Source organism: Gobius niger (genome assembly GCF_951799975.1).
Source record: "Gobius niger genome assembly, chromosome: 2".
Lineage (NCBI taxonomy): Eukaryota > Metazoa > Chordata > Actinopteri > Gobiiformes > Gobiidae > Gobius > Gobius niger.
The window spans coordinates 19,060,344-19,204,522 of record NC_136853.1 but is presented as its reverse complement, the minus strand read 5'-3'; the positions used below and the strand labels follow the sequence as shown (position 1 = coordinate 19,204,522).

General features: G+C 41.0%; 5 protein-coding genes across 7 annotated transcripts; 3 read left to right on the top strand and 2 right to left on the bottom strand.

Annotated features, from left to right (window-relative positions):
* Positions 1–7,894: 7,894 nt before the first annotated feature.
* LOC306959392 (ADP-ribosylation factor-like protein 3) lies at positions 7,895–13,300 on the bottom strand. The gene is given in 7 exon segments (XM_079551492.1): positions 7,895–7,950; positions 8,116–8,301; positions 8,562–8,612; positions 8,719–8,753; positions 8,756–8,834; positions 8,926–9,069; positions 13,294–13,300. Coding segments are annotated over 7 exon segments (546 nt in total). The 5' UTR covers positions 13,297–13,300; the 3' UTR covers positions 7,895–7,902.
* Positions 13,301–13,756: 456 nt separating this feature from the next.
* On the top strand, positions 13,757–16,601 carry wbp1 (WW domain binding protein 1). Its single transcript, XM_079551746.1, has 4 exons — positions 13,757–13,966; positions 14,416–14,518; positions 14,650–14,817; positions 15,021–16,601. Exons 1-4 carry the CDS (start codon positions 13,904–13,906, stop codon positions 15,524–15,526), a joined length of 840 nt encoding a protein of 279 aa, XP_079407872.1. The 5' UTR covers positions 13,757–13,903; the 3' UTR covers positions 15,527–16,601.
* A 6,246-nt stretch (positions 16,602–22,847) lies between these two features.
* Positions 22,848–26,423, bottom strand: lman2la (lectin, mannose-binding 2-like a). 2 transcript variants are annotated; one of them, XM_079581202.1, is made up of 9 exons: positions 26,223–26,423; positions 25,852–25,970; positions 24,119–24,236; positions 23,952–24,040; positions 23,849–23,875; positions 23,605–23,766; positions 23,434–23,548; positions 23,251–23,367; positions 22,848–23,178 (listed from the first exon to the last, which is right to left on the bottom strand). In XM_079581202.1, exons 1-9 carry the CDS (start codon positions 26,377–26,379, stop codon positions 23,036–23,038), a joined length of 1,047 nt encoding a protein of 348 aa, XP_079437328.1. In that variant the 5' UTR covers positions 26,380–26,423; the 3' UTR covers positions 22,848–23,035. The 2 variants fall into 2 exon arrangements, with proteins under 2 accessions (XP_079437328.1, XP_079437327.1); XM_079581201.1 differs by lacking the exon at positions 23,849–23,875 and having other exon boundaries at positions 23,605–23,795; positions 23,954–24,040.
* Positions 26,424–26,814: 391 nt separating this feature from the next.
* Positions 26,815–29,169, top strand: mtfp1 (mitochondrial fission process 1). The gene is made up of 4 exons (XM_079551973.1): positions 26,815–26,967; positions 27,814–27,941; positions 28,020–28,252; positions 28,333–29,169. Exons 1-4 carry the CDS (start codon positions 26,898–26,900, stop codon positions 28,397–28,399), a joined length of 498 nt encoding a protein of 165 aa, XP_079408099.1. The 5' UTR covers positions 26,815–26,897; the 3' UTR covers positions 28,400–29,169.
* A 15,100-nt stretch (positions 29,170–44,269) lies between these two features.
* LOC306981268 (mediator of RNA polymerase II transcription subunit 13-like) lies at positions 44,270–127,508 on the top strand. Of its 2 annotated transcripts, none has more exons than XM_079580829.1 (30): positions 44,270–45,462; positions 60,665–60,902; positions 98,194–98,278; positions 100,338–100,421; positions 109,948–110,093; positions 110,759–110,944; positions 112,730–112,894; positions 112,965–113,115; positions 113,216–113,320; positions 114,420–115,058; positions 115,801–116,014; positions 116,113–116,188; positions 116,281–116,402; positions 116,518–116,614; positions 117,334–117,548; positions 118,526–118,704; positions 118,777–119,699; positions 119,781–119,960; positions 120,436–120,665; positions 120,871–121,066; positions 121,843–122,113; positions 122,485–122,926; positions 123,003–123,226; positions 123,302–123,444; positions 123,527–123,685; positions 123,759–123,923; positions 124,421–124,584; positions 124,881–125,045; positions 127,062–127,171; positions 127,253–127,508. In XM_079580829.1, the coding sequence occupies exons 1-30, from the start codon at positions 45,391–45,393 to the stop codon at positions 127,383–127,385; spliced, it is 6,279 nt and encodes a 2,092-aa protein (XP_079436955.1). In that variant the 5' UTR covers positions 44,270–45,390; the 3' UTR covers positions 127,386–127,508. The 2 variants fall into 2 exon arrangements, with proteins under 2 accessions (XP_079436955.1, XP_079436954.1); XM_079580828.1 differs by having other exon boundaries at positions 117,331–117,548.
* Positions 127,509–144,179: the final 16,671 nt, after the last annotated feature.

Here is a 144,179-nt window from a genome sequence, read left to right as displayed (position 1 = left end):
AAGGAACACATTTGATATTTGACATTTAAAGGCATGAATTACATTACGCAAAAATGTAAGTGACAAAAGCTTAATGTTGACACGAGAAAATGTCAACAGTGGACTTGGACTAATCGATTTAAACTTCCAAATGGACAATGCAATAATATGTATTTGTAGTTTGCAGGTACATAATGTAATAAGACATAACTCTAACCCTAACCTTAAGCCCTAACCCTAAGGATCTTATGTCCTATTGCATTATGTACCTACAAAGTACTAACACACATTATTCCATTGTGTATCTAACCCATAGGTACAAGTTATTACACATTGTTACAAAGCCCATTACATTGTACTCAATTTAGTGAGGTACAATGTATCAAGGTAGTGTAAACAAAGGGCAACATACTATTTTACAGTACCCTTGATACATTGTACCTGCAAAATTTGGTACAGTGTAATGGGCTTTGTAACAATGTGTAGTCACGTGTGTATTAGTACTTTGCAGGAAAAAAGGTGGAAAAGGGAGAAGAAGGAAAAGGAAGGGAAGAAGGGAAAGAAGGAAAAAGGGAAAGAAAAAAAGAGAAAAAGAGAAAAAGAGAAAAGAAAAAAGAAAACATTCACCGTTTCAATGCGCTATTCACAGCCAATCGATTAGTTGTATAAATAGCCGATGGATTGATTGACTATCAAAATGATCGTTAGTTGCAGCCCTAATGTTCAGTGTATATGTGTTGTGTTTCGTCGTGTGTGTGTGTGTGTGTGTGTGTGTGGGTTTGTGTGTTTTGTGTGCACTTCTGTATTTGTCTTCATTGTTGCACAGCCTTGATGTTAATATGTGTTTAAAATTGTTAAGACCCCAGGAAGAATAGCTGCTTAATTTAGTAGCTAATGGGGATCTAAATAAATAAACAATAAACACTGACTCTAACCCTAAAGGTCATAGTCTTGTTATATTATGTACTTGCACAGTACTAATACACATTATTCCATTGTGTTTGTACAACATGGATAAAGTTCTTATACATTATTACAAAGCAGATTATATTGTACTAAATTTTGTTATATACAATGTATCAAGGTAGTGTAAAATAAAGAGTTACCATAATGGAGTTGGTATGGTATTGGTAGATATGTATTATTATAAAAATGTAGTTTTATAGAAGATGAAGTACACAGCTATATACGCTTGAAAAATGTGAATATCGGCACTGAACCCTGTTTTTAGGATGTGTTTTGGGGCATTTTCCACGTGGTGCTCTTAATTCACGAAACCTAAATGTTATTTTTCAGCCCTGCAAGCCGTTGCCAACTCTTATCTCTGAAAGCACTGATCAGAATGTGCACAGCTCTAACGCGAAGAAGAATTTAAGATCAGTCATGAAAAAACTTGCTGTCCTCACCTGCTGCTGGATTCTCCTCCATCACCAGCCTCAGTCCAACGAGCTCCGGCTCACACTGACTGTCCACACTTTAGATCAGGATTTAGTTTTATTTGACTGTGCAGATGAATTGTATTGGCACTTTCAGACATTTACAAAGTGGAATTAAAAGATGATTATTGAGTAAACATTTTTGGATACTCACCTCTGCAAAATGGTCTGTATACGTATGCTCTGTAGCTTTACATAAAGAAATACTATTATCTTTTATTTGTTTATTTTGTGTTTTATGTGCAAACTTCTACAACTTTCTATTGCTTCCAGTTCATTGTTATGTTATTTACAGCAGAGCTAACGCTAAGCTGACACGCAAATTCCTGCTCAAAAGCTACCAGTATTTCAGTAACATAAATTATCCAGCTAGTCAAATGAATAATTATGTTTTTATTGCACAGATTATAACCTTTCCCCCTAAAGTGGCTTGCCTCTGAAGCCTGGGAAATCTATTAAGACCAGGCAATAGATCATTCCATCCACTGTGGCGTGTATATAGATTGGTCGGCTCATTTGAGGAATATTGAATCAGTTACAGTAAAGTAAGCCCCTGGATTGAGTCAAATGTAAAAATCCATGCATGTGTGAGGAGCTGTCAGCGTGCGCCTGTAATGACGGATGGCTCACACTGCCTCTTGCAGCGAGTGGTGATAAAAAGTCAAATTATGAGCAGTGGGGAGCGACGAGGGAGAGGGGACAAGACAAAAAGAAGTGGACCAGATCCGTCAAACGATAAGTGTAATCAGTCAGTGTGCGGGAGAGAGCCGCAGACGTCCAAAAGCGTTTCCTCGCCAGGGCGGTTTGGGAGTGCGAGGTCAGGGATGGGTCAAGAGCGGGACCTCTGACCTCCTGCTAGTGGAGACTGACACCCCGACACTCACCATGTATTGATTCACAGCTGCGTTCGTGGTTTACTGATGTTATTATCAATTGGACATGATTGCTTTTCAATTGCACTGATTTGCTCTGACAGCGGCTTCAGTGAAGTGACTGGGACTAAGTGCTGTAGACACTGAAGGAGAAAGAAACAAAAGGTTTTATATTTCGAATTTCACATTTTCACTGATCAGACTGTTAAAACACCAACATTATATATAACCTATAAACTATAACCATTTCTGCATCCTTAACCCTTTATAGGGCACACATTGAAATACTTTGAAATAAATAGTTTCAATTTCAGAGTGTTGGTGGACATAACACAAGTCTATTTCTGTTGTAACATTTTTCAAAATGTTTCATTATTATGCAGAGAATCAATGTGAGCAAAGTTACCATATTTAGTTCATTGCCCTTTAAGGAAAAAAAATACAAAGGTTTATATATAAAATATACAGAAAATACTTTCAGATCTCGGGGGTGCTGGTATTCAGGAGACGTTTGTGATATTGATGTTTGAATGATCACACCTGTCATAGGCAAGAACTTTTGTAATGTGATTGTGCTTTACGTGCAGTGGGAGGGGTCAGTCGCCTCCAACATTGTTTGCCAAAAAATTTTGCTAAAAATAACCTTTGGCAACATACAAACATAGTCCTAGGGTTTATTGGTTCTTTTGTCAATAAAATATTGTAAGTATGAATAATAGGTGGAACGGGTGTGTCCAAATATGGACAAAACTTTAGGTTTAAGTGAACAGGGCAGGGCGTATGATCGAAAAAGGTGTCTGCCTTTTTCATGCTGTAATTTCACTTATTTCACGACGTCCTTCAAAATCAATACATATATCATCACTTAGCACAATTATTCACCAATAAAATGTGAGTTTCATCAACTTAGCTCCCCCACAACAAACATTTAAAGTGCTGTATTAATTATATGCAGCTTAAAGTTTTTCCATAAAATCACCTTAGTTCATTTGTGCAGTCAAGATATTGATCTTTGTGCTAGTTTTTCTTTCAAGTGGACAGACCTGGTGATTACAGAGATATTAACCGTAAACCTGGTCAAAACATCTGCACTTTGGCAGCTAAAGGCAAGTGTTTGATCAAATATTTGTTTAAAGATTACAACGTTATACTGAAGCAAATGGTACAGCTGAGGAATTAAAGACAGAAAACCTCTGCGACCAGCATGTTCTGTCACTAATCCCTTTGTACAGTCACCTCTATTGAAGAGTGTACATTAGATCCACATTTCCAACATGTTTCCCTCTGGATGTTACAGGAAGGCAGACTGACCCCTTGTGACCCCTCTCCTCCACACTCCGTGCCTGACCTGCTGCGAGGTGTGAATTGCTGTCCCCCGCTGACAGAGCCTCCCGATCATCTTTATGCTGCCTGTCCCACACTGTTTATGACTCGGCAGTTTAATTAGAGCAGAGGAGGAGAGCCGAGAGCCCTACGGAAGATCACATCAAAGAGGCTCTGAGAGGAACGCCGTCATTTGGTGTTGGTTTTATCATCAGGCTTCCACGTTTATCTAACTAATCATATAGCAATGACCTGGAGATGACAGGGAAGTCGCTTTCTGACAGGAAAACAGTGACTTCTATCATGTGACTTTAGTAGATGACCTAAAACTACTTTGATATTAGAAGTTATTTTAGTTTGGGTCATGGATCAGTGACAGGTTTATGGTGGATCCTGAATCTAGCACTGGTGTGTGAGTTTCCTTTCGTAGAGATAAATGCATTGACGATTATTTGTGTTTAGTGTTTTTAAAAGTGGCATTACATTTGAACGACATCTCAAATTCTTAATATTCCTTGCATCAAAGCAGGAAAACAAATTATTTAGATTTTTAATTGGTCATTCCTCAATTATTTGGCCAATCTTTGATTTGACCATCCATCCATCCATTTTCTTCCGCTTTATCCGGGGCCGGGTCGCGGGGGCAGCAGTCTCAGCAGAGATGCCCAAACTTCCCGATCCACACACACCTCCTCCAGCTGTTCTGGGGGGACCCCGAGGCGACACCAGGCCAGCTCGGAGACATAGTCCCACCACCGTGTCCTGGGCCTTCCACGAGGCCTTGTCCCACTAGGACATGCCTGGAACACCTCCCGCGGGAGGTGGCCAGGAGGCATCCGGAACAGATGCCCGAGCCACCTCAGCTGCTCCTTTCGACGTGAAGGAGCAGCGATTCTACTCCGAGCTCCTCCTGGGTAACTGAGCTCCTCACCCGATCTCGGAGGGTGCGCCCAGCCACCCTGCGGAGGAATTTCGGGCGCTTGTATTTGCGATCTTGTCCTTTCGGTCATTACCCAAATCTCATGACCATAGGTGAGAGTGGGAACATAGATCGATCGGTAAATCGAGAGCTTCGCCCCCCGACTCAGCTCCCTCTCTTTGAATTGACATGTAACAATAATACAGTAAAACAGTTGGATAATATAACCCAACTTACTCAAGAAAGTGGGAGTCCTCGCCTTTAGTAAATATTGAGTGGTAAGTAAGTAAGTAAAGTTTCTTTCTAAAGTGCTTTTCACAGATAAAACAGAGATAGAGTGCACAAATCCTTTATTGAAAAAGTACAGGAGACAAACTACACATTCACAAACAGTTAAACATATAAGTATTTCACAGAAATGTTGACTAACTATAAAAGTTCAATGCAAATAATCATAATGGAGTACCGTGCCTGTGTTATCAAACCAGGTCAAACAGAATTAGAGACTTTATTATTAAACTTTACAACTTCATTATTTGACTGATTTAAGTCTACATCTGTATCAATACAGTCAATCAATACAATCAAATCTCACTCAACACTTCAAAAATGTGGAGTATGAAGAAAATAGCTGCAGTAAAATGTATATGAAGAAAAAGCTAAAGTATCCCTTGTCAAATGCATCATAATTTGTGAAGAAGTGGGGCTATAGTTTCTTATAAACTGTTGCTACTAGTGCAGCAGATGAGAAGAAAAATACTTCAGATTGTGAAACTTGGTAAAACAAAAAAAATTCACAAAATCTGGGTGTCCACAAAATAGTCTGATGTGCACATTGATGTATGGGATACAACTAGGTTTGGTGATCCTCCACCTCGCCCGATCATTCATCCAGTGTCATTTATGTCCCGTGTGATGTGTGCACCATCCGGGTCAGTACATGAGCGAGTCATGTAGAGCCCCTTACCCTTGGCTCGGCTTTCCTGTGCTGACACACCTGGTCATCTCAGGCGTCTAACTAGAACTACTTTCTACCAACTAATTGATATGGGGCAATTAGACAGCATTTGGGACACTAAACTAAACCAAACTGGTACTATTCTACAGAAACGAAATCTCGGTCCAGCATTAGTAAAGCAAGATCAGCTGACACTGAACCCCATGCTGAGTTACACTGCAGGGATGGTATTCACTCTTACAGTACATGTACATATATACATTATACATGTAATAAACCACCACATGAGACATGTGTAGCCTGATAGTTTCAGACAGTCATTCCAAGAAAAAACTATTACATTCAATAAACATTCATTTATTTTGTCTGTGCCTAATGAATCCTGAAACACATCTTTAAGGTTTTGTGGCGGCCATATTGGGCTCCATCTTTGTTTATAGTCTGCTCTATGAAATATTAAACACAAATCCTTTCACAAATGTTTTGACTCTACTTTAAGTCTGTAAAACCAAAGCAAATGCATACACACATTTGAGTGGAAAGATTTGAGTGGACACCCAGTCATTTTCAAAGATTGGCTTATGTGAAATTAGTAGTAGTAGTATTCTTGTAGTGGGGCAAATGTATTTATCTGCTGCACTTTACATGGGGTATAATGCTTTAGTTGTGCACTTGTTTATTCACACTCGATTTATAGGAAGCATTAAAATGAATCACATATTAGTGCAAATTTTTCAACAAATCTTAAATGCATGAATGGGAAACTTTTGGAGGTCACACCCCATTTCTTTTGTAGCAGGAAAATAAGGCACTGTCCCCTGCCCCGTCACAACTGTTCAGGCAAAGAACTGGACTAAAGCTACGATGTTTGTGTTTGTGCAAAGAGTCTAATAGAGTCACATGATGCCTTTCCCTCTCTGACAGTGTAATGAGTGACCGTCTGTGCCCTTCGTGTGGCCTGTGTGGGAGGCCACTGTGCCGTTTGGCCTCAATCATTGAGAAAGTCTCATGATTTACGAGCCCAAATCTTTCCTACAGGTAATTCTTGGCTCCATATACTCTTCCAATCAACTCTGGTCACGTGCAATCATTTAATAAAAAATAATTCCCAGTGTAAATAGCGGCTGTAAGATATTTGTACAAGTGGGATTTGTCTTGTAACAGGCCCGGCGATTACTCCATGAATTAGACGTTAATGATTAAGCCGCGCAAAGTGAAGGAATAGGGGGTATTTTATTGTCTGTCTCGCTTGGTAAGTTTTCATTTCCTTCTTCATTAGTTTGCTCTTTTGATGTACGCTCCATAGACCCTCGTAAAAGTGTGGAGTATCTGGACACAATGGGAGCATTTCTAAGTGACGCTTGTTTCGCTCAGTGTATATTCAAAGATCTGCTGCGGATAAACCTCGTGACTTTCCGTCCTTAGGTCAACATGGACAGAAATGCTACATCAACAATATGCAAAAACCATTGAAGACCATTATTTAAAAAAAAGTCAATTTTGGGGTTCTTTGCACTTGTTTCTTGCATGCATCGTGAAGTCAAGCAGCTCTGACATATTAAAATCAGCCAACCTTACATCGCCCGCGAAACAGCAGAAGTATCAGCATGCCGTAACTCAAGGCCAAAAGAGGTAGTTTATTTTTATCACGGGCAAAGGCGCCAAATCATGTTGGTATGAAGTGGGCTATATAAATGCAAATTGTATTGGAGAGCTATTAGGCCTGGAAAAGGTTTGTATGTAAATGCCCCAAAGGATCACAGTGAAGCAGTTGGCCAGTTAAGATTAGTGCACTTTGTACCAAAGAAGATAAACCGGGAAAAAAAAAAGAGAGAAATGCAATTGCTTTGAGAAAAATTTGGTGTACAAGGTGAGAGGTTGATTTGCTGTAGCAACTATATGGAGATGTTTGAAAGAAGAAGAATAGAATTTCAGCTAATTCTTTTCTCACAGGAGGATTTCACTGAGCCTTTGGTGAACATTTGGCTTGTGCAACAACTTTTCACCATCCCACAATGTTCCTACTGTATCAGACAAGAGTTGCTGGACATTCCCAAAGTTAACCAAAAGGAATAGTAATACACTTAATTACTTTAAAAGGTGCAGTGCCAGATTAGCATGTAATTCAACAATAAAACAAATAATCAAACCTGTCAGTATAATCTGCTAAAGTGCTGCAAAGAGGCTTTTGGAGAAGGTAGTGACTCAAGGGAGACCTCTAGCTGTGACTAGGTGGAACTTTTATGTGAGAAATTGCACGTTAGGGTCATATCATTTAATCTATAAATGTGCGTAAAAGCAAATTCTTCACAGTATGCACCAAATACATGCACAATAGGTAAACCCTCCAGCCAGATGACTCGGACCATCAGTACATTGCTACCTGGTGTTTGTTTGCGGATTTTCGGTTTCTGCTTATTTCTTATGTGTCGTAATGTTCTTACAGACCCAGGTCATACCATCCTGAAAAGTGCAAGAACAAAAAAAAAAATCAAACAAACTAAAGCAACCGCAGGGCTTGTTCGCCCAATCATTAACAAAAAAAGGTTTAGTGTATTGTTATCTTTATTGAACTCATATTTAAGATAATAAGGTTTCCCTGTACATGTATGATTACATAGGTCTTACCTGCAGTCCCTCAGCTGTTAATGCTGAGCAGGCCTGGACCTGCCACATGCGATCACGGATCGTGTGCAGACGCAGACACTCCGCCAGATCTGACGCTGAGAAGGCTGTCATCAAGTCCTGTTTGTTGGCGAAGATCAGCAGTGGCACTGCAGCGAGCATGTCCTCATCCAGTAACTCAAACAGTTGCTGGGAAAACAGTCCAACAGGTTCAATGCTGTTCATTTCATAGCGAAGCCAAAACTTTTTATTAATTGTAATCTCTTTCAGTCTGTATCTAGGCTCCCGTAGATACACACTGTTATTGTGTCCTTGGGCAAGACACTTCACCCACCTTGCCTCTTGTGTTTGTATGTACTGGTGCATGACTGAGAGTGTGAATGGGTTAGTGGTTCGGTGTAAAAACACTGCTAATAGGGAGATGGATTGAGCATTGAGACCATTCTCACCAAACTGGTTTCCTCAAGACGTTTCTTGTCAGAGCTGTCGATGACGTATATCTGCGGATATATAACGGAAACAAATACATCAACACATTTCTTAGGACTAACTTCCTACTAACTCAGCAATGAAAAAAAGTAATGTATGCACACAAACAGGTTGTACCAGCACGTCTGTGTTCTCAAAATAATTCCTCCAATGGGGCGAATTTTGCGTTGACCTCCAATGTCCCAAACATTCAGCTTAAATCCTGATGACTGGACAGATTGTAGATTGAAACCCTGATGAATAAAACACACATTTTGTTTCCAGTAATGATGAGATTATATTACATCTATCTACACACTTACATTATGATAATGATAATCTTACTTGTGTGGGCGTGATGTGACTGATATCTTCAGCTGCCATTTGTTTGAGCAAAGTTGTCTTTCCAGCATTATCCAATCCCAGCAACAGCAAGCGCACTTCCTGTTCTGGAGCCTGCTTCAGTCTACGAAGAATGGATAGTAAGCCCTATGGGTGTAAGATTTCAAGTCAGATTAAACTCCCACAAAAAACTCATAATAAAAAAATATGCAATGCATGGCATTGATTTGTTCCACATTTTGTTTGTCCTCTCTGAGAAGTGCCTTTTGGTATCCTGGCGATATATGAGAAAATTGGCTAATAACTCAAATTCTCATCTTTTTGGATAATAGTCTGATGCAAGTGGTGAATAAATATCTAGCTCCTGTTATTGCCACACCACTATTGTTTATTTTAATCTATCAAAACTGACTCTGACCTGAACAATTAGATACATCTTTGTATTACCTTGTGCATTCAATAATTATTTACATTATTTACATTTTGCCACGCTATAGATCACAAACATAAATATATTTAATTTAAAATTTTACGTGACATGATTGTGAAGTGATAGGAAATGTATACTTTTTTATAAATAGATTTTTTTTTTTATAAATGAAAAACTGGTGGTATGTGCATAAGTACCTGCCCCCATTTCCTTTTAGTGCAACCATTTGCCTTCAGAAGTTGAATGATGATTTCTGAATGATCACATATTGACCCAATGACTAAATAGAGTCTACCTTAGTTCAATCTAATGTCGTTTCAAATACAGCTGCTCTGTGATGGTCTCAGAGGTCTGTTAAGAGACTATTGTGGAGCAGAAGCATCATGAAGTCCAAGAACACACCAGACAGGTCCGGGTCGGGATCAAGTTAGTGAGAAGTATAAAGCTGCCTATGATGACCCTGGATGAACTGCAGAGAGCAACAGCTCAGGTGGGGGAAACTGTCCACAGAATAACTATTAGTCGTACACTGCACAAATCTGGCCTTTATGGCAGAGTGGCTAAAAAAAGCCAATTTGAAAGAAAACCATACGAAGTCCTGTTTGCTGTTTGCAACTTCTGAAGGCAATTGTTTGCACTAAAAGGAAAGGGGGCGGTACTTATGCAAATCCCACTTTTCAGTTTTTTATTTATAAAACATTTGAAGATCATGTATAAAATTCATTTCACTTCACGATTGTGTGTCACTTAGTGTGTGTCTTTCACATAAAATTTAAATTAAATATATTTATGTTTATGGTCCATAGTTTGGCAAAATGTCGAAAAGTTGGGTTGCATAAGATACTTATGCAACCCAATGTGTCAATAAACACACATCGGTACACACATCAGTAACACGTTCCAATGGAGCAGCATGCAGATGAAACCTACAAAAAAGCCAATAAAGGACTGTTTTTCTTGCGACAGCTCAAAAATGTCAGTCAGACACAACATCCTCCTTCAGTTTTACACATCCATAATTGAGAGTATCCTCACATCCTCAATAATAGCCTGGTATGGAAACTTGGACAGTCATTCACCCATAAAACTCCAAAGTATAATCAACAAATCATCTAAAATCACTGGCCACACACTCACATTCCTAGAGACTTTGTATCAAAGACGCGTCACACACACACCCAGCTCACCACCGGTTCACACTCATGCCCTCTGGAAGGCGCTACAGGCCTTTGAAATCCAACTCAGATAGATTTAACAACAGTTTTTTTCCCAAGTGCCATAGGACACTAAACAAATGCATAGTAACTGTATCTAAATCTGTTGTCTGCAATGTTGCATCTGTATGTGACTGACACAGGACATGTGAGCATGATGTGCTGTACTGAAAACAAATTCTGCAAACTCGGTCGTGTGGCCGTTAATAAATGATTCTGATTGTGATAAACAACTGTTACCTCGAGGACCACACACTGACTTAAGCACAGTCTGGTTTTTGTTCAGGTCATGGCTGTGTCCCAGCTGTTTTGAAAGTCCTCCAGCTCTAGACTCTAAGCAACATTGTGCAGCTATTTTTATTGATACCTGAGATTCCTCAGGGGTCCATCCTAGGTCCAACTGTATTCATAAATGATATATCCCAACCTGCTAGCTAAGGAATTGTACACCTGTATGCAGATTACACCATTTTGTATTGCAATGGAACAGCTCTAATTTGGTCCTCTCTCTCAATGTGAAGATTACTTGGTTAAATCTTAATAGATCTGCTAACTCTCCCAAACTCAATGTTGCCACTTCAGATGGATCCATAGAGCAAGTTACTTATGGATTTTGGCTAGATAGCTCTTTATTGTTCCAACATCAAATCACCAAGTTACAAGCAAAAATTAAAGCTAAACTGGGCTTTTTGTACTGAAACTGTTCCCCCTTCACATCCTTAAGCATGTCATTGTGGAAATGTCCGTCCTTCCTCTGTTCAACTATAGAGAAATAATTTCCCGGCATGCTTGTAAACTCACCTTCAAAAACTCTCAGGTGATTTGGCAATCACTGAGGTCCCGTCGCAACATCCACTCTGGGTCCTGTTCATCTTTTAAACTATGTAGGGACTCACTATCTCACTATTTGTACCAGCTACAGTTACAGTCGCCTCCAGGTATTAGCACTATCGTCACAGCTCATAAAGCTACGAGTTCCCGAAACCAAGTCCTCCTTACGCCTCATGCCCTTTCACTCCGCTGCTGCTGCTAAAGAATAAGATTCCGCCCAAAACAAACTAAAGTTAGAATCACTGATGTCACTCTCTCAGACAAACACAGACTGAAGAACATTTTAACACCTCATGTTATACTAGAAATAAATCATTTTAATCCCCTGTATATAACCATCGACTGCATTTGTTTATTCTTGTATCCCATTCCCTGTTCCTTTAAGTGCACCTAAAGCACTTTCAGGCCAACATTGTAAATAAGAATGTGTTTGTAATGTTTTCCCCTGATGAAATAAAGGAAATTAAAAAGTAAGGTGTGTGGGGGCGGCTGTTAGCTACAGGTGTCGCCAGTATTAATACAATGACTTACAACATGCAGTGACTCCCAAAGCTCCTGCCATGATTACATGAAGTGCTCAAGCCAATTGCTAAGAAAAGCCATGGACTTATTTTAACACTCAGGATGTCTAATATAATCTATGGAGGTTGTGTTGAAGATACCACAGGATTGCAACAGTATGGCATCTGAAGCAAAATGAGTGTCCATTCTGCTTTGTTATGTGTTTTGGCACTCAGTCTAGAATACTAAGGATTCTGTTTGAAAATAATGTGGCTCAGAGAAGAGCATTCGTCTTACTCCAACCACGGCATACTGTGTTGTGTTCCTGGGCATGACCCATCCTTGTTGCTACCTATGTGGATGTAACGAGAAGTATGAATGAGAGTGTGTTGGCTACAGGCTGTGTATGTTTGTGCAGCATGTTCAACAAATACCCAATAATTTGACACACAGATGAGCCAGAAAGTCATGTAAGGAGAAGTTCAAATAGAGGAACATATGCAACTGCATGTCTAGTGAGGGAACTTACAGAAAACTATGTAGGCAACATATAGGGGTGGGGTGGGGGCCAAAACCTGAAGCAAATGTTTCAGATTTGGGGTCAGTTTGCTCTTACTATCTTTGTAAGGATCAAATTCACACACTTGTTGTAAGAATTATAATTTTGTTCAATTTTCAGATTTCCAATTAACAACAAAACACTAAACACTGATTACTCTCGAAAGTTCTGTTTTACAATGTGAAGATGATGTCATAATGGTGGGCAGTTTTTTACAAATGTTGTACCCCATCAGTATTTGGTAGTGATTGCATTCACAAACTTTTATGTTTATGGCAGAAAGGCCTTTCCAATATCACCACAAGTAATTTTCATGCCTTTGCTACTAAAACATAATGTTGACCGTAATGCCTTAATGCCTGATTTTAATATGTAAACATTTGTTAATTATGTCCATTTTATTTTGAACACATAAAAAAGGGCAAAAACATTAAATCTTTTTGCATCGTGTGAAAAGAATGAAATATTTATTTTTTATTATTATTATTAGAACTTTTCAATCAGTTGGTGGCTTAATAACTGGGGGGAAATGCAACAATTTAACATAGTATAATTTAACGTTTACACGGTAAGCTTTGATGGATTTACAATTGAAACCTGTAACGTCAAAGTTGTTTCTCCCCCCGCACAGCCCTTGTCCACTTTAATCAACTAAGATAATACAAAAAGGTAGGCTACCTATACAAAATCCCCTCTCAACAAAGTCAAGATGAGGCTCAGTTCCTGTCGATTTTGTCCAAAATACAATTCTGGCATTTCAATGCTAAAATGTACTATTTCTGTGCGATAATGTGAAATAATAGAATACTTGCAATGCATTTCAAGAGGAAACTCACCATACCGTTGTGGCGGCGGAGCGTGCCTCACTGGATTACAGCATTTACTGTAGGCTACTTTAGGAACTGCTGCAAGTTCTGTTCCCATGGAGATAATGACGTCATAGTAAATTACATGAACATAGGCGACGTAGGCCTACACCAATTATCTCTTTTTGGGCCATGTTTTTTTTCTTTTCGTTTTTTTCCCCCACATCCGTTTGCATCAAACTTCAGTGTTTGCAGTCAGTTCATAAACTGCTGAAGATTAACTCAAACTACTTCAACTACATGTAGGTACAGAAAGTAGTGCCATTTCCCACTTAGGCTTACTTAACACTATATTTACTTACAATAGGCTATTACTCCAATATTAACAGAATAGTTGCAGTCGCACCTGCTTGAGATAGATCAACACAATGATCCAGAAGCTGGACAATACCTGGTAAACAGCGCCCCCTTCAGTTTAAACCCGTTATGACTTTCCCAACCGCCCCTTCACCGCCGTCTCTCTATGAACAAAACAAGCTGAAAAAGACTCGGATTTCTGCTGGTACCTCAACAAGTCTTTTATTTAACCGAGCACTAGCTATATGTTTTCCGTCGTGGTCGAGGCTGTAAACCCAGAGAGATGCCACAGAAAACACTGGGATCCTTTGTAGGTCTGCTTTGTGCTGGGACCTGTCTGGTGCAGGTAAGCCGCGTTTGATGCTCTTCGGGTCGGCGTTATCTGCAGGCAAAGCCGCGGACTGTGGGCTGGGCGAAGGCCGGGTTTTGTCTCCTCCACAAAGGACACGGAACCGCTTGCTACGAACACTCAGACTGACATCACTCTATTAGGCTTATTGTTTAACTATTAACCCTAAAGGGAAAAATAAAACAAAGTAGACACGGAGTGAACCGGCTAACCTAGTTTTAAATCACACACAACTGTTAGCTTTTGCTAATAGACACCCGGCATATGTTCATTTATGGTTTAAAGCTAGCTTGTACAATAGCTTGGTTGACTGTATTTTGCCCGGACTTTTAAGAACAAACACCTTAAACGTAGCGGGGATGTGCTTAAATAATATTCTAAACTTTGTAAGAGTTTCACTTGATTATCTAAATTGATATTCCAATACTCGTATGTTTTTCTTGTAGGCAAAGGAGTTCTGTTTTGGGGTAAATAATGAGCAGTATCGATGTGAGATGGGTTACTGCTGCGGAGAAACAGAATGCTGCACGTACTACTACGAGCTTTGGTGTGAGTATGAGTATTGTCCCATAAAGTCAATGTAGCAAACATCTCCATCTCTCACATAGTGCAGAGGTGGAGATGTTCTGAAATTCTATAAAAGGGTGCTTAAGTGTGAAGCATGTCTCCTCATCCTCCAGGGTTCTGGCTTGTTTGGACCCTGATTATCATGCTCAGCTGCTGCTGTGCCTATCGTCACAGAAGAGTCAAGATGCGTCTCCAGCAAGAGCAACGTCAGCGTGAGATCAGCCTAATGGCCTACCAGGGGGCGTCCAGCTCCTTTATTTCTCCTCCACCACTTAATCTGAGTAAGTGTCTGTGCTTTTAAGACTTTTTTTTTTTACTTTTTAAATTTGCTAGTTTCCTGAAGTGTTTGCAACTGACCACATTAAGATCAGCACGATTCAGCACGTTTTTATTTTTATATTTACTTGATAAGGTTGCACACTGAATTAAACACCGTTCATGCTTTATAAAAATGCACTATACATGTATGTTTACACTTTTGTAGGGTTTTGGAATGACTGCAAACTTCCTGACTATGAAGAAGTGGTGGGCCATCCCCCAACACCACCACCTCCTTATTCAGAAAACCCTCCAGATGCTGCTCAGGTAAATTCCCCACCAGTAAACCAGCCGCAGGCCGCCTCTGAAGCCGAGGCCACGGTTGGCGCTGACGCTTCAGCCAGCACATCACAACAGGGAGCCTTACCCATGCCGGTCCAGGCACAGTGTCTCTCTGCGGACTGTGGAGACGGGGGGGAAGATGAGGAGCTCAGCACTCGTCGCCGTCATGTCACAGGCGATTCGGGGATCGAGGTGTGCGTGTGCCAAGTGGACATGGATGAGAGCTCTGGGATTGAGGAGGACAGTGATGAAGAGCACCGCATGTGTAAGGCCACAGGTGGGGGCTACTGCTCAGCCCGACAGCAGCAGCAGCCTTTCATACCTAAAGAGCATACTGCCGAGTTGCCTGGCCAGAGTGCAAACACCAGCTCAGACGATCACATGGTGTGAACCGAGGTTATACCAACTAACCATAGGACAATAAAAGCTGCAGCCATTATTATTACCACTGGGAATGTCGGCTGTCTTTTAACACACGGACAAGAGGGTGTTGATGATGAAAATTGAGCTTTATAGAAGACAAAACGGGGAATTTAAATATATCCAAGTCGTATTTTCTTTTCTTTCTTTTTTTTTTAATGAGAAATATTGTTACTAATTTCTTGGTTTGATCCCAATTTTAAGAACCAGAGACAAAAGGGAACTATTGTCACTTGCAGGAGCTGACCCTTCTGAATCCCCACCTTTAATAGGATTGCCATGTTATATTTGTTGTCAGGCCTCTCCTGGTCTAAACATTTCATTTTTATTGCCACTAGTTTCCTTCATATAGCATGCTAAATTGGTTGGCAGCATTTCCCTCTCTTTTACAACATGGCAAAGGGTAAAGGCTTTTGAAGACACTGGATAAATATACAACAGGACGCTTGTTGTTGTGTGGTGTGTACATGAGAGGTTATGCGTGGCCTGTGAAATGTGGGACACAGCTGCAGTGATCTCACTCTGAGGTCATGGTAACCAGCATCTGGTGTGAAGCCCACTGGGACATCTAGAGTAGGGCAAACGAGTAAAGTAACCCCATAGTACAGGAACATGATAGTTACAGTTTTTTTTAATATATATATATATATAATTATCTTTAACTTTGCGGTTTTTATATCAGACTTTGATACAATGGCTTGTGATCAGAAAGGAGCTTGGGTGTTGGAGTAGTTTGCTTACACAAGTATGGACTGAATGCATGGGATTTCCCACAGTGCATCTGTGTGTCATAAAAATAGTAACAACTGAGAGGGTGTGGCCTGCCACCAAAATGTAATCAATAAAAAAGCCTTGTGGTGGCTTCAAGCTATGTAGATAGTTCTGTTGAGTTGTGCCCTCTGTGCAGCAACTGCTCGAATGTTTATGAAAAACATGTTTTTATACATAACCAACTGTGCTTTAGTAAATGTCCAGGCGTCACTCACCCTTTCATTAGTGTTTCTCCTGAGTTTCTGGTGTACATTTTTTTTTAAATTGTCTTTTCATATTATATCATATTGGGCAGGACAGTGACGTAAAGTATAGAGGTTGTGTGTGATGTCATAACATAGCAACAGCATGGCCGTTAGCATTCCATCTCTGCAACAGCAGCACATCAGGTGGAAAGCATTTTTCATTGACTTTACACTCGATTTGCGATGTTGAAGGTTCTCTTTCTGTTCAGATTTAAAGACCTTCTGTAGTTTAAATATTTGAGAATGGTTCCACTAAAAGCACTGCTTTTGGCATTAGTTTTTTGCTTTTTAAACATTTCATTTTGTTCAAAAGCAGATAGTGGTGAAACCAGCTTGATATATGAACAAATGTACTGGTACTATTAGTGGAGTGCGTTCTTAGGTCTCTTCTTTTGGTTGTGTCTGGAACATACAGGTATGTTCAGCTTTGGTCCAGTTAAAGAATGTATTTTTAATGCACGCTTGCTGTTAACTAGTTTATTGTTGCTGACCTCTGTATTCACATATAAAAACACAGATTGAATGTTAGTTCCTATAGGATACAAATGTCACTGTGTAGTGCGTCTAAGGGCACCTGAAACCCCATAGAAGCATTTCTTTGCATTCAAGAGTGGTATACAACATAAATCGTCCTGTTTATGTCAGTGACAAATTAGGCATTTTAAGCAATAGAAACTAGGGAGCCTTTTCCCTCTTCGCTCAATTCTCTGAGGTTGTTAACCTATTTAGTTTTTGATATTATTGACAAGAATCAAGACAAGACTTTGACTCAAACATGCCCCGGTCACTAATCTTTGCTTTCTATTTTGGTGTTGCCATGAGGCAGGAGTCCCCAACTCACCTGGGTCCAGATCTGCATCACCAGAGCATTTTCATCTTTAAAATGTTGAATATCTGATTTAACAATTAAATAAACAATATAAGCCAAACTCAAAGCTAATGTTTATTCATTGATCAGCTGAGCTTTTTGAATAATCAGGCTGTTTAATGTTTTCACATTTAGACCAAGATCAATCCCTGCATATGTCCGGCTTCAGATCGAGAAGACTCTAAAGTTTCTGGACCTAGAGCAGATTTAGTTGGGGACCCCTCCTGCCCCAAGTCAGTTTCCTTGTATATTACACATTTAAGGAAAGACGATGCAGGAAAATGAGGAACCAGCATTAAATACTGTGTATTGAAAGTTTTATATCATTTATTGTTTTTTGTTTGCAGGCTACATAATGTAGGGTTAGAAAAAGTGTGTACATTTTTTGATTACATACAAGATTGAAAGTCTTTTACAGTAAGACTTGAGGAGTTTTTGTGTCAATTTTTTGTTCAAATTAATTTACTGAAAACGTTATGGAATAAGATGCCTTTTGAAATTATATACAACTGTAACTTGATATCTTTTGACATGGTGTGAAATTAACTTTTCGAAATTCCAATCTTTGATATTAGTAATTAAAGAATACAAGTTAAGCAAGCCAGTTGATGTTAGACATTAGTCAAGTTTTACCTTTGTATATTTGCAGAACTGAGCAGTAAAAGATGGACACAAAGGAAATTTGCATCACACAACTGCCACATACAATAATTAATGATTAGATGGAAAGTGCACATTGCATAGTTCTCATCTTTTGAAGTAGATTTCCACCCCCGTTAGTAATCAGTAATTGTTCTGATCTGTTTTGTGCTTTTGATTTCACTTAAAATCTTTGCTGTGAGGAAAAGGATGTGGCTTTTAACATTTTCTCACCACATGATTTCCAGGCGACAGTTGTTTTTCACTTTGCTCGTCATCGCGTTCATTCTTGGTCAGAGTTGAGTGAGGCTCTTGCGTTTGCTTTGGTTTAAAGTTTTATAGACATTTGCTTGTGACATTTTCTAACATCAGCACTGTAAAATGTGGAAAAAGACTCTCTTGCATTTGTTGATTTATCTTTCCCCTCCCTCCCCAAAAGGTTTTTGGGTGTGATCTTGACGTGTGTGCTTGGCGTACACAGATTTGTTATTTCCCAAAGTGCATTGTTTCCAGATATGTACATGTTTACCCACAAAAAAGGGCTATAACTGTTAATGTGACATCCATTTGTTCCCCTGTCCAGCCCCCTCAGATTTCAGAGTCTAAGCAGGGTAGGGCCTTGTTAGTACCTGGCTCGGAGAGCACCAGGGATCACCAGGTCAGGAGTGTGTTGGTGCAGATGAGTCTACCCCAGGGGAAACTGTGGAAAATCCCCCGTCCTCTTGTGTGAAGCGCTTCGGGTGACTCGTCTTCTGAAAAGCGCTATATACAAATAAGATTGTTTCTACTCAACGGGCACAACGAATTGAATTTTTACCGGCAGCCAGAAGTCTCAGCACCGTGTGTCCTTTTCATATTTATGTATTGTTTTCCCATGCTCAGGGTACCTTAATGAAAAATGTGGCACAGCTGAACCACACATCACACATCTCGATAAGCCAAAGGAAATCTGTTAGTTTGAATCTTCTTAATGCTTCTTTCATATTAGTTGGTTACTCTTGGCTATGCAAAAACTTGACAAGACTGTTGAATGCTGCTCCCCTTCTCCCCCCCCTTTTGTGAGTACTAGTATGAGCAATATAGATGTTCACTTTCTAACTTGTGGCTCTACGCTGAAGTGTAATAATCCTGGATTTGTGTGTAAACAAAAAAAAAAGTAGTGTGTATTATATCCGACGTGGCAGTGGTTTCAGTATTTCTACTGTGAGAAATTCTGTTATTCCCCAATTATTCTACTCCTGACTTGTGTTGATATTTGCTTTAGATGTTACTGGGTGAGGATTGTAAGAGTGTGTTGACTTACATGGTGTCCCGTGTGCAGACATGTGTTGCACTCATTCATTTTGAGTGTTTTTTTCTTTCTGTTCTGTCCATTATTTTCAGATTAAATGTCTAACATTGCCTTTTAATCCAGTTATTCAATCGCTATTACTTTTCTAAATGTGTACTCATGAACGACCTCAACCTGGAACACAGTCAGCAATTCGTAATCCTGACCTCAAAAGATCCCCCAAAAGTTGGTTGCACATTTTCACATGATACATGGAGGTGCCATGGTTTATATTTTGTTTTGTTTGTTTTTTTGCCAAAATGAAATGCCCTGGTTAGTAGTGGGTGAACCCAATTGTTCAAGTTGTGTAAATCTAATAATGAATGCACTGAAGACGAGCTTTGTTTTAGTTAAAAAAAAAAGTCTACTGTGTACTCTTTAGGTCATCATTTGTATTTTATTTTTATAATAAAAACATTGACTCTCTATTGACTGTATCAGTACTGCTTTGTTGTTGTCAGATCAATGAATTTCGGATCAATGAAGATCTTTTTATTGCTTTGATTGAATTTGATCAATGTAACACTTTTTTTTTTAAAGAATCCAAGCAGTGAATGTCAAAAAGTTTGGAGAAGATTTGTAAAACATTAAAATTATACATGAAGTTTATAAAAAAATCTCACAATAGAAAAAGAGAAACTGTATGTATATGGTAACTTATTGCAGACATATAAAAAAATATTGGATGACAACAAATAAAGTAATAGAAAAAAAAGGATTTCTCCCATAAGAATTAAAAATGTAATTTTAGTGTTGGTCCTAAATTAGCTAACCAGTTACCCAATGTTGAAAATATTAAGTTTCCTTCTTCTAATATCAACACAATTTCTAAATGGACTATCTCAAGGTGATGTTTTAGAAATAGTTCTAGTAAAAAAAAAAAGTTTGACATGTGGCTCATTAAGGAAGTCATCCATTGTGGCTTGTTCCCGATCAAAGGAAAATAGCCAAAGTGATTACAATTGTCAAAAGTGTTAATAAACAACTTTTATCGACAAATTTCACTGCGCCACGATTTAAAAAAATATTAGAGAAACTGTTTGCAGTTAGACTTTCTTTTATCAACAAATGATTTATTGAACCGTTATGGGCAAACCTTTGTGATGCAAAGGCCACATTAGGTTTTCAAACTCCCCAAGCATTTCAAGCAAGTACAATTCTGAATTTCTGACAAATCGCCCCAAACACTTTATACAAAAGTGCAACAAAAACAGTTCAAGTCAGTCAAAGTATATTGTTCTCAGGTTTGGCCAATTTGAAGGAAGGGCCCGGCTAGGTGAGCTGCATTTGGCCCCCAGGCTTTAGTTTGTCCACCTCTGCTTTAGAAGCAGTCGTTTAACATCCTTGGCAGTGATGGAAATTGAAACATGTTGCGACAGCTTTGTAGAGTGTGTTTGTTGATTGGTGAGAAATTAGAAAATAAATGTTAAAGTATGGGATAATAATAAAAAAGATTAAGCAGATGGATGAGTGATTACCTCAAGCATGTATGAAATAAAAGATATTTTGTCTGTAAGGCACCAAATAAATGTTTTTACTGGATGACGTACATTAGTCATGTGGTAAGGTTATTCAGCATCAGTCACTCTATGGTTTAGGCATAAATAGCCTATTCCTTTTTTGGTTGAAATATTTTTTGTTACTTGAAAATTGCATTGGTTAAATCAAAATGCACCAATCAACCAAAAATAAACCATTCATTCAAATACATTCTGATAAGTTGCATATAAATCTGTAGTAAATCGCATTTGGTGTAATGACAGAAAATTATTTGAGTACATGATATTCTTGTAGCCTACAACCTTAAAATAAAATAGATGTATGGCATATATTGACTGTTCTGTTTAATTTTACATATATTTATTTATTATTAAATTTTGAGGTACAACCAGCAAACACTACTATAAAAAAAGAAAGTGATTTGCATAATAAATATTCACAACACGGTCTATATAATGTGGAGGAAAGCGGCCCACCTATAAAAAACAAGTGAGGCATGCAGGAGTGCAAAGCAGGGGTCACTCCTGACACCTATTGAAATAAAACCAAACTCAATAGCTTATTGTGGCTTCAAGACAGAACGCTGCAGAGTTGTAAAATAAATAAATAAATATACTATATACACAAGTGCATGCAAATACTAGCATTTCAGCATTACTTTTATATATTGTGTGTGGTTCCTGGAGGAATCTGTTCGATTTGTCTGCATAAGCTCTCAGTCTTAAGAAACAGCTCTGGCTCACCTGTACACACAGGAGGAAGTTATCTAATGGGGTCACATGACCTGACAGCGTTGAAAACTTTTAAGAATTCAAGCAATAGCAGTAAAGCAATTATCAATAGACATTTTACATTGCAAATCAAAACACTTTACACAAAACATACACCCCTTTTATCATTCTTGGACTGGGAGATCCTATCCTTTAAAAGGACATCTCAAAAATAGACTTTCTGAACATCGATCTAACATAAGTGACCAAGATCCTAAAAGCCCAGTAGCAGCTTCTCATTATCCCTTCATAATGAGAGCACATTAACTCAGTGACTGCCAATGACGATTACTAAAGAATGGAAAGATGTACAAACAAACTTTTATTTTAGATGAAAGAAGAGTCTAATGTTTCTTTTGATGGGTTTTGTGTTGACATAGACCTAAATTTTCTGTGGGTCTTGAAAAACAGTCAAAATCCTGAAAAACCTCTGGCAGTGGAGAGCGCTCTGATTTGAAAATGGCTGTCAATAAGTTTAGGGAATCCCACAAAAAAAAACTCTCAAATAGAGGCGAGGACATAGATTTCTCACTATTGAAAAGAGAAGCCTTCTGGATATATACTCTTGATATACAGAGCCCTAAAGGTCAACAATGAGCAGTTCATCCTAGCACCTTTTAACTTTATAACTTGTACTGCTATGCTCACACCCATACTCCAGTGTTTGTTTATTGTTTAATTATACTTTCACTGCAATAGTGCTGTCAATATTTGTAAATGTTCTATCCTGGGGCATCTTACCTCTGTAAATATTAGTACCTCCATGTAAATATTAGGAAATGTTGGTATTATCCAGTATTTTCTTTGACTATGTTGTGGTAGCTGTGGTCCACTGCTTTCAGATGTGCCAGTTCACACCTCAAGTCTATATTCCTTTCCTGTTATTGTCTTTAAACTTTGTAACGCTGTCAGATCGTGTGCCAGAGCTGTTTCTCAAGTCTGGTGAAAGGATGACACCCGAAACGAGAGCAATGAAAAGTTTGGTGGAGCATTACAGTTGTCTAGTCTAGATCTAGTCCTTTGTTTTTTCACTTCACCGTTTTTCGATCCAGCCGAAACCTGTGGACGTGTGTGTCTTTTTCCTAAAACAGCTCTCAGTCGTCCATCCGCTGACAGTGTTGCTTTGGATGAGAGACGAAACATCCTGCATTTTAGAAATCTTCACTCTTCAGCAGCAGCAGGTTGTAAACGGTAAGGCTGAGCTGGCGTGCTCAGGTAGAAGTCGCCAGTCACACTTTCTGTAGATTATTAGCACACCTGGAGAATGGCTTTTGGTCGCGCCGTGTCTAGTCATCTCCAGAGCCAACATTATTCTCACGGGGAGTTCTAGTAGAGCGCAGATGTGTGTCTGTGGGGTCAATAGAAGCGCTTGCGTCTCGTCTCGCTCCAGTGGCTATAAAACACTACTCCAATAACGATTAGAAAAATAGAACCCAGCATAGAAAAAAGCACGGTGAAAAAAATGGCTACGCTGCTCATCCCCTCTTCATAATCAGTCACTGTAACACAGACATTTTATGAACAAACCATTCACACACAGCGACTCGAATGAAGACTGAAACACTGCTTACATCGTAGTAGTTCTAGATTATCAACACTTGGTATTTTCACTTCCTCTTCATCATCCACATATGTTTTACTTAGCACTGTGATTTGATACAGCTTCATGGAAATGATGTCATGATGATCTACAAAGTAAAAAGTTCATTATGGGTCGTCATTGGTTTGGTATTTGTTTGTGGTTCTGTGTTAACCTGAAAGGTCTCCCGTCAATGCTGAAGCTCCAAAGTAGTAACCATGAGGCAGGCGCACCCCTGGTATGTCCAAGCAGTCCCTCCACTCATGCTGTCCGTCTATGTCTATCATTACCTAATAGGATTAAATCATGTTTAGACGTTTTTAACACAACTGTGTGTGTTTCTTACCGTTAGCCTGCGGCTGACGTATCGAATGAAAAGAAAAGTATCGTGTTTGAGGTTGCGGACCATGGCGTTGCAGCCCCCCAGCTCACTGGGCCGACCGTCTCTTTCATGGTCGTAGCTGACGGTGCCATTACCAACCATGGCCAAAACAAATGGAAAAATCCTCTTGATGCCGCAACAAAACATTACATCGTCTTTTTATTATTCAGTGAATTTGTAAAATAAAAGATATTTACGTAATAATCACCTCGGTGCGAGGAGTATATCTTTTCTTCTGAGCCTGTTAACAATAATAAGCAATTTGTCAATGTTTTAATGTAATCCTAGCATTTTTTATTATCATTATTCACACATGCCTCCAGTTGTTTTTCCTCATTTGGATATGTATCAACAAACACACCAAGACCAGTGAAGTTGTCCTTGTTTCCAAATACAGGACCTGCCAACCACAAAATAAAGACATTTAAGAGCACAGTACAGACACTGAATATCCTGCGAGTTACCATAGTGATCAGACCTTTCTGCATTCTTTCTTTGGTGTACCAAATTGCCAGACCGTCACCATTCAGGTTCTTCTTTCCCTGACCATGAATTTTAAAGTGCACCTGCATCTCCCAGTCTTTAAGATGACAAGGCTAGAAACATAAGTCAGACATTATACGCAAATCTATTACAAAAGAAGATGTTAGTGAGCCAGGCTAAAACAAGTATAAACTATTTTCACTATTTCTAACATTGGCAAAATCAGGGCTACTCTAGAACGGCCAGGTGCTTCAGCGGGGATTGGACGCTCAAGTATATAGCCCTTATTCGCATGTGTGCGCCTTCACATAGAATACACAGACACTTTTGATCTGACTGTAGCTTTATACCTGTGATCAGCCCATATCTGTTTATTGTTGTTTTAAAGAGTAACTAAACACCAAATCCACTTTTTTTTGCTGATAAACGGTCTAAATGGTTGTTGAATAGAGTTAGCTACATGTCCCAGTCAATATGTTGACATTTGGGGCAAACTTGTTCAAAATCTCACTTTTGTGTCTAAAACCGCAGGGTTAGCGCCTCTACTGGTTTCACGCAGCAACTACATTTGATATTTTGCGGTTGGAGGAGAGTGTGTCCACGGCGTCCACAAAACGTCATCAGTTCTGCCTCTGTGCCTCTGTGGCCCCGCCCACACACGCCTCCGCCTCCGTCACGTAGCAACCAGGACACGCGTCGCGCACACACCGCCTGAGCTCATGAGTCAAACCAGTAGATGGCGCCCCTGCGATGCTCACACTTCGGCTGAGGTGGTGTAGAGGAATAAATCCCTTAGAAAAGCTACTGTGCGATGCTCTCTCTCTGTTCGCAGTCACTGACAGCGAGCGAGTCGTCTACCAGAGGCCATCTTTTTTTTTTTTTTCGTAGGATAGTTGCTACTAGTGATGCGCGGGTTGCGGGTTCCACCGTCGTCTTTACAGCAGGTTTTTGGCGTAAATATACGTCGGATTTTCATAAAACAAGCAGCGTTTTGCAGCTTGTGATCCAGAGAACGCTTTTGTGGAGCTTATGTCTCCTGTTTTCCACCGTATGTGCGGCTGTGTGTGACTTCGCGTTAGGCTGACCTCGGCTCTCTCCCTCTTGCCCAGCGCTCTTCGGAGGGAGAGAGAGCGCGCGCGATGACACGCCGGTGCTGTTCATACGGATCATATTTGTAACGCGTAATATTTAATGGTTGCGGGTGCGGGGCGGGGCGGGTTGTAAAAATAGAACAACGTTGCGGGGCGGGCTGGGTCGGGTTAGAACCTGCTCCAAATGCGGACCCGCGGGTTGAAAAAAACCCTGACCCGCATCACTAGTTGCTACATCAAGCAATCACAAGTCATGAGAGTGCACCAACTCTCCTACGAAAAAATAAACCTTGCGCACAGTCGTGACAGCGGTAACAGCAGTCTGTCAGTCCTGTCAGATCTAGGGGCTTGGTCTGAGACTGTCAACAGAGCAGACCCCGCCTACACACTCACCCACCTCGTCTCCCCCAAAGCCTCCGAGACCACCCCTTTCTCAGCACTTTTTGACTTTAGTTTGTGGGTGGGGAAAGGCTCTGCCACGCCCGTTGAGTTGCACTTTAAGTAAATTGACAACTCATTTTTCCTATACATACATAATACATGTTATCTACACACATTCAGACACATATAGATATACTTTGTAAACGTACCGAAATCAGGTAAAACTTTACAGAGAAGAACTAAATGAGCCACTCACCATGCGGCTCCACACCGCCCCCTGCCTACTTTGCATGTCAGGTGTGAGCCGCACCTGCTCAGTGGTTACCATGGCGTCCCCCATCAGCTCCCAGTGGGAGGAGCCAAAGGATCCCACAGCTGTAACAAGACCCACCATCATTATCATCACCACTGACCACACACGCATGAAAGCGATCTAATGCAGCCAACAAACAAGAATACAGGACTTGTAACATTAAACTTTTAACCAACTACACAACAGGGGTTCCATTTGTCCCTTTACACAAACAGACAAAGGCAAACTGACAACAAAACAAGAAAGTCCACTTTTACGCACCACAGTCACATATCTATACATTTCTGAATAGCTTACAGAGGCGGACAGGCTACCTTGGTAAGGCTTGGAGAGAGAGAACTCTCGCTTTAAGAATTCCTCCATCTCGTGGTCATCGTCAGAGAAACTGCAACCGATGTGTAAAAACGCAAAAGTTACAGTGCAGTACAATATAAAATACATTCTGGCGCATCTAAATAAGCTGCTAAACATTTTGGAAACGCTCAGATGCTCGTTCGTGCCACTGTCAGCAGCCATTGCGGTCAAAACACATGCTTCTCATGCGGTGCTCCTATTGGTTCATCGTATTGCATGGCCGATTCCCATTGGTATATTTTGGACGGTCGGTCCAACCCTAGCCTAGTACTTTCTCCGAGTAATATTGTGTTAAATCTATGGTTGCAGTTTAGTAAAAAGCCAAGTGGTCACATGTCTCTGTTGATTGTTGGCTGGTCTCTGATCTTAAACGTTAGAGTCTGTTTTCCACAGCACAGATCGATGCACATGTCACACAACTGTTTTTTATTACATTTTAGGCAGGCAAGAATGAGATTCATATTTTCCTCTTGCAATAATCCAAATCTGCCACTGGAGTGCGCCACTGGGGCACGTCTGAAACCAGGAAGGGATCCAGCGGACGCCCCCTTCACGGTCACCTCTTACTGTAGACTTTTTCAGCACTACATACACGTAATGTAAAAATAGCATCGGGGGATGGAGTAAAGAAAGACATGGATTCCACTGAAGAAAACCCCGCTAAACAGGTCGATATCTACCGTGACACTTGGGTTCGCTTTCTTGGTAAGTGCATATCTTAATGATATTTTATATCGTACAAATAGGCAAGCGTGCTATTTTAGGGGGTCCTTTTACCCTTCGCCCATGAACAGTCCTGACCTCGCAGCTCAGCTGTGCTAGCTAAGCTAGGACAACATAACTTTCTTTTCTTTCATTGCAATGAAAACATGGATGAAAACATGGATGGGATTGACTATTTCGCGTAACCAGAAAGAATTCAATGACAGATTCACGACGCTAAAACCTTTATTTGCGCAAATGTACATTATTCTCCTTTGAATGTCAGAGTGTCAGAGCTTTGCCAATAGTGAGGAAGATACAGTTTATGAACAAGTTGAGGCAGTGTTCCCAATCCTAACACAATGCACATTACGCGCGTGAACCAACATTTCCAATAATAATAATAATAATAATAATAATAATAATAATAATAATAATAATAATAATAATAATAATAATAATAATATTTTTTATTATTATTATTATTATTATTATTATTATTATTATTATTATTATTATTATGTTTGTTGTTGTTAACATTGAAGCAGTGATAAATTAACAGTAAGTAATTAATTAATTAATAAACAAACAAACAGGAGAGCTCTTTCTTTTGGGGTTGATGGGGCTGATAAAGACTTCTTTATGAATATTTCCAAACACAAAATCCAGGGCACTCTGGTTTATAGAAAAAAGTCAAAGCCTTTTTGTCTCTCAGACATTTATGCACCAACACCTTTAGGCCCAGCATGGCCTTCCATAGAGTGCAAAACATTACGTGAATTACAATAATGTTACTTACTGTTACATGTAAAGTATATGTTTATGTAACGCTTGCACGTTTTTTTATAGGCTATGCCAATGAGGTTGGGGAGGCATTTCGTGCCCTGGTCCCTGTGAGCTTCGTATGGGGCAGTTACGTTGTTGCCACTACTTATGTCACTGCTGATGCTGTGGACAAAGGGAAGAAAGCAGCCAAGGCAAGATATTTTTGAATGCAAAAGATACATCAAAAGAAATTCTTAATCAGCAACGACTGTTTTTTGTGTCCTTTCCAGAGTCACGGGGATAAACCAGGGAAGGCCACCCGTGTTGCAGTTGCTGTGGTTGACACATTTGTGTGGCAGGCTTTGGCATCTGTCATTATTCCTGGTTTTACCATAAATCGTGTATGTGCAGCGTCGTTGCATTTACTTGGTAAGACCACCAGATGGCCCCTGTCAGTCCGCAAATGGACCACTACAGCTATTGGGCTGTCCACCATCCCCTTCATTATTACCCCTATAGACAGGTGAGTAGTCTTTCACCAACAGTTGAATTCAGCAGTGTTTTAACAGCATCTTAACACCTGTAACATGCCATTGCCTTCAGATCAGTGGATTACCTGCTGGATTCAAGCCTAAGAAAAGTCTACGGTGAAGGAGAAAAGCATGAGTGAGATTAATGGCCCACTGTGCAAAATGTTTCAGCTCTCAGGGTTTTTGGGGTTGTCCTTGCAATTGCACAAGTTGGTGAACAAGAATGTCACCGATTGCAAATGTAGGAGTAATATTGTCTTTTTAGGTTTGTTTTTCTTTGACAAAGAAGATATGCATTTAACTTTCAGAATAGTGTAGTTTTTGTTTATGCTTATCTTATTTGGTGTTACTTGGAAAAGCTTCAAGCTTCTCCTTCAAAGGGAAATTGCTGTCACTTGGTTCTGCAAATGCACAATTTACAGACTGAACCGCCTCTTGAGTTTACACTGTAAAGACCCTTTATTCTCTCCGTAGTTTAGCCGTCAGCCTTCAGATATGACAACACTTACCTCTTTTTGTCCATTTTGTCTATTTTCTTCTGTTACAGTTTCTTTATAAAGCGGCCTTTACTTTTTCTACGTGTGTTGGGTTTAGTTAGATGAATGGATGCTTAATCTTTTTGGGAATCATGCAAAATAGTTTATTGTGAAAAATAAGTAACGTCTGCAAAGAATGGCACTGTGAAATGAATGGGAAGAATTTGTGTCACTGTCTGCCAGCATAGACTATTTGTGTCAGATCAGGATGTCAGTTAAACAAATGTAAGACATCTTTGGAATTATACTGTACAATTAAAAGGGCACTGTATCTATTTAACAGTTTTTTCTTTTGGCATTCACAATATGATCAGTTTTGGAAAGTGTATCTCCCTCTCTCCCTCCCCCTCTCTTTCACTCTCTCTCTTGCTCTCTCTCTCTCTCTGTGTCTGTTAATCTACCATTGATTACCATTGACAGATGTTTTTAAGTGAAATGAAACCTTATGCATGTTAAACTTACAACTGTGACAGTTGTCATTGTTTTTATTACAAAGAGCCAACAATTTTTCAAAGTCGTTGAAAATCTTGTGAAAATAGAGACGACTCGGAGCCATAACAAACGTTTTGGTGAACTACATTTGTATTACGTTTGTGCTGCATATAAATAAGGGTTACTTTCTGGGAAAATAGTGAAATTCAGCCTTTGTAGCAGTTAGGTCATATTGAAAACATAGTTTATTTCCAAATAAATATTTTGAAAGAATATTGGCTGCTGAGTTTTGCTTTTACTAATAAACCGACAGTTCAGTAATCTCTGACTTGGGCGTCTGCCTTACGGTCCATCTCCGCTCATCTCTCACCACATTTCCTCAGACTTGGCTTGTGAAAGACTCTGAAGCTGATGGTTTGTCTTGTTTGAGAGAAGGGGGCACAGCTGATGCCAGTTCGCTAATGAAGAGGCTTCATAAAGCTCAGAGAGCAGACATGGACAAGTGCGACCATGTTCACCACAGGGCTTGTGTTGTTGGCTCTTCTGGCCTCATCATGTGGTGAATCAGGTAAGGGACCAAATAGGATTATCTCACATTTTACCCAAGAAAAATATAATAGTTTTAGTAAATGGTGTTAATCCAGACTTGGCTACTGGAATTAAATGTAACGGCAAAGTATTACATTTGCAAACCAATTCTTGTTTTTTTCCCTGTGAGAATGTGTTGTGTTGGTCTAGTCTGCAAATTGATAGAGAAAACTTGATCTCTATTTTCAAAAGTAACTTGAGTAAACTTTCAGCAAACTCTTTGCTTTAGGCAAGTCTGTCAATGATCTCGACCAGCTAATTGATGAGTCATTAAATAAAATGAAAAAGCTGGCTGCAGAGGAAGCTCCTTCATGGCCGGAAACCTATGAAGAAATGTTTGGGCTCCCTGATGAAACCACTTCCCCTGAGCCACAGATTACAAAAGAACAAGGTTTGATTGTGGAAAATGTTGTGTCATATTTTACTTTCTCCTGACTTGTTTCTTGTTTTCAGCAGGCAACTCTGCTGTGTGGAAGGTGCTGCTTTTTGTCGCCGTCTTGCTGCTTGCGCTGGTGGGAGTTTTGAGCACGGTCTACTACCTGTGTGTTTGGAGAGGAGGCAGGATGCACTACGAGCCTCAGAAGGACATCTCCACTTGAACTATGTGTTTGGTCTGAGTAATGCAGTTCACGTTGCTATGCCTACCTATGAAGTGTATTAAAGTTTGGAGAATTGAATCTTATCATTTCCTACATTATTGGTTCTGAAGCTTTTCACACCTAAGTTGGCCAAAGAACACTGTTTGCCCCAGATCTAGACCTGGTCTAAAACCGGACTGTACCAGGTCAAAACGTGCAGCCTTGGGCAGGGGTTCTTAAACGACAAGACCAACAGATTTGGGGGTCTTTACCACCAGGGTTAATTTTGACAACTTTTTTTAGTTTCAGTCTTTTGACTTAAATGGAATATAATGTTTGAGATTTAGTCTCTCCAATTTTTTGTATTTAGTTTTAGTCGAAATTTAAGCCCAATTCAACTTCACATACTTCTGTTCTCTTAACTCCTGGTCCTTCTCTTTGGCGATTCTCCCCACGTGAACAAAGCTCAGCTGTTCCTTTGGCAGTGAATTGAAATGAGGCTTTAGTCCTTTTTTTTTTTTTTTTTGGTCTTGTTTTAATCTCTTGATGTTTTAGTCTCAAACGTTTCATTTAGTTTTAGTCCAATTTTGGTCGACAAAGATCTTTCACTAAAATGATCACTGTGGCAGACTGAGGTGAATTAGTCATCTGCCCCACAATTTAAAATATATTTGGTAATTTTAGCAAGTTAAACTGCCACTTATTAATGCTGTAGTTAACGAAATAATAAAATTAAGTGCATGTAATTGTAAACAAAAAAGATCAAATGCTAGTTGGTTTAATTGCAACAAAACGGTGTAGACTGACACCAGGTAATCACAAGAGATTAATTTACAGAAGGCGTTTACAGAGGCTGACTGTGTTTCACATGTCTCACCTGTGCAGAGGAGAGGGAGGAGCACCCATGAGGGCAGACTAACCCCACCCCAAACCCCAAGGCCAAAATATGACCTATGGTTGCAACAATCAACTGATGAAGACGCCACGAACTTCTGTCTCGTCTGTTCGATGCATTTCATCTGGTCACTTATTATAAATAATAGGCTGTATTATTAGGTGTGCTGCACACTGACACATATAACATAATTTGGGCTTCGCACAAGGCTCTCACTGGTCATGTTAGAACGTAAAACAAGCAGAGGTGGGTAGAGTAGCCAAAATAATGACTCAAGAGTAAGATTACTTTGAAATCATTTTACTCAAGTAAAAACTAAGTTAACTGAGTACTGTGAGTATTGAGTAACTGTTTTCGTGTAAAAGTCTGATTTTGTTTTCAGTTGTGACATAAATTTTGAGAAAACTTGAAATATGTGAAAATATCCTAATATTTCCAAAGGAAATGCCATAAAACAGAGTAAGTAAGTAAAGACACTTTGTTACAATATTACTTAAGTAGAAGTAAAAAGTACTGCTTAAAATAACTACTCTAATAAATACAGTTTCTTCAAAAAGTTGCTCAAATACTCTGATAACAAGTATTAATCTACATTATTGTGCCTCTGCCCAGACCAGCTACAGACTTTACTTGCAGTACAAATGACAGCCTTCACTATTTTTTAGCGAAGGCTATGATTTATGTCAGATTGTCGTTCACAAATACTTTTTACTCAATCCACCACTCTGTCCAAAGAACTTGGAAAATGCAGTTGCAGTTGTGCTTAACCTCTGAGCCTTGGACCATGTTTAAGCTCCCTCTGGCTTGTGGGTTATAGCTGAAGTACATGTATGACTTGATTTCATACATTTTCAATTGCTGCTCCTTTCACTTATATACGACGGGCTTTATGTTCTGGTTCCCGGCCTTCGGCAATCACAATTCCTCCCATAAAGCTTCATCTTGACCAGAATTATGGCAGAACTGGCAGAGAAGCAGTCCACGGCGAGAGTAATGTTTTAATTCAATGTCAAGCAAGCGAGCTCAGATCAAATCCACAAACATTTATAAGTCCCCCTTGAGCAATATGAGGTGGCATTAGGGGGCCCAAGGAGACAAAAAGCTGATGAATTGAATTAATCTCTTCGTCCATGATGGATGGAGCTGTTCGCAGGGGGTTGGAAAATAGGAGCATTGTTCATCTGTCACTGCGATTGCCATGTCCCTCTATGATTTGTGCCTGGACTGTGAAGGCCACAAGTGGCTAAGAGAGACTCCCCCCCCCTTCCTCCTCGCACTCGCCTGTTTTCCCAGCGTGCACTCACCTCCACCCCCACAACATTCATATTCATACTTTGAAAAGATTTGGGCCATCGTTGGGTATTACAATCAAACATTCAGAGGAATTTAAAGTGCATGTTTCAGATTATTTATTTATTTTTAAATTTGTATTCAATCTGTTTTCTTGGTAGCAAAGTTAGGATTTGTAGACACTATTGGACACTCATTTGTACAGTTTATCATAAAAAAAGCAACATCTAAATATATATACACAATGGGTGTGGTGGGGATGGGGCAAAGGTCAGTGTTTCTTCAAAACCCGCACTTACCTCTCCGAGCTCCTGCACTACCACACACCCATCTGTGCTCTATAATCAGCCCATGCATTAGGACCTGCTCTGTTACTCTGGAACTCCCTCCTTGCCCAAAATCAGAGACTCATCCTCACGCACTTCCTTCAAAACATCCCTCAAAGCACCACCTCTTCAAAAAAGGATTTAAGTAACTGCTTTCTGATTGCAAACTTTTACGTGGGAAAAAAAAGTTAACATTTGTGTGTATCTGACCTTGCAGTGACCCAGTGGTCAACATGGTGCCTTTACTTTTGATCACGGTGACAGGGGCGGATCTACAGGGGTGGCACGATGTGGCAGCTGTCACCCCTAGAAAAAGTCTTGCCAGGTTTGGTCCTTTTCTGGAACTGCCTAAATTTTAGTAAAGTCATCAACCTGGCTCTGTATAAATGCATTGTTTCAAGAACTAGTTGCAATCCAGATCTTCAGAGCCTGATTCATTTTGGCAAATAGTTTTGTTGGTCTGTATAACCAATGTGATGCTCTCGAAGCTACTTTGTGCTCACAGAGGCTCTCTCTCCGTTAGTACTTTGACGGGACAAAGAATTATAACAACTTTAGAGCTAAATAAGGAGCCAGGTGCCAACCCCGTGGCTCTCAAGAAGATGATTTATTTTTTAATTTGAGCTGTGGTCAAAACCCCCTACTTACATTATAGACATTGCTACTATTTCTGTACAGTTTTGGGAGGCTCAGCTGCATCTAAACGGACAAAATGCCCTGCAAATGCCACCACAGAAATGATCCCTGACCCTGCTTTCCGCCCGGTGATTTTTTTTCTAGATCAGCCCCTGCACGGTGGTCTCCAAAAAGCTCCAGGATCAATTGATTTGTGAGTTTTCTGGTGAGAGGGTCCGTCAGCAGTGAAAATCTGCCAACCAGGATCCTGGACCCAAGCTGACCATACAGCCACTCTACAAGTTCAAATACACGCAAATATAAACTTTTTCCACACATAAAAAGTTGTATAATGCACCTTTAAGTGTCTTTGGGTATCTTGAAAAGCTTTATACAAACACTCTATTTTATTGTGTACAGGCTTCTTTGGTTTCAATACTTTTCACTGCATGTGGGCGGTTCTCATCTTCTGGACCTCTTTGGCATTGTCACTAACGATAATGATATTGATGGTGATGATACTGATATTGAAGTGTTACCATATCTTTCATATTAACTTAACAAGTTAACAAAAGAGACAAAAATCAAACATACTACTGTCATAAGCTAATGCGCCATAATAATATAGGTGGAAGAAAAGGGAGGGAGCCTGGTGGTTAAGTTATCCTCCTTTAGCTGGATCCTGCTTGGGCACTCGGCAGCACAAGTGAAGAGACTGTGTGATGGTACATGGTATGATCGATGATGCTGAGGGCAGACAAAAGCCTGTTTGAGGGGACTAACTAAAATGTTTAAGCTCAGTGGTCGATCTATTGACATCAGCACAAGGCTACAAATTGCAAAAGAGGATAGAACAAAGTTTGGATTGATTTTTATGAATGATTTTATGCTTTGAACACAAGAGAAACAAAAGACGACCACGGAACATCAATTTTGCACAGAAAGGACACAGGAAATAGCAACGTGAAAACGAAGGGAGGAGGGCAAGGTTGTGAATGAATGAAAATCAATACCTGCTCCGGAAATGTGAAGACAGAGTTATTACTGTCATTATGTTGATATGAATGTGATTGCTGTTAATAAACGCTATATTGTTTTACTTTTTAGTTATTAGATTACAATTTCCCCATTCCTCTCTGCAGATCCTCTCAATCTCTGGGGAGCATCGCGGCACATCTATTTTCAGGCCAAATAGTTCTGGGCTCTGTCTGGCACTCAAGGACATTCACCGACTTGCCCTGAAGCCCCTCCTTCATTATCTTGTGCTTTGGAAGGTGAACCGTCGCCCAGGTTTTCATCAAGGATGTGTCTGTACATTGCATTTATCTTTCCTTCTATCCTGACTAGTCTCCCAGTTCCTGCCACTGAAACAGCCCCACAGCATCGTGCTGCCACCCTCATGCTTCACTGTAGGCGGTGCCTGGTTTCCTCCAGATGTGACACTTGCCATTCAGGCCAAATAGTTATTTCCTGGTTTCATCAGACCAAAGACTCTTGTTCCTCATGGCCTAAGAATTGTTTTGGTGCCTTCTGGCAAACTTAATCGGGCTGTCATGGGCCTTTTACTGAGGAGAGGCTTCCGTCTGGCCATACCATAAAGGCCTGATTGGTGGTGCTGCAGAGATGGTTTTCCTTCTGGAAGGTTCTCCCATTTCCTCAGAGTATTGCTGGAGCTCTGTCAGAGTGACCAGTGGGTTGGACAGGTGGCCAGCGAAGGAAGAGTCCTGGTGGTTTTGAACTTCTACCATTTACAAATGATGGAGGCCACTGTGCTCTACACGTTTTCCTTCCCCAGACCTGTGCCTCGATGCATATGAACAAGTCCTTTGACAATTCTTTATATAAAGGTTTGTGCCTTTCCAAATCAAGTCAAATCAATTTGATTTCATTTAATGTAGCACAGGTAAACTCCAGTCAAGTTGTAGAAACATTTAAACCATGATCGGGGGGAAAAGGATGCATCTGAGCATCATACACTGCAAAGAGTAGATTAGTTTAAATGTCTCAATTTGAGCTTAATAATCAAATTTCAGTGTCATTGAATAGTTAAAATGTAATTGGACTTTTGACCTAGATTATTTCACTGAGATGTTTCTGACTCGTTTCAATACATTATTCAAGTGACAATACTTTATTTCAAGTGATTTTCTTATCTAAATTGGTCTCATCCCATTGGCAGTTTTTCTTTCTTATTTCAAGCGAGACATATCTCAGAACCAGTCTGAAATGTCATCAAATAACCAAAATAAACTTGGACCGATCTGGAAAAAAGTCTAAATGAGTGAAAACCGCTCAAAACAAGACACATTTCCTCAATTCAATTCAAGTCATTTCTCTTTTATTTTTTAATCCATATTGTAATAAGGCTGATAACAAAATGAGAAAAAGGGGGGTGGAATAATTTCCGGATGCGCTATATATGGAGGAAGGTTTATTCAATAACGTTTTAAAAATATAGGTGTTTATAGAACAATCTGGCCCAACCCCTGAAAATTATAAAATGAGTTTTGCTTGCAGTGTCTCTCCATGGCTCTTAATGATTGGCACATGTCAATATTTGCTGTTAAAATAGCGAGAAATGACCCTTGCTGGCCGTCCGTGTCCGGTCTGAGCATGTTTTGGGAGAAGCTGTGATTCCTGATGTGACTGTGTGAATGTGCTCCATATACTTCTTGCTCTCTGTCCCTCTTTGTGAAATGAATTAGGAGAACATGAAAACTGAGCACACCTTCACCAATACATTATTTATGAGGCTCCCAGTGAATTCTGTGCAGGTGGCATCAGGGAGTGCAGCCAAGTGGAACAGCAGCCCGGTCACTTAAAGCACACTATCTGTAGTAATCTTTCTACATGAGAGCACTGCGCACGCTCTCGCTAAATTCGAATATTTACAGGGTGAAATATGAAATTCAGTTTGACAAGGGAAGGGGGGATTAAATCGCCTTCCTCAGGGTGTTTACATCCCCGCGAGTACATGCAATGTAAAACAAATCTATATCTTCTTCATTGGCGGCTGGTGATCTTTCAAACATGGGAAGCTCATCATATTTTCTATTAATTATCATGATTCTGCAGATTCCTGTACAAATACTGCTCCCTGCAGTTTACACACAGCTTTTTGTGCAAACATCATTTCCGCATATATTCAATTGAATTAGGAAAATTTAGTATTGCTAGCCCAACAACTAGTAATTCATGTCAAAACAGTAGCTGAACTGGAACAATACAAAACTTGGACTAAACCAGAGCGAATCCAGGTCCAAACTAGGACTAATCTTAGAAACCAGGTCCACATTTGGGTTAACTCTGAGCTGTTGTGCTTATGCCATGATGAGCTGTATGTTGCAAATAACAGCACAAAAGAGGGACAGAACGGCTCAACAGCTTCAGTTTTCCTCTTGAAGCTTCACAGCGACAGCAGCTAATACAGATACACAGAGCAGGACGGAGCAGTCAGGAGGAGGAGCAGGAAGAGCTGTCAGTCAAAGCTATTTTTCCCCAAATCACCATCACCATCCACATTTTCTTCATCATGGGTTTCATCAACTTTTTCATATCATCAAAATTGACAAGTGAAAGGAAAGTAATGGTGGCGAGAGGATCTTTCTACAATGTCCTTCATATCAGGTAGCCCCAGTGCTCTATTGGAGAAACAGTGGTGAACAAAGCAGTAAGAGTATAATTAAAGCCTATCTGTCTACTTTAAAGTACAAGTACACGTATGTAAAATAGCTTGAGCCCTGCCTTAATTTGGTCAGAAAGGATGATTAACATGCTCAGTTACATGCTCAGCGACGCAAATGATAAACTATAGTATAGGCCAATTTATTATATTAATCAAAATTAAGCTTCATTTAAGTTTCAATTTCATTTAAGAAAACTGCTGGCCCCTGAAATGTTTGGCCCCCAGGCGGGTAACTGTGAAGAGCAAGGATCTCCAACCAGTAGCTCGGGAGCTACCAGTAGTTTGCAAGCCGTAGATGGCCAAGCACTTTCTACATCTCGACATATACTGATGATGACTCATATTTTAAATGCATTTTCTGTTTGTTCTGAACATGCTGAACACAATCTGAACAGTTGGCTCAATATTGTAACGTGTAAGGACCACATTCATAGATTCTCTTTGAAATACCATCTCCCCCTGGGTGAACTCCACCTACTGTAAGTCACATTTTACACAAGTGTCTTTGAAGCATAAGTAGCTCTGTGATGTTCTTGTTGTGTAAAAGTAGCTTGCCGGGTAAAAGAAGGTTGGAGACCGCTGGTTTGGAGTCTGTTCAGTTCAATTGGGGAAGAGGTTGATTTCTCTCATTGAAAGTATGGTAATACAAAGAAGTTTGCATATGGGGTTCAATATTGGTCTAATGATTATAAAACACACTGACCTCAAGTCAACTGTGCTCAGCCTTAGGCCCATATGATTGCATGTTATGCCACCATGAAGACAACAAGACATGACCAGTAATAATAGGCAGTGAGTGACAGCGGCTCACATGACAGAGTGGGTCCTTATTGTATCAAATGGTCATGTTAATTATGACCAAATGCTGCCACATTTACAAGATTTTTACTGGGTCTGATGCCAGGATTGGCTCCGTGAGTCTGACAGCTCGGTTTCCTTTCAGGATCAGATAAAGCACTGTATGATTTTCCATCTTCTGTTGTTATGAGATAACAGCTAATTTCCTCATCTCTTGAGTCCTCTTATAAAGACATCGGCTGCTCATCGTGAAATCAATACAGCGCGGAAACACTATTAAAACAGTCTTCACAGCTCAGCTTCTCGAGGCACAACACGCACTCACACAAAGAGAGAACATGCTTTACTTAACTTTAATCTTGATATGAGGGCCGATGCACAGAGAGATATACTGATAAACCAGAGGGCTGTATGTAGTTGAACAGCATTTCTGGCACACTGCAAAAATGTGCTGATGGCAAATAAAATGCTTTTTGTGCTAAATCACTGTTATTGACAATGTTAGAATGTTATTCCCTTATCACAAATATGTGATGCATGTGTATATGTATTAATATATCTTGTTTCTTTTATAATGTAGCGATCAGCACTTGTTTCCTCTGGGTGTTCCGGTTTCCCCTACCACTAAAAATGTGTACAACTGGATCTCCTCTGGGAAAAGGACTTCCTGAAAACTGCTTTTGCACCTATACATTAAGCACTGAACGGTCTTTTAATCTCAGTGGGACTTTTCTGGTGAAATTAAAGTCAAATGGTTGGGTTCTCTTTGAAAACCATGCTCTTTTCCTTGCGCCCTCTGCTGACACAAAACATTTTCTGTGAATATGTGGGTCCATTCCCATTCCATGAATATGGAAGATAAGACTCAGAACAACCCAATGTCTGCAGAGCCATATGAAATATCTTTAGTGAGTTACAGTGAGCACACAGTATGACTTTGTCCAGTCAGAGTACTGTATTCTAAATACTTAATTCAGCCTATTATGAACTCAACTACCAGACAAAAACACAGGTGATTAAAGTCCTCCTTTACCCCTTCCTTCCTTCCTTCCTTCCTTCCTTCCTTCCTTCCTTCCTTCCTTCCTTCCTTCCTTCCTTCCTTCCTTCCTTCCTTCCTTCCTTCCTTCCTTCCTTCCTTCCTTCCTTCTTTCCTTCCTTCCTTCCTTCCTTCCTTCCTTCCTTCCTTCCTTCCTTCCTTCTTTCCTTCCTTCCTTCCTTCCTTCCTTCCTTCCTTCTTTCCTTCCTTCCTTCCTTCCTTCCTTCCTTCCTTCATTCCTTCCTTCTTTCCTTCCTTCCTTCCTTCCTTCCTTCCTTCTTTCCTTCCTTCCTTCCTTCCTTCCTTCTTTCCTTCCTTCCTTCCTTCCTTCCTTCCTTCCTTCCTTCCTTCCTTCCTTCCTTCTTTCCTTCCTTCCTTCCTTCCTTCCTTCCTTCCTGCCTTCTTTCCTTCTTTCTTTCTTTCTTTCTTTCTTTCTTTCTTTCTTTCTTTCTTTCTTTCTTTCTTTCTTTCTTTCTTTCTTTCTTTCTTTCTTTCTTTCTTTCTCTCTCTCTCTCTCTCTCTCTCTCTCTCACGCACGCACACACACACTTTCTTTTCCTCTATACCTCTCTTTCTGGAGCTGCTATAATTTTCCTGGTGGAATGATGGATGATGTAGTGTCAGCCCATGTTCATTATAATGCACACCATCTTTTCTTCTCAGACTCTGTGCGCTCCAGGAAATACCATGCAGCCATTGGAGCTACGGAAGAGAGCAACTCTCCCCTGATTTTTATACGAGGGCTTTTGCTGGTGTGCATTAGGTTAGCACCAGGTGATCCATCAATCACTAATGAAGACACTACTGTTATTTTGTGTCTCTTTTTAAGCAGTGTTTCGCCCACACTAAATGATATACGCTATGCATTTGCTGCAGAAGGTAAATGTACTGAATAAAATCACTTTAATCATATTTATCTTAAGCTGAAATAACTGGGCTTGATGTTCCTTTGAGATACCATGATCTCCCTGTTCCGCGCACATGCCTGATGTGTGTAAAAGTAATGTCGCTTCACTGATCTGGTAAGAACATTAGATTCTGTGATTCCCTTGCTAATTTCTGGGAATTGAACTCGAGACCATCTTGGTGTGAGACGAGAGTTATAATCATAGTGAGTGCTGGCAAATCATAATATTAGTAATATGAATAATGATGCATGAGTTTTAAACAGTGCTTTTTGAGGACATTCACACATTGCATTATTCATTCACTCCACACTCCTGGTGTTGGAGAGATAATGTCTGACTCATGGAAGAGCAGTTAGTGCTCGTGCCTCACAGCAAGAAGGTCCTGAGTTCAATCCCCCGGGCCGGGTGGGTTTGCAGGATACCCTCATGGGGCCGGGAGAGAGTCCTAATCTCAGTGGGACTTTCCTGATTAAATGAAGTATAGAACATAAAAATAATAATATGTTTGACTATGAAGAACACCAATTTACTCACTTGTTGGTAGTTTAGTTTTTCACGTCTGTGTTGGATCTCTGAAGTAACTCCCTTTTTAAACTCTTTCAATTGTAGCTCAATGCTTACATTTTCAATCATATATACATTTTCCTTATATTTCTTTGAGCCAAAATTGTTTTAGTAAAAAAAAAACCTTCTTAAAGCTGCAAATGCATGCCCACTTATTCCATAGTCCTGTCACATTGACAGAAGAAGTTCATGGTTCACGGTATTGAACGCTTTCTTTCTTAAGAAAAATGCTCGCCATGAAATGCTTGTTGTAAATAGCAGCAAACATTTTGTCAGTAAAATGAATAAGGGCAGCAGGAGTGGATCTGTTGGATCTGTAAACCTATAGTGGTGATAAACTAAAACATTGTGTGTGTTTCCCCCCCCCCCCGATAATAATGTCATTTATGTGTGAACCATTTCAATCATTCACATAGGCATGGTGCCTTGCCCAAGGACACAATGACAATCTGCAACTGCAGGAGCCGGGATTCAAGCTACCGACCTTACGATTAAAAGACATCCCGCTCTATCATCATCCTTGTGAAATTGCTTAAGATAATGTACTTTATCCCTTTTTTTCCAAATGTCTTTTTTATTTTGTGACTTAATGTTATTTTTTAAATGTTCCAACTGTACATTTATTGCACACAATCAACTAAGTCCATGTCCGTTAGAAGTAAAGCCTTTTCAGAGCTCAGTGGCACATTGACGTATATCCTCTCCCTCTAAAGCAAGTCTGCTCACATCGTATAGACAAACACATTATCTCTAATCAGTGAAGTAATGCATCTTTTCTCCACACGTACTTCGCACATGGATCAAGTCAGTGGGGGCTTGATGAAGGGAAATGCGTGGCATACTGAAACAGATATATTCCAGCAGACAGTATCTCGTTCCTCCGTTCTCGATCCAACTGTGCCAAACTGCAATGTGCGAGTCTTTTGAAAGCCTTTAAAGGATGTATCGAACAAAAAGTCTCCAAATGAGTAGAGAATCCTTCCAAGAGCGGGGGGATCAAGAGGCAGCAGGCTAAGCCCCAGCACGACCGTCTGATTCATATATCTCCCAGCCCTCTCTGCTAGTTACACTCAAAGTATTGACAATCATTGGACTAAAGGCTGGCTCTCTGTGGCAATAGGCCTATGTAACCACACCGACTGCTGTGAAATCTCCATGTGATTGATAGAAAAACTGTTGGGCAGCCCATGTCAGAGTGGATTGTATGTGTCAGTGTATGCTTGTATTTTCCAGGGATTTATGTTGGTAGAAAAACAAACAACAACTGTATAATTGACAATGGAAAGTCTGGATTATTTGCTAAGAAGCTCCACAAGAGTTTACATAAGTCTTTACATGTTAGAGAAATGACAAGCTTCTTTCAATTAAGCATTCAAAGCATTAAACCTCCAGATCCAGACATGCACATACAGTCGATCTTTATATTGTGTCATCAGGACATTTCTGGGACGCATTCGCATAATAAACTAATGAAATTCTGTGCACTATCATTTGTTTGTGCCGCTTGACTCTACATCGTGCTCAAGAAACTGTTGCCCTTGTGTGTGGGAGAATAATTTCACGTAGAAACTAATAAACGTAGAAACTTTAAAGAGAAATGTAAGTGTTCTATTGCCGTCTATTTGTCTTGTGTATGCATGAGTCGTTTTATGTTCAAGCCCAGCTCGAAGGGGTTCCAAAAAGTATTCAGCAAAGGCACTGTGTTGAGTTCAGAATTATGTAGATGTAATAAAATCTCAAATTGTATTTTCATTCATGTCTGTTCTGATACAGTTGTTCTTTCACTTCAGACTTTGTTTATAACTGGGTATATTTGGGTCCTAAATTGTTTTTAATGTATATCAATGATGTTTGTGAAGCTTTGGAAAACGTAAAATGTGTATTATATACGGATGATACCAGCCTGTACTGCTCTGGAAAGGACCTGAAACAGCTCCTTTCTACAGTAGAAGACGAGCTCACAGTCCTAAAACAATGGTTTGATCTAAACAAACTCTCAATGAATCTAAGTAAAACAAAATATATTATCTTTGGAAGTAGAAAAATTAGTGATCATACAACTCTAAAAATAAATGATACAGAAATTGAACGAGTTCATGCAAATACATTTTTAGGAGTGACCATTGATGGTAAACTTGAATGGAAATCGCATATAAGTATATTAAAAACAAAATTAGCAAAAACCATTGCTAAATTGGCAAATTGAAAACTGTACTCGATAAAAAATCTCCTCCATTACTGTATAACTCCCTCATACTTCCTTACCTAAATTATGGCCTGGAAATATGGGGAAACAATTATCAATCCAATACTCATCCTATTTTCCTACTCCAAAAAAAGGCAATAACAATTATCACTAAAGCAGATTGCACCAATATGCACCGACAAACCCTATCTTTGTAGAGCTGAGCCTAAAATCCATGATCTTGTTGATCTAAACACATTAGTAATAGTGTACAAAGCATATCATAATCTTCTCCCTCCTCCCATCCAGGAGCTTTTTGAACACAGGAAAAGTCAGTATAACCTCCGAGGAACTGCTATTTTCAAAAAAGCAAAAGCTAAAAAGAATAAAAAGAGTCGATGTATTTCTGTAAGAGGTGTTAATCTGTGGAACGACCTGGAAGATCAGTTGAAACAGTCCCAAACAGTCAAAGCTTTCAAAAAGTTGTTTAAAGCTTCTAAAATTCAAGAATATATAAGCTTAGGAGGAATAAAGTAAGAAAAATAAATAAAAAATAATAATGATGACATGATTTAGTTTCAACTAAATTAACTTAAAACAAATGTATGTAACATATTTGTTGGAATATTGAAATTTATGTTACTAACTTCAGATACATGCTTTTTTCTCTTCTGTTTAACACTTGATATTGTTCATTATTAATGTCTGTGTTTTGTTTTTGTTTTCTCTCGTGGAAGTCTGTAAACTGGGTTAGGCGTTATAAGTTTTCACTTCAGCCTAAACCCTTTCGGTCGTGTTGTCCACAAAGAATTGGAAATGTATTTACGTTTAAAGGAATGAACAGACCGAATAAACTACTACTACTACTACTACTACTAACTACAATAGCTGCAGCTGCCCTGGGGCAAACTCATGGAAGCAATCTGCGCCATCGGCCCCTACCACCGACATCTAACACTCACTCAGTGTCTTGCTCAAGGACACAATGCCAGTCTGCACTTGCGGCTACAATTTGAGTCACTGTCGTCCACACCTCATCCACAAAGCTACTTGCAAAAACAAAAAAAATGCTAAATCAATAAATAGGCCTTAATTAAAGAGATTAAAGCATTAGACAGAAAAACAATAATGATCAGTAATAAAAAAAAAAGGTAATCAACAATCAACAAATCAGTTAATCTCAACTAGTGTTTGTCTTACGAAACAGTCATTTGGAGCTCTGCCACATCCTCTCTGAGTGGAACGGTAGCCTACATTATGCAACCGCGCATAACAGTGTGACACGGGCCCGCTTTCACAGACGTTATCAATTTCACTTTCATCTTTGCGCAATTACGCATGGCTAGATGGATCCGTGTGTTAATAGCTCCCTAAATGCTGCGCGCGTAAAGAAGGAGAGGCGTCGCATCATGGCTGTTATCAAAACCACTAAAACAGTAATGCCACACACTTTGATCACGTGAACTCAAACTTGGTCAAATGGGAAGACGAGTCTCAACGATACGCTTCCGACCGCCATTACATTAACAATGCGCGGTGGGTTGGACGAGCGTGTGTGCGCGGAGGAGGAGGAGGGAAGAGGAGGAGGAGGAGGAGGAGAGAAACCTACAGACACAAGAGGGTGAATATGCCACACTCAGCCTCTCTGCCCATTTACTGACAATATAACAGCGACTGACGACAACAATAAGGAACAAGTCATGCTGGAAGAATGTCAATGCGCTTCCGAGACACTTTATGAAGGCATTGACTGCGCTTTAACCAACAGCGTGTTCTTTATGTCAGTGATCACGCGCCGGGAGAGGACTGTCACTTTGGATTTTTGAAGCAAACACGTCTGATGGTTTTTGGTGGACGCACCGCGGCAAGAAGACGTTTCGTGATGATTTAAAACTGAACGGAAACATTTTTTTTCTATCCTCCGTGTCACAGAACAAGCTGCTGCCTCGTTTTCCTGCAGCTGCTGAACGAGTCAGAAGAGTTTTGTCTTGTGTGGCTTGACTCGTGAGTCCTGGCCACCAGTCTATCGGACTAATACGGGACGAGAGTCTCGTCCAGTACTTCACTGAAGGAGCCCCCTTCTGCGTCTCTTTTTGGCTCTGCGGTCCGTTTAATTCAAGAGCAACAGAGGGATTATACATTCCTCGTTGCTCACACAGCGCCTGTTTTCAGCCAGACATTGTCATACAGAGCAGGAGGCTGTGGTAAGAAAGAAAAGCTATAAATAGCTCGTGCACATCTCGAAAACTATCACAAGTGGTGCATCAGCTCGTGGCGCGGAGGGATTGTGATGCATAACGTGGACGCGTTGTATTTAAGGCTAAAGTTAAAGGCTTCGTTAGACATGTTATAGGAGTCGCTTTCCTTATGGATTATTACATGATGAAACTATCACCGGAGGGACGCGTGCTGGGCTGGTTTGCTCCCGTGTGCATGGACTGAAATGGATACACCTTACTTTTCCCGTTTGACAGTGCTCACATTTGGAATCGCCTGACCTGGATTCGTTTATGAAAAATATCTTCTCTATTGGATGATTGATTACTTATTGAATACGCCCATTCCTGTGTATTATCGCGCAGCTCCAGCGTGAGGTGCCTTCCGAGTGGGACCTATTTGTCAACCCGGGTCTCTGGTCAACACCGATGTAGGATCTCGACATGCCCAGCGCCGACGACACCAACGTTGGGGCATTATGACTATGACGGCGAACTGGGTGGCGAACGGGGCAAGCCTTGAGGACTGCCACTCCAACATCTTCTCTCTGGTATGTTACTACACACTTGCGCACATCACTAGTGACGCTGTGCGATCGACCGAGTCAAGACACTACATGTGTCCACTGTACAAAGGTGAACCAATCGGCGATTGTTATTTGGCAATCATTAACACGGTTTAGTGGTCTTGGGGAAAGCTGTGCACCACAGCACACAGGCTTTAAAACTTAGAAAGCTGCTATAACATATCCAAATTAGGACATTAATATGTTTCTCTCGCCCTATTTTCCCCTTATTATCTCATGACCCTAAACCACTTCCTCTTTATAAAACCATTTCTTTGGAACTCTAGCCGGACTTTGTTGCACTTACTACTGACTTGGAAAGAAGAAGTTGCTTCTCAGAAATAAATACAGTATTCCCACACAAAGGATTTCTTGATCTTAGGGCTTTAGTGCTTTGCTGCATCATAAGTGGCACACTTAGTCAGAGTGGCACAGTTCTCACGGCTCACATGAAAACTGATGAAATTATAATGTTTCCCTGAGAAAAGAAGCCTCATGCATTTTTGATGTATGTGTAGTAGGTGCACACAGTGGGCAGCACTTTTCCCTGTAACTACTTTCAGTTGTTTGTTGTTTGATTTAATAGCAGGGCTGCGTCTGCGATTTATGTTATGATCTGTAGCGGAGGGTGTGTGTTCACAGTTTCCATGCTGCAATCATAGTTTACTGACCCTCTATTGAGTGGGCATCCATGTGGAAAGGCATGCTGCATCTAGGGCATAAGCCGAGAAGGGCATGAATGTTTGGGGGCTTCTGGGGGCTTTTCAGGTGAGCCTGCAGGTTGTTGACCCTTCGGCAGCTGTGGCACTACATGTCACACTGTAGCTAAATAAAACATTGTCAAAAGCGTAAAGGGAGTCGGAAAAGCGAGAGAAATGTGCCTCTTGATTTCAAACACCTTTCACAACTGTCTAGAAAACGCTTGTGTGCACAGGGAGTAAATAAACGGGGGCGCTCCACTGTTGACGCCTTAAATTATCTCAGCCTGACACATTACATCTGAAAACAGTGATTATGCTGTTGTCAGTTTTCAGTTTGGGGGCATTCCCTGGTGGAGGAGCTTATTTCATTCAGTCACTTGGCAGTATTGGCCGATGTGTGTGTGTGCGTGTGTGTGTGTGTGTGTGTGTGTGTGTGTGTGTGTGTGCTGCTGGCCCCGTGAACATCCCTTTCAAAGCCAGGCAGAACAAGACCATCCATCAGCCGGCTTGTTGAGAATATTTATGACTGCCGAGTAGTGCCACAGAGGTTAGTCACTGGCGGGGCTCCTGGCTAACCCCAAGAGCTGTAAGCAGTGATGTTTCTTGGAGTGGCTTGTTACAAGATAAAGAAAAGAGGAGAGACAGTTTCGCATTTACATCACTGTTAGATTATTCAGAATTATAAGAGCTGTAGGGTACTGCTAATAATAAGCATTTGCGTCAACGCTTGTGAAAATGTAAAGTGTGAATAAACTTCTGAAAAAACACGTATCATTACACTTAGAGCTGTGTAGTGAAGGAAATATAGACAAAAATAGCGTAACCATGTAGTTTAATGGTTACCATTTGACTTTCAGCAGTAGCAAAGCTTTAACCAGAGGTTCATCTGTAGTAGGTTTCAGTTTCTTGTGACCAGCAGGCAGGTACTATGGCCTGTTAAACAGCATATCGGCTTTCACTAACCCCTTTCCCCTTGCTTTGATTTACTAGCTGTTATAGCAATCTGCATCAATAAAATGGGCCTTAAAAAGCCTAAGTGCCCATACTGTGGGACTTAATGGGGGCGTGGATTACTGCTGTGCGAAGCCCATGTCAGATACTTGAGATCGCTGCAATCGACACAACCCACAAAACAACTGTCTCGCGTGCCGCCACGCTTCCGTCGGTGGCAGCGAGCGAACGAGACCCGTGTTAGTGTAGAGAAAAAGATCCGTGCTGCGTGGTGTGCCGAGGCTGGAGTGGTGAGTGCAGGAGAAGGGGGTGGAGTGAAGGGCGGAGGACGTGAGGAGGAACACAGGAATGTTTTGAGAAGAAGTGTGTGTGAGAGAGAGAGAGGGAGAGAGAGTCTGTGTGTGCAGCTGAAGGTCTGCAGCAGAATCTGTTTTCATTTTAGGAAAGTATTATGACTGATGTGCATTTCCTGACTGCTGCCCTCAGCCCATTCGAGAAACTGACAGTGAGAGCGAGCCAAGATGAAAAACTTTTAAGACCAGGCCTGTATCCTACAAGTGAAAGAAGAAAATACAGATATCTGCCACGGAACAAATGCACCAAACCTCTCATAGAAGTGATTGGTTTTCCCTATCTTGTAAACAACATACGTTAGATCTTGGCTAGGGAAATAAGAGCTAAATATCTCAATGGCACCATCTATCTTATTCATAAGAACCTTGACATAGAGTGTGGGTTGTGCAATATTTTCGCCAGATTGATTATTATTGTAAGAAGTCACAAATAGCATAAAAGCACTGAGGTCTTCCACCTGACTGAGATTTGCACTGTTTTTTGAAAGCACAGTCAAAAACAACAACAACAACAACAACAACAAAAGCACATTGTAAAATGTCCCAAAGTTCAGTTTTAGGCATTATTTTCTAATTTTAATGTTTTTTTTAAGTCTTGTTTTGACCAAATGCTTCCAATTTTTGCTAGAATCTAATTTAACATACTGTATTTACCCTCTTCACCCACACCTGAACCTTGCACATTTTCTCCAGTTTGGCTTTACCCAAATCTTTAAGCTTCCTGAAAAAAGCGTCAAAATAGCACTGAAATCGAGGATGAAAAAAAAGTCACAAAAGAGCGACAAAAAAGTGACCAAAAAACTACAAAACACAACAAAAAAGTTACCATCGGTTTTCTTTCAAATGACGCATTACACTGTTGCTCTCTCCAGTCAAGAAGCTTTTAGATTTGGGTGAAGCCGAAATGGGGACAATGCGCTTGGTTAAGGCGAACTGGCTTTGTAAAACATCACTTTTATATTTTCATGCGACCAAGTAAACAATTAAAATCAAACCAAATAATTTTTATTTCTCATATCGTGCAACACTAGTAACATGCCTTTTTTTTTTTTTATCTAGTTAAAAAAAATGCAGTTGTTGCCCCTAAAACATATGCTTAAACAAGAATGTAAAACTTTTAAATGATGACAGGATCCGGATTTGTGTTTATAATATTATCATTAACATCTCACAATAATTATGGCACTGACAAAAGACACCCCTGCCACATTTAACCTTTGAGAGCACTGTACAATCAATCATTTTACGTGGCCACTTTAACCTCACTGTTGTATCAAACAATCTTCATTCTATTTCAATAACATCTCTATGTATATGTGCACAATTAGACAAGTGCAGACACAGGGAGATAAATAGACACCCACATCCCAATGCAAACATAAGCCTCAGTCACAAATAAATACATGTGCCGCCCTCACAAACTCATATCTCATATTTTATGGCGTGCGCCCTGCCCTGTGCGCCTCTCCTGCTCTCACCGTGCCAAGGACGTCTCTATGCACATTGCACACACATAGGATGGCAGGACTTGGCTGTGTCCCCTTGACAGAAGCACATGGAGTGTATCACTGGTAATTAAGTGTCCTCAAGTGCAGGTCTAATGTGATCAGCTAAGAGGTGCTCATTAGGCCCATCTCTATTCCAACGGAGATCTTTGGGGTTATTATAGCGGCGTCCGTGTCTGGTGGAGAAATAAAGAGCCACAGGACGAGGCAGTGGGGAGAGGAGAGGGCCGGATTTATGGTAGATGAGCACGGGCTTTTTGGTATAGACATTATTTGCATTTTGCTGTGTTATCTTGCTGGATACGGCACGGCGGGCTGAGACATTAAGGTCTGGATGCAAACAGTGACATGGTCTGGTGAGAGTGAGACACACTAACAGTTGTGGATACTGTACTTAAAGGGGCATTTCAGGTTTTTTGTCATAGGGCCTCATTTCCTAGTTATCCAGAGTGTTGTTGATTTCTGGAGATATATGTATTTTTTTTAAAATTAATGCAGTCCTTGTATTCGAAGAGTTTAGTGATGCTAGGCTAGTGCCAGGCTAGCGCACATCTATGGTAACTAGTAGCCTGCATTAACTGACCTGAGCACAGTGCACCTGAGGCAAATCACTTATAACACCAGACTACCCATATAAATGTCTGTGTTGACTGATTTTTTTTTTAATATAACATGCATTTAAAAGAACTTATATTCATCAGCTTCCTGGTTGTAAGCTACGCAGTGGCGGAGTGATCTGCTCGTTTACCGGATCTACAGTAGTTTGTTTAACTGCGGCCGAATTACTACACGTGGAATTCACAAAAGAGCTTTCTACAAATCAGATATGGGGGATATATGAGGACTACCCCATGATTTTGAAGAGGTTTTTAATGCAGGCTGCTAGTTACCATAGATATGCGCTAGCCTAGCACTAGCCTAGCACCACTAAACCTTCAAATATAAGGACTGCATGAATAAAAAAATAAATACATCTCCAGAAATCAACAACACTCTGGATAATGAGGAAATGAGGCCATATGTCAAAAATCCTGAAATATCCCTTTAACTAAAAAGCAAAAAACAAAGAAACAAATACATATATGTTTAAGTGATCTAAGGCACTAGATCTGTGCAATTTATCATAATCGAACTGCATCTTTTAGGTACCAACATATATGAAGACAAAGTAAGCACAAACACTAATTCAAAAGGGTTTACTCAGTCAGACGATGTGTCCAGATTTCCAGTGTGCCCTTTGTCCTGTGTGGTGTGCCCTATGGAGGTCTTCCATCTGCCGACTTCCCACTTCCGACCGCCTCTTGTGCCCAAACCAGTGCTTTTGGCAACAGCTCGTGTGCCGGTTTTGACAGCTCGCACTGCCTTCACCTTGAGAGCGTGAACAGCCCCTTAGCTCTGTAATCTACCCCTGCCTCTGTGGGGGAATCCCTTGTCGTCACATCATCACCTGGTTCAGCTCAGTGTAGACACAGGGAACAGGCTGTGGTTTCTCACTAACAAATGAACCCTTTTGCGGTTTAGTAATATCTAAACCTAACTTTGGTACATTGCATAATCTTGAACATTGCTACTACTGTCTCATTACTACTGTACTAACATGCGCTTTATGTCATGTTGAACAAGTTGTAGAGTAATATTTGTAGTCGCCAAAAACACAATTTAACTGAAATAGTTCCGTTCTAAAATATATAAATAATTTAATACACTGTTGCCCAAAAGTGTCAACTCTTCTCTCATTAAATGGGCCAAAGTACATAAAGAGAACGAAGGGTCTCTCTGGGCGGCCTCTGCTTTTACTACCACACACCTCTGTGGAGCCGCAGATGTGTGCGGGACAGTTGTCCTGTGCGTCTGTGCCACTAAGGTGAAGAACGGTTGAAAGGCGAGGACAGAAGGGATTGTCCCGGGGCTTGGAGTTGGTTGGGATGGCCCGGTGCAGTATTTGGGAGCACGGTGGCTTGACTGTGAAATATGTAAGCTCCACAGTACCAGCTGTGTGCTATTCTTAGACTTACAGGCTGCTACTCTACATAGATGTGTACTACATCGGGCTAAGAGGGGAAAAAGACTGGCACCAAGTGTTTCTGGATGGAAAATCAGTGAGTGAACTGGAATAACTGAGAATGAGGTATTATTTTCAGCCTCTAATGAAATTAGTCATCTTTGTTTGGCAGCATCTTGAGATATTACTTTCTGTTAGGCAATCTGTTTGGATTAGTTTTAACACCACAAACCTCAGAAACACAGGATTGTGCACAAATGGGCTCAATTCTGTTGTATTAAGATTTCAATAAAACAATTTAACTGATCGTGGATTTCTATTTACAATTATTGGAAGTATTGCTAAATTCATGACATAAACATTTAGCAATTACTTTAGTGCAGTTATACATATTTGAGCAAATCTTTATGAAGCAAATGCTGTGTTTCTTTGTGCTTTTATTGTCCACTTCACACCACTTCACACAGCAAACCGCTCAATGTATTTGTTTATATTAATCAGATGGATACCTGCCCAGTACCTGTGTGCACTTTCAAATTCAAACTTTTGACTGAAAAAAATGACAATTGGCAGTTTTGCAGATTGTTGATATAATCAGTGTGGTCTGATGTTTCAGTGATTTGTTTGTCGATCCACATTATGTTTCCCTTCCTGAGTTCTTTGTAAATTCCTCGGGCAGGTTAAACTGTAACGCTGCAGGTATCAGTGATGTCCCGGGGGAGCGCTGGGCTTTGTCTCTGCAAGATCTGCTCACTGTCTTTTCACCCGAATGCCGACACCTCCACAAAGAGAATTTTTTAGGGCACATATCTGCTGCTTATAACAGTAAATATCTTCTGTAGGCCAGACTGCTGCCAATATCACGCTTGTATGGGATTCAATTGCTCAGGTTAAGGCACACTCAGGTTAAAAGGGTGTTTTTTCAGAGCGCGGGAGAGTGGATGCATTATCGTTGTCTGCTGCGATACGCTAGTGTCTAATCTTGTTCCACTGAGATCATCTCCAGTTGATACTTGATGAGAGCAAACAGAGAAAGTGTGGATTGTTGAGTTACCAGCGGTTGTGATGCACTGATTCTCCCTGTGCTGCCAAATCCTACACTCTTTCATCTGGAATTAAGAGATGCTTGTGATTTTTCAGATGCTAATGAACATTTGTACAGCTCAATTTCAAGCCGGGTTTGCCGTCATTGAGCAAAATGGACTCAGTGCTGGAACACTGAGACACAAAAGACAACAAGTGACAATAGGTTGCAACCAGCAGAGATATGAGGCATGGTGCTGTGTGAAGACTGTGTGTCTCCAGGCTTGTAACTTTGGCTGCCACTCCCTTCAGTAAGCATGAAGCAGACAGTGTCAGGTGAGCATCAGGTCCAGGCCTGTTACTGTCTCACATGTGCACCATACAAACACTTTTACAGTCCACTGTGTGTCCTCCCTGTGCACTCAGTGCAATAAGATTAGAAACTACACATGCAGTAGCCTACTATAGGCCTGCACTAAAAAATTCCACGACTGTGAAAGGTGAGATAAGATAAGCCTTTATTGATCTCACAATGGAGAAATTTACTTGTTACATTCATCAACAATTAAATAGTAAATAGTGGTATCTTATATATAGTGACAATCAAGGACTATGTGGGGACAAAATAATAAAGTAAAGAGCCCAGCCCCCTCTCAAGAATCCCAACCCCCCTCTCATAATATAGTTCCCACGCCCCTGCCCCCTGGTGGCCAGGGGCATCTCGAAAAGACACTTGGTAAACAGTGTTCTAATGTTTATTTATTGGTTTATTTGCATGTTAATGAACATACATGGGTCTCATACATGTAAACACGCCACACCGGGTTGTAGCCTTGGGCTAATTTCCATCCATCGTCCCATTTGCGCAAAACACTCTCATTCATCCTGGCCTATTGGACATGTTTTTAGTGGCAGCGGAAACCAGAGTACCCGAAACCTACGCAGACACGGGGAGAACATGCAAACTCCACACAGGCAAGGCAACTTTATTTACACCCCGCATTTCGTACACAAGATCCCGTCCAGGTGGGAATCCAACTCGGGACCTTCTAGCTATGAAGCATGAGCGCTAGTGATGCGCTGTTCGACCCGAAACCCGCGGTCATCTTGACAGCAAACTTTGGGTGCGGGTGGGTCGGGTTACCAAGCGCACATTCATTTTTTTTTTCTTACACTGTTGGCTTGCAACATGCAGTGCATTCTTATCCATAAATGCCACACAAAGTTGGCGGTTTTTTCAGTTGACTGTTTAGTTTTATTGGGTAAACGTCATTAGCAGGTTTTGTTTAGATGTCACCTGGCCTATTGCTTCTGTATGACTGTGATCGCCGCTACAAATGCGACACGTGCCTGAGCACATATGCGACACGCACGCATGATGAAAATAATGCATCAGCATGAAGCAATGTCCGTAGCCGGTCCCTCCACCTTGCGAGGGCGAGGCTTCCCGCCTTTTTGCCCTTTTAAGGGACAGGCTTCGTAGGAGGAGATTAAGCAGCCATGTTAATTTCACAGACCATTCGGGATCATTACTACTGTATGAATGGGCCTGAATGGGACCCGTCGATCTCTATTATTTAGATCAATGATTTGATCATATTGGACCAACATTTGTGTCCATTGTTTCCAGATGTGGGATATTACTGATTTTAAAGCTGTGGACAATAAAACCCCTATATCTGATGTTGCCCTGCCCGCTTCCTCACCTCCTCACCCACACCTGCTCCAGAGACCACATCACCCCCGTCCTCCAACAGCTTCACTGGCTCCCCGCACAACAGTGCATCCAATACAAAGTTCTGCAAAGCCCTCAACAACCTGGCCCCTCCATACCTCACAGACCTCCTAGAGCGCCACCGCCCCTCCCGTCGCCTCCGCTCTGCCGACTTAAACCTTCTCAAACCCATCACCAAATCAAGGCACCAAACCTTGGGGGACCGAGCCTTCTCCATCACTGCCCCCACCCTCAGGAGCTTACTCCCCATCCACATTAGAAACTCGGACTCACTGACCACCTACAAAAAACTGCTCGAAACTCACTTGTTTCAGCTCGCCTACAACCTACAATAGCACTCTCATCTTTGTTTGTTTGTCTCATTTGTAAAGCATCTTTGGGTCCCTTAAAAAGCGCTATATAAGACGTATTATTATTAACTTACGACTTCCTGCTCAAGTTCCACAGTTCACACAGTTATATGTTGCATAGCAACTGTTTCGACCTCCTCATCCTCTGATACTGTCTTTATGATTGTCACTTTATCTTTCAGTTTTTACGATCTATCATGCTCATTTCTCCTGCCCCATGATGTCACGGTTAATCAACACAAGAGACACTACTAAAGCAGTGTATGGTTTATTTATTTGCGTGTTAATAATTCAAGGTGCGCAAAGGCCCACCTTTGGCATGTGCATTTACACCATAAAGTTCACATTAAGGTTGCAGCTTCATGTTGTGTTATAATACTGAGTGACTTGGGATCTGTTAAATGCTCGTGTGCCTTTGTAAACAGTGTGTACCTTTCCTTAGTGCTGTGCATGTCTGTGTCTTGATGGAGGCGCTGTGTCATGTGATTGGCAGGTCTATCTGTCACTCAGCCCAAGGGATGCACAATGCTTTAATTAGATCGCATGGCTTGCTCACTTCGCAGGGCTCATGCTTTAGCACAACACGGATCAGATGATGTCCCTTGTTTTATGTCCCTGTAAAGGTGACACCACATGGTAGACTAACACATCTGCTCAAAGACTGCAGCCTTAGTTTTGTCCTTACTCCCAAATCTGCAACAACAAGCATCGCTCTTGTTTTGCAGTGTGAAATATGAGAGGAGAGTGTGACTCCTTAAGGGATAGTTTGATTTCAGTGGGTTAATTGATGTATGGGAGTAGCCCTGGGGTCCCAGATTGGCTTGGGTTTGGTGACTCTTCGCGTGAGCTAACCAGATCTAACCTCCACAGTGAATATGAAATCTAGAATTTTTCATAATGAGAATGAATTTGAATATTAACTTGCACTAATTTTTCTTTTGATTGTGTGTAATAAAGTCAGTTTTTGCAGGTGTCATATCGGCAACACTCCCCATATATTGGCGATGTGTCAAGTGTCTTAAGAGATTTGACGTTGATGAGAAAGCTCTATCTCTCTGACAGTGTTTCACTTGTGCCAAAGAAGGTAAATCTGCTGATACAAGCTGTCTCTCAATTGCCTAAAGTGGTTCCTTTGTCAACTCTCAGGCTTCTACGCTGTTCAGAGACTCACAAAGTAGCATCTCATTTACACAGTATTCCCATATGCTCACTGGCAGCTCCGAACCCCTCGCAGCTTATTCTCAGCTTTTCACCCGCTCATCCGGTCACGAATATAACCTAATACTGGACACAACTGTAATAGACCTCCCAGATATTTGCCCAATTAATACAAAAGACATGGATCTGTCATTCTCTGTCCCAGTATTTCACTGTCATGCAGTACTAAGAATTATGAATTATGTTTTGTATTGTAATGTTTATAGCTTATGACATATAATGCGTTACTGTCTTGCTCAATACCTTCTAAAGAGATGCATGCCTGTTACATGGGGACTGAATCTGGCTATGCACAGAAGAGCACATTTGTACTGACAGAGAAATGACGGTCCTCAGCACTAGAGCATGCTCCGTTGTTTATTATGGCTGACCTTCATAGTCCCACCTGAGTTTACTCCGAGTGCATCCTCAACAGAGCAAGCTATGCATTGCTCCACAGGAGACCTCGAGAGTGGAAATAAGCAATAAGAGGCCAGTTTTTGTTTGTGTGCAGCTCAATTCAACCTGCGCTTTCTGCTTTAGGCTGCACTGTACGGCACAGACTAAAGTCCTCCCTGCATATACATGTCTGCGAACACCTGCTGACCTCCTCTTTGAGCACTAATCACTTCCTCTCATGGCTTTGACTCGCCTCTTAGTTAGGAAATCATCTGAAACATGCGGTCTAAAAGTTTCCTATTTAAAAAAAAAAAAGAAAAAAGAAAAAAGACATTGGGAAGTGCATGTTACTTTGATAAGGAGTGTGTGAATACGAAACTCTGCCGCCCTCTTTCCTTGTGCGCTCACAAACACGTAAAGTGGAACCAAAATGCAGGCGCGAATGTGACGCAGGCTGTATTCATTGAGGAAGCACCGAGAGATGAGAGGAGCACGCTGATGGTGGAGATAATAGAGGTGACGATCAGGTCAGAGCTCTGGTCCGACTCGGCTGTGGGAAGGGATAGCTATTGTTTTGCTCAGCACTCGATCTGAAATTGAACCAGTCAAAGACCAAGGGGCTTTATTGACATTGTGAGAAAACATGTTGCTTTGTGTTTTTTTTAGGCCTTGTTTAGGAATAGCTTGTCACAATTCCATGCCATTTATGCTTTTCTGTTGCAAATATGACATAGGCTCAACAATACAGTAATGTTGACATATATTGAAGAATTTGTTTGCTTGATCTTATTAGGACATTGAGCCTCTCTGCTTTGTCGTACTGTAGTAGCTGCAGTCATAATAGCTCTGCGTGTACTTCTGTTGATAACACAGTTGTTGTCTCAGTTGATTTCACACACTATTAAACGTTGCAAGTGCTAATGGATTCATACAAAATATAACAATTACCACTTGGTGCATGCTTCCTGTGAGTGTTTAAGTGTGTAGAAAAGTGAAACCATCTGGCACTGTGCGTTCTGTAGGATTTGACCTGCATAGCTGTCAGATGTGGATACATATGCAGCGTGAAACATGAAACACCCTCAAAAGCAGACATGACGGGCAGATCTTTGCTGTCATCACTGAAATAATAACTGGACACCAGCCAGAAGATCTGTCTCCCTCTGTGTGTTTGTCAGAGCACTGGAGCTCTGTCGTCTGCACTCTGTCAGCGGCTGCAGTGAACATGTGCGGGTGGAGAGGGAGTGAGTGTGAGGATCTGGCTGCATTGTGCCATGAAAATGTGAGGTTTGAAAGACATACTTCACATTTGGGCATATCAGGATGAAGCAAATTACGCAATCAATATTTCAACAGATTTCCCCAGAATGTTGTAAAAGACAACACAGGTGGATAAGGGAAACTATCTCTTGGATTATACTTGCGTTAACAAAGGCTGGTGCAGCTAAGAGAACATGCCTGTGATTGTTTTTATTTATTTATTTTTAAATCATCTGGGTTACAAAGTAAGAAATAATACAATACAAACCAGATAAAGAGGCCTGTTGATCCAGTTGTAGTCGTCTGAGCGAGCCATTTGCATATTGAGATATTTTTGAATCAAACCGCAGATCCTGAGAGAGTCGTTACTGCAAATACAAACAATAGGTGTTTAACGATACATCAGTAGTTCATAGGCATCGAAATATTGATCACATCTGTGTCATACTTTTTTACTTTTACATTATATATGGCGACGTGTGTCAGTGATATAGATCTTTTTAGTGTTTTCTTGTAGTGCATGAGGAAGTGGTGTATAGTTTATAAGACTAAATACATATATTAGGACATGACAAGTTAACTTAAAGCAGTACTAAGTAGCTTGTTTACCTTAATAAATACTTTCCGTAGTCCCTCTGGTGGTAATACAAGTGTTAATGGGATGATTGGGGGGTCTTTCATCTCCCCCTGGTGTCTTTGGTCAGAAAACCACCCTTACAACTTCCCCTGCACCGGGTCGGAGGTGCAATATACACCAATGGAAGCACGAAGAAGAAGCTATCAGGGGCCAAGTTAACTGCGGGCTAGCACCACTTAGCATTTACAGACAAGTTTGAGTGAAAAAAATGATCTCCATTGTGTAATTGGATGTACAATATCCCTCTCTCACTCTGTCTTTTTTGTCAGTGTAGTATTTACTCTCACGGACAATTAATGAGTAAAAAACTGTAACATGCTATGACACCTGCAGTGGCGCTTATGGCCTCTAGGGGCATGAATTACTTAGTACTGCTTTAAGATCTAACTAAGCAGTATCTTAGGTTTTTAGATAGTTAAATCAGAATATTGTTTAGTGTGAATCATGCCGCTCTGTTTCGTTCAGTAGTGATCATTTCAGAGCATAATTTTGTCCAACATGGAATCATGACAAAGATCCTACAAAGATAGCTTATAAAGCACTGTGTAAATGGATGTAGACTCAAAAGTGAGGAAGTGCTGAAGTTGAAGCTAAGCCTGATCACTGTGCAAACATTTATCATTTAACATGTTCAAGCATTACCAGCATTCCATGATATTTCAGATTAAAGTGTCGACTCTTTCATTCAAATCAATAAATTGTCATGTTTTATTTATTCCTTTGCCCTCTGCCTGCATTCACTTTTTGCAAAGGAGAGACGATAAAGAGTAAGCTACAGAAGCTTATCTGCCCTGTCTGCGGTGCCCTCACTGTGGATTTGTTTCCCCTCACGTCATTTCAATTCAGTAGTCGTCGACAGCTGTGTCAAAAAGCAGAACAACTTTTGACACTGACTGGGAGTGACGAGGCTGTGCAAGCAGATGTCTTCCTCTTTGCTTTGGGAAAAATAGCATTCTTGACCTTGTCGTGGCTAATTTTAGGGTTGGGTTTATCACATTGCCAACGTTTATATCTCCCATTACACACACTGTCATTACAGGAGGGACATGCTTGTAATTATGAGAACATTGTACTTTCTAGAAGTTCCTGGGTCGTGCCTTTTTTTTATTTTTTATACAGTTATTCAACATTTCTGAACAACTGTAAACATCTGTACAAGCAGAATGCAATGTATTATCAACCTTTAAATAATGTCATATTACAGCAGTTATGGCCTGTTTTAGTTGGGTTGGATGTCTGGATGCTACTAGTTAATCATTTTCAACATTTCAGTATGATGACTGTCAATGTCAAAGTCAATGTCCCTTTTTATTTATAGAGCACAAATTAAACAACTATAGCTGACCAACAAACAGGTTAATATATAAAGATCAAACAGGTCAAATAGAAACTCAAAAAGCAACTTGGTCAGGAAATCAATACCAGCTCAGTTTGTATTTAAAGCCGGTGCAGACAAATGGGCTTTTAATAATAATAATATAATCTGTATGATTTTTCTTTTGTGAATGTAATGATTTTCATGACCTTTAGACTTTCAAGTGACACTAAATGAAAAAAGTTATAATCGCTGCATGTATCAGGGACTGTCTGGACTGTAGTTTGGACTTAATTTTACCTGTGTTGTAAGTCAGCCATTCCCAAAGTCCGGAGCATCGTGGTATCACTTCGAACATACAGGTGCAGCCCCATCTTTTTCCTTGTGTGTGAGGAAGTAGAACACCCTTCACATTGTAGCTTAAAGTTTCATTACTAGATTGATAAATAGAGATTGTTTTCTTCAGTCTCGTACAAAAGCGTAATTTCTGGCTGCATTGCGCATCCTTCTTGATAAAATGGGTCAGCGGATGGTTCTGCGTGAACTTGTACCTGCGTTTGTTGTTGCCAAACGCAGGCGGCTCATAGCTGGGTGAACACAGGAGAGAAGGCCAGCGTGATGTGAGAGGAGAGCAGCCAAATCTCTGTCCCGCTCAGTAACAATCCCCTCTGTGCACCCAACTCACCCAGGCGCGAACGCAAACACAGCAACACAAACACGCCAACTTTCAATAGCACCCTCCCTCTCTCTTGGTACAGCTGCGTTTTTTTGCCGTTTTCTGCGAGCTGCATTTATGTTTTCTGTGTTCCACTTTGTTTCACTGGATACTTGTGTACGTCTTTGCCGTGTTTTGTGGGGTTCAGCTGATTTTTTTTTTTACTGCGTAGAGTCCATAATGGTCCTAAAGAAAGCAGCTTTTTAAAAGTAAACAAACAGCTAGCTTATGAGCTAAAGACATTTGAGACCAACACATTTCTTCTTCTGAAACATTGAAGAGGCACCAAGAGCCCCCATACCTGCAGCACAGTGGAGGCGTCACAAGAGGCAGGAAACAAGGACGGGACAAACGAGGAGGTAGACGGGCAAGACTCACAGCTAAGCCACACATGCCTTCTGTCCCTTCTATTGTTCTGGATAATGTTCGAGGAAGGAGGAGGTGGAGCTGACCAGTGCAGGACACCACGCTCTTGTCTCATCAGTTCTCTTTATCATTGCATTGCACTTTGATCTACCATGGTTGTTGTAGTCCAATAACTGCATTGAAACAAGAAGGTTTCAAAGTAGTCATCTGTACTATGTCGTTTTGTCCCCCATTAAAAAAAAGGGATTCATCAGTTCAACTATTCTATGATAGAAAACTCGTGCGCAACTGTGAGCTGACACAAATATATTTCAGCTAGAAATAAAATGATTTTGAAGCCTGAATCCCTGATAGCATATTAAAAAAATCTTATATTTTCTTACACTTTTGATTTAGGCATTGGTCATGAGACTGACTTTCAAGTCAACTATGGATGGAGATTTTTGGCAAAAGCTTTCTTTGGCACTCAAGGTTATCCAGCGAAACACTTTTGAGTCCAGAGTCTCAACTTTTCTTTTAAGTGTTTCAATCATTTACAAATACTTACGGTCTAAAACGTTGATGTTGAACAATGATAGAGCATATAAATGTAAATACCAATACATTACAATAGGGAACAACAATGAATACTGTATACCCCACGAGAGAAAAACACTGATGGCAATTCTCCTCTTGCAGGCGGAGTTAACTGGGATTAAATGGCGCTGCTACAGTTTCCGCAGCGGGGGCGAGTACGGGCCAGTGATCTCAGCTCCGGCCCAGGACGACCCAGTTCTGCGCAGCTTCATGCACTGCGTCCAGAACAACCTGCTGTGTGTGTGGAGGCGCAAGATCAAGCCTGACGCCAAAGAACTGTGGATCTTCTGGTGGGGAGAGGAACCCAACCTCTCCCAGGTCATCCATCACGAGCTGGAAGGTGAGTAAACCTGAGCCTGTCCTCCATTGTGTTCCATCCCATTAGTCGTACTGAACAAGCAGCTATCTGTTATGCACAGTCTAGGCTTGGTGCACTTTGTATATTTTACTAAACTTGTGCAGGAATATATTGAGTGGAGTGTAATTACGTGTGAAATCATAGCTTTAAAAGAAGGCTAAAGGACGTAGTGAAATTTATGTTACGTATTACAGCTCGATGTAGTACATCGCCCTGGGCTTGTAAGTGGCAGATCTGTATTGTGGAGAATGAGCTGCTCAAACACAGCAGAGCTGCTTTGTGGCATGTTGAGCCGCACTGTTTATTCTGCGGCTGTTTGTTTAAGACGTGTTCGCTGCATTGATCTTTTTGTTGTTGTTTGCACTTCATATAGAATCTATCTGAATGGTATTTGCTTTGTGTTTAAGTGTTTGTACACAGCTGTGATGAGGCAAACAGCACTGGAGTGCTGGCACTATTTACTGCCTGCAGTGTTTATGTGCGTGTCTTTGTGGTGTGGAGTGGGGAGGAAAATTACACTCAGATATCTCACGATGTCTCTGTTGAAAGAGTGCTGCTGTCAGCACTATTGTCCCTATTTATAGAAACATTTGCATTATGTGGCTGTGCACGTGTGTAGAAGATATCGACTGGAGCGTTCAGATGAGGTTTAGAGGCAAAAACAAGAAAGGTGAGCTTAAATCAAAGAGAACAAAGAGTGTTTTTGATCATTTGTTAAATGTCCCCTGACAGTGCTGTGTCAGTTTCCTGCTTACATTCAGTTTGTTACATAGAAGATACATTGCCACATTACATGTGAGCTTCTGAAACCATTTCCCAGAAATGCTCACAGTGCACTCCTGCAGCAATATTTCTGCCTGCTATAGATCTGCTCTTCCTATGTAGCATTAGGCAAATTCTTTAGAGTAGAGTAGTGCTTGTGTTCAGCATACTCTATACTGGTTTTACTTTCCCATATTTGTGCTGTTTAAAATACTCTCTCCATGTTGATTCTTATTTAAGAGGTTATTGTGGTTAACCCTATATGTTCTGCAGATTTCTTACAGCAAAAAAAAAACATCAACAACGTTTTATCAAAGATTTAATATCAAGTATAGCACTTAACTTTTAGGATGTTTCTTTTTTACTTCACAGAACAATAAATGGCATAAAGCCTCATTGCACCTGATCACACGTACTGGACTGCTGTCATTTTCTCACTTTCTCAGTCTGAGCCTGTGCTAGACTCTCTATACCAGAGGAGGCACAATCTAATCTTTTATTACATTTCACAAATCACACCTTGTCTGGCTGCAGTCTCACAAATATTATCATAAAAGGAAATTAGTCTTTATAGCTTGTTCCATTGAAGTGACGTCTCATTTGGTCTTTGCATTCTAACATGAAATTCTGATTTACACTGTCTTGTTTTTGTCACTTCTTTTGTATTGAAATTTAGAGTATCACAAACAAGTGATGTTACAATAATTACAATACGACAGCTCTCCTCTGCATTTCCCAATAGAGTTTGGGTGCCTTATAATTGTATGTTGAAACGAACCTGAGTTTCCTCCAAAAGAAAAATGTTTCCTTGGTTAACATTTTGATTAATTGCCAAGCTCTACTTTACTCAAATCTGTGTCATCGAAGCAAGAACACCGAGTCAGTGGTTATTGTTATTAAGAGATGGGTAATTTCTCAATAAAGTCTTGTTTCAAAGATATTCACTGATGCAATGCCTTTCAGATGTTGAATTAAAGCAGCCACTACTCACCTGCGAAGGTCAGAATGGCACAAAGCCAAATGCTGCTCAGTGGCAATAACCTGGTGTTTAATTATGGCTATTCACACACACAGTATTTGCACAAAGAAAAGGGCCAAGGCTCTCGGTGCTGCAGTCAGACGGATCCATGTTAATGGGATGTGACCATGTGTATAGTATTTAGATATAAATAATAAATAATAATACAATAAGCTATTATGAAATGGTAAAACAAAACTTGAAAAGGTCCATATCATATATTCTCATCAAAAACATATTTTGAGCTATGCTTTGTTTCGTTCATGAATGTTTCAGTAAACCTGCAGTATCAGTCCGTCTCCCTCTCCAGCAGCACCAGCCCACACCCTGATGAAGTTCCTCTGTTCTTTAGAGTTGTGTTTTGATCCCGTCTGTGGTCAAACTCTCTGCACAGATTAGCATGTTTGCCGGTTGCTATTTTTGATAGAAAAGCCCAGTTAAAGCCCATAGGCCTATGGTGCCCAAGAGCCAGTTAATTTTTGATATTTTTTCTCACAGCCCAAATGTGTCGAAGTCTTCCGATTACCCAGCTGCCAAAGTGTTTAAAAAAGCATCATATTGAACCTTTAAACAGTGGTCTTTGTCCTCATGCGGCCCCTTCATGTTGGCACCACATCTTTCAGGACAAAATATTCAGTGTAACACCACCTTCTTAAATGTGCAATAGCAGTGGCCTGTGATGTACACAGCATTGGGGAGAAGCGTGGGGAGCACAATTTGAGAAGAAACAGGATTAATGCTCTGAATGGGCTGAGTCATCAGTGTGTTGGCAGCAGAGCCACACTCAAAGTGACATATTTTGGCCACGACACACAAATATGCACATTCTGTTATTCAAACACTTTCCACACGCTCAAACAGACAAGTGGACTTTGTCGTTGTTTTTACAGAGGGTCACACAACGTCACCCTTTTACTGCACGGCCTGCTGTGAATCATCTCCAGAAGTCTGTCTCGTCATCCTTTGACATTCATCTAAGAAAATATGAACTCTAGCAATGAGATAATACATGACTGAGTTGCATATAATATTGCATAATGTTTTATAAATTATAAAGCTACTGCAATGTTTAATGATGAAAATAATGAAAGTGCACTGTCAAATTACCAACAGATTAATTTTAATGAATTAATCATCTCCAGTTAAGCATACCCAAATCTCAAAGCGCATTTACATGAGAGCTTGCAGCCGATATACTAGCGTGATACCTCATTTGAAAGCCAAGACCTTCTATTCTATTGAAACACAACTACATCACACTTGTTGTTCCTAACCAGAACCCTCACCACAACCCTTAACCCCCTGATCAGGGGGGACGGCAGCACATGTGTCGCCCTCAGCATCATAGTTTGATTCCCAGCTCTGAAAATTTGCTCCACCCTCTTCTGCTCTTTTCTGCCATGTTCAAGGAAGAACATTCTGTCGTATAGTATGGTACAGGTACAGGGTGTGAGGAGCAGGATCGGGCCATCTTCAGTGCCGCCAAATACATGACAGGGATTTTTGCTTTTTGACCATTGAAATATAATGGGGCCCATCCATAAATTCTGAATTCTATGTTCAATGAAATTGAAATTGAAATTATGCATAAGGCAATAAAAGTGGTGGTGCTAGAAATAAAAAATAAGATATTTCAATAAGCCAGATATTTGGACATGCCTGAGCAATGAAAGACAAGTGTTACATTAATGAGCTGAGACCATAAGCTGTGAATTAAATCTGTAAGTCGTGAAGCTCAGTGTTGGATTGCAGAGAATGATAATGACACACTGAACGAATTGAGGCCATCATTAATGCTATTAGATTACATTTGTGACTTCTTTGACTACCCACTGCAGAAATAGCAGATTCCGTGTCGAGCTGGTCATTAGGAGCATGTCTTGTACCGATGGCAACAGAATAATCTAAAATCTTACGCTGTGTGCCTTTAAGCAGTGGTTCTCTGTGCATCACTGTTGGGACTCGGAAAGTTTGATGAGGTGGTGCTTGGTGTGGAACTGTTGAGAGCCGCTTGAAGCTGACTGCAAGAGCTGACGTTGTCGTGTTTAGTGTCTATTTGTGCATCTAATTTTTTTTAATCATAAATCAAGCAAGGGGCCAGGGAGCAGTGTCGGCACTAAATGAGGTTATCGCCATCACATTTGAGAGCACCAAATCATTACACCTTAGGGGTAAGTGAAAGTAATGGGCTTCTTGGCTTACAAAAGAAGTGCGAAACTGATACAGGGATTGATGTGCTCACTGACTGCAGAACTTTTATGTTCAATGTTAAATACCACAGTTTTGCATCTCAGTTCAGTGGAATGGCATGGTTATCTTGCAAATGCATCAATAATCAATAAACAAATAAAAAAAAGCTGCAATTGCTTAGTCAGTACAGCATCCTTTGCAAATCACAAGATACACTGTCTTGTATGTATAAAAGTTGCAAATCCTTGTTTACACCTTCACAAACATGGTTATGATGATTATTGCATTGGTTTAGCAGCCCATATGTCAGTCTTTTATCATTTGTCAATGCTCTCAAGGGCATGTTTAAAATGTGCACAGTGATCTGAGGCTTGGCTGTCCTTTTTACACTCACAGGGGACCGTTTACTAAGCGTGTGCTCATGTGCAAAATGGGCAGCACATGCAAAACTGAATTATGCCTTTTTTCCTCACACAGCTTTCTCTCTACGCTATTTTCCAGCTATTTAGCACTTATCTTGAGTGCAATGACCCCCCGCAGTGTCCTTATACTGTCTGTCTTTCATAAGGTAAAGGTAAAGCACTAGGCGTGAATTCAACCAGGGACTCATTTCAGCATCACCTACCTCCAGCCAATGATCGCGTCTGTGAGGGTCACACATCCAAATCAGCCTATCAGCGCAGAGACACGCCGTCACAGCAGCCAATCATCGCCCTCGGCTCTGCTTTTAAGCCTCCAGCATTCATGGCTCGTTCTCTTCCTAGCTGTGCTGCGACCCACCCCCACCCCGTCTCCGCCTCTCCCGTCTATAGCTCTCCCTGCTGCATCCTTCACGGGTCTCCCATTCCACCACCAGTGTCCAGACTCCAGGGAACACATCTCTAACTCTAACCTACCCGTACATACTAACTTAAACGTCAATAACCCTTTCTAATCGCTGCTTTGGTCTGTTTGAGTCTACCCAGGTTGAATTGTACAACACAATAGTGTTGATCAGACGCAGGGTCAGTCCTGAACTTGGAGATAGGGGAAGCCGGAGGACACCTACGCAGACACAGGGAAAACATAAAACTCTACACAGAAAGGCCGTGCCCAGTCTGGGATTTGAACTCAGGACCTTATCTCACTTGTTCAGAGAGTACAAATCCTCCGCCTTAAGGTTTATTTGAATTATTGCTGTTTTATTTTGTCATTATATCTTAACGATAACATTAAAGGGCCTCTATCATGCTATGTTAGCCTTTCCAAAGTAAACTATAGGCATTTATTTGATATATTGTACCTCTACCACTATGGAGTACTCATTTTTGTACGAACTATAACTATTTTCTGGAGGGATTTTTCCAACCCAGAAGACAAGACTCCGCCTCTCTCCGAGTTGATGCCGCCCATGTAACATTAGCAGTAGTCGAAATATAAAAATCGCAGCAATAAGTGAAGTTACTTCCTAATGCGAGCGTTTCGTTTTACCTACAAGGTCAAGGTCAAGTTTATTTATAAAGTACAAACAAAAACGGTCATCACTGCCCCAAAATGCTGTACAGGTACACAGTGCAATAATGCAAAACTATAAAAAAATACTACAACAACAATATGACACGATAAGAAAAGTAAAAAATTAAACAGTAAAAAAGATGAAAAATGCTCAGCTCATCTTGTGTTAAAAGCCAGTGCAAAAAGATGAGTCTTTAACAAAGTTTTGAGGCTCTCGACTGAAGTAGCCTGCCTAATGTTCAGAAGGAGGGAGTTCCACAGTTTAGGGCCTGCTACTGCAAAAGCTTTATCTCCTTTACTTTTTAGATGAGATCTTGAACGATCCGGCAAACATTGGCCCGAGGATCGCAGAGCACTGACGGGGCGTGCAAAGACAACAATTCAGATAAATAAGGCGGTGCCAGTCCATGGATGGATTTAAAAACAAGGAATAGAATTTGGAAGTCGATTCTAAAAGCTGCAGGAACCCAGTGAAGAGAAGACAGAACAGGAGTGATATGTTCATGTTATGGCTCCTGAGAGAAGGCGTGCAGCCGCGTTTTGGACCGTTTGGAGTCTGTGAATCGATGGCTGCTTTAGACCAAAACACAAAGAATACAATAATCCAACCGCGTCGTGATCAATGCATGGACAACCTTTTCAAACTGGCTTAAAGGCAAGTAGCGCTTTACCTTACTTAGAAGCCTAAGTTGGAAAAAAATAGCTTTTACTACTGTGTTGATCTGTTTTTCAAAATTAACTGTCAATATGAAATCCAAGACAGCTCTGGCCTCTCCGTCAGGTGTTTTTATTGTGGGAATTGCGCCGGTTATTAAAGTTAATTTCTCAGACAATCTACTTTGGCCAAGGGTCGCCAAGCAGCCATCGGTGAAGCAGCAAACATATTCTGGCTGGTTAATCGTTGAATCCCGGAGAGAAATTCCAACCAGGTGCTTCCTGGATGGAGGTGGTTCGACAATCTTACGTAGATGGTCAGAGCCAGTCGTTTACCGGGAGACGGTGGAGCAGGATTACTCAGACATGCATGAATGAAGCCAAACAACACTCTGGGGTTGTTTTTTATAAGGAAATGGTTAAACGCAAATTTAATTCGAAACTCCTTTAAAGTTTGACTGTGGATGCATTATTTCATTCTTACCTAGTTTTTGTTTGCATTAAGACATTTCAAACTTGACTTCACTGATCATATATTTTCTATTAGAATATCTTCCACCAGTTTCCCAGCTTCTATGGGATCCTTCTTTCCTCCTGGAGGTTTCTGTAGGGCTTTGCTTTTGAGTCTCCAAAGACTGCAAAGATAACACACAGAATCTGACAGGGTTTTCATGTCTGGCTGCAGCTCCTCATCTGTTTGCTCGGTATACCAGTCCAATGCTTGTCCAACACCTTTAACTCAACCTTCACAAGACTCCTGCTCAGTGCCTCTATCAAATATGATCAGTGTCTTTGTGAGTTGAACACACTTGTACTGCAAAGTTGACTTGATTTTGCCACAGCTTCCAAGAGGGTGGCGCAAGACATCAATATTGCAAGAAACCAATGTATCACAAAATCAAAGGGGTCGAACATCTGACTGAGACTTACACATTGTTTTGCTCACACAGCCAAGAACATGGTTGATTATTGCTTAAATAAATAGGCCACTGTTTTTCCATACTGAAATATTGATATAAGGCGTAATAATAGTACAGTAAAGTTGAAGTGCTTTCAATTCCATAGAAATGTTACATATCGAGTGTTGCATATTTTTCACATACTTTGAAGCCCTACCTCCCACTATGACGATTGGTGCCTGCACTTGACCTTTTTTCTCTTCCTTTTTGCGCTGTAGTGGTGTAATGTACAGCCCAATGACAAGCGTTGAGTCTGTGGCTGAATTTGTATGCACAGCACAGGATACGAGGACTCACGGTCATGACCTGAACTCCTACCTACCCTCTGTTCTCCGACGCCATTGTCCAGTTATTTATGTCTTTCTCCTCTTCAGCCTTTGTATTTGTACCCATCGTCTGGCGTTAGGCTGTAGGGTCATTATCTCCATTTTCAAGTATTTTATGAAGCAGATCTATTTGCTCATCTTAAAAGCTTTCTTGGTTATTAAATCTCATTTATTACCTCTGAATATTGAGAACCTTTAACTGCTGCTTATGTAGTTACAGGTCAGGTAGTGGGTGAAAGTATATGTATAGACGGAACACACTGTAGAGATAATGTAAGAGTAAAATGTAAGTCTTCTGTATTCTGTATAATATCAATGAGAAAAAAAGCCCTATACCTTATTTGATGCTACTTGTGGAATAAAAACAGTCATTTGTGAATGCAGTACATCTAATTTTAAAGTCTTTTTGTCGATCATCAACTGGTAGGCTTGTTTTCGCTTACATTACCATGATAGTGTTGCTTCCACAAAGTTAAGTCTTCTCTGTGAACAATTGGGATTTTATAACTGTGTTAAGAGCACAAACAGCGCTTTTACCTTAACTATAGGTCTTACATATTCTCTTGCAGGCAGTGAGCGGCACAAAAACTCCAATTCAAAGCTATTCTCTGCCAATTAGGACGCGTAAAAGTGTGGCGCAGCTGGAAATGAAATGGCAGTTTATTTTATCAACCCACAAAGAGGCAGGAGACACAATTGCAGGTCGGATTTTGAAATAGCGTGTGGGCGCAGCACTGGTTAGGAGTTCCTCTATAGAGGGAAAAAGGCGTGTGTGATGACTTTGATAAGGCAGTGCGCTGGGGTGGCATCAAAACAGCATGTGGTCAAGGTGAATGTGAGCAGAAGCGCTGGCTGTTGCTCTGTGTGTCTGCTGGTGAAATGTAGCTTTTTATCTGCAACAAATCAGAGCGGAGTGATCTTTCAGCACAGCGGATGTTCTCAAGCAATATTTAAGGTTGCAACTAAACTAAACTACTTTAATGAATAAGTCTGTTTTCTTTTGCGTGTTTTTCAAATTTAGCTATAGTTATAGTTTTAATACTTGTTGTTAAAGCCCTTGTTGGGAGTTTCTGAATGACATTAAATGATCAGGTTTAGGCACTGCGTGGATTGGCTTAGTGTTATACCCAATTTATGCTCTATTTTGTCTTGGTGACTTTAGTCCTCGTATCTTGGCTTAGACCTCGTTTAGACTTTTAGACTCTGGAGGTATTTCCTGGCATTGTTTTAGTTCGACCTGAATGATGTTGGAAAAATATCTCTGTTTTTGTGTTATAACTTTTGATGTGTTAAAGGGACTATACAGACTTTAAAAATGTCTAATTTATGCATTTTCCTCCCCCTACATGTTCCAACAATGTCCTAATGTGTAGAATGAGCCCAGACCTGTTCACCACAACTGCCTCTAAAATCCTGCACTGTAACTCAAAAAGATGTTAATTCAGGTCCGAAGTGCCGTCATGCACGAGCTTACTATAGAAGGTGCAGTTAGACGTATGACCTGAGGTGGCAGTAGTGAGTATAAAATGGCTAACTTGCATCTAGCCCCTTTAAATGTGTTAGATGTGTAACATTTTGGATTATCCTGTTGCCAATACAAAACATGCCCTTAATAAGCAGCTCGACACAGAAAAGTCTATTGTTTTGCAGTGGGTATTAAAAAGACTGGATTTGGATGACGACACAACCTATTTGACACACATTTGGCTGCTTTTAGTCAACATCTCCATGGAGACGAGCTGGGGACGTACCCGCTCCATGTAAAGTTAAAGCCAGGTCTGAGAAGACACACAGATTTGTTCGATCATTTTGTCGGTATTTAAAGAAGAAAATAGATGCTTGAGTTTTATTCTATTCATTGGGTGAAATGTTACACAGTGTAACTCAAAGTTTCAGATAAAGTTTGTGAAATTGTGTGTTTTATGATCAGTTTAGCTGGTTATCTTGATTTGATTGCGATTAATCCTGTGGCCCTATTAATGCTCATTTAAAGCAGAACAAAGTCATTCGTTTACCTTATAAATTGTTTTCGTAGTCGCTCTGGGGGTGATTCAAGTGTTGTTTCATGATGTTTTTATTTTTCATCTCGCCCTGGTGTCTCTGGCCAGAAAATCACCCTTGCAACTTTCCCTGCTCCGACCCGAAGACCCTATACAAACTAATCATGAATCACGAAGAAGAAGCTAACAGGCTAACGGACAAAGCTAGCTGTGGGCTAACTTTAGCAGTATTTACAGCCAAGTTAAATGATCTCCTTTGTGTAATTGGGTTGTGGCACAAGGAACAATATCCCTCTCTCCCATTGTCTTTTCTGTCAGCGTAGTATTTACCCTCACGGACAGTTAAAGAGTAAAAAAAATGCAACATGCTACGACACCTGCAGGGGCATGAGTTACTTAGTTCTGCTTTAAGTCAGCACTGAAAACACTGAAGCAAACCGATGCAAATCCTTGTCGAGGTGTTGGTTGTTGTCACGCATCTTTCAAGCTGTGGATAGAAATTAACAAAGTGTAATTAATTTTTGTTTCTACAGGGCATTCTGGGACATGTCTTCAACTGCAGCATGATTTTTTTTTCTTCTTTTCTTGAAACTGCTGTAGAACTGAGAGGAATACAAATAAGGGGAAACCCAGCAGAAAGACATTCAGTGGAATCAATCCTAGCTCGGGGTTAATGTTGTTCCTGCGCGTCTTAACACACACTGTCTACGATACATTTATGTGCATATTTAACTTTGAGATCGGCTGTGCAAAATACAAAACTAAATTGCATCTGGGAGTAGAAATATGCAAATAACTCTGTATATCACTTGGCGTTAGAGAAACCAACTTATCACTCACCTGTTAAGTGCCTAAAATGATCTCATTCTCACAATGGCTTTTGGCTTTCATGAAATTTACCCTGGAAAAAAAAGAAGCGGGATAAGATATGAATTGAATCAAAAGTGAGTGTGCATTATCAGCTCGACGGCTGGGTGGCTGCTGCAGTGGAGATATGCCACCAACAAGTGGATTACAGCGGCTATGCTTATGAGAAAATAATCAAAGATAATGCAATTAGCTGAACGGAAAGCGAGTGAATTGGACATGACTGGAGGCATTGAGTTTAAAACAAGGGGAATGAACAACAATAAACAAATTGCTGCCAAATGTGTTCGCGCTGGAGGCTAATGTGGACGTTTAAGCTTATTCAGACTGTGACAGGAGACGCAGCAGTCGGTGTCTCTTTGTGGATTCATAATAGGCTGTGTTCATGTCACATCACACCATTTTAACGAGCCTGTAGTTTAATGCGGTCAGTACCTGGATAGGAGATCGTGAGGGAATACCAAGTGCCCGTGTGAGTGCTGCGGGAGTGAGTGGTTTCAAGAATGAAGTGAATGACTAATTGTCCCGTGTGAAGCACTTTGGGTGACAAGGGCTGCTCGATTATTGAAAAAGCAATAATCACGATTATTTTAGTCATATTGAAATCACGATTATTCAAGCGATTATTTGTTGCCTTTAACTCCCACCTGGACCGAGCACATTTTCTCCAGTTTGGCTTTACCCCAGTCCAAAAGCTTCTGGAAAAAAGCTGTGAAAAAGCAACACAACTGAGACGAAAACAATGATGGAAATGTGACAAAAAAGTGAGATAACATTGACAAAAAAGATGAAAAATGGATGAAAAAGTGGCAAAAATGTCACAAAAATGTTACAAAAATGTCACAAGAAATTGACAAAAAATGGTCGAAAAAATGACAAAAATGTGACAAAAAAATGACAAAAATGTGACAAAATGTGACAAAAAAAATGACAAAAATGTGACCAAAAATGACAAAAATTGATGAAAAAGTGTGATTCAAATTTGACAAAAAAAAAATACAAAAATGTGATGAAAGTTTGACAAAAAAATAAAAAATAAAAAAAATGTGAGGAAAAAATGACAAAAAAGTTACAAAAATGAGTTGAATACCCAACAAAAAAATGCTGGAAAAAAAAATCTGATAACATGAGGAAAAAGATCCTCTCGGTTTCTGAACAGTCATAAAAGTACAAATGATTTCAAGCTTGCCTCAGTTAAGGAGAGGTCTCTGCTTCACACCTGCCCCCTGCTGGCCAGCTCTCACACCTGCACAAGTAAACTGAGCAGCGCGGCCTGATGACATCATCACACAGCACTGTTTGTTTTTATGTCAGGCAAAAGCATGACATGCGAAGGGAAAATAATCCCAGCGCCATGAAATAATGCAAGTCTACTTTGCAAAAAAAATAAATACAAATAATTACATAATTTTTTTTTTTGAAACACAGGTTTTTCCCCCCCGATTATGCTAATTTTGTAATCGTTTAGTGTAATAATCGAAATTGTAATCGAATTTCGATTAATTGCACAGCCCTAGGTCTGTGTCTGTAAAATTCTGAACTGATTAACAATGTTAAAACATAAAATGCACCACTATTACAGTACAGGTCAGAAAAATTTTAACTACATAATTTTCCCAAATCTTGCAGCCCAACGCATTTCCATTCCATCTGGCATTAAAACATCAAACTTGCGGCTGTTGTGAAAGAAAACCTACTCAAACCGAAACAATTTGCTGCCAAACTTGTCATTTTACTTGCAGAACGCTGGAGGATAATGTGGTGATATGAGCATATTCAGATGGCGACAGGAAACTTGTGGCTTTTAGTGTCTCTTTTGTGCGTCCATAATTGACCAACGTGTCAGTGTATGTGTGTGTGTGTGTGTGTGTGTGTGTGTGTGTGTGTGTGTGTGTGTGTGTGTGTGTGTGTGTGTGTGGGCTGGCAGAGGTCAGGAGGTAATTGTCCAGTGGAAAAATGTTTGCCAAACGTGCTTGTGAGAGTGCGGGCGGGAGGGCTCACCTCTGGCTCCATCTGTCCACGTCTGGCTGTGAACTCATAATCAGGCCTGCGGAGACAAAGCCTCTCCTGCACGCGCCCGCCACCACCTGCTCCAGGATACAGGTTAGCTCCAGGTTATTACTGCCACGGATTTGCAGCCATGTGCTCTCATTTATTCATGCTCCATGGATAATTCAGTGTCTATTTTAGGGGGCCGCTGTGGCTTCTAGTTTACTATTAAAAATTGAATAAAGGCTTGTTTTGACACTTAAGGCAACTTGCTGATGTTTTAATATTCTCACTCTGGTTTGCTTTCTGGGCAGCGGACACTCAAAGGTTTGCCACACAAATATTCATGTTTACACTCCCTCGAAGGAACTTTACAATACACTCCTAGATTAGTTTGATCCCTGTCATTTTAAAATGGACAGCGTGCCTGCATGTTTTCATGGATATTGTAGCACCTTGTTTCAGAAGACTGCATTCACACTGTACTCTATTCCACTAATCAATTGGGGATTCAGCTTTTGTAAGATGATTGAGTAATACAGTATTGCACATAAGACGGGCTTCTTCTGTGCCTGTTTTTAAAGCTGTTCTTAAAACGCACTTGTTCACTTTGGCTTTTAACACAGCTTGAGTTTTTGACATTTTACCAGATTTTATTTATTTGTATTCGATGCACCTTTTGTATTGTATTTTATGTTATGTTTGACCTTTGTAGCACTTTGGTCAACTCAGTTGTTTTAAAGTGCATTATAAATAAAGTTGCCATTGCCATTGCCATTGCCATTGCCATTGCCATTGCCATAATACATTCGGTTACCCAATATGTCTGCAGAATACCGAAGTGCTTACACTGAGAGTAGAGGAGTAGAGAAATTGCGGGTTTGGGTGACTTGATCCTTCTATCAGCAGAAGCAGCAAATGATTTGTTTCTGCAGTTAGAATGAAGTTATACTTTATTGCTTTTCTTATAGGGAAGTAGAAATATGTCCCCTCCATTTGATTTAAAGGAACAGGCCATTGTTTTTCCATAGTGATATATGTTCTTACCTGAGCTTAGTTGATGCGTACCTGTCTGGTCTTTACGTGTGCGCTCAGTCACGCAAAAAGACCAAAGATGATGTTAGCATTTAGCCTCTCCTCCTCTCCTCTGGGGCCAAACGGGCCAAACGGGGGTGAAGTTCGAAGCGATCAAGCTCTTCCACGTTTTCCCAATTTAAATACGGTTACGTGAGTAGTTACACGATCCAAGTACACAAAATTAAACATGTCAATTTTCTAAGCTGATAAAAAGGGGTACTGGGCCTATATAGACCCTTTAATTGTCTGTAAACATTCCGGGCTTAGCTGGAGGCGGGAAGCTAGATTCTTATCTGTGCGTTTGTTGAGTGTGACGTCACCACTTCCGCTTCCACCCGCTAGCAGACCGGCAAACATGCAAGAAAAAAACATAAAAAACATAAATATTTCTGAAACTCAACGGAGAGTCACTGAACCTACTTTTTTCTCAGACTCATTAGCCAAAAATGCTGCACCTACTGCTAAAAAAGTAATATTTACTAAAGTCACTTCCGGGGTTAGCGTAGCTGCTGTGCCATTAGCATTTATCTCTGCTAACCCGGATGTACCGATTTTGGTAAATAATACTTTTATAGCAGTAGGTTCAGCATTTTTGGCTAATGGGCCTGATTAATAAGTATGTTCAGTAACTCTCTGTTGAGTTTACGAAATATTGATTGTGGTATTAAAGAGGTTTTTTGTAGTTTCTCGCACATCTGTGGACCCGGAAGTAAAGCTGTGACGTCACCACTTAACAAACGTATTTCTATTGTAGCTGTTGTCAGAATAACGATAAACAAATGTGTAACTGTTGTTGTAAATATCAGATAAACCTTATTTTATCATCTCAAATGTCACAGAAGGGGGCGTGGCCTCGCCGAAGGGTCGAAAATAGAATATTTTGCGAAATTGGCGTTAAACGTATCTATCACATACAAATAATATCAAGTCTAAATCAGGCCCATATGGATATTTATTGACAGCAGATTGTTCAGTAGAAGTGAAATAAGGGCTGTCGTCGCTAGCGCTAGCTAACGTTAGCATTAGCTCGATGCTAAGATGAAGCTCCATGTTAGCTTTCTTTGTTATTTATGTATTTATGGGCTGCTGAACCACTTTGCTCCTCTCCATGTCTCTGTACCTTTATTTAGTAGAAAACTATGTTCATAATTCAGTATTTGTTGAAGTAGTTTTTGATTAATTAGAGAAAGTTGACATTTTTCTCCAAATTGTTTTCCCCCTTATATGGGCGATTCCAGAGATCTGTATCTATTCCTCTTGTTCTTGCACCTTAATTAAGCCACAACAGGACCACATTTTTTAATTGAAGTTTTACACTTTTGATCGCTAGTTTTAGTTTCATCTTATTTCTCTTGATCACTTCCTGCCTCCAGCTGATGTCACTGATAATGTCAGCAGCGAAAGGGTCTAATTGTAAGGCATAAATAACACCTTAGGAACACTTTTAACGTCAGCGCAGTAGAGTGAAGATATTACTGTGCGGAAGAGCTTGGTCGCTTCTAATTTCACCCCCGTTCGGTCCCATAGAGTAGGGGAGGAGAGGCTAAACGCTAACAGCTTCTTTGGTCTTTTTGCATGACATGTACACATCAACTCGTCTAAGCTCAGTTAAGAACATATCTCAGCATGTAAAAACGGTGGCCTATTCCTTCAACCTTCAATTCTTCGTTAGCATCTATCCAGTCGCTTGTGGCTGTATAGATAAAGAAATGAATGTATTTTTATTGTTTGCACAGAGGGGATTGCAACGGTTGACTCTCTCATTATCCATTGTGATTCTGATACCCCTCATTGAAGCGCGGTCAAGCTGAAGTGTTTTGGCTGAGTACCCCTCCTCTGCAGTTGTTCAGTGAGTTGAGTCCGTCACCCGCTTGATAATTTCAAACTGCCTCTATAGTGTTCCCCCTGATCTCCCGATGAGCAGGATGAGTGGCTAAATGGACCCTGGATGATTCCACGATGAGAGATGGGGCCTGTCATGTTGTATAATTATGTCTATGGAGGCACCGTTGGTTTGATACATTCACCAAGAGGAGAAGTTGTCCTTTGTCTCAAGCTGTGAGCAAGGTGGACGAGATACATGTCAATGCATTGGAGGACAGGTGTCTGACCGGATAATGTGGGTGAAATTGGTCATTCTCCCCACATCGGGCCTATCCAGTAACCCTTTTAAGGTTATGGCTCGTACTTATAAATCGGTGAATAGGAAGCGGATGAAAGGCATTAAACATTTACAAGACAAGTGCCACCCGACTCAATTAGGGTAAAATAAAGCAGAGAGTGAACACAGAAGAGTGAATGAGAGAGTGCGACACCTTTGTGAAGAGGGGAAAAAAATAGTTCTCCTAAAGACACATGTGTAATGAATGTAAATGAATGAATGAAAAATAAAATTGCAAAAAGACTGTAATGAACACAATCAAGCATCCATTGTACTGCAGTATTTTGCCTCATCTGGCTTTTCTTCCTTTTAAAGAATAATACTGTACATTGTAAGAAATAAACTTGAATATAATGCTTTTAGTTTACTGGTGTAAGCTATTAATATATTATGTTATTTAAGTAAGGCCAGATGAATGTAGCCGTAATAATTGGGTGTAACAATTAAGCTTGTGCCTCCGATCTGATTTGAGGAAAAAACGAACTTCTCCCACTCAAATGACTCCCATACAGACTGTTCTGTGTCAACAAGTTTTGCTTGGCACTGGTTGTTTCCTGTGACGCTTGCCTCTCTCAGCCCTCACTCTCTCCCCTCCTCCTCTTTCTCCTCTCTCTTACACTGTGTGGTGCTGTCTTGTTGTAATTCTGATTTTTGAAGGTAGTGAATTCGGCAAGCACGCTCACTTTCTTGGCAAATAAAAGGTGGGGGTGTGTGCGTGCCAATCATGGCCTACTCCGTTTCCTTTATTCCTTAAGGGCCTGTCTTATAGGAGCCTCTCTCTCTTAGAAGATCCAGTTCAAATACGGGGAATGAATAATTAGCCTCCCTGAATTTGGCTTCAATTGAGAAGTAGGTCGCTGGCTGACACACGCACGCACACACACACACACACACACACACACACACACACACACACACACACACACACACACACACACACAAACACACAAACACACAAACACACAAACACACAAACACAGGCGCCTCTAAAGGGAACAACCACAGTGGAGGAATGCTGCTTTCACCTACGGAGGGACACTGCATGCACATAAGCATGACTTTTTCACCCCTGCCTGCCTGGAATGGAGAAAACGTGAGACAAATGTGGAAGATGGCAAGAGTATGATAATAAAAGTATGTTACTGAGGCGACAAAAGTTCCTGAAAGTTTCAAGTCAACAATCCCTCTCCCCAGTCCCCACCTGAACTGACCTGAAAGCCCCACCTTGTTCCCTGTGCTCTGGCATCGGGGATTCTCATTGGTTCCTGAGTCAGCAAAGGGAAGGACTTTAGAAATGTTTGTGTTATTTATTATCACTTACGTTACGTCAGTCGTGGGACGTCAGGACCAGCAGGGTTTTCTCTGCTAGCCCTGACCAAATGAAGAACAAAAGTGTAAAATGTCATAATAGTATATTTCATTTGTACTGTATTCGTATAATGTACAGTTGAGTTGCTTACATATGGTATTGTTGAGCTGTAACTGTAAATTCCTACTCAAAAATTGCCTTTAACACCTCAGGCGAACTGCTCCTCCTTTGCAGATCCAGTTGACCCTGTTGTCAGTACTAAGTAACTCATGCCCCTAGAGGCCATAAGTGCCACTGCAGGTGTCGTAGCATAGATACAGACGGTATCTCGCCATAGAAGGGGGCGTGGCCTCGACAAGGGGGAAAGTAGAGTCTTTTGGGAAACACAATTTTCCACTCTTTTTAGCCATTTTTTGGTGGAATATGAACTTATTTATCACATACAAATAAAGTCAAGTGTAAATTGGATCCATATGGATATTTATTCACAATCACCCATATACGTAATATTTACTCATTAATTGTCATTGAGAGTAAATACTACGCTGACAGAAAAGACAAAGGGACAGAGGGATATTGTACATCCAATTACACAATGGAGATATTTTTTTTCACTCAAACTTGGCTGTAAATACTGTTTAAGTGGCGCTATCCCGCAGTTAGCTTTGCCCGCTAGCCTGTTAGCTTCTTCTTCGTGATTCCATTAGTGTGTGGGGGCATGTCTAGATTGTAGCTTCAAAAAGAGAAGAATTGGATTGTTCTTGAGCGAGATATTGGACATCTGCACTTTCTCTCTTTGTTTCTCAGAACTTGCAACAACAACAACAAGACGCGTTAAGAAGGGTGTTTTAATAAATGCACACTTCACACTCTGCCTTCACATCTACAGCCGAGCAAAGAGCGATCAGTCTGTTCTTGAGCGGCGACAGCATGGGCTCAGTGTCTTCCTAACAACTTTTCCTCGAGGCAGAGAAACGGTTGTGTCTTCTAAACTGGCTCGGAAGAATGGAGCATTGCTGGCTTCTTTTTTTGGGACTTCTCTCCCTCCCCTTGCGGGTTGTCAGGGCGTGTCCGCTGACCCTCTGACCTGCGTGAGTTTGTGTGTGTGCTTGGCGAAATGGTAAAAGGGGGTGAAGTTTCCCAGCTGCACAGCGAAAAGGGAGCGGGGTGAGGGGGATGTAGATTTTTCCAAAGCAGGATCTGGATTTTTGAAAGCTAAAGCACACGCAAACATAATGAGAGCTGTGTGTGACAAGAAACAGTTGGAAGAGAAGTTGCGTTCAAAGGCATTCTGCGCTGTTAAGGAAAGAGAACAGGTTCAGTGTGGAAAGGTGGGGCATGATCAACTTAGATATTCATGTTGTGACGCTCTGATATGGGAAACGCTGGTCATTTGTATTTTAAAGCCTGAAATGGGCATCGTTTTACAAATTTGGAAATCAATCAAAGCGAAATATATTTGTTCTTGTAATGTCCTGTGTGTTTTTATCATCATTCATCGCGCCGTGTTCAGACAGAATGGGGTAAGAAGGCTTTTTGCTGCTTTGCACCATATGTTTGGAATGAGGCACAGAAGGCTTTGTGTGTGGATAGTCTTATGACCCGTTTAAATCCCTTGTGAAGGAGTGTCCACCTTGTGAATGCTCTTGTTTTTAAGTTGTTAATGCTGTTGTAATTGTTTTAATTGAATGAATATTTATCTTGTCTATGAAATTGTAAAACTGTTTAAACAGATCTGTCTCGCAAATGTGACAATGAGTCTCAAGAGAGGCTACCTGTATAAATAATAATAACAACAATAATAATAATAATAATAATAATAATAATAATAATAATAATAATAATAATAATAATAATAATAATAATAATAATAGTAATAATCAAAATAATAATCATCATCATCATCATCATATCCATCCTTCCATCCATCCATCCATCCACATCCATCCATCCATCCATCCATCCATAAGCACATTTTCTCCGGTTTGGCTTTACCCAAATCTAAAAGCTTTTTGAAAAAAGCGTCAAAATAGAGATGAAAACGAGGTTGAAAACGGAAAAAAAACGTCACAAAAACACAATAAAAAAGCCATAGAAATAAGCGACCAAAAAGAGATGAAAACACAACAGAAATACTGAAAAAAATGTGACAAAAACGCAGCGACAACGTGACACAAATGTCACTTTTGAAGGTCTTGGGTAAAGCTGAACTGGAGAAAATGCGCTCAGTTAAAGTGGGGGTTTACCTCTTAACTCCCACCTGAACCAATCACATTTACTCCAGTTTGGCTTTACCCAAATCTAACAGCTTCTTCTTTGTCCAAATGGAGACGAAAAATGTGAAGAAAATGAGGATGTAAATGCAACACATTTTTTTTAAAAAGTGACAAAAAAAAATGACAAAAAAGCAACCAAAGAGCAGCAAACAAGAGACAAAAATGTGACAAAAGAGCAACAAAAAAGTGAGAAAAAAAGTGGCAAAAATGAAAGTAATAGAAACATGAAAATATCGGCAACAACGTGAGGATAAAGATCAGTTTTGTGGGTCTTAGCTTTCAAATGACGCTTTGCTCAGGCCTTTAGGCAAAGAAGAGAGAGAGCATTCGGTTTAGGCGGGTGGTAAAAGGTTAAGAGGTTAAACGCTGTGAAAACGTCCCGGCGTGATCATTGAGAGATGTTGCGGATGTGGCAGACATCTTTTTTTGAGACAAATCTTAATGTGTTTATCCATGTATAACATGAGCAGCTATGAATACGCTGAGCCGCTGCACCTTTAAAACAGGATTAGATGGGATGAGCACTATTTGTCTCCTTCCATCCGGGCGTTTGAAGGCGCGCCAGCTGCCTTTGATATGTGCACTTTGTGAGGCCTCTTAGCCTGCACCAAGTGACTGCAACAGCCAAATTGATTTTTCCCCTGGCGTTTTTATCACTGCCATAGAAATGCTGATTTTGTTGCTATAACTACACAATCAATGCAACCGGCGTAACATTTGTTCTGATGGGAAATACAGATGTTAGTTCAGCAAGCAATTATCAAAATTTAACTTTTGGACATTTTAGTCATTACTGAGTGCGTGGAGGCAGTAATATGCTGTGCTAGCTGGAAATACCTCTCTACAGTGTACCTGATTAAGTGTAATGTTTCCATGGTTCTGTCAGCCTGCTGCTCCCGCTGTTGCAGATATACATCTCTACTCTGCGATGCTACGCCAGGAAATTCCCACACTCCTTTTATTATAAGCTGCTCTTTTATGTGAAGAATCCTTTTAGCCCTAATCTTCTCCCAGCACACTGGTTCATGTAGCCACAGTTTCCAAAGTTATGCAGGGCGGCTCAGTGGCGCAATGGACAGCGCTCGTGCTGCACAGCTGGAGGGTCCCGAGTTTGATCCCCGGGCCTGTCTGTGCGGAGTGTGTCTATGAACAATAAACGAGGTTGTGCAGCGACTTTGAGTGTATGGAAAAGCATTATTAATGAATGTGTCAGTTTTTGCTCAGCTGAAATAAGCCTGTGTGAGAGTTAAACAAAAATGACGAAGTTAAATTCTAGATAAATATCCTCACATACTGAACAGAACAAAAAACGTATTACAACAAAGATCAATCAATGAGAGGAAAAACAAAACTTAGGTACAAATTGTTGCTGCACAAGCCTCTGTAAACATCCAGATAAGAGCTCCATGCACTTCTCTGGGTCTCCTGTGTAGAATCATGAATGAACACTGGAGTCCAGTGTCTCCTCCGCAGACACACAGTAGGAGATGTGCAGTGACTGTCTGTCTGTCTGTCTGTCTGTCCCACCCTCTCAGCCTCTGGCCCTGTGGCTGTAGGAACGCCCCGTAGAGCCCCTCAATGGCTGACTTGCCCCCTCCTCTGCACTCATTTACACCTAATGAGCTGCTCAAGTGGGCACGGTGCTATACACAGGGGTCACATCTTGCCTGCTGTCTGAACCTTTCACAGTTATTCTTTAGGGGATGTAATTGTATAAGTAGTGAGCAACAGTTTTAGGATCATCAGATCAATAAAACATGGAGTTTTGGTGTGCACCTTAAAGCAGTGCTAAGGTGTCGTAGCATGTTGCGTTTTTTTACTCATTAATTGTTCGTCAGTAAATACTATGCTGACAGAAAAGACAAAGGGAGGAAGGGATATTGTACATCCAATTACACAATGGATACTTTTTTTTTCACTCACACATGGCTGTTAATGCTGTTTAAGTGGCGCTAGCCCACAGTTAGCTTTGCCCATTAGCCTGCGAGCTTCTTCTTTGTGATTCCTTGCATTGGTGACTCAGACCCGGAGGCAGTGAAGTTGCAATTGTGGTTTTCTGGCCAGAGACACCAGGGGGAGATGAACGACCCCCCAAACATCCCATTAACACTTGTATTACCCCCAGAGGGACTACAGAAAAGATTAAATAAGGTAAACAAGTTACTTAGTACTGCTTTAAAGAGTAGAAGTAGTGATTCTATTATACTATAGCTAAATGACAAAATGACAAAGATCATATACCATACCAATAGAGCATCTAACCATGTGGGATTAATGATCAGTTTTATCTTTGTCAATATATTTTAAAAATAATTTCAACTCTTAGACTCTCTACTTGAAGCTCTTAGCTTTTAGCTCTTAGCTCACTTAGCTTTGCCAACTTCATTCTGGCCAGCAAATGGAAGATCACTTCTTTTGTCACCAGGACAAATCCCTAAAAAAAAACCTTGTGATTTGAAAAGCCTAAAACAGTAAAAGATCTTTTCAATGTGTTGTAACATTTCAGTTTCAAACTATGTTTCTTAGCTGACCTGAGTCGCATGTTTTACAGAATAATTGTCAGATTTATTTTGTCACTTAAGGTTATCACAACTTATAATTGTGGAGTGTTAAAATCTTAATTTTAGGTTTTAGCCTGGTGAGACGCCTGACTCTTCTATACAAAGAAAGGCAATACTGCTCCATAGAGACTTCCCTTTCTACCAATCCAGGGTCTAAATGATGTAATTATGTTTTGGTTTGTTTTTAACAAGTAATGGACTTCTCTAAAAGCTCTTCTTCAAAGTAAAATACTTTTTTTGGTGTTCCTGGATTTGGACGTAATCTACTCATATACTGAAAGAAACAATATACTCTCACTCAGTGGTGTGCACAAACATTTTGAGGGGCAGGTGCTCAACCAAGACAAAAGGGCACAACACCCCCACCCCCCGCCCCCCAAAAAAAGACAAAAAAAGTGATTTTTCTGTAATTAGTGACACTAACAGATTGATTAACACAGCAACATAAAATGTCCAATTATGTGAACCTAATAGTAAACTACATAGACTTTAAAGGACGATGTAGAGGACAATCACAAGGCTCTGCACTGCACTTAAGTTTAGCACAAATACAAATAAATGATGCAAATGTACTATAGCCTAAATCTGGTTTGTCAACATCATGACATGGATATTTTTGTCCATGTGAAAAATATGTTAAATAACTATAATCCTGTTCCTGTCCTCCTCACACAGATGCACAGTGTCCAGAACCCAGGCACCTCCTCACCCTTCTCTCTCCTCCTCTCCCTTCTGTCTCCTTAGCTCAGCTCACTCTGCTCTGGCCCTGGTCTATGCTCAGCCCAGGCCCTACAGCTCATTTTCAGAACATTTTATGGCGCGACAAACAGAACCGCTAAAGTGAGTGACTTGTTACCGCTGACTTTGTCCGGACGGTCTCGACATGCGCAGCGGTGCTGATGTCCTCGCCCTGACGGCCCTTTCGTTTCCTTTCCCCTTAATAATCCAGTCATGTCGCCCTGGCTCGCTCATAAAGTTAGCGAATTTACAGTCTACTTTACTCCCGCGTCTCACAGAGATGGGCTGTACCATCTTCTCAAAAGGAGGAAACACGGGGACTTGAGCACCACCTGGGCTCTACCTGTGCACGTCCCTGCTCTCACTCTGATTTGATATATTATGTCGATTGTAACAGAATCAAACTGCAGTTGTAGTGAAGCTGGACGTATTCAGTAAATGTCACACAGCAACAAAGATTTACTAGAAGTCCTTGAAAGTGTAATATCTACCTTCTCACCACATTTGGTTATGCAAAGTTAGGAAACACCTACATGAGTGAACACAGAGAGGATGTCATGGAAGACTTTATAATTATCTTTGTTTATAAAAGCGATAACATCTGTTCTGTGTCGTAATAAAAAACATTTTCTGACAGCACAGTAAAACGATTATTGGATCAATGTTCAGGCTTGCAGTCGTAAATGTCTGTTGTGCACAGGTATATTAAACACAGATGATTTGAACCAATCAGAAACGGTTGAATTAGTCACATGCGGAGACAGCAGCAGGATAAAAGGAAATAATAGATATCTCCGCCTCGATCAATATCAATGTAATCTCCTTCACCCCAGAATCTGATGTTTTACTAGAGAACCGTTTATTGTCTTTTTTAATCCTTGAAGATACTGAATAAACACCAATAATTCTCTGTAAAATATTAATTAATGTTTAACCTTAAACCCAGAAAATCCCCTCAGCGATTTCAGAATCTCATTTTCAGGGGAGTTCTGGCTCCAGTGGCTCCAGGCAAGCTCCACACGCTAACTGTTGCCTTTAGAAAAATGTAACACACACAATAAACCCCCTTAAAAATAATCAATTCTTTTCACTTTTCCTTTACCTTTCATTCATGTCCACTGGTGCATGCATTATAGACTCTTCTTAAACAGCTGTGTACTTTACAGACCTTCCTAGATAGTCTATGACAGCTCTAATTGGACCGCTGCCTGCAACTGAGTTCAGTAAATACTCCATAATAAATTATAAACGACACTGTCAACATGCTGTTTCAGTAATGACAAGCCGCAGCATCAGTCTAAATCACTGCTGGACCGACTGGTGAGAGCCTTAATAAATAAACAAGTTTCAGCATCATTTTCTGTTATGCAAAAATTAGAATTATTAAAGTCTAATTAATAAAAAATGCATGAGTTTGCTGTTCTCAAGAATTAACACCATAATTAAATGCAGTGCAAGCCTGTCTACTTGTTTCAGATCACACTGTTGAAATTCCCCCAAAACTGTGACATTTTTCATCGTGGGCCATGGATTGAAGTGTATACAGTATAGAGGGCTACAAATTGGTGCTCAATGCAGCCAAATATTTGACTGAGTGCATTTAAGAGAGGTTTAAAACCGTCCCTCGGAGCACCAATACCATCCATCCATCCATCTTCTTCCACTTTTCCGTTTCCGGGTCGTGAATCACATTGCACCAGCCCCTATGGCTCCTCTTGCAGGTGGTGGGTCCACAGAAGGACGGCCTCACGATTCAAACAGGGCCTGTTGGTCTCTCATAAGGGGCTTCTGAACCGCTCTTTGTCTCACCCGTCACCTAGGACCTGTTTGCCATGGGAGACCCGACCAGGGGCACGAAGCCCCCGACAACAGAGCCCCCAGGATCATTCGGGTGCTCAAACCCCTCCACCACGTTAAGGTGGCGGTTCCAGGAGGGGGGCACCAATACCCACTAATGGAATTATGAAGAAGAAGCTAACAGGCAAACGGGCAAAGCTAACTGCGGGATAGCACCACTTAAACAGCCAGATTTGAGTGAATTTTTTTTTATCTCCATTGTGTTATTGGATGTACAATATCCCCTCTCCCTTTGTCTTTTCTGTCAGCGTAATGTTTACTCTCACGGACAATTAGCAAGGAATAATACGCAACATGCTACTACACCTGCAGTGGCACTTATGACCTCTAGGGGCATGGGTTACTTAGTACTCCTTTAAAAGTGTGTTGCAGTAAGACGTATCACCTCTGGAAATGTGTGCCAATTCAACAAGAAGCCAGAGGTCCCCCAACAAGTAGTCTGAGGGCCGCATTTGGCCCGCGGGCCGCACTTTGAGCACCCCTGAAGTAATACATTTTTTGATCCCCAACTCTATTCATTGTTATATCAGTTGCTTGTGAACAGCATGGATTTATTCATTTATTGTTGGATATTTTTGTGATTCCCTTACATTCATATGAGTTTACCTTTAGTTGCATATACACACCTATATCCATTCCCCTTCAACACTTTATCTAAAATATCCATAAACACATAAGAATAATCGCTTAGAAAATAAATAAGATGAAATAACAATAATATAAAGTTATTATTGTTCAATCTGACAATGTCACATGAATGGTTTATTTTGAACTAACACTGAAATGTTTTAGGACTACTTCAAATAGACTAGGGACCAATAGTTCAAGTTCACTGGTTTATGGTTATATGTATTATACTTGAACGTTATTAAGTCATGTTTAAGTCTTCATTCTACAGTGTGTGCGACTATAATGGTCAGTGGACGAGCAATCCACTGAATATCAGCTTAATCCATACCTTATTGTGTTGTTGTAAACAATAATGAAAATATGCCCCTATTTTACTTCCTTGTCTTTTTTTAGAGAATGGCTCTACTTTGCACCTCTCACTGCCAGAGTCTTTGTTAAGTGGCCTGTGTGTGGTTAATCTGCTGCTTTAGCATAAGAGTGTTTGTGTTCAGAGGACTGGTGCTTTCACAGGGTTCTCCTCTGTGTCCTCTACTGTCAGGTGCAAGAACACATCCATAAAGCATAAGGGAGGACATTTCTGTGGGTTGCAGAAATATCAGTCGCATACATAGATGTTTGTTGAGCCTGTGTATGGAAAATATAATGTTCAAATAGTCCTGATTAGTTTACAATCACGACCTCGACTCAAGCGCAACAAAGGAGCGGACACAGCAAAAAGGTTTTTAGCCAGAGAGGAGCAGCACAGCAGGAGTGTAAAAGTCCTTCTTTAGGCAGCATGAGGTCCTTGTGCACTTCCTGTCACCAATAAATCATGATGTAAATGACACAGTGCAGTGGTTCTCAAAACGTTTCACATCAAGGACCACCAAAGAAAATATGGAGCTCACTGAGAAGCATCAGATCTAAACCTGTTCAGGACTGTCTAGGCCTAAACCTGGGTCTAAAACAGCACTAAGCCTTGATCGAAGGGGTTTTGAACAAGGGATAGCCTAAAAGAGGACAAAAACAATACATTTGGTCTCCAAATTGTACAAAGACAAGTATCACCTGAATAAGCTGGTACCTGAAGCACAGGTGTAGTTTTTACAATGAATGTCTGTGTATCTCTCCGTCGTTCAGGAGATTTCCTTCATAGTTGTCAACTGGACTGGGTTGTTTGGGTTTGTTCGAACTTTTGCACGATCGTCTGTTCAATCTCTGGTAATCAGCTGGTTTTAAAGAAGAGGTAATAAGGCTAAAATCATAATGTTTTTTCAGTATTTTAAAGCTGTATAACAATTACAAATTAGCATTTAAATGTGAAATCACAAAATCATGAGTTATAGTGTTTTTCAACTCCCCCAGGCGTCAGTGCCAGGGCTTGAAAACAGGCCTGCAGCTCCAGTCCTCAATGCTTCAAGCGGAGTCTGGTGTGTTGACATGGCTCGGGTCACTGGCAGCCATCCTCACTTATCCCCCACGCTGAACTTTGACTTTGAGAGGTGGAGCTGCCACTTGACTCCTCTCCGCTAAACTGTTTAAAAGTTAACAGCAGTAAACAGCCTATTGACAAAGCATGTAAACTAAGCAACGAGACGTAAGCTGGATTTGTGCGCTTGTGTTCTGTAAAACGTAGCCACTAATGGAGAGGCGCTCACACCCTGGTCCCCACTCCTGCTGCCTTCACTGACTCACTCCCGCAAATATGCAGCAACTATAGCTCAGCGCTTAATTCTTTCCAGATTTTCATCTTTCCTCTTGACTCTCTCCACCTCTCTCCTCCTCCCTCCTCTGTCTGTGTGCTGTCACTGCTGCCTCTCGGCTTAGGTCGCTAAGCCAACCATTTCTGTGGAAAAAGCATGTATGTGTCTGTAAAAGTACAGTTCTGGAGCTGGAGTACTTTGATAGCGTTTTTACTACTTTTATTAGTAGGTAACAGGTGATCTCTGGTTTATAGTAGTGGACTAAAATGAAGCAGACGTTGTGGTATGGCTTCGGGACCATCACCTGAGTACAAGCCGTGATCCAAATAACCCATATTCTAATTGAATAAGCATTAGAAAAGCTTTTAAAGATGGAAATGATCAAAACAACCTGATAACATTTACAGGTAGTGTTTCGATAATTTTCCCTGCCTCGTGACCCACTGATATTGGTTCCATGACCCACTTTTGGGTCCCGACCCACCAGTTGAGAACCACTGGTTCAATGCTTATAATATAATTCCTGTGAATAATCGGGATGCAAAAAATGTGTTTGGATAATAGGCAGAGTGATATGGCCTGAAATCTATCACGATATATTAAACAAATATCAGGATGACGATATATTTGACGATATAATTGACAATCCCAGCCTTACCCCTATTGGGAAGATTAATTCAGTTATATATATACATATATATTTTAATAAACAGGAAATATGATCTACTCAAGCAATTTACATCCTTTATTTAATTTCACTTTTTAAGCACCTGTCCCCGTGTTTTACAGTCAGTGTTTATGCAATCAATTTTATCGTGTCCACAATGATATAAAAAAAAATATATCGTGATAACGATATATGCGATACGATATGGCCCACCTCTATATGATAATTAGGACTTAGTTTGGACCACGACAAAAATGTATGCATTCGGTGCATGTACTTTTGTGTACATGATTTTATTAATCAAGAAATGTGTTTCATTGTATTCTCTTGTACTTGTTGCTATATAAAACAATCACTATTTTATTTTTTTATTTGTTGTATGTATTGTTGTATCAGACATATTTGATCATCTGCTCTGCCAAAAAAGAAAATACAGTAGGCCTAATTATTCACCTTTAATGATTATGTTGAATCATATTCTTTGTCAACTTTATTATCCGGAAGTGACACTGGCTCGTTTAGGAAAATAGCTCAAATTAAATTCATTAAAACGTTAGTGCTCTCTTGGCTACAAAATAAACTCCAAAAGCACATGATGGAGCTTCGTGCGCCCTGGCGACGTTGTTACTTTTGTGCATGGCCCGTCCTGTGTACTGCACTTTAGACTCCGCAGAACAGGTTCATATTTGTTAGGGCTGATGTTGTGCATTGTCCTGACTTGCTGTGGCTGAACCTTAAAAGTGGTGCTGTGTGGTGTTTGTGCCTAACACAGGGTGTTCTCCTATACCACACACTCTATGCTGCGTGCATAAACATTACGCTCCTCGTAAATTTGTACATTGTGGCAACATCTACCTTACAGCTTAAATGTGAGAGAGATGTTTTTCCCGCGCTCTGTCATCCCTGATGCTGCTGTGCAACGCTAATTGGAGGCTGGAGTATGATCCGCCCGTAGTTACATGCCGTTTATTTTGTCACCACTTAAACTTATACTGTTGTACGAAGCGAAGCATGCGCTAAATTGACACAAAATCTTCCAGAATCCATTCACGGCGGCACCCAGCACTGACTGGCATAAGACATCTTATAATGTCTTTTTGTTTGTTTTGTTTTGCCTTTTCAAGCTTTTCTTGAACTTGACACTATTACCACTATTAGCTCTACTTTTATAGATCATCACAGGCATTATTATTCAAACTAATATGAGCGTGTAATCAAACAGCAGCCAGCGGAGGATTTACGAGATTTGATAAGCAGACTACTACCAGCAATTAAAACGTGCAGCAGAAGTTGTAAACCTAATCTGTTGTGGGTCCAATAAAAACTATATGAGTGAGGGTGGCTCTGGTGCAGGCTGGGAGATTTGTAATGTGTTTAATTTAAAATCTGGCACTTCCCTTTTTAACTGTGCTCTAAATTTTAGTAGTGTTTACAACAGGGATGGGTGAGATCTGGAGCCAGAGCTGCTTGGGTTGTGTCAGGCTATATGCTGACAGGTGCTTCTGTCAACCAAAAGGCTTGTTGTGAGCAGTGTGGGTGGCTGCGGACAGGGGTGACAGAGGAGGATACAGAGAATTTGCTGTTTAATGATCTACGCAGCATGGGGCAGGTGAGGTGATGCGGTGCAATATAGAGCCATAGTTTGGGTCTTAATAATAGTAGTGTGTCTTATGTTAATGGCCTTATTATAAACACACTTTACTGATTCGAAAGTTGCATAGCTGTATTCAAAATAGCATAGGCTGTGCCAGCTTTAGTCTCAGAAAAAAACTATAAACCCAATATGAACGGAACCGTTATTTTCCTGAAAGTTTTGAAAAATAACTGAAGGTTTAAAGGCATGGATGGACATTAACACTCGCCAACCCGCCAAATGAGGGTGATGTCATCTCTCTTAACTCGCCACAGTGGCCGGTCAGACTGGTCCTATTCATTTTTATTACAGACTCCACTCACAAAGACGCTCTTTAAACCTCACTCTGCTGGACGACAACTGCTAATTCTAGACCATTCAAATACTCTTTTCTATTCATTCATGTGGGCACTTTTCATGATTTCACCCAGTGCGTGGTGAAGTATGTAGCGTTAGCAATCACTGCTCTTCACCGCTGTCTAACCGGCTTTACACATGAGCGGCTACCAGGCACAGACAGATGTTATGTCCGTGCTGCAGGTGTCACATAATTGTCTTAAACTGACCTCACCTGATCCCCAGTCTAACCATGTGTAAAGGAATCCTTATGTCCGCTGTGAACACACTGTGGGGTGGAAACTGCATAGCCTAGTGCCTAATGTAAACAACCTTGCTTGATTACTTTTTATCTCTCTTTTGATTCTCTGTAAGTGCTTTGCATGTGACAGAATAACTTATAATAACTTACTTCTCTCTTGGAACCGCCACCTTAACGTGGTAGAAGGTTTGATTGCCCGAATGATCCTGGGAGCTCTGTTGTCGGGGGCTTCGTGCCCCTGGTGGAAGGGTCTCCCATGGCAAACAGGTCCTAGGTGACGGGTCAGACAAAGAGCGGTTCAGAAGCCCCTTATGAGAGACCAACCGGCCCGGTTAGAACCATGAGGCCGTCCTCCCGTGGACCCACCACCAGCAGGAGGAGCCATAGGGGCTGGTGCAAGTGGAAGAAAATGGATGGATGGATGGAAGATAACTTAAAACTAACTTAAAGAGACTAGATGCATGTTGACCATTTTATACTCACTACTGCCACCTCAGGTCATACGTGTAACTGCAGCTTCTATATTAAGCTCGTGCATGACGGCGCTTCGGACTGAATTAACACCTTTCTGAGTGACAGTGCAGGATTTTGGAGGCAGTTGTGGTGAACAGGTCTGAGCTCATTCTACACCTTAGGACATGTCTGGAACATGTAGGGGCAGGAAAATACATAATTTTAACATTTTTAAACTCCGTATAGTCCCTTTAAGATACTGAAAACAACAAGCTAGTTAAATTATGGAGTAGCTAGGAGAATTTATCTCGTCTCTATAGTAGTGGAACTTCAGAGTTGAAAGAGAGGAAAATCCTTTTTAGCTGAAAGTCCAGATGACTATACTTTTTACCACTATTTTAGAATACTGTATAAACTGTAATAAAACGAAACACAGTAGTAATCAGAGGCCAAAAACAGAAATAACACAATAAACACACACCGAAAACTTCACACTTCACTACTTCTACCCGGGTTTGTATTTTGCACATTTTGAAAGTGTAACCGACGTGAGATAACGTAGTACACCAGTTTCCCTCTTTCTTGATGCATGTGCAAGATATTTCTACACTTGAGGCTTTACTTGAGACGGGACCAAATGTGTGAGAAGTGTGTCATTGATCATTAATGAATTCCAAGACGTGCTTTTAAGTAACATTGAACTATTTTGGCCTTTTGTTTTTCTAATATGACTGTTGTGAGACCTTACATCCGAGCTGTGAGCGTGTGCTTTACCTGGATCCCTGCGGCTGAGTGGCCTTGCTGTGCTCACTCTGGCTCAGTGCCACGAGACGACTGCATATTATTACAATACAGACACACCGTGACAGTGCGCAGCTCCCCTGCAGCAGGTAGCGCGGCTTTAAGGTTTTAGGCAAATCCCTCCAGGCTTCCTCTCTCCTTCCACCCTGCGCACTTTCTCATTGTGAGATCCAGATGAAAGCTAAACGCTCAACGCTGTCTGCTAACTTTGCAGTACACATCACAAAGACCCCATGGCTTTTCAATGAGTGTATTTTTTGACAGGCATATGATAATCCCAGTAATTAACACTTGTATTGACTGTGGGTAAAAACAAAATGAAGGGCAGCGTTTGATGGTCAAAGCGATCAATACTTTTGAGGCCACTATAATTATTGCTTTTGCTGACTGCGTTGTTCTATTCTCTGAGGAAGTCGACTTCAATTTTCTCCTCTGACATCCACGGACCTTTCGCTGCACCGTGGGGTGTTTGCAATAATTATGTCACTTCAGATTACAGCTGTGGCCTCAAACTCAACTCGCTGCTCATAATTAGAAAATACGTTCAGAATCGGAAAGTAACCATTTGGCTCAAGCATGGGTTCAACTTTATCGCTTTAATGAAAACACTTTATCGTGCTTGCATGTATTCAAGTATTTTCCTTTCTTTGAAGCAAGTGAGGAAGCGTCACTGTCTCTATATTGCACGGTGTATGATAAATGGTATATGACGATGATATTTTTTCCCTGCCTGGAGATTCTGTTTAAATCCATCTGTCTTATCTGTAATCTCACACTGTCCCTTATGGAGACTCAGGCTGATCCTTGCTCCTGGTGCACAGATACTTGTGTGCACTGCAGCTCTCATATGCACTGGATTCTCTAATTAGTCAAGTGCTACCAATGCCTGTATGAAGTCACACTATCCTCGCATTTCTTGTGAGCTCCGGCTATCGATCCCAGACAAAATGAGCAAATGAGAGCGAGGCAGAGGCGGAAGGATATGCCGACAGAGGGCCATCGACACTGTCACATCTTAGCTCCCGCTGCCTTCCTCCTGAAGATCAATACCAGCTTTGTGTGGCTTAGCACTGTAATGTAGAGCCCAGTGGTCACTCCCTCTAGTGGCCCGAGACTGACAGTGAGTGATTGTAAAAGCACATACAGTATAGACAGGAGAGAGGTGGAGGAGCGCAGAGTGCTCGTGACGACCCAGTTCCATCACTGCCTGTTTGTGTTTAGGACGGCTCGCTGCTTAAGAGCTTTGTGGCGCGAGGGCAGACATGGCAAGGTTAGATGAAATAATGAAATGCATTTGCAGTGAAGCCCTTACAGTCCATCCACACACAGCTCTGCATGTACTGCACACAGTTTGTGATGATTCTGATGATTTGAGGACTAATGTTCCTGTCACAGCCTGCCATGTGAAAACATGAAAAAGGAAAATCACACACCGCAAAGCAAAATGTGGGATCATTACATGGTTTTGTAAATGGAATTTTTTATTTTTTATTTCCCCATGTCTTCAGCTTACAAGCATTTCCAAGATCAGACCTGAAGTTTTCACTCTATAAACTGCTATTTTCATCACATCCTTTCCTGTTTATTTCTTTCTTTTTGATCAGTTGAAATAGTGCACCAAGAAAATACAGATGCCTGTTTGTCCATTTCCAAAGCATACGCGGCGCCACGGGTCATACCACATCATTCACTGTCCACTGAGTGAGAATGAACCGTCCTCTGCCTCCATGAGGACAGAGACAGCTGTGCAGCCTGCACCTGCGTCTGTATGTCTTTATATATGACCTTTCACGCACATCTGTCCCTGTTCAGTTCAGTCGCTCTGCTCCAAACCGTGGGTCAGTTCCTCGTGTCCCCGACCTGTGGCTTGTCATTATCACAGCGCTCTTTGTGACCGGTGGTGATCATTGGTCGTTTTGAAACTTATTTTCATCCCAAACACGCATATGTAGCGGCGAAAGTTCAGACTTTCCCTCTCTCTCACTCAGTGCCTTTCTCTTCTTCCACTCTCCGCTGTTAGCACTGGCTCCAGAAAACTCTACAGGCTGCTTACTTTCAGTCGGGGCATCTGAAGTTATATTTACCGATGTTTGTTTTGCCTGTGCATGATGTCTCTGCTGATCGCTGGCTTTGGCACTAATAAAACAGCGGCGCAAATACTGTTCAGTGCATTTGATCACAGTGGCCTCAGTGTGGGAACATGTGACGGCAGGAGGCGGCTTTGATTTTTGTCGAGACGCAGGATGTACAGAGATGTCCCCCCCCAAACCTCAAAGTATTGTTTTAAAGGTCCAACCAGTTTTCTCATGCCCACCCACAAATGACATGCTGCTGCTATACTGTTCCAAAGTCCACTATTTGCAAACAGAATTCAACATGCTTCAACGTTCAGTTTAATGTAATTGGGATCATGGCTGTTTCCACCTCGTCTGATGATCTCACCTCTTTAAAGCCGTTTGCTCTTTGCTGTGCATGTAGCGTGTCCAGGGCTGCTCTCCCCTGGGCCATGTGTGTCCCTCTCCTGATTAACAGGCAGTAAAGTCTGCAGACATGGCTCGCACTGACTGGACTGACAGTTTCATGGAGCTTTCTCTCAACTCTCAACATAAACTGAATCGAGCATCAGTCCTTAAAGGGGTGGGGGCGGGTGATGTAAACTCAGGGTAGGGGCTGTTGCAGATACATTGCTGGGTGTACACTTTTCGCTATTAGATATGTTTAGGCTGGGTTAACTTATAAGCATGATGCATGTAATTCGTGACATTTGGAATCGTAACATTACTTCATGTGTGGGGAAGCTTTCACGAATGTCACGATTCACTCTCCTTCATCGTCAGTCCGTGGAGTTTGCGACAGAGTGTATCCTTTCGTGAGGATTTGTGGTGATTCAGCGTGATACGTTCCTCTCAGTGAAGGAATCATGATTTTCCCTCACACTTGCGCTCAAAATTGGAGACTCAATGGTGACTTTGCGCTCAGCTAAAAGTCCCTAAGTGGCCTATGGACATGCAGCGTACAGCAGCTGTTTAGCGTGGAATTTGACTCGATTAGTCAGTCACCTTTAAAGAATGTTGAATTTAGTTTCGACCTCTGTTGTTTATCCTAAGCACTAACTAACAAGATATCCTCCCAAAACCCAGTTCTATTTTCGACTTTTGCCTGGTGCTGTTAAGAAGATGTCAAGGCCCAATGTCAGTGGCACAATTCCAGTCTTAATGGGGGGGGGGTCAGGATCGTCCCACGCGCGTTCAGATCTGCGTGTGGCAAAGGCAAATGAAGACAGGTCGTGGTGATGGGCAGCGCGTGGCATGTTAGGGGAAAGTGAATAGAAGTTGGTGGTGTTTTAAAGAGACAGATACACAGAGACAGCGCCGTGGTAATGAGTGGATTTTTTTTTCAGTTTTTTTTTTTTTTGCTGGAGACTTGGCATTCTGCTCATGATGCCCGCTCACCATCCTTCTCCTCTCTCCTGTGTAGAAACGCGCTGGCTGAGGCTCGCTTCCTGTCTGCGCCCTGAAGCAGGAGTAAATGAGGGTGTGAAGGGAGGGGGGGGGACTAGAAAAGAGAAGAAGAGGGAGAGATGAGGGTGGGGGGGGGTGAAGGGAACGGGAGGGACCGGCGTGTTGAAATTGAATGCCAGGGCGCCATGTTCTTACCGCCAGCGTTTCCATGGTGACAGGGTAATTCTGGCGAGTAAGGAAATTTCATTCACTGGTACGAAGAAGAAGAAGACAAAAATAGGGAGGTGAATATCAACAAAGCAACAAAGGAAGATGTGAAGAAGAGTGGATAAAGCACAGGGGTTTCACGGCCCATCCCCTCCCCCCCCAGGCAATCTGCACAGACTTCTTGCCTTTCACTGCTTTGGTAACTCCACATGTATCGCCACGATGCATTTGAGATTTGTTTGTGTTTTGCCGCGTACAAAAGCAAATATCCGCCCACAAGCCGACTTTTTTTTTTTTTTTTTTCATACTGCAACCCTGCAGGTATGTGCCAAAGAACAAAGAGGTACACTGTTCGCTTGTGTGAGGGCGAGAGGAGAAGGGCATTGGGGGGTTGACGACAGCAGGGGTAAGGTCGCGGGGTTAAAGAAATCAGAAGGGATTGTTTACAAGACGGCGTGCGCGTTAAACACACACGTGGGCTTTGCCTGCTGCTGACATGACAGTGACTTTCCTGATGTTATTGGACTGAATTTTACATGAAGTTGAAAGCGTGGATTTGCTAAAGTATTGTTCTCGCGGGCACGAACATGACGACAGCAGCATGTGTGTCAGCCCGGGCAAATAAAGGCACACTTTGGATCTGTTGCTAAGTGGAGTTGACAACTGCATGGGGTTTGACTGGGCTGTCCTGACAGCTGTACAGCCGAGGCACACACTGACACTGCACACATACGTACAGTGGGCTCAGGAAGCAGTTTTACTACTCCATTATTCCTATGTTGTTCTGTTAGCAATGTAAGTTTGCAGTTGTTTTATACTGCATACATTATACTGCTGCTCCTTTTGTGGACCCATGATGGACCCATACTACATACAAAAGAGCAGAAATGACCTACGTGCGGATTTGTTTCTAAGTCAGAAATTAATGAGTAAATTGAGTATGAGTAATAAATTACAAAGTTCCCTTTTTCCGTTAAAGCCACACCGTGTTACATTTGATCAAATAGATAGAATAACATACAAGCATTTATTTGATTACTGATATTTTTATCGTTGAAGAATACCCCAAAAAGTAACCAAACAAGCGCGTGTTTGCAGTTCACCTTTCCTAATATAAGACCTGACTGCAACTTTTCGGGGAGCGCGGACATAGCTCGTCTCCATGGAGATGTGGTCTAAAGGCAGCCAAAATAGAGATTTAAAAAAATGTTCATTGGGCGGTTAGCACTCATGTTTCACAACTAGAAGGTCCCGGCTGTGTGGAGTTTGCAGGTTCTCCCAGTCTCTGTGTAGGTTTCGTCTACTAAAAACATGTACAATGGGCTAGAATGAGTGTGTTTGCCTGTCTGAGTGTGCGTGTCAGTGGTAGCTCAGATTGGCTGCCTCACCTCCGTCAGCCTGTTATGATAGACGTTTGTGTGTGTGGCGCTTTGAGAAGCTTGGTGACACAGGCTCATTATTATTATTATATTATTAGGGACACATTTTGTATTGCTGGCAACAGTAGAATCCATAAGTTTTACACAGTGTGCCTTAGAAATGTTGATATATTATTTTAGTTCATTGGTGTAGAGTTTTGGTCAGTTGAAAAGACCCTTGTATGATTTTACTGTCAAATGACATTAAAGATATAGTCTATAAAGATACATAAAATCTTACAACTCTCCAGTGTTCATACTGAAGGAGACTTTAGATATTACACATGTATTTATTTTTCTATAATGTTGCATTTAGAGGTGACTTAGTGCGTCTGTGGTAAAAGTGAAATTGTAAAAAGTCCCCTGTGCAGAAATAATCATGTGCACAGAAGACAAAATACATAATAGTTTTGTATCTCGAAATCACTCTAACACATTTGTGCGTGTTACACACAGCAAAAAGCATAATGTGTAAATGCACAGGGAAAGATTCCTCAAAATCCCACATTTTGTTCATAAATTGATGATGTAAAGTTCAGATGCTAACGTCACTAATTAAATGAAGTTTTTGTCTGTTTAGAAAATGTGTGCCATGTGCTTTAGAAAGAAAGTAGATTGCAATGAAGCACAATATGGTCAATATCTAAATATAAAATATAGATTATAATAATGGCATAAAGAGCTTTTTTGTCTGCTTGTGTCTTATTACAGTTTGTCTGAAAAGTGCATTAACTTTGATTAAGCGTTATAGTTTGCCAGAGCAAGCTATAAACACAAATACCTGCTTATTACGGTCAGTCTCCTATTTGCTCAAGTCACTGCTATCACTGAGACGTTAACTGCAGACTTGCCTTATAAAAAACGCTTTCTTAAGCATTTTACCAACAGTGCACAGGGCTTATCTGTAGCCTTTGTAGACAGTTATTGTTGTTTGTACAGTACTTTGGTATTTTGCATATGAACATTAATGAGGAGCGTCTGTGTGTGCTGAGTGGGAACAGGGGGGGAGTGAGAGGATCGAGGGATAACGCTTTAATAGCACGGCGGCCACAACTCAAGCATAAGTGAAGAAACTATCAAAGTTCTTCATAGTCATGGCAATGTAAACGCTGATATTTTCACCAAACATCATCGGTGTGCGTGTCACCAGTTGTGGCTTTTTCTGCCCAAACTGTGGAGGCTTATGGGCAAATAAGCAGCTCTTCTGGAATGAGCCGTCTGGTATCTGTCTGAACGTGCCTGTTTGTTAAAGGCTTTGATGATCGCCAATCTAACAGCGTCTTTCCCGTGATGACTCTAAACAAGGCACTCTCATTTTTGTATGGACTTTTTTCTGTACATTGTTTACCCTTATCTTTTTATGTGGCATTTGTTTGTTTTTATGTCATGTAATGTCCTTTTATGCGTTGACTGTAAACTTTGAGCTCCTTGCACATTTGTGTTTTTATGCTGCGTATGGCTAATAAAGTGCATGTGTTTTTGCAGTGGCAGAGGAGGGACTCTGGGAGTGCGGGCTGTCCTACGAGTGCCGGACCCTCCTGTTCAAGGCCATACACAACCTGCTGGAAAGGTACATCAGCATTATTCACAAGCACTTCATTAGTCCATGCACAGCAAGAGCAGCCGACGCCAGAGACATACATTAAACATTAAAGCATGTTACATCAGTGACTACGCTCAATATCGTATATAGGAGGTGCGCTGTAGTTTCGCATGCAGATCATACACATATAGAAAAGTGCACTTCAAGCTGTGGTACATGAACTGTCTGGGCTTCTTCTCGTAGTAATCAGGATACTCCACATATAGAGACTTAATTTATTTTAATTAGATACTGTTTTACTGTACCATAGTATAGCACTCATTTTAGTCATTATTTAATTTAATCCAAGTAAAAATGAGTTAAGTCTGTTTATAGAACTGATTTAAGTTTAGGTTCGGGTTGGTGGTATTTCAAAAGTAGTCAGGCTTGATGCACATATTTATGTATTTTAGACTTGATTTGTCTTATGCATTGAGGATCTTTGTCAGGAGTGCATAGTGACTATATGGAGGCAGGAAACCTACTAGACATGGGCGTAACATTCAAACTTTACATAAAAATACACCCACACGTTTCAGATTCAGTACAAAATATGCACCATGCATGTAAACACGCCTGTAGCCAAAGGTTTATTTCCATGTCACACAGATACACATATGTGCCCTATTAATTGACACAAACACATTTTTTAATGTTATTAAGAAGAAGAAGAAGACCTTTATTTATCGCCTTTCACAGACAAAGTCACAAAGTGCTTTACATGAGACAAATCACTCCACACTCGGTGATGTTTAGTTTCCCCTGGGGGAGACTGACAGACTGACCACCACCATGCATTCATCCACTAACATCGTTCATCCTGCCCTATTGAACATGCTTTTCGTGGTAGGGAAAACTGGAGTACCTGGAGGAAACCTACGCAACTACAGTATTAATTACAGTTCTACCACTGTATTCTTTCACGTACACTCTCTATTCTGTTGTGTAGTTGATACTTTGTTTACTTTAAAAACAATTGAATGCACGGTGGCGCAGCGGTTAGCGCTCGTCCATCACAGAAAGTCCCAGGTTCAACTCTCCCCATGTCTACGTAGGTTTCCTCTGGGTTCTCCAGTTTCCCCTGCCACTTGTGTTCAGTAACATGCACTGGCCTCAAATGTTTATTACTATTTGACTGTTAATAGTATAGGATTTTTATTTTACTGCTTCACCTTAATGAAATCTTAACCTGAATGCTAAATCCATTGCTCAAGTACCGAAATCTCTGCATTCTCAGTCTGAGCCATCTGCTAAATGAAGCAGCACATATTTGCTCTATTAAGTTAAGCATCACTGATCATCAGAGGGGGCAGGCTAAATTAACCTTCCTATTACCTTGAAGCTAGCTAACTTCTTTTAGAGTGCAGCATTTCATACCCTCGTATCCTGTTCATCAAAAAGCTTATTCTTTTATTTATGACTCGTCAACAAATTGCAAGGCACTGAAAAGACACACAGTAGTGCATAATGTTTACAAACGGGTCATGGCATTACCAAACTAATAATCGGAATGCTTTAACAGATGCTATTTGATAGACACTACAACATGGCTTATCATTAACCTCTATCTTAACTTTGCAGAAAAATGGTTTCAGATGCGTGTCTGTCAGATCATGCACTCTTGTTCTTAGGCAAGAGCACAATTCATACACAAGTGCTTCATACTTATATGAAATTACAAGAAGGCAGATACAAGTAATCCATAAAACATCAATATAATGATTAATTAGTTACATTAAAAGAAAAAGAGTGCAGATAAAATACTTTCACTTGTCATGTGCACAGCCTGGATTTGAAAATTGTCAGAATTTATGTGATGTTTAACATGCCTTGCTTGATTTCATTATTGTACCTTAATGAAGCGTCTTTGTCTAGAAAGGGAACTACACAAATATAATTGTTGTATATTGTTATTGTTAATAAAATAAATGCTAATTATTCATACGATTAAGTTTGGTTAGTAAGAAATGTTTTGATTCTTTGGTTAACATTGTGTTGTGTGTGCCCTGTTCTTCTCTCTTTGCTTCTCTTTCATGCGGTGCTGCAGATGTTTAATGGATAAAGGCTTTGTGAGGATTGGGAAGTGGTTCTTCAAGCCACATGAATCGGAAGAAAAGCCTCTGGGCAACAGGTGAGTGGGAGTCCAGCGCACACAGTTTCACACATACAGACGCGTCACACAGAAGAGGTTTAGAGGCGCTAGCGTGTGACAGTGGCCCGGTCCACGCAGGTGACAGTGTGTGACACGGCCTGGTGGTGTGAACCCCTTTCATGTGATTCACTATGTGTAAGCTCTGCCATTCATGTTCCAGCAGCTGGTTCATAGTGTGAAACTATTAAAAACGTAATAGAGGCTCATGGGGGTAGAGCTCAGGGCCAGGAAAGGAAGGGACTGTGAGCCGTGGGGGTAGAACAGCGGTTTTCTCTAATTTAGTTGACCTTTATGTACCCCGGAAATCCCCCCCCCCACTGAAATTTCAGGATCTCTTTTTCCGAAGAGTTCTGGCCATATTGTACATGCTTTAGTGGGTGGGAAAACAGGAGCACTTAGAGAAAACCTGCGGAGACACAGAGAGGAGAAGAAAACTACAAACACACACACACTTACTGTAGGGGATTGTGGAGTCCTTGTCGATCGCTATTCCCTTTTCCAATCAGATAATCAACTTTATTTGAAAATGAAAGTTATTAAGTTATTGAGTAATGACCGAAAGGACAAGATCACACATACAAGCGGCCAAAATGAGTTTCCTTCGCAGGGTGGCTGGGCGCACCCTTCGAGATCGGGTGAGGAGCTCAGTTACCCAGGAGGAGCTTGGAGTAGAGTCCAGGCATGTCCTATTGGGAGGAGGCCTCATGGAAGACCCAGGACACTCTGGAGGGACTATGTCTCTGAGTTGGCCTGGTGTCGCCTCGGGGTCCACCCAGAACAGCTGGAGGAGGTTTGTGTGGATCGGGAAGTCTGGGCATCTCTGCTCAGACTGCTGCCTCCGCGACCCGGCCCCGGATAAAGCGGAAGACAATGGATGGATGGATGGAAAGTTATTGATATGGATTTCAATGACTAAAGAAATAATTTAGAGCAATAAGCTATTCAAAATATATTCATAGTTATCAACCTATTTTTGGACCTGTTAAAGACCAATATGAAATAAAACAAAAAGCAATAAAAAGAAAAAGTTCTCCAGTCCTCATGCCTGTGCATAGACAGAGCTTTCAATACCTCTTGCGACCCTGTTGGCAACCTTAGGGAGATTGAGGCATTTTAAATGAGGCTAAAAAAGAAGCTTAGCAGCAGGTTGTTTTTAGGTGAAAATAATTAAAGCACAAGAGGGAGGAAGATGGATCTGCAAGAACTTTTATAACACAGGGGAGCAGCTTCACTTTTATTCACAAAAATATCTTCAGGAATGATGGATTTTATCTGAACAAGCAATGGTGGATCTGTTTTCAACTCCCTGCGTTAGTCCGTTATACAGTATTTGTCATTTGTAGTGATACCACATAAACATCAGTTAACAATGCTGCTGTGGAAAGTTGTTGCTCATAGAGTTCGAGAATGTTATGAACAGGTGTAGGGCTACGAGAAACATTATCATCTGAACATCTGACTGTTGCTGCAGCACTAACGGTGTAATATCATTATGACATACAGCACATACAGTAAGAGCAGCTCGAGAGGCAACATACTGGATCCAGACACCACTAAGCAAACAGAAGGGGGAATTAAATGTATGAGTGAACATAAAAAAAATGATTTGAGTGAATCAGGCTTCTCCCATCCCCACCCACCAACACAGTGCTCTGAGAAAAACTGTCACACAGTGGAAATAAGTAAACAAAACACCAATTTACTGTTTTTGTGACGTGTGAAAAATGCTGCTAAAAGAGAGCGTTAAGTCTTGGTAACAGGGTGAAAAGGTAATCCAAGAGCCATTGTTTTAAGGAATTTGTACCACCTTCATAAACCCTATTTCTGTAACATTCCAGTGCTGCTCTAGTGAACCTCAAAATGAGCCATGCCTCTGTCTTTTTGGTGACCTTTCTGAAGTCCGTGTTCTTAAAGTGCTCTTCTTCTTCGGCCATATCTTCACTTTGTAAATTGATACACCGCTACGCTGTTTATAGTCATCCCTAAAGAGACTCGTGTTAAGAAAGATGTTTCTCTTTCTCCAAATTTGCATGAGTTTTTTGAGGGCGTGCAGTGATTTGCATACACGCGTTCCTTTGTACATCATGTAATTCCTCTCGAGTTTGACAAGCCTGTTTGAATATGTTGTCAGCTGGTACGCCCCCTGCTGAGACCATTCTGACTTTCACACCCAGTGAATTATTGAACATCCTGGAAGATGAGGCGTGCAGAGGAGGCAGAGAGAGAAACGGGCTTAAAATCTTGACCGGGAAGGGGCACATAACTCCCAAAGTGAATGTTGCTGTTGGCTACAATGTACTGCTTGGCTTTCACAAGGTTTTCCCGAATCTTTCCATTGGTCAAAAAAAAGAAAAAAAAAAAGAAATCCTTTACACACGCCATTGCCGAAAATAGCCCAGTTCCCTTGCAGCATTAGTGTATTCCATGCCATGTGGGACTATTAATCACTTAGGCACATGCTGACCCCCTGTGTCAGCTAACAGCTCTTTTGTCTTTATCTTTATCCCAACTCTGCGCCTCCTATTCCCAACAGGGGGCGCTAATATTGTTCTAACATCACCGCCATGCCCCCTTTACCTGTGCCAAGGCCCTCACTTTGTCACCCCGGAGTTGTTTGTGCTTATCTGCAGACCTCTCCCCATGGGCAGGTTGGAGGGGGGGGGGTTCATCCAGTCTCCCCTCTCTCGCGAAGCGTCCTCTCGTTCAGCACAAGCCGCTACAGCTGTCTTTGTGTCTGCGGCAGGCGTTACGGGTTGGTAAGGGGTTGCATCAGACGCTGAAGGGAGAGTTGTAGCAATTGAGAGAGAGAGAGAGTGAGAGGGGGGGTGGGGGGGGGGCTTGCTGCGTCTGTGCCGGGGTGCCGGGGAGCAGGGTAGGCGGGGGGTCGTAAATTAATCATTGCTATAGACGGCTGAATGGATGTATTAGAGCCTGTCGCACTCATTAGTTCAGTCAATTCGGTGCATGCCAAGTGCTGCACCGAGTCTATTTGTTAATCTGGGGTCTTTCATTCGCATTAATAGCCATATACTCATGCATAAATTATAATCCGTATATTAAGTGTCACGGAACTGCGCGCTGATTCTCGGATGTGGTATCAGAAAACAACTCACCGCGTTGAAGTCCGTCAAAGTATGTGTGAATAGCAGTATCCTCGCCTCACCTCGCTCCACGGAGGGATGACATTGAGACACATGGAGAGAGTGGCCATCACCTAGGCAACAGATGTTAGGTGTTTGGGCACAACGCAAGGTCAGACACTTAGCCAGAAATAAAGCAGGATCCGCTTTATTCACTTTCGCCAGCCGATTTGTACAACAAAAGAACCTCGGTGGTTGTTTTATTTCTGCCGTGTTAAATGGAATGGAGATCATTGAAGTTGAAGATGAAACGTGAATGCAGTGTCTTAAAGCTACGCTGCGGAACATTTCAGGGTTTATGTTGCCTTTTCCGCCACAACTGAAATGTCGTAAAAAATTAAAGCATTAACAAATACCCACTGACGTCAGATGAGATGTTAGTAAGAGTAAAGCAGTACTGAGTAACTCGTGCCCCTAGAGGCCATAAGCGCCACTGCAGGTGTCGTAGCAAGTTGTGATTTTTAACTCATTAATTGTCCGTGAGAGTAAATACTACGCTGATAGAAAAGACAAAGGGACAGAGGGATATTGTACATCCATTTTTTTCACTCAAACTTGGCTGTAAATACTGTTAAAGTGGTACTAGCCCACAGTTAGCTTTGCCCGTTAGCCTGTTAGCTTCTTCTTCGTGATTCCATTAGTGTGTATTGGTGACTCTGACCCGGAGCAGGGAAAGTTGCAATTGTGGTTTTCTGGACAGAGACACCGGGGGAGATGAAAGACCCCCCAATCATCCCATTAACACTTGTATTACCCCCAGAGAGACTACGGAAAGGATTTATTAAGGTAAACAAGTTACTTAGTACTGCTTTAATTGTGATAGTCAGTAGTCGAAGCAACTGTAGCAGTCGTAGTTAAGATTTACATCAGACATGTCTCGAAAGGGCCCTTAATGTGTGTACTTTATCAAGTTGTTTAAGCAAATGTTTCTTTTGTGAAAGAGCAGGAGAGGCTCGTTACTTTTGAGTGGACAATGGTGCCATTAATAACAAGGAGAGTGGAGAAAGCGCAAAGGCAAAAAGGAAGAAAGAAGACACCTGTGATTAATCATTTTTTCCTGGGTTATATTTAGCAGCATCAGATAAATGAGATAAAACAACAAGAGTGACAAGCAAGAGCACAAAAAGACAAAAAACTGACCCAATTCTTAAGCACAGTGTTTCGAAAGCTTTTGCATCTCGCCAGGTGTTTATGTAGCTTTTACTTATTGTGCAGATGAAATTCCATCATCTAATTTAATAGATTTTTAGCACTGACATGTTGTGACCCTTGTTTTTAATCACATTACTCGATGTGGTCACATAACAAGCCCCTCCACAAGTGAATGGAAGTGTGTTTGAATTGTACTGTGAGAAAATGCCAATTGAGTGGGATGTGATAATTCCCTGGCTGACTGACAGAGGTTAAATGGGTGACTCGATGATTCAGTGTTGGACTGCTGTAAATGTCAACAAAACGCAGCTCTCGTTTAACCACGTAAAAACACAGAATGAATTGGTGCATATCACTGTCAAGAAGACTGAGTTGTTGTCAGATTGCAAAACTGCTTAATAGCACATAAACTAGAGGCCTTTTCATGTTCTGCCTCCGACTTTGGCTCCAGAATAAATAGAAAGAAGACTATTCACATCCTGAAACTGTTTAACTGTTGACAAAAATGGGTGAGGCTATGTCAGTCTAGAGCGAGCAGAAAGCCTCCATATTTGATCTCTACTATGGTATGATAAATAAAATACCAGGACGACTGACAGCCAACACAAAGCCATTCTTAAAGTCCAGGGGTGTTTCGCTTGAGCCTTAGGGCGTCGCTTTGGGAAAAGTGCAGGCTGTTTTCTTAAAAAAAAAAAAAAAGGCTACAACTTACTAAAACTTTTGTAATTGTCAGAGATGGCAGTGTCGCCCCAGTTGTGAAACAAAGTTGAGCCCAAAATCTGATATGTAAATGAGAGATTTCTCTGTGAGTAGAACATGTGCAAATGACTCTGCTGCTGATCCACTGAGCCACAAACCAAATGAACTTTGTGTATAGAGCTGGTTTAAAGTAGCTTACCAAAGTGCTGGACAGTCAAAGAGCAAATATACACTGAAATAAATGCAAAACAAAAGTCACAATTACAACAATTATTATGAACAAACAGGTTTTAGCACCCTTCTTGATAAATGGTCCCCAAAGTGCGTTTGCCATGGTGTCATGGAGTTGCTAACCCGCCGCAAGCAGAAACAGAACATTTGTGGAGGGAGCTTTTGGTGAAATCCTTACCAGCCATGTGTCTCAGTATCACTGTGTTATCCTTACATCGACATTGCTGTATTTTCCGGACTCTAAGTCACTTTTTTTTTTACATAGTTTGGCTGGGGTAAGTACAACTTAAACTCAAGTGCGACTTATATATAAGAATCTAGAATTTCACATGTTCGTTTTTTTCACACTGACAGCCACTAGAGGGCACTGTAGGCTTGTGTACCAGTATCTGCTACTCCTGTACCATTGAAGATTTTAAAAAATGGTTATCGAGCAGCAGGCAGAAAGTTTTGAGTGAACAAAAAACATGGGAGGAACTGGCAAAAAAGCGGAGGTTACTCTTATTACGAAAACAAAACAAGCTAATCACGGGCTAGAAGCTCGATGGCCACAGCTAGAGGAACGAGTTCGCAAATGAGAGCTTGAACAACATGCTGCCGGGAGAGGCTTGTCAGTTGTACCATTACGCCTCCATGCCCGGGTAGTTGCCAAGGCTGGTGCGACTTATTCTCCGGAACGACGTATAGTCCGGAAAATACAGTATTTTGAATTCTAAATTGTAAAATATCAATGCTTTGCATGTCCACATTAAAGGGACTATACAGAGTTTAAAAAACATTAACAGTATTTTCCTCCCCCAACATGTTTCAACAATGTCCTAATGTGTAGAATGAGCCCAGTCATGTTCACCACAACTGCACTGTCGCTCAAAAAGGTGTTAATTCAGGTCTTAAGTGCCGTCATGCACCAGCTTAATATAGAAGGTGCAGTTGCACGTAAGGCCTGGGGTGGCAGTAGTGAGTATAAAATAGCTAACTTGCATCTAGCCCCTTTAAGATTTGTTTGCAAAAAGATTGTAAATCTCAAGTCAGATTGACTTTGTATTCTGTATTATGGCTTCATGCAGACACAGGCCCACCGAATATCATGACAACAATAACATGCCGTCCTAATAGAGTCGTAGCAGTGTCCAAGCGCAACATTGTCATTGCAAGAGTGACTCACTAAAGCTTCCTTCTAGGGCGGCTGAATAATACATCAAGCTGACTACTCTATACATCAGTGTTAATGGTTCTTCTCTGTGTGTTGCTGAACCCATTGTGTGCATACAGGCGCTATACTGTACTATACGGACACCTGTTTAAAGTGTGCCTCTTAGTGAGGACACTAAAAGCCGGACGGCCAGAGTGGAGACTCTGTGAGCAAAGTATTTACATGCTGCTCACAACAGCTTTACAAGAGGACACGAGAAGAAATGTGTGGGAGGACTTTGGCAACCAAACGATACAGAAAACTTGGACTAGTGCTGCTGTGTTAAAACATAAAGTTGTAGTATCCATAACAACAAAAGCTTTAAGTGCAAGTGTTCTCTTTGTAGCGTGCAGGGTGCTTTGTTTGCATGTTGTAGACTACGGCTGCACAATTGTAGTTCTCAAATCAAGATTCAGCTCAGTTTGACCTGCTCCACAGATGCAAGAATCACAATCACCTTTTCAGAACATGCTTTATTTACATAATGAATGCTAGTGTTATTTTCAGTAGATATTATAATACGTGAATAATTGCAGCATTGTGACCATTAAAATTGCAAATTCAGTTTGATGGCGATCCCTCTCATAATCTCTCAGTTGTTCTAGATGAGCCTAAATACAAGATAACATTGTTACTGTGCACATGGGATGTCTCTCCATGTCTGGTTTGTGAAGCATGTCAGGCATTAGGCAGACCCCTGCTGGCTGCCAGACTGGGAGCATTGTATGTAGCGGGAAAAGGCACATGTTTCGGTGCTTCTGCCGTGCCATTCTCGAGCCAATCAAACGTGCATGTGATGTACTGCTGCATGTAATTGAATAATGCGAGCTCTGTAGCATGCCTGGTGCCTGCCTCCTCTCTTATCTATTTGCACACATCCAGCCAATCTATAAATGAGCCGTGCCGAGACAGTGGTATGTAAAAGTGTGCGCCACTCAACATTTCTTGATTGATTTAGCCATAAAAGTGTGCTCAGTAGCCACCCATTAAATCTGTGATCTCATCGATATGTGCACAGTGTACACCTCTGAATTATTCAGCCCCTCTTTCTCCCACACTTGTTCGCTCTGTATCTTCATTTTTAAACACAGTCGTCTTGGCTTCATGTTCCAACAGATATTCTATCCTTTCTGCGTGTTTACTCATTTCCATATTCTGTCCCCAATACCACTCTCCCTCCTCTCCCCATTGTCTCGCCTCGCTCTCTCCTGTACTGTCAGCCCCGAGGCAAGTCTCAGCCTTCACTCCTCTTCATTTATTAATACCTGTACTCATAGCCTGGGTGAACACACATCAGCCCTGCGCCTCTGTCTGCTGCTCTCTCCACATACATTCAGTGGCTGCGCTAATGTCCCAGAGGAGCCAGGACCCGGTGTGTCTGAGCTCACACCCCCTTACTGTGCAGGAAAATGCCCTTTGTGAAAGGACAAGGAGCATCTATCTCTCCGCCGCAGCAACACATACTTTGATGCTTCTTTTGTACCTGTGTCTATTATTAGTGGATTAACACCAATTGAGGAAAAAAGCTCAATCTTTTCTTTCTACACATTTCAAATGACTTAATACTACTAAGTATCAGTTAAAGAACAGTTGTTTTGTTTTGAAATAACCCCAGTTATGGCATTGTTGATGAGTGGTTGACACTTTTGCCTCTCAGCAGGAAGGTCCTTCAAATTCCAGCCCTCGAGGATAAAACCGGCTAAAACGTATCGGTGATTATCTGGAGAGGGTTCTCTGAGCGCAGCACTGTGGTGCCCACTGCTCCTGACAGGCCGCCCCAGAGGCATGGACGAATGAGTCAAACATATAATGTACATCAAATCCATATTAGTTCAAATCAACACATTTATAGACACCCGCTTCGAACAGATCAATCATTTACAATTACAACGTGTCCAACTTCTTGTCTAAACACACAAATACAAAGTGTCAGTTGAGTCGCTTCTCCTGACTTGCAGCTGTTCCCCTATTCCCTGTGTGGCTAAATTTAGCTGTTCATGTTTGTTGCAGTGATGCAGTTAGGACAGAGTTGTGGCCAGTGACATTGAACGTATTTTGACTCATGCTTTGTACAGTTTAGCTGAGGGGTGATGAAATACTGCTGTGTAGAGCATGCAGACTTTGTACACAGTCAGTGAATGTGCGGGTGTAGCTACCTCTGCCTTGTGCATTGCATTTCTTTGTGAAGATACACTGTCTCTCTTGTAGCTGTGCAGACTACTGCTCATACCACCTGCTGTTTTGGGCTATTTTTTCTCCAGAGCACCAGGAATGTTAGTGAAGCACATTAATTGTTGAACTCGTCGCCATCTAAAGGCCATTGCACACGCTGCAGTGTGTGGGATTCTAAAGTTGTGTGCATGAGGTTTTATTGAATCTGATGACCCCTTCCTGTGCATATTGAGGTCCAGCTCCCTGAGGCCGTAGAAGATATTGCATAGGCAGCGGGGTAATCACAAAAAAATATTACAGTGTTCACGCTGACTTAATTGTCACTGAAATATCCAAACCAAGCACTTAAAGCTTTGTAGATTAACAAATACATCACTGTGGCTGTCATACTGGTTAATGATGTCCAACCCGCCCACTTCTGTATCCGCACTAAAGGACCCAACAATGACTCCGGGGTGATTAAAAATGAAAGAAAATAAACATGATGAACTATTGCAGAGCCATCTCATAAAGAGAGAGGCACATATGTAAACATGTCGTCATTGCAATCAGTCACACGCAAATGAGGATTCATACCTGCAATATCGCGCCTGCGTATGAGTAATCGATGTGTGCAGAGCTCAGCGAGACACGGGCACACGTTTTAGAGGAGAGGGGTGTTCTCATGTTTCTGTTCTAAGAGCTCACTGTTGAATTCTTAATTAATTGATTCATTCATTTATTCTTCAGTTCAACCATTTGCTGTTTGGCCCAGTTTTAGTTTAAAATATAGTGACATCAAAATGCAGTATATCTTCAAAGGTTCTGTTGATTCAATCGTTGATCATGAGCCCGGCTTGTACAGTCTTTAAATGGTGTCTTTGAATGTCTTTTAAATATTTCGCAAGTTTATTATCGTCTCATCATCTTTTGTCCCCAGTGAACACCTCTCGTGCTCGTTCTCCTTTTTCCTCCATGGTGAGAGCAACGTGTGCACGAGTGTGGAGATCGCCCAGCACCAGCCTGCCTACCACATCAGGGATCACCACATTCGACTGGCACAAAGCTGCATCACGCCAGTACAAGGTATTGTGTCTGATAATTGGTCTATAATGGGTATACTATACTGTAAAATAAACTGCAGCTTACCGACACATTTTGATAAGAGATTAACTCCTGTATAGTGTGTCATTCTTATATTTTACCTTTATATTTATTCTAATTGGATTATTTGTATCTTTTGCTTCCTTTTTTTTTTTAAAGGTTTTTATTCATTGTGCATAATATACCTTTATTGTCCCAGAGGAGCACATTTACCTTGTTCATCTTTGACTGCACATCTGACAAGTGAATTTCTTTATTGAGAGATAAATAAAGTCTTATATTATCCTCATCTTTCCCTATTAAAGCACAAGCACAAGTATCTGTTTACTAGTGAGAAACACACACTGTAGTGAAACCACCTCATCATCCTTCTTAATTGTTTGTCTTCATCAGTTTATTCTATTTTATTCTATATAATAAAAAAAAAAAACCTGTGTGTTCCTGTGAAACAAAAATGAGAGAAAAAAGAGTTCTTACTGCAGCTTGTTTGATCCACCTGTTTGTGATCACCAACATCTCTGTGGAAAGAATGCGAAGAGCAGGGTTTCATGCTCGATTCCGCTGCAGACTCCCTATTTAGTAGATCTCTAGGCCCTGTCAGTCACATTAACTGAGCTTATAGTTATGTTTTCATTCCTATGTTTCAGTCATCTTGAGTCCATACGGTTTGAGAGGCACTCTAACAGGCCAGGCCTATAAACTGAGTGACCCAGCGGCCCGCAAACTGATCGAAGAGTGGAGCTACTTCTACCCCATGGTGCTTCAGAAGAAAGAAGGTGACAAGGAAAGAGATCAAGTTCATAATGATCACATGGCAGTGGAGGTCATCGTAGGTAAGGACATTTTATGGGTAATTGGTCATTTGAAGTGATGATGTAATTGGCTCTCAATGCCAATGGGAACTTCTGATTGGCTGACCATGTTAACATCCTCGCTGATTTGCTGACAGACTTCGAAGACCTACACATACCTTTTATTGTGGATAGACCTACAGCATGTGTCTTTTAGTCTGACAATATAAACAATAACTCTGCCCCAAACAATATTCCTGCACCAGATTTAAAGGTGATTTTAAGTTATTTTATTTAAGTTTCCTGTGGAGCCAGAAGGTGGCTCGCTTTACGTCTGACATACCTTAACCTATTTTTCCCCCACCAAATCAAGATATTTCAGACCATATAAAACAAAATCTACCTAAACCATTGATATGCTTTTATATCTCGCAAAACATCAAACCAACATCTAAAAAAAGGTTCACTTTGAGAACTAAGAAAACTGTTTTTTGTTGTTGATTTATCCATTTTCTTTTCTGGTTGAAAGTTTAGACCATCTCTAATCTATAGTATGTTACATCAAATCAAAATGTTCACTTTATCCAGTGGCCAAGTTTCCCTCATTCTCTCCAATCAGACGTCGGTGCTGATCCAGGAAAACATGAGTGAGTTTTACACTCCTCAAGCGTATACTTTTGATTGGCATGCAAAATACTGCAGTTATCAGCAGTATTGCTAATGATAACATCAGTCACGGCAGAGACAGACGGGATGACTGGGCCACCTGAAGTAATGAAATCATATTGGCTACTGTTGAAGGTCTCGATGCGTGCATTTTAGTAGAAAGAGAAAAAGTTGTTTCATGATCAGGTCACATTATATTGCAAGTTGACTGTATGAATGTGTCATGAAGCCAGTGCTATTTAGGGCCCACTGTAAACTGTTTTCTATAGTTAACAAATGATCTACAAGGAAGTCACGTGGTTTCGTCCTTTTATACAATAAAACGTTCATTTTTCGCCTTCTGTCGATTGTTGCAAGAATTCCGTTGGCAACAGTTGTCATGACATCAGCAGTGCTCTGCGAGACCGTCGCTCCCGAGCTGACTAACCCATGTTTCTACTACTAGTATATTTTTTTCCTCAACAAAGAAATAATGAGTTGATTAGGAGATGAGAGGTAACAGGTGACACTCCAGGGAGGCCCTGTGACCTGATTAGAACCAAATCTGACTGTTGTTCTCAAGTCTTTTTAGGATGTTACAAATCTTTGCAATTTATCCTTTGTATGTAATATTTAACTATTGTGAGGTTCATCTGGCTGTATGTTCTTACAGTAAATGTCAGTACTGGCTGCTCAGCGCTATATTTCTTCTAAAAGCTTTTTCTCAGTCAAATCTAATGTATATTTATATTCTATACTACTTATTCACTACATAACTGTGCCTTTAGGTTTGTCCCAATCCAGGATACATGGAGGGAAAGGTGCAATGCTTAATTTGATCCTCGGTTTGGGGGAACGCATTCCCCCATCTTTCAGTTTTCAGAGTAAAGGATCTGGGAACTATTTTGGAAGATTTGGCAGAGATCTGAGATGATACAATAGTGTTTAGTGAGCGTGTTCCAGGAACTGTTTTGGCCTGTTCCCCGAATTCATCACATCAGTCCAAAAGTGTTCCTGAAACTATTCATTTACAAATCAAGCACTGGAGGGGTTGTTTCTGTTGGTAAGCTATTGTGGCATCTCCAAAAGGAAAAAAGTGAATTAAGAAACATCTTTTGTTAAATAGTGTAGGTCTTCAGTGCATAATTTGAGGCTAACGTGTTGTTTTTTTGTTCTTCAAAGGTGGTGTGAGGATGACCTACCCTGCAGCCTTTGTGCTCATAGCCCAGGGGGACATCCCAGTGGAACAGCCACCACCTGTTTCTGCAGCTCCAGGGCTGATCAGGGAGTCCACCCACTGTAGTGTTCCCCTCACGCCACCCACATCCCCAGAGCAGCCCTGTTCAGGTAACACACACCAGACTGAAATAAAGACCGAAAGCCCCTCTAACTTCAAGTGACATACTCTCTTTTGTAGCGGATAGTGGGTTTGTGACCTCAGTCTCTAGTGTCCACACTCCTGACATCAACATGGGCGTCACAAGCATGAGCCCAAAACATTGTGGGAAGAAAATAACCTGTCAGGTGGTTCATCAGGCCTGGTGGGAGTGTTACCTTAATCACCCACAGTAAGTAAATCCCTGAGTGTTTTTTCAGTTTGGCACAAAAGCTGTTGAGGTGCAGTGATGCAGACGAGCATGTTCTCAATGAGCTGTTTGATCCCTGCAGACGAAATCAACCAACTGATTTGATGTTGAAGAAAGAGGCACCAAATGGTGGAGCCTCCTGGGACTTCAGTGATATGGGGACAAGGACTGTCTGCCAATGCTCCAGGTATCACACAAATGTCACATTAAATATGGGTTTCATCATGTTTCGAATCTAATTAAAGTGAACATTACCAAAGTACTATATATAGTGGCTAGGAGAATAAATTACCTGAAAAATATCTGTTTTAGTATTTTGATGAAAAAATATAAGTTTTGTTTCTGTTGGACTTCCTTCCCACGTTTGTTCTTGTATGTGTTTTCAACACTCAAACTAATTAAAATGGACGTATGTTTGGTGTCATTATTGGTGAGAACCGTTTATTACGACTACTACATTTTTTAGACAATAACAAAATATAATGCCTTCAGACTTAACTGAAATATCGGGACTTAGCCATATTTTTTTTTTTTTAGTTTTGTAACTATAAAAGTCAGTCTCCATAATCTCCCCGTGCAGCCCCTCCTCTCATGGCTGCCAACAGAACAAGACGCTCTCCTCTTCTCGCCCACTTGGCTTGTCAATGAAACTGAATTATGGAAAAAGCATCCCAACTATTCTCTTATCGTTTTTCAGTAGAACATCTGACCTTTTTTCTGCCGTAAATGTGGCACATGTAAATAGGCTCCAAAAATATCAGTATCTATTTGACCAATCGCAAAAAAGTGTTTGGCTGTGATGCCGATCGTCCATGCCCTTCGAGTGTAGAGTAAATTCCAAACTATTGAGCGCACCTGGACATAAGCCACACTAACTAATTTCAGAAAGAAAAAAGAAAATGTACATATATAGGCCGCACTTGTTTATAAGCCATAGGTGTGTATATCCATGTTGTAGCATGTAGCAGCAACACAGACAAGAGTCCCTCCTCTGCCGCTTCATTCTTCTCTCCTCCTCGCTTTTCACAAACATCGTGCTGCATTTTCCACACTTTCACGCAATAGATGGACACCAAGCTACTTATTCAGCCCACTGTGAGTTAAAACTGAGAAAGAGCATAAAGGGATGGTCTCTGTGTAGCGCCGGTATTAAAGTGCTGGTCTCTCCCTGCTCTCACTTTTTGTAGTGTGTAAACGTCTTTTTTAAAGTGGTTCCATTATGATATGAAATATAGCTGTTCTTAATTGTTATATAGCATCTGAGTGGTGTTGTTTTTGTCGTACAGGATTAAGCCTCTGAAGTCCAGCACCACCAGCACATCCACTGCCAACACCCAGACGGGCATTTACACTCAGTCGTCTGGCCTGTACACTCCCTGCACTCCCAAACATAAGACCAGCGACAAGTCAGAGAAGGTTGATAAGCAGTCTAAGAGACAAGTCCTGATCCCCTTTCACCACCGTCTGTCTGCAGCACAGGAGAGTTCTATGGACCAGGACGTCTCCTCAACTCCTCCTCTTGGGCCTTTAGTGCCTTTAGAGCCTCTGGTTTCTCTTCCAACCTGCAACTATTCTAAACCACTATCCAATGACAGAAAAGTCCCAGAATCCATCCTTCATTCTCCTGTCTCTCCTCTTCCTCCCACATTAAGCCCTCCTCACCCAAGGGTGCAGGACCCAGACTTGCTGGACAGGCCTGTGGATGTGGGTGTTTGTTCAGATGGAACTATGGCAATGGGGATGATCACCAGCGAGACAGCTGCATACAGCGCTTTGCTGAGACAGAGGCAGAGTGAAGCGGGCTGGTGGAGAGGATTCAGGACGCCCAAAAGTGACAAAACAGATTTCAAACCTCCTGACCTCCCCCCTGACCTACTGGACAATATGCAGACAGATGCTGGGACTGAGGCGACTCCATTAAAACGGTATGAAAATGAATATGATGACATGAATATGCAATGGTGTTCAAAAGCCTGTCTTGCAGTGGTGAAGATACAAGTAAATCATATTCTAGCTTATGAATGCCACAACAGAAAAAAATATGATCATTTATTTGAACTCTGATTAGTCTAAATGGGGTCTCGGGGTTTCCAACCTTTTTTTACCTTGTAAGCTACTTTTACAAAGTCAAATCGGCAGAGCTACTTGTGTTTTGACATTACTTTAGCATCATATGGAGTGTAGGAAAAGTGCACCCTGGACATTTAATAGATTTATAATTAGATGACAAAACAAATCTATTTTTCATTTAATACTTAGTACTTTAATACATTTTTGTTTTATGTAAATATGACTTTATTTAAATTACATTAGTTTTAGTTTTATTGTTGGAAAAATACCTTAGAAAAAGACCAAACAAATTTGTTTGCTGTGAGCGGCTCACCTCTCCAAGGACCTTGTAGCTTCACTGGGAGCGAGACTCTCAGTCTCTAGCTCGTCTCCACGATGTTGAATAAAGGCAGCCAAATGTGAGATTTCATTCAAATCCATTCTTTGATTACCCACTGCAAAAATAGTGTTTTTTATGTCGAGCTAGTCATTAGGAGCATTTTTTTGTATCGTTAGTAACCACTAAGCTACATGTTGGAGACCCCTGACCGTCATTTGGATCCGCTATAAAATAGCAGTGTTTTGAATACATGATTTACTGTGTATTTCCCATTTCAGACTCTATACCCAGACACAGAGCAGTTTTAAGATCTCTGAAGAGAAAGTGAAAGAACAAGTCCAGACTTTAGGCCTGTACCAAGTGACAGGTGTGGAGCCAGTGCGGGTGCCTGGAGACGATCCCTATGACTTTAAAGAAGGTGACATCGAGTACACGTTCTTGTCTTCCAAAAGACATAAAAGTCAAGGATCAGAGTCCAACAAAAGGGCCAAGGTAGGACCGAATCCAACTAAACTGAAGAAAGTTTAAGTCTTTGAAATAAAGTAAACACTTTTGTGTGCAGTGGCTTAATCATTTTGTATGTCAAACAGGGAGAAGACATAAATGGTGACTCAATATCTGAAGGAAAGGATGCTATGTCCATTTTCAACTCAACTCTAAAGCCAGGTGAGACAATCTGAAGGTTTGCAAGTATTGGAGTATATTATAGTAGATCTAAATTAAATTATTACATATTAATTTTCTTTTCATTTTTCCAGAGGAATCTGAGCAGGATGATGCAGCAGCAAAAGCCAGTCCGTCCCTGACAAGAGAAAAAGATCTGGCGGTCAATATATCAGACTTAGACAACATATTTGATGAAGATGATGAAGAATTTGGGGTAAATTATTATCAAAATACATAAATTATATTTATATTTTTATAGTTTTATATATAATATGTATATATATATATATATATATATATTGTTTTCATAAATGTATTCCTTAATATAGGCTGTTTACCGGAACCAGCACCCCACCAAGCCTCCGGTTTTAGCTGAAGACCGCCCTCTTGTGAAAGAAGGCAGAGTTGCAGTCCCCTATCCATCAAGTGAGTCACTTGGTTCAGTTTTTTAATTAAAACTAGAGAACACGCTAGAGGAGTTTTAGCTCGATATTAACCACGGTTTTACTCTCCCCGAGTTTGGAGAGGTAAGAGTTTCTCACAAACGCTAATTTGTGGCGACAATACGATGTCTGTCAATGTTACTACTATTTGTCAGATCGGAGCCTCAAAAACTACAAATCATAAGTGACAAACATGCTTGATAAATATCAAATATCAGTAACTTTTGTTACTTGCAATTTGATTAACGCTACTGTGAGCAAACTCACATTTGCTATATTTCTTAATAACTTGTCATAAGCTTATCTTAGATTTAATTTGTATAGTTTTTTGGGGGGGGAGAATGCAAAAACCTATCACACTAGCAAATAACTGCTTTTCCACTGCCAGTAAAGGCAGGTTAAATCTCATATTACATTCACCATTACAATTTTAACTCTTCTTAATGAACCTAGTTTAAAGTGATCTTAGAGGAAAGTGTCATGCATGGATCCATCTCACTCCCGGCTCACGACTCATTTTGGGGTTCACACAGAAAACAGGCAGTGTGTTCTTATGTCAAGTCTTGCATTTAACAGAATCCTTTACGTAGTGGCTTTATACAACAGAGAGATCATTACATTGTGGAAAAATGTCTTTATGTGTCTATATTTAAACTTTTATGTAAGTATTGATGCATTTATTTCTTTGCCTTTGTTCAGCAGTAGCAGACCTCCAGCGCATGTTCCCGACTCCACCTTCTCTTGAGCAGCACCCGGCTTTTTCACCCATTATGACATACCGGGACACTCCAAGTCAAGAGCCCCCTTCCCAGAGTGCACCTGGAGAACATCTCCCTCTAGTGCCAGCTCCACAGATGTCTGAACACCGGATGGACTCCAGTGAGAGGATGATGAGTCCGAGACATGAAGATGTCAAGGTGATGCATACGGGCTGTAACAACACATTCATCTGGTATCAACACATCATCAATCATTTGCAGAATAGAGATTTGTCTATTGCATGATCTAGTCAATGGAGTTTTCACTTTTAATCATCTCAGGAATAGGCCACCGTTTTTACATACCAAAATATGTTCTTACCTCACTTTAGTCGAGTTAATATATCCCCGTCTGGTCTTTGTCCGTGCGCTCTGTCACGCAAACGGAGCACATACGCAGCCTCTCCCACATGTCACATAGCTCCGAAAAAGCTCACGATAGAAGCTACCAAGCTCTTCCACGTGTTCCCTATTTAAATAAAGTTACGTGAAGTGTTTTCATGTGAAGTATATTTACACAGAAATGTAACATGTCGATTTTATAAGCAAATAAAAAGGGGGACTATATTGTGAGGCGTAATGATACGAGGAGCAAAACGTCCGCGCAGTAACTCCTAAAGGTTATTGACGGAAGTGAGCAGGGGAAGTCTTTATGAGTTACTGCGCGGACGCTGTGCTCCTCGTATCATTACGCCTCACAATATAGTCCCCCTTTTTATTTGCTTATAAAATCCACATGTTACATTTCTGTGTAAATATACTTCGCATGAAAACACTTCACGTAACTTTATTTAAATAGGGAACACGTGGAAGAGCTTGGTAGCTTCTATCGTGAGCTTTTTCGGAGCTATGTGACATGTGGGAGAGGCTGCGTATGTGCTCCGTTTGCGTGACAGAGCGCGCGGACAAAGACCAGACGGGGATATATTAACTCGACTAAAGTGAGGTAAGAACATATTTTGGTATGTAAAAACGGTGGCCTATTCCTTTAAAACGCTTCTCCTAAACTGTGCTGAGACTGGTTTTAACTTGTTGTCCACATTTTTCATAGAATGTGGGACGCAGACACAATATGTATGTGTATTGTTGTTAATTGTTTGTTTTGTTGTAATTGTATATTTGTTTTGTTCCCACAGCCCATCTTTGGCTGCTCCATGTTTGCACCTCTATCTTATCTCCCGAGCCAGACACTTCCACTCATAAAACTTCCGGAGCAATGTTACTACAGGCCGTCTTGGATGCTCATACCCAAAATGGAGCAATATTCCCCAGTCATGCATCCTCAAGTGCCCGCATATCTCAAAGATGGATACAAGTAAGTTGTTTGGTTGAAAGCAAGTGCATTGATATTGTTCTTGTCATTACTCACTGCACTCTTGGTTTTTAGCAATGTCCCAAGTGTGAACACTCTAACAGACCAGGAATACAACCAAATGAGCGTCAACACAGGCTCCGTGGGCACCACTGTTGGCATCCTCCCCTCACCCGCCACGCCTCGCTTCTCTGTTCCAACTCCCCGCACCCCACGCACCCCCCGGGGCATCACCACCGCCAGCTCAGGGCAGGGCTCAGTAAAGCAGGATGGCACTGAGCTGAGTTCCCCTGTATCCACCCCTTCTACCAGCCTACCTCTCAGCTCTGTGGAGCCCTTCGCCAGAACTGGACCTGCGCTGCCTGAAGCCCACAGTTTGTACTTCATCCTCCTGCTGTCCGACTCGGTCCTCAATGTCTTTAAGGATCGCAACTTTGACAGCTGTTGCATCTGCGCCTGCAATATGAATGTGAAAGGGGCAGACGTCGGTGTGTACATTCCGGACTCCACATGTGAGGATCAGTATCGCTGCATGTGTGGATTTAGTGCCATTGTCAACAGGCGACTGGCTCAAGGAACGGGACTCTTTCTAGAGGATGAGCTGGACATCTTTGGTCGCACATCAGAAGTGGGCCGGTCTGCCGAGAGGAGACTAGCCCTGTGTCGAAGGGATCCATCAATGCACGAGTCGGGATGCAAACACGGGCAGGACACCGCCTCTCCTGCAGTTATGATTCTCCTCCAGGAGCAGTGTTCTCAGCCAATTTCTTCGCTCGCTTCTCTGCAAATGCCCTCAAACTGTTTATGCCATGGCCGCAAGGGTGCGCTGCTCCAAAGTTGGATGTCAGAAAAGCAGTGGGCAGAGGAGAGTGACGCATGTGTGGAGTGCAACAATGCTTTGGAACAGGGGTTGCAGTATGTTGACAATCCGGCGGGAAGTAAATTGGACCAGGCTGTGGTGAGAAGCACAGCGCTGCATCCCTGGCCCCATACCAATGGTGAGATGCACAAATGACACAAAGGAACATCCATGTGATGAATTGTACTCTTTCAACTGTGATATTTTCTCCACTTTCTAGTTGTGGAGATGAGTATGTTATCGTCCCAGGACATGGTACGAATGCTTCTTTCCCTTCAGCCTTACCTGCAAGACGCAATCCAGAAGAAAAGGACAGGACGGACCTGGGAAAACATTCAGCATGTTCAGGGTCCACTCACCTGGCAACAGTTTCATAAAATGGCAGGCAGAGGTTCCTATGGTGAGTCTACGATATATTTAACAATATTAGTTTATTTATTTCACCTCCTATAACAGCATTTCAGCCACTAAATCGTATTTCATTCTTTCAAAAGTGTTGTATATACACGTATATAGATTCTATACATAATTTTAAGCTGTTTTATAAAGGTATTGTGACATTTTTTTGTCACATTATTCAAGGAACAGGCCACCGTTTTTCCATACTGAGATATGTTCTTACATGAGCTTAGATGAGTTGATGTGTACCTGTCTGGGAATTGTGCGTGTGCTCAATCACGCAAAAAAAACAAAGATATTGTTAGCATTTAGCCTCTCCTCCGCTCCTCTATGGGGCCAAACGGGGGTGAAGTTAGAAGTGACCAAACTCTTCCACATTTTCCCTATTTAAGTACAGTTACGTGAGCAGTTACACGATCCAACTATAGTTACACGTATATAGACTATTATGTTTCAACACATTTTTGTCTACAAAGGTTCGGAAGAGTCACCGGAGCCCCTTCCTATACCAACATTATTACTGGGCTATGACAGAGAGCGGGACTTTTTGGCGTTGTCACCTTTAGCATTACCGTTCTGGGAGAAGTTGCTGCTGGAGCCCTATGGAGGACAAAGGGACGTGGCCTATATAGTCCTGTGTCCGAACAGCCCGCCTCTACTGTCTGCAGCTCACACCTTCTTCCAAGAGCTCAGTACTGTTTATGAGGTCTGTAAGAGTCTCCCACTTTCCCCCATATCCATTTGTGCTGTGTGTATGTGCTGCATGCTTTTGCGAAGACAGCAGACTAACAAAACTAAGACCTGGAATAGAAGGCTTTTGTGTTGGCACTCCATTCTATTATATGTTTTGGTGTAATGTATGCACTGGGTCTTCTGTGAGATGACTTGACTGTAATATTTATATTTTACAGACGTGTCGGCTTGGAAAGCACCGTCCTCTGGCGAAAGTGTCCAAAGATGGGATTGTACAAGTGGGTGAAGATGTTGAAACAGAAAAGCTGGATGAACTGGACGTGGGAGAATGGCTAGCAGGCCCATGGACTGGACAGCAGCATGCGGACAACATCAATAAACTGAAACTGTATGCCTACGCTTGCAATAACCTGGGTAAGAATACTTAGCATATGAATCTTAGTAAGTGTGGGTCACACAGCAGGGGATCTCTGACCTGTAGCGTGGGACTTACCAGTAGCTCTCCTGGCCTTTCCAGACACTAGTACCTACCTAAGTCACATAGTCACACAAGTGTCTTTACACATTGAGTTGAGCTGTTTTGGGGATTTAGCTGTAGAGTGCCAACAATCCAGACCATTTTTCATGATATTTGTAGCACCATAGCATATGCTATGTTATAGCTAAGGGCACATGCTATGGCACGTTTGAATGGTGAGGCTCTCAGTAGGTGAGAACCGTTTAATTACACGTGCCTCAGTTCTTGAGAAATCCTGGGCTAAACAGTTTTGATCAAAATCACTAGAAACAGAGATATGTGGCGAAAACGCAGACGCTGCGGCATCTTCCTCCTCAACTTTTTCATTTTCCCTTCCAGAGGACAAACTTCTGAGAAAGGCTTGATAAGACTGCCACCTAATGGCATACCCACGAAATAGACCTGCTATTCACCTGAAGTGTATGATTGGACAGAAATGCAGCAATAACATTCAAATGCTGCGTTGTGATTAAATGCCCAGATGAAATGTCCAGATTGTGACTTTTCACAAGTTTTTATCATCATATTTCAGTTCTGATCATGACAGAACTTCCAAAATCAAACACAAGGTGTATTAGAGTGTCTAGTTTAGTAATTTAAAATAACAGCAACTTTACAATTTTTGCTACAATAAAGTCCCTCCCAGGGTATTAAAAAATCTATTTGTTTTCAGGTCCACAGCTGTCAGCACTTCCTTTAGATGGAAATCTTCTTCTTCCACCTAAAACCCAACCTCCAACAAACCATTCATCCCCAGTAGAGGCCAAAACCTGCTCTGCAGAAAATGAGCAATTACCCGGGGCTGCTGGATCTGACAACACTTCCACACCAACTGGATCCACCTCAGGTCAATCTATAGAGACAACTCAAGCGGCATCTAAAGATTTGAAAGGGGCTTCAAACGTAACAGCACCAGCCAACCTACTAACAGAAACCCCAGAAGTGTAAGACTCGAATGAATTGTTGCCATGAATAAAGTGTATATTATCTATAGAGCTCAACGACTGAGGCTCCGCCCCCCAGTGCTGGAAGCAAAAACCCAGTCAAAATAGACTTTTCAGGAAAAAAACACAAACAATTTGAAAAACCCCAAAAGGGTTCAAAAGAACGATAGCAGCTAATCAGCTATGTGGTAACTCGTGGACATAAAACACAACATTTGAAATGGAAGGTTTATCCACAAACTCTTAATATTTGAATTTTTCTAAAAGTCTATTGCGATTTGTAATAGGATTTTTACTTCCGGCACCAGGCAGAGCCTCCACCGTTGAGCTGTATTGAGACATACAATTTATTTTCTTATTTGTCTTTACAGAACATGTGAGCAGTCCAGAATTGGGATTCCAACACTGCCAGAGTCAGCTGACAGTCACATAAATCCACCAGCTATTGCAGTTTACATCGTAGATCCATTTCTGAGTACATATGGAGCCAGGGGGGATGGCGGAGAGGAGGAAGAGGGAGAAGAGGTTGAGATAGGAAGCATCTGGTTGCTGGGGCTCTTGCGTTGCTATACTGAGATGCTTCAAACTTTACCTGAGACAATCAGACCATCATTGTTGCTACAGGTGGTCCCATGTCAGTACCTCCTTCAACCAGCAAGTGGCGAGAGTCACTTATACCTTCAGCAGCTTAGATCTCTGGCCTTTTCTTGTTACTCTCAGTGTAAACGAATGTTTCCCCAGCAAACTCTTATCAAGTCACTCACTGGCTTTGGACCCGCATCCACCATCAACACAGTCCTAAAAAGTCTAGAGGTAGGTTACACGGCTACACATCTCTTTATTTGATTTAAAACACATCATATTTATTAATAAGAAATGTACCTTGTAGCATGCCAGTCCATTGGAGCTGTACTCTCCTCCATTCATTCTTGGTCCAACTCGATCCAAGCAAGCAGAACCTGGAGAGATTTGGGCAGAGCTTCCACCCAAATTCAATGTGCTCTTCGTTGGGTATTGTCTTTCTCATGACCAGCGATGGATTCTTGTGTCATGTACTGACCAGCAGGGAGAGCTGCTGGAGACTAGCATCATAAACGTTGATGTCCCAAACAGGTATTAGTAATAGCTTTTGGTAAAGCTCAGAGATAATGGTGTGAGAATCAGTTAATGGATCTTTTGTCTTTTTAGAGCACGGCGACCAAAAGTCTCAGCTAGAAAGATGGGATTACAGAAACTCTGGGAGTGGTGTATTGGTATTATTCAGATGACTTCATTGCCATGGAGAATTGTTATTGGTCGCCTGGGCCGGCTGGGACACGGCGAATTAAAAGGTACCATATTATTAACAATAAGTTATGGTAAAACTAATTTTTAATTTTGGAAAATGTTGCTTATTTTGTCTGTTTTCATCAGACTGGAGCTCTTTACTTGGGGAGCATTCCCTTCTGTCAATAGGAAGAAAGCTCAGAGAAACCTGTCGTATGTGTGGCATTTCTGCAGCTGACTCGCCCTCTGTCCTCAGCGCCTGCCTGGTGGCTATGGAGCCACAGGGGTCCTTTGTCATCATGCCTGGTTTGTAGCTTTTTCTGTACATCTGTAGTAGCACCAGCCATGCATAACTATAACTGTGTATGTATGTTTTTAGATGCTGTGACTATGGGGTCAGTATTTGGCCGCAATACTGCCCTGAATCTGCAGACATCTCAGCTCAACACTCCTCAGGATGCTTCTTGTACGCACATTCTAGTCTTCCCCACATCTGCCACCACTCAGCTGGCACCCAGCTCCTATCCCACTGAGGACAATACTGGTATGCACAGCACTATCATAATATTATGGTAATGAAGAAATAACTGAACATCCAAATACAAGTCTCCACATACTGTATATGCAAACATTACATACAATTACAGTGAGGCTTTATTCCTTTTCTTAAATACTGTAAAATATCTTCAGGGTATTTTTTTTTCTTATTACAAGTACTAATTACACCACCAGCAGATGTCAGTGTTGTTCAAAAACAGTAAACACATTTGCAAAGTGAAATTAACTTCCATGCATACAGTGTTCTACAGAGGCTTTATTTATTTATAGTTTATTTCACAATTGTGCACATACAATCAGCAAATCCAACTTACAAACCATCATGTAATGCTACGTTGTGAACAAAAAGCTTCAAGCGCATCAACAGGGGTCCATAACCCACCACCCTGATACTTTGCACATCAGCAAAGAATAGCTTTACCAATTCTCAAAAGATGAATTGGCTGTCAGCAAGCCTTTAATGTTGTCTTTGCTGCTCCCCAGATGACATGTTTGATCTGCCTTTTCCTGATGAACTGGAGAATGACATTGGCCATGACATGATGCTGATCACAGGAAACCTGCACCCTTCCCCCAACACGTCTCCAGTGCCCTCACCGGGCTCACCATCAGGAATGGGAATGGGATCACATTACCAGCACACCAGAGTGAGCCCACACTGTGTAAAATATAGGACAGCTAACAGTGGACTGTACACAAAGAATAGCAATCTTTAAACAGGTGTCACTTAAACTGACAATCATATCTTATGACAAAAGGAAATTATGTATGTTTATTATGTAATTGTGCTTTTATTACAGACACAATGGATGCAGTTATACAAAACATATTTTTCATTTGTCAAAAATGTTATACAGTAGCTACCTTTCTACAGAAATAACTGAGAATAAATAGTATAGCACATTATAATCAAAGAATAACAAATTATTTTGTGCAATCTTAGACCCAGAGTGAGCGATTAATGTCCCGGGACAGTCCACCAGAGGAGCTGAAGCAGCAGCCACTGGCGCTGGGCTACTATGTGTCAACGGCAAAGGCAAATGGACTGCCTCACTGGTTCTGGGCCTCCTGTCCACAAGCGGAGAGCCAGTGCCCTCTCTTCCTCAAGGTACATATAACGAGATTCAAAGTTTGAAGAGGACAGTGTTTTTGAGGTTGTGGCCAGTACAAAGAAGAGCTTTTGGAAATGGAACAGCCTCATAACATTTTGCCAGATGCCTTTCCAGTATCCAGTACTGCTATTGTTACCCTGTCATTGAGCGTACACTTTCGAACAGCCGGTTTATTCGTCTGGCTTCATTTTCTCTCGTGTACCTCTTTGTTTGGCAGTTTCCATTTCCAATGCTTCAGGTATGGGCATCTGGTTGTACCTCTTGGGTACTTGATTCTTCATTACACCTGTCTGAGCCTCTGTCAGTCAATTTATTTCTCTCCGTGCTGCCTTGATGTTAGCCTTCTTTTCCATGCGGGTATTATATCTCATGGTTGCGCTCTCTGAGATCACTGCTGCTGTGGAGAATATCAGCTCATTGGTTTCAGTGATGGTTGATCTTCTAGAAGACCTTCAGATGGTTCTTCACTTAGCCTCTGTGATTGGCTTTGGGGTTGCCCGGTGTTTATTCTTTCAAAGCCAAAACATGCAATCCCAGTTTCAAAAAGTGTGCTGATGATTAGATAATAGATGATTAGAAGAATATCCACACACTAAGTTTTAAGTGATTTTAAAAATGTACTATTTGTTTTTAAAGCCTTTAATGGCCTTGCCACTCTCTGCCTATCTGAACAAACCATGCAGTGCATGGCCTTAAATAAGGCCAAGAGAAGACTATTCTCATTCATCAGTGTAACTGCTGTGGGAAGGAAGCTGTATAGCATCCGAGTTTTGTCATCTTGATGCTATGGCATCTCTCTCCTGGCAGCATCAGCTCAAACATGAGATGGAAGGGATGCAAAGAATCTTTCAAGATAAAGCCTATGACTCTGCCTCTCTTTAGCTGTACAGCAGCTGAATCAGGACACAACCAGTCAGCAGGCTCTCCACTGGGATGGGGAGGTCCACCTTCTTCAGCTTACGGAGGAAATGTTGGGCCTTCTTAATGAACGCCATGGTGTTGTCTCTTGTGATCAGTTTGTCTGACAGATGTATCCCCAGGAACTTGGCGCTCTCAGCCCTCTCCATCTCATCGCTGTTTAATTGTGAGCGGATGTTTTCCCAGATCTCCTAGAGCACCTGCACCTCTTTTCTGTATGCCGAGTCGACTCATCGTTATTGGTAATGAGGCAGACAACAGTAGTATATCTACAAACCTAATGACAGTGCAGGCGTAAGTAAATAATGTGAACAATAACGGGCTCAGGACACACCCTAAAGGTGAGCCTATGCTCAGTTTTATTGTTTAGGATGTTGTGACAGCATAGGTTTAGAAACTTAAAGGTTCAGGGTTGAAGAATGTAGGGGTGAAGAGATGGAAGAGAAGGGAGAGTCAGTAAACAATCTTTGCTTGAACTCGAACCCACAATGCTGTGAATGGAGCAATATTCTACCATAGAAGCCCTTAAAGACACCACTATTACCCATTGCTTTCTCTTTTAACACACTTAGGATTTATTTCGTGGATAATATGCGATTTTGTTTTACTTATTTGCAGTATTATTATAATATGCAGTTCACGTGTCACTTTAACAACGTGAGAACTCCATATATCAGATGATCAGATTTTTGGTCTGCACATAAACGTAGACACTGAGCTACAGTTGTTTCACTGTCAAAATGGGCTTTTCTTGACGCGGACCTTTGTTGGTCCAACAACATTGGAGCCAGTCACGTTTCTTTGTCTCCCATTGTTGTATGAGATAGGCAGTAGCAGGAAGGGCCTTTCCTAAGGACACCAGACTGGGAGTTGGTATTTGTTCATTCAACTGTATTTCATTATTGTTCATTCCGTGAATAACACTGGTTGATTGAATTAAATGTGGTTCTAGGATGTTTTGTCAAAAGATATGTCAATAATTAAACTGTGTGTTATGCATTTTTATCATCATTTTTTCCTTAAAGCATATTTACAAAAAAAACAAAAAAAACATTCAGAGTCTAAAAGGGCAAATTTATGTGCTTGACCTCCAGGCTTCCCTTCATCACCACATCTCCATAGCTCAGACGGATGAGCTGATGACAGACAAGACCAAGAGGAGCCCTCACCCCCTCGACTCAAAGACCACCTCTGATGTGCTCAGGTACACAAACCTCCTGATCCTTTAACCACTCAAGTCATGAGAGAATGTGGATTAAATCACTTATTTCTCTTCTTCACATAGGTTTGTTTTGGAACAGTACAATGCTCTTTCCTGGCTCACTTGCACTCCCGCCACTCAGGACCGTCAGTCCTGCCTGCCGGTCCATATGGCTGTACTTATACAGATGTACAATGCAATTCTGAACATGCTTTAGCTGTGTGGGATTGAGGTCCATTTATTCGACTATAGGTCTGTCTGTCCCCCCCCCCCCTCGTAATGGGCACTAGAGGGCACCAAAGCACTTCTGTTGATTTTAATTTTTACATTTTAAAATTTTTACTTTTTAAAAATAAATCTAAGAGAAGATGAGGGAAGATGAACCTTTACTCACTTACTGGAATGTCATCAAAGAGAAGAATGGAGTGCTCTAAACAAATACTCTGGTTATTCATAGCATGAAAATAGAGTTTTATTTGTAAAACCTGTCCTTGCATCAACAGTTCTATAATGAAATGCTTAAATTGACCACTTATGGTCGTTGATGACATGCCTGAAAACAACAGTGCTCTGTTACAAAGCCGTGGATGTTCATCCAGGACGTCCCTAAACTCTGGACATGTTTACAGATCACCCTCCATATTGTAAACCAGCAAATTACACCAAAACTCAGCTTTATAACAAGATCTTTTCACCCTTTGTACATAAATTGTTAAATCTCTGGTAAATGTAACCCTTTACTTTGAAAGGGACTTTTAAGTTATTGATATTAACTCCACAAGGAGTGTTTATTGATTATGGCACTTTTTTCTTTTGCCCTTCAAGTGTAAAGAAACACAATATTTGACCTGTTATGTCAAATATGTGCACATTGTAAAATAGAAATAGTTGCATTTGAGACTTATTTTTAATATTTAAATCCAGCAAATTAAAGCCTTGTCAATTAATGCAGAATCTGAAATTTGTCATTTGGATGCAGTTGTAAAATTCCATATTTATACAAATTGTATAGTGTCTTAGAATTTGCATTATATATGTATATATACTTAATTATATGTTTATTACCTCTTCTGTGCTGGCACTTATTTGAGAGTGTTTGGCATAGCCATCTTTTACACGTCACAGTAAGAACAGTATTTTTTATTTTATACAAGAATTGAACATTTCACTTGTAAAATAAATAAAAATCTGATCAAATCAGAAGTGATTGTATTTTTATATTGTGCTGATACAAACAATACACTATTTTGCCTTTTTGCTTATAACTGGTAACAGTCATGAGGCAACTTTATTGGCTCTGACGTTGAATCTACAGATAGCCGTTGCCACGCCTGACGCCTGTATGTCTGCAGTTCAGATCATTCCTCAATGCTGTACATTTCTTGCTAGCTACTTTCATGGTATTATATATATATGTTGTATTTTTATTGGCATCATTGAATTAATTTTATTACAGTCGTGTTGTAAACGACCTTGTTCACAGCACCTTATGCTCAGGCCGATTTGCAAATAAAAAACATTATATTTGTCTTTCCTTTGAAATCTAAAAGAGCCCTGCAGAAGGAGAGACTTTTTGATATTGAATTCATACAATTAACTTAACTTAAATGAACATAAACACTTTGGGGGTTAAATGGGGGCTGCTGGTCCTATTTTGCACATACTCGTTTTGCACATGAGCTAATGCTTGGTAAATGACCCCCTTTGTGTCTGTTCTATTCTCATAAAAAAATCAGCTTAACTTTGTTGCTGAAATCAGGGCGTGCAGTACAGTTGAGATGGTTTGAATGTGCTGCAGGTGATAAAACTGCGTGGGCAGAACTGTCTCTTAGCACGTAGCAACATCAGAATTTTATTACCGCGCTGACAGAAGGTGTGAATCACTAGTTTGCTCCCACATGTTACATGAAGATTATATTTTCCCTCGATTCAGGAAAATCCTTGTCATCATGAACACTGTAGTTGACATAATGATCTGTTGTATAGAAGGTGAGCCATATTCTGCCCAGTTCATTGAAACAAAAAATAATAACATTGAATTGTACACAGATGAGTAGCTCCAGACGTGAGGTACAGTAGCTCTTCCTGTTCTTCTTGATAGACAACCTTCACTGTGGTTCACCTTAAACAAACCAGCGGGTGAAGTAAAAATGTACAATTTAACATGTGCTTTGTACAAGTGAAGCGCTGTCAAAATGAGCCATTGGTACAGACCTTTCCCCTAGGCTGTTCCAGGACAGCATGTTCATGTGACTGTGCAGTAATGATAATAATCATACTGGCTTACACATTACACACCAGTACACGGGAGTCACGTCTTACTCAGTGGTAGTAAGTTACTGTTGTAGCCACAGCCGCCCACTGGGGTAGACTGACGGAAGTGAGGCTGCCAATCTGCACCATTGGGCCCAATGTCCACCACCATCCACTCACTACGTTCATCCTGGCCTATTGTACATGTTTTTAGTTATAGGGGAAACTGGAGTACCCAGAGGAAACCTACACAGAACTCTACAGAAAGGCCCCTCCAGCCCGGGACCGAACCCGGGACCGAACCCGGGACCAAACCCGGGACCAAACCCGTGAACCCTTCTGCACAACGAGTTATAGATTTACAGCTAGAGATACTTTTTTACCCAAAAACGTTACATACAAATAAAAATAGAAGATAAATAAATAAAACCTTGTCCATGATGTACATTGATATAATACTGGAATACAAAGTACTCATTTCCACCGTCAAAAGACATCTGTGGAAAGAGAAAAATATACATAAAGTATATGTACAGGATACACAACAGGATACATACAATAATATACAGGCAAAAACAAAAAAAAAGTCAAAAATACATTGAAATTTGTATTGACAAACCCAGTGTCTAATCAGTACCAGTGTAAATAGTAGATTAGACCAGCAAGAAATATTTTAAATTTTTGCTCCATTAATTCAGGCAAATGAAAACTCCAACTGAATTATCTTTACAGGAGAGGAGCCATTCCCTCACAGTCAGAGGCTGCACTTTCTCCCATAGGCAAACTACCTTCCTTTTTACTACTGCTTAACTACTATCTTTTAGGCAGCTGTTAGACCAGCTAATATTATTTTAAATTGTCAGATGTAATGTTGAGGTATCATCTTACAGAATAAGCCTTAGGGCGCAGGGTTTGGCTCTTCCAGCGACACTTGATCGTATCTTTGTGACGTTCTGCCAAGACTGAAGAACCTCCAGGGCTTTGCCACATATGGAGAAAAGTGTCATTGTATTATTTGGACAAAAATCACAATATTAATTGTCTTTTATTTACATTTGTCTCCTGGGATGCAAGAAGGCAAATGCAGTAACAATTGACACTTCCTTTTACTTATTTGTATTTATTTATTCCTTTTTGTTTGTTTTATCATTTTAACATATATAGAAACGGGTAAATGTGTTTTTCCAATGTTATAACTTGAGAAGCTTTTTAGCGAGTATCATAAAGTCAGTCTTAAGGACACCGGATAAAAGAGCAGCATGCTATTTTGAGTGATAGTCCGTGACAAAAAAAAGAGAGAAGAGGAGGCATTGAAGGAGCTTTTATTTGGCCATCAGGGTCACATTAAAATCCTTGAGGAGAGTGCAATAGTTTCAATAGGACCTAAAAAGCCTAGTGGACAACAAACAACAGAGGCAGTGGGCAGCTGGGGGACATTACCAGTGAAGAGCGGTGCCAGTAAAAGCCAGTTGAGAGTCACTTGTGGCACTGAGGTTGTCTAATGGACGCAACAACAACAGAGTCACTCTAATTCACCTCCATGTATGCTCCCCGCTGATGGCCTATTAGAGCGTGACCATACACCTGCTTTCTTCCCAACCAAATGGACCTCAAGATTGGACAAAGCCGAGACTCATCGTAGCATTAGTGCAAACACAATTACGACTTTCAATGGCCTTTTCCTGGCAAAAGTCAAACGTAAAGCAAACTTTTTTTGTGCCTCTGTTGATCGAGCATTGCCGATATTTGTGAGAGAAAACAACACTGCTAGTTTACAGACTGTCTTGAACATTTAGATCGGATGGGCTAAAAGAGAGAGAAAGACGCCATGAAGAGAAATAACTTTGGCCGAACATATCTTCCAAACACAGGAAGCAGCCCACATGTGAAGGTGCAGGGTTAAGAGCAAATCAGAGGGAAACCTAGTGCTTTACACAAGGCGAATATACACCCAGGATTAGGAAACTGATTATTATAATTTTTCATGAAAAGTGTGTAGTTTAATGTTTCATTGCAATCTGGAATGAAAGCACAGGATTAATAAACAATGAATGTCTGAAAATAAATGGATGTGAATGTTGTTTTGTGTATTGGTTTATTTGGTAGGGCCAGTGCCACACCGGATTGTAGCCTTGGGTGAGTTTCCATCCGTCGTCCCCCATGTGCACTCTCACTCATCCTGACCTATTGCTGGGTTGCAGGTGACATCACAGCGTTCTTAAGGCCTATACTATTATATAGAGGAAAAATTATTTTGTTTTTGAGGAATTTTTTGGTCTTGTACAGAGAGATCATGGACCCAGTGACTGATATTAATGATCATTTTTTAAATTCATATATTTTCTTTTTAGCTTGTGAAAGTGTAATGCTGTTAATAGGAAAAACTGGCTCCTGCCTCCGTTGGGTCCGATGACATCATCACATTCTAGATCCTGCAACCCAGCAATTGTACATGTTTTAGTGTTCGGGGAAACCTACCAGACACGGGGAGAACATGCAAACTCCACACAGAAAGGTCCAGCTGAGAATCGAACCCAGAGCTTCAAACTGTGAAGCGCTAACCGCTGTACTACCATGTGAGGGGCCGTCTTTCATCAGTCTACTCCAGGGCAGCTGTGGCTACAAATGTACCTTACCGAGTAAATGAATAATGCACACAATGATTGTCATTATTATTTATTTCCTCTTACGTCTTGTTTGTTTGTGTGCATTCATTTTAAAGTGGACTCTGAGGAGTTAACGTGCAGAACTGTAGAAAGTTAAAAAGGTGGGTGTTCTTAAACGTTTGATCTGCACGTTCCGTTTTTATTGTGCTCTTTTGTTTGTTTTGGGTGTAGTCACTCATGCGTGATGTCGCTTCCCCAACTCACTGGGTGTTGTGCATTTCCTAATGACCAATAAAAAAGGAAAAGTTGGAATTCACTCTCGGGTGAAGGCTGCTTGTTGGCAGCCACATATGCACGAGATAAAGAAACACCCAGCACATGAAGAAATGAATTTGTCCGTAGATATATTAGCTTGAAAATTAATAGCTTTAGGCTTTCTTGTCTCTTTTACTATTTTTGAAATTTGACTTTATTCTGACTTTCTAATTTATTTGTCTGCTTTGAATGGGTCGCCTACATGTTGTTTTCAGTGTGAATTTTATTTTACTTTATATGTTTCTCTATCCTCATGACTTTTAAAGCTGTACACAAAACACACTTACTGCCAATTGTTCCACATGTCGACTACACACAGTCATGTGTTCCTCTCTGTGCAAGCAGTAGATACAGAACCATAAATGAGGCTGTATCACCATGTTCACAATACAGGAGGGGGGGGGATCTCTGTCTCTCTAGTGAAAATATTGTCAGACAAAAAATCTACTGGAATTTGGTCAGTCAAACTCTTCCAGGACCATTTATAAACACATTGAATTATTTTTATTTAAATATAAATGGAACCTCAAATGAATATTAGAACAGGGGTTCCCAAACCTTATTTGGCTGGGACCCCAAAATGGACACATAAACAACTCCGGACCCCATTAAAGATATTCCCTCTTAATGCTATACTTTAGGGCAGCAACTAAATATTTATATAAATTGTTTATTTTCGATATTTGAAAGGATTTTGCTTCTATGCTATTTTACGGCGCAGGTGGTAGAGGGAGTCATCTCGTGATTGGAAGGTCGTGGGTTTGAATCCCAGCCGTAAATGCACACTGTCATTGTGTCCTTGGGCAAGACACTTCTCCCTTCGTGCCTCCAGTGTCTGCGTACATTGATGTATGAATGACAGAGTGAATGGGTTCCTTACTGTAAAGTGCTTTGGGCCTGATGAAGGAAGAAAAGCACTTTATAAGTTGAGTTCATTTACCATGTAGCACATTTATTTCTATTTCATCTTGAAATCATATGGAGACCCCCAACCAAGGCCTCACGACCACCCGAGGGGTTCCGACCCCCACTTTGGGAACCTCTGATTTCGAATATAGAAATCTGGACCTGTTCCTACAAATGTGCTCATTTAGTTAAAATTGAATGTTGTATTCCCATACAAATGAATAGGGAAGCCTGACGCCATATACTAACGTATGGGGAGGTATTTTTGTCCTTGGCATATACACAATTTCTGTGGTTTCTTTATCATTAACATATTATTAGATGATGTTTAGTAGCCATTGGACATGTATCCGACCCCACAAAAGCAAAAACTTAACTTGATTTAGCATTTAGCTCAGAGGACTTTCATACGCTAAGTTGTATCTAAAGTAAGATCTCAAAAGTCTGTACATCCATTACTGATTTCTACCTGGACTTTAAATGTGATCATTGGGTTGACAATAGCTGAAAACATCTGGATCGTTCTTAATTCGCAATGTTTTTGGCGGCTAATGCCAACAGCTATAGGAAAAATACACAGACTCTGAAAGGTCTCCTGGACTGGCCCACTTTCTATCTGTTCATAAAGTTAGGATCGAACGCTACTTCTCTTTTCTTTCTTTTTTTATGAGTTAACACCAACAATTCAAAGAATAAAAAAAGAATAACATTGCAGACATAGCCACTCAATTTTGCTTTGCTATGGTCCACCACACGCATAGGCTCTAATCAATCCCAGGGTGCACTGTGTTGAGTTATTAATGGTAATTGAATGGAGAACAAAGCACCAGGAACTCCAATTAAAACTGCAGATGCAATACTGAAAGTAGGTCAATAGAGCCTGCCAAGAAGATACATACTTGACATTTTGCATCACACATGAGTCAAAGTGTTGCCGTGTGGATGACAACAGTTGCTCAGGTGTCGCAGATGTCAGTTATTACTGTCGATTCATGTTTCAGATGAATAGTCACGCAAGCTTAAGCGCTTTATTGGCGAGTCCTACAGTACCTCAGAGCGTGCAGACGGGCAGTGGCTTCATGTGTTGGAGGCTGGCCTGAAGTAGAAAGATCTGAATGGAGGAAAGGATTAATGTCGCCAACATTTGCGGAAGATAGTGGTGGAAATGATGGGGAAGCATGTATTCATGAAGTAAGAATCAGAGACAGATATGTCAGAAAGGTTTTTACATTAGGCATCAGAAATGAAACATGCACTCCAGCTTTCCAGTCTCATCCTCCAACTCTAAAGAAGCTACTATACATGACTGATTATACGTCAAAAGATTATTGTCACTGAGCTTGACAATACCATTGGTTTCCATTTTAACGCCAACAACCTTCAGTTATTGCCCCTGCAAATTAAGAAAACTCTCATACAACTTCCTTTTCGTTTTTTTCCTTTTCCTGCACCAAGACAAGCTCATGTGACACATATTTGATTTTAGACTTTCGGCAAATGTCCACTAAGCTTATAAGCCTTTGGTGAACTGAAGAAACTGTCTTTGGGGCTGATGTATTCTGACGTTTCTGATCAAAACAATACGTTCACCAAAGGATCGCTGCAAAAGTAATTTATGTTTAAACCCATTGCACAGTAACTTTAAAGCAAAAATGCATTGGGGTAAAATTTTCAGTATAGTGAAGTAAAATTTAAAATAGATGAATTCTGTGAAGCACAATATTCATTGACTAGATGTTACAGAGCTGGCTGGGGGACATTTTATATTGTTAATTGAGTCTGAATGTACTGTAACTGTAGAATTGTAGTGTTGCATGTATGTTCATCATCCACAGCGGAAGTGTAAAGAGCCTGCGCCGTCTGAAACATGGCAGTTACAACAGACAGACCACTTTAAAAGCACATTTGCATAAAGACTTCGGTTGGAGCAGGTTCCCATAAAGAAACTAAATACCGGGATTATGTATGGCTGCAGTGAATTTAAACAGAGCAGCAAAGCTGGACCCACTTCAAAGCTGCGCATCTCCTGAGCACGTCAGAAAAAGTGTCACATATGTCAGATATATGTATGTCTGACGGGCATTACAGGGATGGGAAGCTTTCTTACTCAGGAGCAGACTAAAAATGAAATAATATAGAAATAATACAAATAATTATCTGCTATTGGCAAACAAAATTCAGTGACAGAGTCTGACAATAAATGACAGAAATGTGTAAATGAAGTGTTTTGCTTTTTAAACAGTATTGCTGGGTTGCAGGTTATAGAATGTGAGGATGTCACAGGACCCAGTTGGGGGCAGGAGCCAGGTTTTCCTATTAACAACATTACACTTTCACAAGTTGTAGCTGAAATGAAAATGTATGAATTACAAAAAAATGATCATTAATATCAGTCCCTGGGTCCATGATCTCTCTGTACAAGACCAAAAATTTCCTCAAAAACAAAATATTTTTTCCTCTATATAATATTCTAAGCCTTTAGATGGCTGTGATGTCACCTGCAACCCAGCGATAAAGCTCATTTTATCAAGGCTTGTTGTTTGGCACCGACCACAGCCTCCCACCAGGCCAGAGACGCCGCTATAATCAGACAGAAACTGAAACTGGACCAAACTATGCCAAAACTGAAAACCAAACCTAAACCTATGAAAGAAAGGTTCTCAAAATACTTATTGGCTTCTGATATGTTAATAACTCTTTAAACTACATATAGGTAGTCATGACATAATTCATACTGGAACATTATAACCGCTAACTGCACAGGTGGGGGAATAAAAGTCAAAAGTAGAATTGCGAAACGGGATCTAGCCCCTCATGGGGAGCAGACGAAAATAACATGGGACAATTAGAAATGAAGATTGGCACAGACATGTGTCACATGACCCCGATCAAAAAAGACAAAGTCAAGTTTTGCTCAGTAAATACAAATGCACGTCATATTGTGGCCATTGAAATCTATCTTCTGACAGTAAACGAATCAAAACAAAAACGTAGCGTCGACTTACAGCAACAGTCCAGTCGGGCCGGTGAGGGCCTTTCAATGCCGCTTGCAGCTTTAATGTTTTTAATGACATTTAACTGTCAAAGAAACAGTGTGACTTATGAATTATAGTGAATTATAAGACACTTCAAGAGATGTTTAAATATTGCTATACCTTCGGAGCACAAGGTGGTGGCTTGAAACCTAATACTTGCATATGAATGGTCATGTGTTTAATGCAAAGTGATTCCAACATTAACAGCACAATGCCACTCAAGCTCACACTTGGCATTTTGATGAGGTTTATCAGCGCCACTGACATGTAAAGCACGAGTGCTCTAGTCTTACCATGTAAGTAGTTCATTAACGATTTGGCCAGATTACAGCATTGAGGGTGCAGTTTGATACGAGGGTTTAAAGGCAGTAATAAAACATTCAACAGTGGCACACCTGTGAATGAATGACAAAGAATTTCAGTTTTGCCAACGCCAATGGGAACTGCCACTCACACTAGCAATTATATACGCTTCGTGTTTGCATCACCTAGCAACTGCAGTGCTTTGTTTAGCCACAGCCCTTTGTTCAATCATACTACACTTATTTAGAAGCTCTTATTACGTTTAATCACGTGACAATAAACTAATGAAACAGTGATCTCATGCTTGCTGCTGTTTCCACTCTCTAAAATAATGTCAGTTTTCAAACTATAGAAAAACACATAGAATAATCGAAACCCTGACCACCTGAAGAAGTATCACCAGTGAGACATGTACCACAGTTTGAGAACCACTGGTTTCAACTTGAAAGAAAGGATTGCCATAGATCTTTAAGGGATTTGGAGAGTCTCACTTGTGTTGCAATGTCGACTACAGCCACAAGAGAGAGTTGTTAGGCAAGAGATGGGGTGACAATCTGAAGCTGTTGGGCCATTTAAGCAGCTTTTACTTTAGTTACTGTCAAAAGGAAAGAAGCAGATGAGATTATGCCAAGAAAAAACACCAAACATAGATTAGCATTGAACCACAATATGACTGCACACGTGAACATATGAAACAATGAAAGCTCTTTATGAAATTCAACCCTTGTTACTTGTTTCCCTCTGAACCCATATCACTTGTATATGTCTCCCAAACAAGTGTGTTTTTCATGTTACAAAAGGAACATTTAAAAAAAAAACGCTTTAATTTACGACTTTGTGTCATATTGATATTCATTCAATTAATAGCAGCTCACAAAATGGTGTCCTGTTCCCTTGTTCTCTTCTGGTAGAGTGAGTAACGTCAAGCAGCACATAAATAAAAAGGTCTTGCCAGAAGCACTTACTCCTCAATCTACTGGAAATTGTGCCTTAGCTCAGCGCGTCCACTCGAGCCACATGGGAGAATAGGCTCCAAATCAAAGTCAAAACTGCAAAGCAACCCAGAATAATGATGCATTTGCTGTCTTGGCTTTGCATATTCACATCTTAAGTGTTAGATTATTGCCTTTTGCTTTTACTGTAATTGAGAACGCAGGCAAACTTTCACTTTCATTTGAATATATTATTTGTGTATGATCTTCAAATGCAGAAAAAATAAATAAGACTAATAATGCAAGGAAATTTGATCTAATAGGCTCTTTAAGATCTGAGACAGTTCTTGTAAATGATCTCTAGCATCCACAAGCATGATGCCGTTATTACACAACAATGGAGACAACGGCACAGTCTGTTGGTCCCAAATCCATAATTAGCAGAACTTGGCTTTTAGCATAAGCAAAACAATCTTTTCTACAGTGCTTTGGTTAGTTTGAGTAAAAATAAAAGCAAAAGGGTCATTATAGGATATAGTTTTGAGCGGGGAGAGCAGCAGCGTTATCCATTATGAGGCAGGCCTACATGGACATGCCTGGCTGCATTCACAGTCTTCTCTTTTGAACATGGAAAAGTACGGTCTGCCAGTTGTCTTTCATCAGAGTGTGAATAAGGAAGAGCCGTTACTTTGATGCGTATGTCCATACCTTTTTGGGGTCACAGGGTCAAATGGATATGCCTACCCATATTCTCTGCCATTATGTTAGCCGTCTAAGCGGGCAGGCCTCTGAGTGCATATAATTTGAGTCATCAGTCTCTATTTCTATGCAGCAGATGTTTCCCCGTGTCAGCAGGGCCAAGACAAAGCAAGATGGAGAACCCTGCTCTTTTAATGCAGCACAGGGTCTTTCTCCCCTTTCCTCCAGCCTTCGGGACCCTATGGCCGGTGCTCTAGGTTCAGTCCGACGGCGGGCGAGAAAGACGTGTCCATCGAGCCCAATGAGACAGTGCAGTGTGACTCAGGAACAAAAGACAGTATCTCTGTATTCGGTGTGAATTATTTCTTTTTATTTGAAACATGGATCAATGCACAGCGGGTGATAATTCAATGGCAAGGCGGCTCATGGAGCACTCGTCACAAAGTCCTTTGCCTAATTGATAAAGTGTATAGGCCTTAAGTGTAAATGTCAAATGGAGATTTTTATTTAGATTACAAGCCTACATCAAGTCTATGGATATCTGGCAGATTTAGGTTTAGGGGATAGAGGCTATTTAGTTTCCATATGCTTCCCTTTAAAATTATTTGAAACAAAGGCAACAGTAAATTCATACAAAAAAAAAGGGCAAACAAATGAATTTAATGTCCTGATCGACAGCCTGTTTATACCAGCAATTTATCCGGAAGATGTTCCTAAAAACGACAGGGTTTCCCTTGTGCGTGGAAACAAAACAATACAAACAAACCAAACAAAAAAAATCAAAGCAAAACAAAAAATCCTTGCAAGGCCTACTGGAAATTAATTCTCGCGATAGGCATTGCATAAATTGCGCCTCTATATATAAAAAAAAGAAAAGGGGCGCCATATTGGTGTGATGTTTCTGACCCCGTGATAATTAGGCCTAACTTTACGCATTTGGAGCACGCGCTTTGTCAGCAGTGAGTTTAGACACGATGCATTTAAGGTAAGTCATTCGCTTTATAAATGTTGAAATTCACGGCTCTGTAAAGGACATTACCTACATTATTATCTACAATATTTATTTTAAACTGAACAGCACGTTTCGTCGTAAAAAAAAAAAAAAAAGGGCTCGTTTTTCTTCCACCTGACATGATGTTTTCAACGCTAATTAAGGCCGACATGTTTTCAAACTGTCCTCTGGAGCGACCTGCACAAACCGGCCCATTTCAAAGACAAACTCCTCTCAAATGGTCGTGTGTAATATTTCCTCCCCTCGCCGGCATATGGCTTCGGCTGCAGGGAAATTGCCGGGGTCATTATGGTGAAGAAAAACGTGTGACAGTTTTCTTTGGGCATTCTTTGAAAAGAGCGAGGGGATGTTATTGTATCAATTTTACGTAATAGACCCAATTAGGTTATTAGCTGCATGCGCGCGCCCTTCTTTTTTCGGATTTAGGGACTAAAACACTTCTGAGCATCGATATCAATTTGAACTAAAGCTCGAATTTACTTAATCTTTGGCAGGATTTACGTGGCCCCTTTTTAAGTCACAGAATAACAGCCTCTTTTCGCCTGCGTAAAATTGCGTTTCTTATTTCAAGAGAAAGGGATATTAACCACACACACGCACACACACACACACATACACACACACAAAAGAAACACGCATGTCTTGTTATAAACTCTCTGGGACGCTATACAGTTTCATTGGTGCTTCTTTCTCAGGTGGAAAGGGGGGGGGGGGGGGGGGGGGGGGGGGGGGGGGGGGAAGCGGCGAAGGGCTAAAGGTGATGCGTGAATCAGTGGTCAGCTTCTGCGTCCCTCTGCCACTGAATGGCGCTGTAGAACTGCCACAAAAACAATCCATTTCAATAATAATAATACAAATACAAATAATAATAATAATGATAATGATAATAATAATTGCTTTACTTTAGGATTCAAAAATATAATATAATATATAGGCCAAATAAGCAGGTGACTTATCGTTTCCTATGCAGTAGCCAATGTCTCCAAAATTGTTGAACCAAAATCACAAATCATGCCTGAAATGCACTGAACGCTACTGCTCTCGTTGCTTCTATTTAAGGCTGTGTGTGTGTGCCAGCTCCCTACCTCGCTCCGCTGCAGCCGAGGACTACTTGCACGATCAACCACTTTATGCAGGCTCGAAAACCGGAACCAAACTCCTCGCCGGCATGTAAGTACTGTTGGAACACACGTCTCAGACACTAAAAAGAGGACGCGCGCCAAGAGCCTGACTGACGTTACTCATTGCACATATTTCCACTTTTACTGCAGCTTTTTTTGTCCCTCTGCCCCACTTTTCTTTTTTTGGGGGGGGGGATATTATGTTAGCTACTGCTGTGTCGTTCACAAACTGAACAGGGGAGTTGAAAAGGCAGACCGCTGTGAAGCAATGTGTTTCTTATCGTGGGGAGTTTGTTTTTGCTCATCAAACGTTAAAGCACAATACTGTAATGAGCAAAAGGAAATCGCAACGTTGACAATGAATTGAGGAAGTCAGAAAAGCAATCTGAGGAGGATATTATATGTTTTATAACCTTATTTGTCTTTAGGAAATATTACGGTTTTAACTTAGTCTCTCTTCATGACACTTTCTGATTATTTACAGATTAATCAGAATTTTGGCAACGGATTAAACAATTTGAGCCGGCAAATGATTAATTATTTCTTTGCTGTGTATCTAAATTCAGTTACACAGAATCATAAATCTTTTTTTAACAGGTTGTAAGGCGTGCTTAGGTAACCCCTATTTCTGGACTCGTCAAACCAGAGAAAAGCGCAGTTTCTAATAGTTAATACAGTGTGTCAGAATAATACAAGGTTATTGTTTTCATGCCGTCGTAACAGTGTCTGTATTGATAGCCATAACCAGAATGCCCAGTCTTAACCTCTTCAGTATGTGAAAGAAGAACAATGTTTTAAGAATATCACGTTTCATGTAGTCTTAAAGGATAAATGCATGTCATTGTAGACTGAATGGAAGCCTTGGACAGTGAATTCAAAGGTTTGATAAGTTTGTACAACTGTTTTGACAGATGAGGTTAAACTGCACAAAAACACCTCTATTTGGAAGTGCATGCACTAAAACAACAGCTAGAATGTAATGCTTGTATATAAATACGTCATAAAGTGCGCATAAAAAAGACGAGATTCAATAAATATGTCAGATAATTACTATTTTTACAACCTCCGAAACATATTTTTCTCAAGTTGAGCTCACTCACTTGACGTTCAGCGTTTGCTCTATTGTGCATTTCATAAGAAAGCTGGGAAGAATTTATCTGTCAAACTTTTTAGCTTCCCTTTCCCTATCTGACCCACAAATCAAGCCCTGCATTTCTGAAGCTTATAAAGAGCTTCATTTTATTCTGGAGTTTCCCCTCTGTGCTGCAGGGGTCTTGAGACGGCTTGGTTTGTGCCTGTGTCACTGGAGAAAGCGTTCCTTGTTTGGTCGATTCTGTGAGAATCCTCATCAGCACTGCCTCCTCCCTGCCGCACGAGCACCCACACTGAACCTCTGCTCCCAGAAAGTATATTCTTCTGTCATATTTAGTATATAGTATGTATGTATGTATGTATGTGATCTTTATAACTTACAAACGCAGGTGCTCTTCAGACTTGCCTCCAATAATTAGCTTTTGATTCTGAACCTTTGTTAAAGAAATACCTTACACTAGGTTATATTATGATTCAAATCTAAAGTATTTAACAATTTGTTTATTAATGTGTAATTTTCTTCTTTGGTTTGTATCTGTCTTCTCTCTGACTATTCCTACACACTCAGTATTTTGTTCACACTTTATTGTACACAGGCTTCAGAGCTTTTACAAAAGTGAGATGCATGAGTCGCCCAATGACTCCTTCCTCCTTGACAAAAACACTCTCAAACCAACATTTTATCTCCAAGCTCCACTGATCAAAGACACTAACATTAGAACTAAATATAGATTGAGCACCTGCCGCGGCAGAGCCGGGCCTGCGTGTTAGCTTCTGAATTGCTCACCTGCATGTGTTTTTGTTTATGGACAGAATGCACCACTAGCAGTAGCAACAAAATTATCTTTTCACATTGTTGCAGAATATAAAAGCTTTTTCAAAGCCAAAGTGACATACATTGTCCCCCTAATGATCAAAGCAAAACACGGCATCTGCAACAAGCCTATGTGTAAGACGTGTCGGTAAAATGTTGCAAATCAATGTCAAATTGCTGTCCACCTTTCAAGCTCCCGGCAGCAGCCAAAACCAAGAGACACAAAGGGTTTGGTCTGCACATCCTGTGAGTCAATGAAAAAAGCTTTTCTATTTTACTCTTGTTTTATAGCATGTTGTGCATTTAGATTTATTTACACAACAGTGAAAAATGCAAGTTAATAGCTGCAAACAGCTTGAGATAATTTATTTTTGAGTTTGTGATCAACTAACCATCAGTAAAAACCCATAATCAGAAACAACTTTCACATCATGCTTTTTGTTAACACAATTATATTTAAGGTTTAAGTGTTTAGTGTTTAGTCCGGACTCTGGGCTCCAGCATGAGACTGTGAAGTTCTCAGGGCCTGAAATGGTTCATACAACGCTAACATGTCAGGGATGAGACGTGTACACAAGCAAAGCTGCTTTAGATTCTATTCTCTGAGTGACAGGAAGTTAGTGCAGAGACCTGAGCACTGGACTAATATGGTCGTATTTCCTGGTTCAGGTCAGGACTCGAGCAGCAGCGTTCAGGATGTGCTGCAGCTGTCTAACAGTGAGCAGGCTGTTAAGGTAGTAAATGCATAGAATCTGTCTGGTTTAGACATGTGATTTTGGCAATGTTTTTTAGATGGTAAAAAGTGGCAGATGTTACTGATTTAACATGACTGTTGAAGTTCAGGTCTGAGTCCATTCCTACTCCTAGATTTCAAGCCTGGTTGTTTGGTTTTGTAAAAGTAAGTAAGTAAGTGCTTTATTTGTTGCTGTATATTGTGCAATAAAATGATGTTCAGGTGTTGGGTTAGTCCTGAGCACGCTGCCACCGTGGACCAACCTGACCAGCATGTTTTCGGAGGTCAGGGAAACCGTCCTGCCTTCAGTGTCCTCTGAAACGGTGCCGAGCCTCCTGGTTTGTCCTTGTTTCAGCACGTGGTCTCCCACACTGGTCAGCTCCTCCACCTCTTCCTTCCTCTTCCTCCTGTGCAGCTCCCTCCGCTCCACAACGACCTTTCACCATCTTGCCTTGCATGGTCAGGCATCTACATCATCACTCGCCGCCCAAGTGCTGTTCCAGCGCTCAAGTGTCCTCCTTTAGTTAGCACTTGGCTAATTTCTCAAGGATACATCAGTGTAGCCTTCGCCGGTATGATACCTGCTGCATCAAGGCGTGTCTTAGAAAAACAGAGGCTGACTGATGATCCATATCTGCCAAATCCTATCCACGTCTTCTCATCTCATACTTCGTACTTCATTCAGCATTTAGGCTTATAAGCTACTACTCACTCTATTTATCCCACTGTGAGTTAAACATGGTCCGCCCACTCTTGCGCTGGCAGAGTGTGTGGCTCTGCACGCCCAGAAACTCTGTACGGTCGGTAGGAGGAAAACGCTTCAGGTGCAACCACTGTTGTACATAACATTACCATTTGCTATGGAAATCTGTTCACTATCTGGTCAAGTCTGAAGCTGAAGATTTCACAGAGCTACCCTGGTCAGGGCTCGAGTCTAGTGTACAGCCTGTGTTGACAAACACAAGATCGTGCTCTATACCTGTATGCTTAGGAGCTGGTCTAAAAATAATTATGTTCAACATCAAGTATCTACAGTAAGCAACAGAAAAGAATATTGCAGTAGCAATTACTCAGCCTGAGTTGTTACCACCATGAAATACTAATCAACAGAGAGATACTGTATGTCTGTTGTTCTAAGCCCTGGAGACTGAACTAATGTAGTGAGATTCATTATGAGACCAAATAAATAC

What these genes read in the sequence shown, in the direction of transcription:
- wbp1 (XM_079551746.1), top strand. Translation starts at nt 13,904, where the DNA reads ATGCCACAGAAAACACTGGGATCCTTTGTAGGTCTGCTTTGTGCTGGG. An exon ending in CTGGGACCTGTCTGGTGCAG is followed by an intron (nt 13,967 to 14,415) that starts GTAAGCCGCGTT and finishes TTTTTCTTGTAG; the next exon opens with GCAAAGGAGTTCTGTTTTGG. An exon ending in GTACTACTACGAGCTTTGGT is followed by an intron (nt 14,519 to 14,649) that starts GTGAGTATGAGT and finishes CTCATCCTCCAG; the next exon opens with GGTTCTGGCTTGTTTGGACC.
- lman2la (XM_079581202.1), bottom strand. Translation starts at nt 26,379, where the DNA reads ATGTTTAGCAGCTTATTTAGATGCGCCAGAATGTATTTTATATTGTAC. An exon ending in CAAAGAAAGAATGCAGAAAG is followed by an intron (nt 24,041 to 24,118) that starts GTCTGATCACTA and finishes TGTGGTTGGCAG; the next exon opens with GTCCTGTATTTGGAAACAAG. An exon ending in TAATCTAGAACTACTACGAT is followed by an intron (nt 23,179 to 23,250) that starts GTAAGCAGTGTT and finishes TCTGTGTTACAG; the next exon opens with TGACTGATTATGAAGAGGGG.
- mtfp1 (XM_079551973.1), top strand. Translation starts at nt 26,898, where the DNA reads ATGGATTCCACTGAAGAAAACCCCGCTAAACAGGTCGATATCTACCGT. An exon ending in CACTTGGGTTCGCTTTCTTG is followed by an intron (nt 26,968 to 27,813) that starts GTAAGTGCATAT and finishes GTTTTTTTATAG; the next exon opens with GCTATGCCAATGAGGTTGGG. An exon ending in ATTATTACCCCTATAGACAG is followed by an intron (nt 28,253 to 28,332) that starts GTGAGTAGTCTT and finishes CATTGCCTTCAG; the next exon opens with ATCAGTGGATTACCTGCTGG.
- LOC306981268 (XM_079580828.1), top strand. Translation starts at nt 45,391, where the DNA reads ATGACTATGACGGCGAACTGGGTGGCGAACGGGGCAAGCCTTGAGGAC. An exon ending in CTGCATCACGCCAGTACAAG is followed by an intron (nt 110,094 to 110,758) that starts GTATTGTGTCTG and finishes CCTATGTTTCAG; the next exon opens with TCATCTTGAGTCCATACGGT. An exon ending in CAACTCAACTCTAAAGCCAG is followed by an intron (nt 116,189 to 116,280) that starts GTGAGACAATCT and finishes TCATTTTTCCAG; the next exon opens with AGGAATCTGAGCAGGATGAT.